This window comes from Melopsittacus undulatus, chromosome 2, assembly GCF_012275295.1.
Source record: "Melopsittacus undulatus isolate bMelUnd1 chromosome 2, bMelUnd1.mat.Z, whole genome shotgun sequence".
NCBI classification, from domain to species: domain Eukaryota; kingdom Metazoa; phylum Chordata; class Aves; order Psittaciformes; family Psittaculidae; genus Melopsittacus; species Melopsittacus undulatus.
In genome coordinates this window covers 115,032,040-115,159,418 of record NC_047528.1, presented here as the reverse complement: position 1 = coordinate 115,159,418, position 127,379 = coordinate 115,032,040, and the positions used below count along the sequence as shown (strand labels likewise).

The 127,379-nt window shown below is 45.0% G+C and overlaps 4 protein-coding genes across 9 annotated transcripts; 2 read left to right on the top strand and 2 right to left on the bottom strand.

The window, feature by feature from the left end:
- The first annotated feature begins 13,255 nt into the window (after positions 1-13,255).
- On the top strand, positions 13,256-15,527 carry NDUFB4 (NADH:ubiquinone oxidoreductase subunit B4). Its single transcript, XM_034060186.1, has 3 exons — positions 13,256-13,477; positions 13,685-13,831; positions 15,366-15,527. Exons 1-3 carry the CDS (start codon positions 13,277-13,279, stop codon positions 15,423-15,425), a joined length of 408 nt encoding a protein of 135 aa, XP_033916077.1. The 5' UTR covers positions 13,256-13,276; the 3' UTR covers positions 15,426-15,527.
- A 3,202-nt stretch (positions 15,528-18,729) lies between these two features.
- Positions 18,730-53,743, bottom strand: HGD (homogentisate 1,2-dioxygenase). Its single transcript, XM_034060185.1, is given in 17 exon segments — positions 18,730-19,000; positions 19,486-19,667; positions 22,739-22,865; positions 24,025-24,129; positions 24,735-24,815; positions 24,817-24,860; positions 27,280-27,379; positions 27,510-27,557; positions 27,559-27,590; positions 28,793-28,827; positions 29,319-29,410; positions 30,273-30,332; positions 34,143-34,248; positions 35,936-36,024; positions 38,450-38,521; positions 44,385-44,522; positions 53,614-53,743. Coding segments are annotated over 17 exon segments (1,497 nt in total). The 5' UTR covers positions 53,668-53,743; the 3' UTR covers positions 18,730-18,868.
- An 8,284-nt stretch (positions 53,744-62,027) lies between these two features.
- Positions 62,028-73,680, bottom strand: RABL3 (RAB, member of RAS oncogene family like 3). 3 transcript variants are annotated; one of them, XM_034060202.1, is made up of 9 exons: positions 73,607-73,680; positions 72,989-73,080; positions 71,749-71,878; positions 68,754-68,868; positions 66,787-66,937; positions 66,063-66,134; positions 65,090-65,128; positions 63,816-63,945; positions 62,028-62,261 (listed from the first exon to the last, which is right to left on the bottom strand). In XM_034060202.1, exons 1-8 carry the CDS (start codon positions 73,650-73,652, stop codon positions 63,859-63,861), a joined length of 732 nt encoding a protein of 243 aa, XP_033916093.1. In that variant the 5' UTR covers positions 73,653-73,680; the 3' UTR covers positions 62,028-62,261; positions 63,816-63,858. The 3 variants fall into 3 exon arrangements, with proteins under 3 accessions (XP_033916093.1, XP_033916095.1, XP_033916096.1); XM_034060204.1 differs by lacking the exon at positions 63,816-63,945; XM_034060205.1 differs by lacking the exon at positions 63,816-63,945 and having other exon boundaries at positions 62,216-62,280; positions 65,107-65,128.
- A 148-nt stretch (positions 73,681-73,828) lies between these two features.
- On the top strand, positions 73,829-125,035 carry GTF2E1 (general transcription factor IIE subunit 1). 4 transcript variants are annotated; one of them, XM_034074457.1, is made up of 6 exons: positions 73,829-73,943; positions 75,008-75,055; positions 80,778-81,255; positions 115,688-115,889; positions 120,479-120,726; positions 124,328-125,035. In XM_034074457.1, the coding sequence occupies exons 3-6, from the start codon at positions 80,808-80,810 to the stop codon at positions 124,756-124,758; spliced, it is 1,329 nt and encodes a 442-aa protein (XP_033930348.1). In that variant the 5' UTR covers positions 73,829-73,943; positions 75,008-75,055; positions 80,778-80,807; the 3' UTR covers positions 124,759-125,035. The 4 variants fall into 4 exon arrangements, with proteins under 4 accessions (XP_033930348.1, XP_030899485.2, XP_005143084.2 ...); XM_031043625.2 differs by having other exon boundaries at positions 75,008-75,064; XM_005143027.3 differs by lacking the exon at positions 75,008-75,055 and having other exon boundaries at positions 73,851-73,943.
- Positions 125,036-127,379: the final 2,344 nt, after the last annotated feature.

Genomic DNA, 127,379 nt, shown 5'->3' with positions numbered 1-127,379 from the left:
TAGTGGCAAAACTAACATGAATGAGGAGTTCTCAGGGTCTTCTTAGAGGCTCTGTGTGTCTAGGAGCAGCAATGTCATTTCATTCAGGGTTCAATCAGCCTGAAGACTGAGGACCCCCAAACTTGAGTAACAAGATCATGTCATCAGGAGCAGGTGCAATCACAGTGGCTCTTGCCTGTCCTGTGCCATGCTGCATCTGCAGCATGATCGAAGGGGATGGTCAACTGCCCAAGCAACATTCAGAAGCTGTGCTGAGGTAGCTCACATAATAATGGTTTTGCCATGTTCCTTTAGGTGAAAAGCAACTGTAAGAAACTCTTTCTTCAGGAACTTTCAGTTCACACCCAAAGAAAAAAATGAGGACAAAAGGAAGGTACCCAGAAAGATATGAAGCCACAGTCCCATGTGGGATGGGTACCACAGATGCAAAGAACCATGTGGCCACTGCAGAAGCTTGCAGAAGAAGGAAGCATAAAGACATCATGCATAGGAAACAGCTCATTTGCCCTAATTACAGGTGATGTTACAAATATTTGTTTGGTCTGGGCTCTTCCTGCAAGCAGCAAAACTGCTTACTTTTGGTCCACATCTGAATCTGAATCAACTTAACCTTTCAGTGTGAACTATTAAAAGCTTCCTAACTGTGCTGTGTGATGGAGTTGCTGTCAAGCTCTGAGAGACAGAGCCGATGGAGAAGCACTCAGGTGCTGCGTACCCCATAACTGCAACAGCCGTTGCTAAGCAGAGTGGCGTGCTCTCAGAGAGTCGCTGGAGGAGTGCTCCTAAATGTGCCGTCCTGGCTGGGTAACAGCGTGCCCAGGACAGGCAAGAGCAAGGCAACCTGACCCGCTGGGCAGCGGGGGAGCGCACCTCACACAGGAGCCGCTTGAATTTCAAGGGCAGTGCAAGGCTAACCGGAGGCCAAAGATTTTGGCAGGGGTGAGGTGTACGAAGCCGGCCCTGGTGCCCTTGTACTGGAGATTGGAGAGCTTTAAACTTTTCGCCTGTTTTGCCACCAGAGGGCACGGATCCCTTCCCTGCCAGGGGACGCATCAGCCATCAGGGGCACGGGGATTGTTTGCGGGAAGAGTTTGATGTCCTTTTTCTCTCACTTCTCCCTATACCTGCTTTTCTGCCTCTTGGCTGGACCTAAAGCTCTGTTTGAGAAGAGGAAAGTAGCAGAGAACTTCTACAGAGATGAACGGGAAGGCAGCTAGCTGCCACTTCACATAGCTTGGGAGAGCATCCGATATGGCTGAGTCCTACCTGGACCCCACCTGGGATCAGCTTCACCAACATGCAGTGTCTCCTGCTTCACTGTGCCACAGGTTAGTGCAGCGAGCAGAGTCCTGCCTTGGGGTCAGTGATACTTCCTGGTGCCACAGGACAAGCTGTGCAAGCCTGTACTGTTTCTTTCTGAGGCAAAGAAGATATGCCACCCTAAATCTGAAAAGCCTTGTTAAAACAGGATGAAGCATAAAGCATAAAGACAGTGGATTCCCCCTTTTGTCCCTCAAAACTCTTGGAAATAGGCTTGTACTTAGAAGACAGCACTGAGAACTTTGCAGCTTCTTTTCTGCTGGAAGTCATACCCTCTGCCTCATCCCTCAGGACTAACATCCCATCATCAGACTCAGTGAGGTTTGCTGCAGCTTGATCTGCATGTGGGAAGCAAGCTGGATACTGAACCAGATGCTCACTCCTCCTTCACTGCTGTTTCAGAGCCACACATGCAGGGCAGAGAATAACAGGACAGGGACCATTTTCTGCAAAGGCTATTTAGTGAACAGCAGGTTTTACTTTACTTCTTTTCCAGCAGGCACTGCCAGCACAGTGTGACAACCAGCATACCCTCTGCTTTGAGGTGACAATGGAAATCCTACCAGAGCAACCACAGATTTGAACCATTTTCATCTTTTTCTTTTTTTTACCATACATAAACTATAGAATAAAATATAGGATGTTAGTGATGCCTTTGGGAAGTCAGAGTAAGATGAGTTCAGGTATACTGACAGAAAACAAAGAAGAAACAGAGCTCTCTGCCAGGGAGCCTTCTGGATAGATCCCTGGAACTCTGCTTATTTTACCACTACATAGGAACAATAAGGAAGTTCCTCTGGAAGTGGTGGCACTGCACCTTCTTTAAAGTAATCAGTATTTTGATAGCAACTCTTTTCACCCACAGAAAGCAGCTCAGGGCTCAGAATTAAGATGTAGAAGAAGCATTACTGATTACAGCTCCAGTTTGGTCAGTGCTTCTATTATAAACCCTTATTTTTTATCTCAGGACTTTTTCCTTGAGCTGAAACCCAGCACAGCAGTCAGAATCACTACTGATCCTCACTGCTTTTACTGCTGCAGCTGAGATGCATCTGGAAAACATACATTAAGTCTTGAATTAGGTCATAGATCCTTTCCTTTTTGAACCCTTCCACTATTACACTAGTTTGGGACTACATTGCTCAAACCTCCCTTCCCTCAGCTGTGCATACTTCTTGACTACCTAATGGTAGCTCTATTCTAGAGCTCAATAAAGAGCAATATTTTAGTTACAAGATGTTTAATACCACCTCTAGGAGTTCAGAGCCTTTTTTGACTCTCTTTTGGTCTCTGCAGGGCAGTATGAACCTTAGCAGAAAAGATCTCCTTTCCTAAAACCCAGTTTTGCTGCATCACTGCTATTCACCTCCTGCTTTCTGCAGAGCTTCACTGATTTCGGCTCAGGAAAGGCAGCTGAACCTTCACATCAGTAAGAATCCTCCCGAAGCAGGCTCCAGCAAACCTGGCCAGACTGCAGCACACCTACCAGGTCAGTGGATGGAGAGAGTCAGGAAGCTTTGATCCTCAACTAAAGTTACCTTGTAAAGTAAAATACCAGGTATGGATCACTTTTAAGAAAATCAATGGGATTTGCTGTATACCATTGCTTTTCTGCAGTTCTAAACAGCCAGGAATATTGTCAGGAGCCAGCATTTTCTGGGTTGCTCACGCTAGTCTGCCTTTGCTGCCCTTAGGGACACCAGTGGAGCAGGAACTGATTTGAGGAAGCCTGGAGAACAATGATATCTCTAGGCTGGTGGGAAAAATTTATTCAAAATAACAAAACATGAATAGTTTTTTTTCTTCTCTCACTTTTCCTTCTTTACTCCACTGTTTTCATTAGCAGCTGGGATAAGGAGGAAAAAGGGAGGTGAAAAATAAACAAACAAAACTGTTTCTTTAATAGAAGGGTGAAAGGGTGCATATGTTTCTGCCAAACAAAACTGAAATGTTGCATCTAACCAGAAAAGCTGTGAAAGCGGTTGTTGGGGAAAACTCTGTCAGACTGTTTTCATGAGTATGTTGATCACCATCACTATTATCCTACCATGCCTTCAGCACTACCCCACAGTGCTAGGAAATACTGATGATTTCTTCAGAAGTCCTGGATCCAAAGACCTCAGTTCCTGAGACAGGGTAAGGCCATAAAAGCAGGAAGGTGTAAGCAGTGTCACACAGGTAATCCCAGCTGCGGAGCTTGTGATTCACTTATGCCCATGGACTAATGACCACCCCTTCTTTTTCACATCCTGGCCTTTCACTGCCACAGCATACAAACAATGAGCAACTCTCAGGCAGTAAAATAATCATTTGCCAGAAGAAGTGACCTTGAAATATCTATGCTTTCATCGAGTAACGTTCTGCCCAAGGGAGATCTCACACAAGCCCTGACTTTTCCTTTCCTCCAAGAATCAGTATCAGGCAAGGACAAGCCAATGATAACATTATCAGCTCGAAATTGCTAGGGACATTCTCCTGAAGGAAGCTGAGCTGCATACTTTGCCCCAGGGTCTCAAGGCCACAGGCAATGGCCAGTACTCTCTGTAGCAAACTGCTTAAACTCAGTACTGATCAAAGCTGTGGCTGTCCAGACTCTTCAGTCCAAGAAATACTTTTACCCATTTGCTTCTGAACAAGGTCAAGATAACACACACTGAGTGTCAGCTTCTCCCTCCAAGAGGTCCCAGAGAAGAGACCTGTCACCACAGTATCACATCTTGCAGCTGTGTACCTGTGCACTACACACAGGGCATGTAAGAAGTGTCTATGAGCAGTTTGTTACATGATCAGCAAGTCAGAACAATTTATCCCAAACAAATCTAGATGTAGCCACTGGACAGGTTTATCCAATGTTTAATAAAGCTGGTGCCAGATGCAATATAGGTCTGCTCAAAAAAGAATGAGATGTTGGTATTTGGAAGAGATTGTACTGTGAGAAAATATAAAAGTCCATAAGCTGTCAACTGAAGCTATTTGCTTGGCTGCTATCAGAGCTGGGAGGGTACAGCCAGAGGTAACTCTGCTCTGAGACTGCTCCACAGGCAAGAAAGGCCTTTGCCATCCTTGTCTGCCAAAAGGGCAGCACTGCTGTCTGGAACAGATCTCACCTGTGACCCATCTGTAAAATTCATGTCTAAGAGCAAGGAAAACAAAGCTTCACAGTTTCACTGATCTTAAAAAATGCACAGGATTAGGGGCTCAGTTTTCCTGCTTTGTCCGAGTTCTTTCTACAGTGAAGGGTCAAGGAGTCCATGTAATTCCACAGGGTGAAGCAAAAAGATGGGAAATGGGGTCTTGCTCTGTGCTGGGGAGGAGTTACACAACTGTAAAGGAAAAACACTTTGACTTTGTTGACTTTGACTTTGGACAGAGTGAGTGATTTATCATATTTCAGATTTTCATTTAGATTTGAGACAAGCAGATCTTGGCATATTACCTTCTCCCATGGGTATTTCCCAGACCCACTCAGTCCTTGGTGTGAAGGACTATCCTGGAAAAATTAGGCATGTTGAGGGGTGAGTCACTGTCCTTGCTCCTTCAGATGATGGGATGTGTTCAGTTCCCATGGAAATTATGGAGAGATGCACCCTCCCTATTAATGGGTTGGGCAGAAGAGGAATCCCAGCCAGCTCTGAAAGACTGATACAGACATAATAGCACCAGTCTTTGCAATGTCTCTTGGACTCATTCAGTTTGTGGCCATGTTCTGCAGGCAGCTCCAGTCACTGCAGTAACTGGTGGACCATGTCATGAGCAAGAGGGAGCTGCCTCCCTGGAGCAGCTTGCAGCAAGACTAACACAGCAACAGAAGGTGGAGATATCATGCTTGTGCCTGAGCAAAGACAAACTCACTCCTTACGGTTCAATGACACACAAAGAAAGGAAAGATTAGCCATGCAAGGCACCAGTACAAAAATGGTCCTTCTCTACTGCATTCGCCATGACACTGGTCTGTAAAATTAAAAGGCTGCTTGCAGAACCTGAGTTTGACTGGCCCTCATGCACTGAGGAGAACCACCAAGTAGTATGACAACTGCTTGTGCTTTCCTTGGCTTCAGGCCACACAAGACTCTAAAGTAAATGAAAACAAATTAGGAAGAACATGAATGCTCCTGCTGCCAGAGTGCTGTGTACAGGTTGCTTGACACAGAGAGGACAAAAAGAAACCTGGAGCAGAGTATTACAAGGTTAGCAGTTGCCATCTGCTAAGCATTTTGTAAGTGGCTGCCCCCATGACTGGATCTTTTTGTGAAGATGCTTGGGAAAAGGTGTGTGAGTTATCATCAGGAGAAAGCAGGGAAAAGACTAAGAAGCAAGTGAATGAGGTAGAGGGAGCTGAAGTTATTTCGTGGGGTAAAAAGCCCCTCAGCAGCAGTGGGAGTCTGGGAGGAGAGGTTTGGGTTAGGCAAAAACATCTGCAAGTGAGTAGGGGGGAAGCAGACACACAGAAGGGGATGGAGTGAGGGGCAGCAGAGCAGGGGAGCACTGTATCTAAAGGGTCCTACAAGGATCATACCAGAGGTAGAAATATTTCCTTTAGGGGTTGCAAATCACAGTTACAGTGGCTGGATTAAGGGGACATGCCACGTAAACAGAAGTGTTTTATCCAAAGAGCATACTTCTCTGCTAAGATAGGAGGCAATTTTTAACCTTGGCAGCTGCCTCACCCTGTCTCCCCAACAAGACAGATGAAACCTGATGGATACAGGGTTCAGCAATGCTAAGGGCTATTTCTTGTTTAGTTAAAGTTCCTGACTTATACGATGATAACAGGAGCCCAGGAAAGAGCTGCTCTGCCATCCTACCTCTATAGGTCACAAGTTTAAGGCTTTAGTATTGCCATCTCTCTTTTTAAACACTGAAACAGCCAGGCTGGACACCGTGTATCTTTCCCACTGGTTGGCATTCTGCAGCAACAGCCTCATTTGTATTCTGTCTTTGGCTTGAGCAAAAAAAACCCCACCACACTCTGCATTGCCACAACTAAGCACTTCCCCACTGTGATACAGAGACTGCCAAACAGTCACACTAAATTCAACATGTTCCTGCGACCATATTTTATTCATACTGATGGTCTGCTTCACAGTGTGTTCCCAGACTTCCTTTCAAATGTAAGCTCCAGACTTCTAACAAAATGCATAAAGCAAAGCGAGTACCTTTTCCTATGCAGCTGTACAATGAAGCTGCCTCTCCTTCAAGACTGATCTATCAGATTTCAGGCTGGGTTGGTTTGTTTTCCCCCCCCCCCCCCAGCAGGGATTGAGCATCTTCCTGTACAAAGGAGAAATTTGTGACTTCTTAAAGAGTTATTGTCTATAAAGTCCTGCTCCTTTTCCAATTAAAAATGCATTTAGGGCTGTGGAGAAGTTTTGGACTGTATGATTCCACAAACGTGAGGCTCCCTCAAAGACTGTATTCATGAGTGGACCCCACCAGGATATGCAAAGTCCCTGACACCATAGCAGCCCTTGGGGCCCTGTATTTCTTCATAAACTCGATATACCTCTTTTGCTGGGTTTTATAGTATCAGTGGCCACTCTTGGATGGATTTTTGCACAGTAAGCCTTTTTCTCACACTCTGATTTTGTTTGTGAAAGGAAATTCTCCTCAACTGAGGTGGTAACTTCAAGTAAAGCGTTGCAGGGAATCTGACAGCTTTAGGGGCCAGAACAATTTTTTTGTAGGGCTCTCCTTTGCTATCAGCAAGTCCAGGATTTCACCCATAGGTCTGGGCAGAACTTACAGGAGCATCCTCCAGGTACAATAAAGGCTGTGTAACATTTGGCCCCAGGCTACGTGAGCCACAGCTCTCTGTCCCATATTGGACACTCCAGGGAGTGGGAAGTATCTGGGCTAAACTAGACTCTTTCCACAGCCCATGAGGAAAGACAGGATATCCAGGGAATGCCTAACAGCCTCTTATACATGTTTTAGGGTAGGAGTACTCACCATCAGAAACTCCCTCCATTGTGTCAGAGAGATGCAGGCAGTGTTCACAGTGGGTACCACTACTTTTCCAATACTCAAACTGACTGAGGCAGGTCTATCTGTTCTTTTGTTGGCAGAGCAAAACACCTGGGGAGAAATGGGGAGAACAGAGACATCAGCTGCTGGCAGTGATCTGCATCAGGAGCAGCAGCCCAGAAAAGATTCCTCCCCTTACCCTGCATGAGAGGAAACTTGAGTTTTCTCTCACTGACTTTGTTAGCAACTGCTTTTTGAATTTTTACTGGCATCAATGTTGAGTCCACCCTTGGTGCCATGTACACTCCCTATGGTCATGAGGTTGAGCACGGCTCCATGAATGACAGTGCAGTCCAGGGATGGCAAGGAAAATAAACTGGGGGCCAAACAAGGTCATCAGGGCAGGTCCAGTGGCAATAACCACCTTCAGCCAGAGTCCAGTGATGTCCAGGAAAGGGCAAAGTGACAAGGAAGGTCTGAGTTCAAACCAGGAACTTGAGCCACTGCAGTCCAAGGCTAGACACAACACACACTTGACACAGCTCAGGCAAGACATAAGGCCAAGGGGCTGAGCTTCAGTGCTGCTCCAGGGTCAGTGGGTGATGGAGGTCTAAAGGAGGCTGGTCAGGGCAATGATAGCTTGCTGCTGTACTCTAGTTCCTGATAGCCATTGTGAGGGGAAGCCTGAGAACAGCCTTACCCCTTAGCTGGTAACTTCTAACACTTAGCCATAACAGGGTCTACCCTCAGATATTCAGCTTTCTAATTACCACCATACTTTAATCTAAGACCTCTTTCCCTCCCACTCTTCAACGTTATGTGACTATTAATAGCTTCTGCAAGGAGCTAAGAAAATGATATTACAAAATGCTCCAATCAATGACTTGCAAAAGAGTAGAGAAAAGATGCTCACTGCCAGTTTCTCTTCTCCCACCAGAGCCTCCCAGGCAGCACCAGCTTGGGCAGCTCAGCCACAGTTATCATTCAGTGTGAGTCACACTGATTTTGGCAGGAAAAGCTGAAACAGCAGAGGCCTTCTTGTCACCACCTCTGGACAAGGCCAGGAGAGGCAGAAATGGTTTGTTTAATGCCATCTCTCATTATTTCTGGCACTTTATGACTCATTAAGTGTCCTAGTTTTGTAACTAACTCCTGCTGAGCTCAACATTTGATACACATTTATGAGTGGCCTGTTGGTTGAAATAACGATCGGACTATTCATAATTCCCCTAACCATGTTAACTCCTTCCTTTGTGTGCCAGGCTTCCTTTAAACAACAGTATGATAAAGATATCGGGGACTTCAGTTCTCAGCACAAAATGAATTACATTTATTGGACAATATTAACATAGCTACGTGCTGCTTTAGACATGCTTGTTCTGAGCCAATAAACTTGTCCTTATACCTTTAACACTGCTCCCCTTCTGTATTTTTACCATGAATTTATGTATGCAGATGAATGACTGCTACTGATTCACCTCAGAAGAAGGTCAGCAGCACACACATCAGTATTCATACATTTGAAATGACCCTTCTTGCCCATTACAGGTGGGAATTAGAAGTAAGAGACCTCTGTTCAGAAACCTCCTTGTGATGTGAATGATCTTGTCGGCTTCTCCCTTGTTTTCCAGCTTGCTTTCTTTGCCAAAGGTCAGTGAGAATTCAAAACAGAGCCCAGCAACAACTGGGCCATCCTGACAACTGATGCAAACATGGCAACCACAAGCACTCAGCACAAGTTTGACAGACACAAGTATTTTTCGAGATGACAGCCCATTTAACCTTTGTCTTCTGAAAGCATCATGCACAATAACCTCAGAGATAGGTAGACAGGTCTGTGATTTAGGTAATTTTTCCTTTCATTCACTTCAAGCACAGTCACTTAACATGGCCACTCTGAAAAGATGTGACTTTGTGGACTTTGTGTATACAGCCAAACCAATGCAGCCAGTGTATATTTTGGAGCATGACTGAAAAGCCAGCCACAAAATCACACAGGTCTGAACTGAAGGTTAGGATCTTGGGTTAGTTTAAACTCATGGTGGAAGTTATTTGCAGCTTCAACCAACGTGTGCCTGATTTCAGAGTAATTTCAATGAGAATGCTCTGAGAAATCCAGTGGTGTATAGGACAGTATTCAAGATGGCTTTGTACTGGGCTGGGATGGAGCTGACCTTCTTCACAGCAGCTTTGCAGCTGTGGCTAGGATAGCATAAGTAACACATCAATGTTTTGGCTATTGCTGAGCAGTTCTCACACAGTGTCAAGGCTTCCCCTCCAACACCCCATAGTCTGTAGGCTGGAGATAGGCAACAGGCTGGAAGGGGGGATAACTGGGACAGCTGACCCAAACAACCAAAGGGATATCCTACACCATATGATGCCCATATGCTCAGAAATAAAAGCTGAGGGAAAAAAAGAATGATGGGAGGACATTTGTGATGATGTCACTTGTCTTCCCAAGCAACTGCTACATATACTGAGGCCCTGCTCCCCAAAAAGTAGCTAGACATCTGCCTGCTGATGGGAGGTAGTGAATGAATCCCTCTTTTTGTCGTGCTTCTGTATGCAGGTTTTGCTTTTCATTGCATTTATCTCACCCCATGAGCTTTTTCCATGCCATTGCCCCACCCCAGTCCTCAGAAGAGGAAGAGGAGGGAGAGAGTAGCTGGGTGGATGTCTGGCAACCAGTCAGGGCCATCCTGCCACAGGGCTCTGGGCAAAGATTAATTTCCTTGACTGGTTCTCTTTTGATGACTGCTGTTCACAAAGAAAACAGGTGATGTAAACTTCAAGGGCATTTTTGTATGAGAATGGTCAATTTGATACAATACTGAAACCCCCAAAACATTCAATAACCTTCAGTCCTGATTAAAAAGAAGAAAAACACTTGGGGTCTTACCTTTTAAGTCTCAGTGTTGGAGCCCACAAGGACATGGTTTTATGACCAGCTTATTGTAGTTCAAGTCTGTGCTGCCCTAGTGAGAGTGGTCCCCCTCTCACTGGTGCCTGTTTTATATTCCTTCCACTTGTCTTAAGTCAACACTAGCATTTGGGAGGAAAGTCAAAGGAGCTTCATGATGTGGCTGGCAAAAAGAAGAATCAGAAGGGTCTTATTTGTTCTCTCAAAACCTTTTGTTTCACAGGTGGTTTGCAGCAGCCAGGCTGTGTTCATCCTGCCATAGTGTGGCCCAGAAGGAGCAGATGACGCAGGAGGTCTGCATGGGAGTCCAGTTTGTCATCACAACGTTTTTCAATGTATGCAGCAGCTCCTGTCAGCAGGGAAAAAGAACAATCACTGATTTCAGTCTAGTGCCTTGACTGCAGTATTCCTGTCTTTGTCCTGCATCGCTTTATGCAAGGTTTAGACCCTGACTACTGGCGTGTCAGGCTTCTGCTAAATCATGGTGGTTTTAAGTTAGAGATATGGCTGTTATGAAATGAATAAAATGCACAAAATCACCTCTGGAGGAGTGAAAACAACAGATTGCAATGCACAGGCTTGAGCATCAGAGAACATGCTTCTCTGGGAGGAATCTTGTTATTTTCTTACCCCATGAAACAAGTGACCCCATCTCTCAGAGAAGACTCCCCGTGAGGAACTAGATCCTTTGGGAGGGAGGACGAGTTAGTAATTAGAGACGAAATACAAAGGTGTTTTCAGCATCGTGGCTGGCTGCTCAGTTTCTAATACAGCACGTTACTTGTTAATGGAAATACAGCTTTGCACCTTCTGCTTTGCTCCCAGGAGAATTAATTTCAGCACTGTTTGCATGCCAAGCGTGCACACTCACAGCTGAGAGCTTCAGGGACAGGGAGAAGGCAAAGCCTGGACATGTACAGCTAAGATTGCAAAGAGTCTGCAACAGGCCTGTGAGCTGAACACCACAAGAGCATCTTTGCTCATTCCCAGAGGAACTGTCCCATGCCATTACAGACACATCTCAGGACACAGCAGATTGAGGCTGTTTCAAAGTCCTTTGGGAGATCTGCAGGAACAGGAGTTTTCTGTTCCACTCTGCGATGGAGCAAAGAGGGGAACATCACCCAGCTCCCATGGAGCAGCTATCTCTTCCCAGTATGTGAATCCAACCTGCACCCCTGTTCCTGCCAGGAATCTCTCTGCTTCTATGCTGCATGTGCCATTTATTAAGACATAAGAAAGAGCAGGGAGGATCAGCTTTTAAAGAAGCACATGCAGGGAAACACAGGCTGCCAAGTCTTTGGGAGCCCTCAGAGATGGAAGTACCACGGGAGAGCCACATGGCAGTGCTGCTGGTATGTGTACTGTGCTGCTAAAGTAGCTCTCCACATGCCACTTAGGAGAGAGGCAATCATGGAGCTGGAGACATAGATCACATTAAATCCAATGGTCAGAAAGTGGGAAAAGAAGTGAACTGTTCTGTGCAACAGGACCCACTATCCCAAGCTGAAAGCCCTGGGAAACAAAGCAATAGGTCATGTAAGCACTTCTGTGGGAGCTGAGTGTGAATGATGCAGCTTGGTTTTCACTTGGGTTTGCAGCTGTTTGTTTGTGAAGAAAATGAGGGTGGGAAAGCTGGAGAAACACCTGGAGAGAGCTTCTAAGAGGACTGTGGGCTTGGACTTAAGAGAGGGAAAAGCACCTCCTGCTCCAGGGGTCTGCTCCAGGATGTCCAACTTGTCTTTCATCCTGCTAGACACAAGTCACAAAGCCCCAGCTCCCAATTAGCTGCTCAAGCCAAAAGGAGATTATCTGTTTTCTGAGTGCTCAGGTAAAAGACAAGCGAAATCATAAGATGCAAGGCAGAGCTTCTGCTCCATTATTCAGTGCCAAAGCACAGCACCTTAAATAAAGCCAGCAATATTACTTTGTGTGTGCTTAGGAGCAAGCTGTAATCCCTCATCCAACATTACCCGAGTCTGTAGAGTTACCTCAGGGCAAATGAGGCCATAACTATATATACACAGCCATTAATTTACCTGGTTCCAATCAGGGTAGCTGCTGTCATTGCTTTGTATACTGAAAGAAGAAAAAAAGCCAGCAGAAAACTTGTTTTTCTGTCAAGTTTGTTTCCAGAAAGACAACTGGTGTCTGTGATTTACATCCCTGGAGAACAAAGCTCTTAATACCGAGACAAAAATATACCAAAGCCAAAACCATAAGACCAGAGCTTGCTTTCTTCACCTCGTGTTCATCATCAGAGGATGATTTCTGAACCTATCCATACAGCTTGTCAGGTTGGGGAGCCACCCCACCGTAACCCTGGAGGTCCTCTGGTGGCTTATCCAATGGCTCAGCCTTGGTTAACACACCAAAGAGGTGATTCCACAGAATCCCAGACTGGTTTGGGTTGGACAGGATCTTAAAGCTCCTCCAGCTCCAACCCCTGCCATGGGCAGGGACACCTTCCACTGGAGCAGGTTGCTCCAAGTCCAACCTGGCCTTGAACACTGCCAGGGATGGAGCAGCCACAGCTTCTCTTGGTACCCTATGCCAGCGCCTCAGCATCCTCACAAGGAAGAGCTTCTGCCTAAGAGCTCAGCTCAATCTCCCCTCTGTCAGGTTAAAGCCATTCCCCTTGTCCTGTCCCTACAAGCCCTTGTCCAGAGTCCTTTCCAGGCTGCCTTTAGTCACTGGGATCTGCTCTAAGGTCTCCCCTTAAGGAGCCTTCTCCAGGCTGACCCAGCCCAGCTGAGAGATGGAATACTTTGTGTCAGTGTGCGTGGTTTAAGGCTGTGACAGACATCACAGTGACGACCACCCCGTATCCCCAGGGCTGCACAACAACCCTTGCAGACCTCAGCTCTGCCTCGGAGCTCCTGCTCCTCCCAAAGCGGAGGTTCCCATCCGCTTAACCTGCTGGGATCAAGGAGGTACCAACCTCCCATAGCTGCCCCCCCCCAGCCACGGCTGAGGGGTGAGCAGCACCCCCAGGCCGCCAGGGGGCGGTGTCGGCCGCGCAGGCCGGGGCGGCAAGAGGCGGGTCTCTCCCGTCACCCGGTGGCCAAGATGGCGTCGGAGCCGCCGGTGGGCGCTGCCGAGCGCTACCGGCCCAACCGCTTCGTCTCGCTGCCGGCCGAGCTCGACCGCAGCACCTTCGATGTGCCACCGGAGAGCCGCCGTGCTGAGGCCGAGCGCTTAGCTATCCGTGCCCGGCTCAAGCGGCAGTACCAGCTGCAGCTGAACAACCCCAACCCTCCGCCCGTCATCGTGAGTGGGGACGGGGCCGCGGGGACAGGGAAACGGGGGGCTTGTCCGCAGCATCCGGCGCCCCGGGCCTGGTGCCGTGCGGCCGGGGAGCTGCTCTGTCCTGCCCGTGACCTTGGTGCCCTTCCCGGCCTGGGTTTGCAGGCCCCAGCGGCGGGTGAAGGTGAGCAGGGTGCCTGAGGCCTCACTGGGGGTTTGTTTCCCACCCAGGAAAACCCTGCCCTGACCCGCTGGGTGTACGCCAGGACTCACAACGTGTACCCTACCTTCCGCCCCACACCGAAGACGTCCTTCCTAGGGCTTGTTTTTGGCCTAGGCCCTCTCATCTTCTGGGCTGCTGTCTTCAAGCTTGAAAGGGTGAGTTGGCAATGTAGAATGGCAGTGAACGTCCCAGTGTAAAGTGAAGAGCTGCTGGGAGACTGAATGGGTGGAATCCTCTTGCACCTGAGAATGATTAGTATCGTTAAAGTAATGAAGGAAGGAAGGTTGATAGTGAGCCTATCTCAAAGCCTCAGAACTGGTTGCAAAGCTCTGTTGTGCTAGGAGCCCTCTATTGTACCCTGGGGTATGACCAGTCACAGTTTCCCTGATTAAGGTATTTTGCTACAATAAAGCTCTCTCTAGTACGGACAATACAAATTAATCATAAAAGACCATTATTTTCAGCTGTTGACATGCAGCAGCTACACTTTCTACAATAAATAAATAGGGAGCTTATGGATGACAGACCTTGCAGTGTCTCTGTGAATGCTTGACCATTTCTCTAAACTCACGAAGCAAATGGGGAGGAGTACTTGTGCTGATGACAGTGCCTCACCTCAGCAGCATGGTTAAGATGTTGGGAAGTTTATCTCACTTCTGGTCTAACTCCTGAAATGCAGACTTCAGAATCTGAGCAATTCTGAGAAGACTCAGCTATATACATACATACATAAGAAAACACTGTGTAATGGGCAAACAGTGGCTGTTTTCACTAGTGAATCTGTGGCAATTTCACTCTTGCACAAAAGAAGCATCTTTAGATCAAGTCCTAAACCAGAAAGCACAAACATCGATTAAAACAAATAGAATATTTGTAGGGAATGTTGTTTGCTGGGATGAATCAAAAATGCAGGTTTTAGGAAACACATAGAAATGTTTTTGAGACTTCAGCATCTCCACAGTAGTTTGTCATGTTGGTTTGGTTTTGTATGTGAAACCACAGTTTTGCTTAGCCACCAAGTGAGTGCTTGACAATAAACCTGCGTGGGTGAAATCCAGACATAATTACCTGGGAATATTTAAGATGAACTCTTCAGTTTAGTCCCTAGAAAAATTCATTTTCCTTTATTCCAGTTCCTTTACTGATGTTTGGGGTTTTTTGTGGTGGTGTGTAAAGTACAGTATCTGCAGTGTCTGTGTACTGTAACAATACTTGTCAGCAAAGTCTGTGACTGCAGGGTGAGATACAAATGGGCTGAAAGTTAACACAGGCATATTTGGGCAAGTTACTACAAAGTTTCTTCGTAATTGGATTGTTCAACCAGAAGGAGGAGGTAAAGACCATGTATAAATTCACTGCGACACAACTAGTTAGGTGAAAAATACACTGAAGGAATTGGTCTGCTGGCCTGTGAGAGTGGCTGGATTTGCAGAGATGTCAATCTGAGCACGTCTTCTGTAGCTCAGAAGCTAGGTGAAGCTAAATGCCTGTTCTTTTTCACTTTTTAACCCCATCAGCTGTTAAGTTTGTGCTTATAGAATCATTTAGGCTGGAAAAGACCCTTCAGCTCACATATGATGCCATCTTCCTATAGTCCATGCTGAAATACTGGAACTGCTTTTCTCTTATCCCAGGCTGATTGAAACTTCTTTAATAGGATGATGATGATGAATGTTCTTTCTTCCACAGGATCACAAAGAGAAGCTTATCAAAGAAGGTAAATACGAGCGACCGCTCAGTGTATTTTAAGCTCCTGGAACTGCAGTGCTGCTGATGGCATATAAATAAAATAAGATGTATTGTTACGTGCTGATGTTTCTCCTTCATAAGAATAAATCTTAACAGCCTGTTGCTTGTCTTGCATCTATAACAATTATGTAAAGTGCACAAATGCAGGATCTGTATATCTAACACAGATAGATACAGAGTGCCCAGAACAAAACCACTGTACTCCTTTGGTCTACATACAGAGGCCTCTTAAACTGTGGAAGTTGCTGCAGTCAGAGCAGCACAGGTTGAAATGTTAAGCAGGCCCAGAGTAGTTCCTACAGAACTGCTGCTTGCTGACCTAGGTATGTATTCTTGGCATTGGTTTAACTGTAGTTTGCCCTGATCGGGTAATAGGCAAGTTCTGTGATAACCTTTAGTAACTTAAGAGCCTGCCTGACTGCTCTTAAGAAGTTTTTCTTTTCCTTAATAAAATGCAAGCCTAAACCATGTCTTTCTTGCAGTAAACTTTGGGATAAAATTATCACCCCAGACTTGGAAATAACAGGCTGGATGATGTCATGCTCTAGGTGACTGGCATTTCCACTGTCACTCCTGTGAGTGGGAGACAAGTAATGATAAGGATTTTTATTTTTGACACTGATTCACTACAGAAGAATTCCATTTCATCCCTGAAAATGGGCCATGATTAAAAAACCCAAGCATAGCTAAACCTTATGCCCGCAAAGGTGCCTTCTCTGCTGCTTTTAATAAGAACACAAGTTGTTTCTGCCTAAGTCAACTGATAGAAGGGGCTTTGGAATTGTTACTGTCAAAGCACTGAAACATGAATGCAAGCAAAAGATTTTTAATCCAGACTTCACATGGCCTGTAGGTGCCATCAATGATCCAACCAACCATCATTCGTCAGACATTGCACAGGTTTCTTCTCAGATGTTGAGGTCAATGCCAAGATCTCAGTCTGATGCAAAAGTTGAAACCTCCCCTCTGCCTGCTGGGAAAGCAGCCTGTGTGAAGTAGCAAAAGCAGCTCTACCACATCCCTTTGCTGTGTGATTAAGATGTAGATACTGGCCATTTGCAGTTCCTCTCCATTAGAGTGAGTGTTTTTATATAACCACAAAATGCTTGAGGTGGGAAGGGACCTTTTGGGCATTACCTGGTCCAGCACTGTGCTTAACCAGAGACCCCTAAAGCTGGCTGCTCAGGACCATGTGCAAATTGCTTTTGAGCATATCCAAGGATGGAGACTATGCAACCTCTGTGCAGCCTGTGCTAGTGCTTGGTCACCCTCACAGTGAAAAAAGGGGGTTTTGATTCTTTGTTTCCTGCTGTAACTCTTCCCTTTCCTATCTGGCACATCAGATGCTCAGACGTGAGGAGCTTGGGACTAAGGTGTTGCAGCAGCTGTACAAGGCCATGGCCTGCTTTTGCAATTCCATTGTGTGCTCCCAGCAACCCTCTTATGTCTGTCCTTGTGGCTTTTTCTTTGGCTCTCTTAACTAAAGCAAACCCAGATTGTTCTCTCTGCAGAACAGCTTCTAAAAGACTGTCACAAATGGTATTACAAGTTTCCACTGCGGGTCAGTGCGGAGAGGCATCAGTGCATGGAGAAAGTGGTATTTAGGGAAAGAAATAATTGCTTGTCTGAGCATGCTAAATTAACTATCTTCCTGCTGCCACAAAATAATTTGATCTCCCAGGACCCATTTCCTCAGCTAATTGGAACTTGAGTTGCCACACATGTAAACTCTCCGTCGCAGCTGTATTTGTTTCAGGCCAGCTGAGCAAATGGTTCAGGATGGGTTGTAGATGAGTGCAGTGCCTCTAGCCATTTAGGTCAGCCTCAGACTGATGCTTGTGGCACCTGCTACAGGCCTTCCCTTTGCCATTGCAAGTGTCTGATGCTATGTCCCTGCAGATTTGAGTGTGGTGCTTGGGGAAAGGCTGCCCTACTTTTCTCTCTTGTTCTTTGCAGAACTCTCCGAGCTGCTTTTTTTGCAAGGAACAAATGTGTGATGCTGTTGGAGGTGGGGTTGGTTGAGGCAGTGGTGCAGAGTGTAGAGGAAGGAAAGGGGACTTTCTCTTCAGAAATGTAGGGTGAAGACAGGAGAGTGAATGTGCCTTGTGGAATTTTACCCTTGATGTGTTACCACCTGTGTCTGCTTCAGTGATGAGTGCATAGCAAGAGAAACTCAAGCCTGCGGGTCACCAGATGATAATTTAGGTCCCAAACAAGAAACAAGCTTTTCCCCACTGCCTGTGAAATATTCAGACCTCATTTAGCCCTGGATCAGTTGGATTAAATCAACTTCTCCAGCAAATTGATTCTTCTGGATGTTCTTTTCTGAGCTGGCTATTTTAGAGTAAACATCTCCCTGTAGATTTTATATTATAATACTTTGCTCAAAGCTGATACTTTTTTTCCCTCCAAGGATCTGGTGCAGATCCAAAACTGATGATGGGTATAACTGAAGAGTCACAGCTCTGCATTTCTTTCTCTTTTGGGAAACTGAGGATTTTTGTCTTGAGAAGTAAAAACCATAGATCCTGGTGGCACCAAGCTTATTAACTGTTTACATGGGTATGTGCTGAAGTGTAGGTGTGAGGCTTGGGGTGCCTGTGCTGTGCTCCTCATTTGCACTATACTTGGGACTTCACTTTCTGCATTGACCCTGTGGAACTTGCCAGCTGGGGGTAGGTAAGGCTTGCATACTCCAGTGAATGTTGAGATCCTTTGTGATGTCTGCACTTGAGCTTTCTTCAAGGTGCCAGGAGCAAATGGCTGGACTGGCCAGACAAGCCCTTTCACATTTGCTGTGCTGCAAATCAGCACTGTGAGCAGGGAGAGATATTTGACAAGTACTGACAGAGAAGTCAATGTTGAAGGATGGCTGGAGCGTGGGACTGGAAAGGAAACTTTCCCTCAGCAGTGAAGTGTTTTGGATTCTCCCACCTTTTCTAATTTGCAGTCTACTTTTCTGACAATCAAAGTTCTCCCTTGGCAGCTCTCCACGGATCAGCAGGTTGAAGTGGCCTGCTCTAATAGGAGGCTTAGGTATGGTAGAGCCTTCAGCTCTGTTTGTAAAGCTTTCCCCTACAGACAGCATAAAATGCTTTGTAGATCCCTAGCTGCTCCCTGTGGAACATACATCATATTTTCAGGAGGCCCTATGGACGGGCCTGGCTGTCTCCTCGTGTCACACAAGGTACAGCATTCACACCAACTGCATGTGGTGAGAGCCGTGCAAGTGCTTCAGCTTCAGCGTGTCACCAGGAAAGCTTTAATGGAATACTTGAAAGTAAAGAATAATGGTGCATTTTTTATCGCATTTCCCAAGTTAAATAAGGATCATCATTTTCATGGCTCAGTGCCTGCTGGAAATGCCATTCTGTGCCACCACAGGTAGGTATGCTGGATTTCCCTGCCTTCACTCACATATTGCAAGCAACAAATACTTCTCTTTACTTGCACTTAGAGTTAAAATGGCTTTTCAGAGGTTCCCAGCACTTGTAGTAGTTTTTATCCAGGCGTTTGGAGGTCTGGAGGCCCCATTTGGTGATGGCAAGGCTGAGGGATGATTCAAACATGAAGGCCTGTTGGGAAGAGGGAGGGTAGGTTAGGCCAAAGGAGCAGGAGTTTAAATCCAGGCAGGGTGGCTTTGCTCTACCACAAACAGCTTGATTCAGCCCAGGGAGAGAAAGATGTTTGGAGCTAGCATTGCAATGCCAGCATTAATCAGATCCCAGGAGTGACTTTGTACTCCCTTCATGCCCAGGAAAGCCAGGTTGTTCCAAAAGCCCTAGTTCAAGGTCTGCTCATCACCATCATTAGGTTTTAGGGGGTGGAGAAAGGAGGACAGTCAGGGGTTTCGCTTCTTTGTCCATAGCCTAAGACAAAATGTAAGCAGCATTAGAATTCCCAACTTCCTGCTCAGGCAACAATGTACGTGGACAGATGAGCAAAGCTGCTTCTGTCCCATGTCTCCAGGGGAGCTCCTAGGAGCTGAATGCTGCAGCAGTTTTGTCCAAGTACTTGCCATGCTGTACTCAAAATCTTACTAGCTCCACTGGCTCCTTACCATGGTCCCTTCCGCAACCCTCTCAGGCTCCAGCTTGGCTTTGCTTGCCTTCTCAAAACACTCAGCGTCCGGGCCGTGAGGAGTCATCATGCTGTGCAAGCTGGCCCCTCCAGGCTGGAAACCTTCCTCCTTTGCTTCATAGTGGCCTTTGATGAGCCCCATGAACTCACTCATGCAGTTCCCTGCAGGAGGCAGAGAGAAGAGCTTGCAACACAACGTGTCTGGGAGGCATCGCAGCTGGGCTCTGAGCTCTTTGAAACCCACAAGCTAAGCTGGGCTGGGTGGAGTGGAGGTTCCTAAGCAGGGCACCATGTGAGAGGACATCTGGGATCCTACAGGCAACGCTTGTAAAGCTGTACAGGTTTTATTTCACTCTTAATTGTCTGGATTCAGAAACACAGCTGCCTAATGAAGGTTCCTTGATGGTACTCCTGTACTTTCCCTACCACCTCAAGCTATGTAAGTACTACACCTGCATAGGGCCTGCATGGTGTAACCTGGTATTTAGAGACTTGGATTGGAGATCTTAAAGTGCTGCAAATGAAGGTCTGTACAATCATCCCTGTGTTACAGGCACAAACTGCAGGGCCAACAGCATGGCACGAGAGCCTGGTCTGCTGTCCCAGGATATAAGCATGGAATCATTTTGGTTTATACTCTTTTACCCCCTCTAGTCCAGCCAGCCCCTTCAGTACCTTATGTGTTTGTTTCATGTTATCTGTTTCTCAAGAGACACTGTATGCCCAGAGACAAGGAGCCAAATGCTGTCCTTCCCTGAGGAAGTATGCTTTAAGTAGACCCTCTGAAACCACTAACTTAGGTGACTGCCTATAGCTAATAATTAAGTACTCACTGAGTTATGTTCCCTGTATGTGAAATACTGTAACAACTGCCATCCCAACTGCCCTTCACCTTTAGTAGACCTGATGTGACTAAACAATATGGCAACATTCTGCTTAGTGGTCAGTTTTTGCAAAACCAGGACATGCTTCTGTAGCTACGTTATCTATAGCTCTTTTTAACCACTAGTTTGCTTTGTTAAGTACAATCCAGGTCTGAAATATTTAACAACAAACCTAATTTAGCTCAAAGTAGAATTGGCCTGCATATGTATGCAAACATTCATTAATTTGCATCCCAAGTTGTCAGTGTCTCATTAAGACTGGCTTGTTACAGGCTTTTCATTAATGCTTGGCATTCAGGCTGCTGTACAGGCCCCAAGACCGGAATTGCCAATGCTTCTGTGACAGGACTCACAACATCACTTAGAAAGCATGGGTAGGAAACCAGGCTGGGACTTCAGAGATGAGCTGAGTCCAGTTTCTTGTTCATTCCTACATGACTCCCAACAACTTAGGTGTGCTCCATTCCCTGCTGGTGAAATCCCTTAGTGGCCATTAGATATTAGGTCCAGCCTTGAGAGAATCCACAAGTACTCTCACAGACACAGATGCAATGTATGCCCACAGGATAAGAACTGCATCAAACATTTTTCAATGTGTGATCCTAAGACCCTAGGAGTACTTCACAGCTTCCAAGGAGGTAGAAAGGTGACAAGAGAAGTCAGTATTTATGAGCTGCACAGCCACCTTTGCATGTGAAATTGCTGCAGTGTCTGGGGGGGAATCTTTTTGGCCCACCATTGCTATATTTATACTGGGAGCAAAGGTAATGCAAGACAGAAAATTAGCTGCTCTGTCTTGTTCTGCCTCTCTTAATGGTACAAGATTTACAACACAGCACTAATTTTAGAGAGAACAAACATGTGCAGTGTCTCGATAATGGACTGTTGTCTGACTGTTGACTGTTGGCAGACTGATGTCTGCCTTACCCACTCAAGCTTTGCTGCTGCATGGCTGGGATAGAGTAGACAACCAACCTGCTCATCAGTAATTTAGTGCTCAAGCCTATGGTTGAAGTACTGTGGTCAAGTGAGCAGCTACAGTAGCTTTCTGCATGGGTACTCTTAGATCACAACATGGAGAAGAGAATGAGAGTTAATTCATCTGTCTTTTACCAAAGACAAAGCAAGGTTGAAGAGCTTCATGGTTGTTATGGCTCACAATGCACCCATGGAAGGTTAGCAAAGCTCTGCCGATAAGCAGCAACTTAATCCTGATTAACAGGCAGCATGTCTCACCTCCAAGGGTCTAATAAAAGTGCCTTGGCACTATCCCAGCATGTCGGGAGACACTTTTCCATGTCACACTCATTACTGTGAATGAAAGCAGAATGATGAGGCAGGACTTTGCCTGTGAGATTTACTCAGATGGCTGCACAGCTGCCTGCTATGCTCGCAAGTGACACTAATTCTGCCAACTCCCAAGATGCTTGGACATATATCTAAGTAGCAGGAGAAGCTGGCTGTTAAACTGTGCTTAGTAAGTGTGCAGAAAGCTCCTCAGCAATTCAAAGTGACCATAGTGTGACCTTGATAGCTTCTGAGATGGGGCAGACAGAAGGGATGCAGGATGGGTGAGCTTTCCCCCTCAGTCTCTCAGAGCAGGGTGCCTCATCCCTCCCCAAAGGGCAGTCCCTTGTGGAGAACTGGATTTCTGCTATCCATTCAATGCAACATGTGGCCATGCTCTGCCAAAATGGAACCAAAACCTGCCACCAAAAAGAAACAGCTTTGGTGATGGCAACCAAATCCCCAAAACATCAGCCACCTTTCTGCCTGAGAAGGAGCCCAGTTCCTGACCTCTGGCTTCTTAAATACCAGAGGTACCTTCATCACTGTGCAGGTGGTGAAGAGGGGCTCAGGAAAGCCAATTCACTCCTTCACTGTAATTCTGATCTCACCCTATAAGTGGGCTTGGGCAGCTCTAAATCCCTCCGTGCTTCTCACCATTTGTGATAGCATATTCCCCTTTCTCCTGTTCTTTATCTCTGTACTCTAATGAGATTAAGTAATTCATGGCTGCCTGACAGGACAGTTGCTGATGAATTTGTTCAGTGCCAAGTTCAATATGCACCCAGCCTCCATGGGAGCCCCTTGAGTACACATCCATCCATCTATGCAGACAGAACCAGCCTGTCACCTCTGAGTTTTCCTGAGATGCTCTAAATAGGAACATCTTTGGGTTTGTTCATTTCCCAGGGAGGAGTGGCTGACTCCTAGAAGCTGACTCTGATGGTGCCAAGGGCAACGAATCAAACTGCTTGTTCCCTGCGCATGCTCTCAAATCAATGAAGGCTTGTTTCTGCCTCTGCAGTCCCATAGTCAAGCACAACCAACAAAGAGCAGACATACGGTGGTAGTACGGCGGCCGGAAGGTGTTGTTAGCTACCCCCCATCGAGGGGGGAATATGACAAAGTCAGCGAGTGCCACTCCAAGACGGGTTGACTTGGCTGTCAGGACAGTGAAGATAGAAGGATCCTGAAAAGAGCAAGGCAAAAGGCATGAAACAGAGCAGGGCTCTGAGCTGTCTGCTCAGGTAGAGCCTGCCTGATACAGCTTCTCCCTCATCTAAACACTTCTTACAACCTACAGCTGGTGGTGTGGGTGAGATTTGTGATAGCATCCAGCATTTTGACCCCATTCTGAATATGGGGGATGGGACTGGATGGTTCTTCCTATGAGCAGCTTTGGAGAGCTTTCCCCACCCTGGCCACAATGCCCTTGGAGCCAGCAACCCAGATGTAAGGGGAGGGACAGGCCTGCAAGATGGGTACTGTAATTCCAGGAGCAGTCCTCAGCACTCCTCCTACCCTGAAATTGCACCTCTTCCTTAGCTGGTTCCAGAGGACAGGAACATCCTAGTGGAGACATTTCGCCACAAGCCCCATTAATTTACAAGTAGGGAGAAGAAATTTGATGAGAAATTGGGGCTTGCTTCAAAGATTTCTGAAGTCTCTGGTCCAGTAAAGTGATGTTCTGGGCTTTGATCCCCAAACCATCCTTTTCCTGCCAGGTTTTTCTGGAGTTTATACAATGCTTTCCATTGGTTTTCTCACTAGAAGTGCTTCAGTCTCCTTGCACACCCACTTACAGAAGCAGTGCCAAGAGATGGCGTCGCTGCAGGCACCTCTCCCACTGGGCTGGTTTCCTTTTTAGAAGAGCTGCTCACATTAGTTTTGGCTTTAGTTATTTTCTGTAAGACCTAGAAATGATTGCAGTGAAAGCTGCCAGCTCCTCCAATGAATTTCAGTGCTGGGCTCAGAGGAACCAGGGCAAGAAGTTTGTGCAATTGCCAGAAATAAATCAAGGCAAGAATGTGAAGCAAAAGTCCTTTTGTTGATTGCACAGTGTGTGTTGGTTTCAGTATTCAGCCCTCCTCCTGGGCACAAGAATTCTACGCTAAGCTGCATAAAGCAGCTTAAGAAGCTGACCAGCCTCCAGTTATGTCTTTGTACCACAAAGAAGGTTGTCTTTCTCTGCAAGAGCTTGGTTTGGGCCCAGGGAAAGCAGTGGAAGAGATTTCCCTGGGTTTCTTAGAGCACTTTAACAGGCACTGAGCCCTCGGCTCTCAGGAGGGGTTTCGCTGGTAAGGTACCCATAAAGCACTCGCTTTGCCTTGCCCAGCTCCAGAACTTACCGCATGGTCAAATGCAACAGAGTTAATGACCATGAATTTTTCCAGATGGTATTTGTAAGGTGTGTAGTTCCCATGCCAGGCCACAACATTGAAGGGGGAGAAAGCCTACCAAAGCAAAAAGACAAAGGGTTACCATACACAGCCTTCCAACTTGCTGTACGTACGTAGAGCACTGCTCTTTGCCTAATTAGTGCTGGGGAGATGTACACGATCAGCCTGGAGCATGAAGCCCTTTAGGCACAGCCCAGCACTGCAGGGATGTGGTTTTCCTCACAATTTCCACTTGGTGAACCTCAGCTCCTCCCTCTGGGGCTTGCTCTCTTAACTGGCTTTTGAGTGCACAGGCAATGCTTGAACAAGGCCAGCTGCAACACTGGCTCTGTGGTAAGGAAATCCCTGTCTTTTCACAGCAGCCCCAGCTCCTCTATCCTGCCCTGTCACTGTAAGCAGTATGGAAACAGTGAGGCAAAAACCATCATTGAGCCTTTTGGGCAGCAAAGTCTTCACAAATGTTTTTTTCCAGACTGAGGAGCCTCAGCTGGGAAGATGTTTGACCCAGCAAACCAAGGTCCATCAGGTGAAATCCTGCTTCACATAACCTAGCAAGCACCTCCTGAGACTACGTGCAAGGTACCAAGTTGCACTACTCCAGGCCATGCAGTGGCAGTCGCTGCACTTCGGTGTTACCTGTTCCCCATGAGCATCCTCACCTGCTGGGCTGCAAACAGCTTGCCCTGGTACTTGCTGATCACTGTGTAGCCCCTCGGCACCTGGCGGTCCTCGTACCATGCGAACAGGCACCAAGAAGTCGCGAGGGTTGGCCAAGCCATTGGCTCCTGTGAAAGAGAGAGAGATGCCAAAGCTCTTTGGGCAAACTGCTAGCAAAGTGAGAGGCTGGTGCAACTCCCTGGCTTTGTGGGTGCCCTTCTGCATCAGGTAATGACCCTACTGCTGCTTGGCCCACAAGGAAACCTGAAATAGTCATGTACTTCTTCTGCTCCTATGAGGATGTAACTGTAATACATCCCAGTATTTAAGTCCGTGCTTCCCTTATGTGACTAAGACAGTTGCCTTCTGAACAAGATTAGTATGTCATCCTCAATTAAGGCATGTAACAACTAGGACTTAATCAAAACTTAAGCAACTCTTCCCTGTGAGAGTGCTGAGGTGCTGGCATAGGGTGCCCAGAGAAGCTGTGGCTGCCCCATCCCTGGCAGTGTTCAAGGCCAGGTTGAATTGGAGCAAGCTGCTCTAGTGGAAAGTGTCCCTGCTCATGGCAGGGGTTGGAACTGGATGAGCTTTAAGATCCTTTCCAACCCAAACCATTCTATGTTTCTATTACAAAAAATGGAAGGTGAATTGCTCTCTGTTCCTGGACATCCTTCTGGTTGGACCTTTAGCCACGCAGTATTGGTGTGTCATGTCATGAGGGGCAAATACATTTCTGAATGCTTGCAGAAATAGTAATAATATAAGGAGCTAGCGCTATACGTACAGGCTCTGGGCACACCTGCGGGGTTGGTTAGTGTGAGGAGAGCGTTTTCAAAGTGCAAAGCACCATATGGGTTCTTCTTCATCTCATTAGTATTATTGTTACAAAGTGGTTTTGAATTTCTTGGATAAAAATGCAGACATTACTACCTGCTGCTAAGGTTTAACAGCCACTGCTTTTCTCCAGCTGTCAGTTTCCAAGTGAAAAGTGAAGTTAGAATAAAGTAAGACTGAAATACAAAGGATCTTGGTCTCTGAGGGGAAGGTGGGTAGGTGGTGAGAAGAAGAGCTCTTATAATTACCACCTCCTGAAAAGGTTTACAGGCAAGTTCTATTCATTTTCTTTTCTCCAGAAAGTAAACTTTAGAATAGATTCCTGCCTTCTGGAAATCAAAAAACACCAAATCCCCAAAGTTCAATAGAGTCTGGAAAGCCAATGGGAAAGCTTGTTACAAACAGGCTGGGGCAGCTGTATCAATAATCAAGTGAAGCAGGCACAGAGTGTAGGAAGTGGGTAAAGGCAGGTAATCTTATCTAGCTGAAAGAAAAGCTGCTAAAAATCATCGTAGGCTCCTTGTGGAAAGAGAAATCCCAACATACAGCCTGCAAATCAGGTCAGTTCCCCACTGCAAGAATGACTGGCTTCAGTTTCACTATGGCCATGAGATGTTTGCAAAGGCTGCACTGAATGCAGATGGGCCATGTCAAGCTTGTTACTGACTGATAATACCTAGGTGGTTTACTTCAAGCATGGCCAGTCTTTTAGATCTCAGTGAGAGCTGTAAAACAAGCCTAGTCTGCTGAGGAAAAGAAACAACCCAACTGAAAATGAAAACCAACCAATCCCAAAACACTGCTTTGAAAATGGAGAACTGTTGGTACCCAGTTTTGTAGTTATTTTACCCCTTACAAGGGGAGTTTCACTTCCCTTCCCTGAGATAATTGATAAGTAAAGGAAATAAGCTGAGCTGAGCAGCTCCAGAAATCACAGCGGGGATGGTAGGGCTTTGATGCCAAGCACCCTCATGGTATCTTCACTGCAGCAAGAGGCTGTGCCTCTGCGGTCTGTGACATTGCACAGAGCAGGAGGCAGCTGGCACAGAGGAGCTGTGATTTATGAGAGCTAGACCTGTGCTCAGTGAACACAGATCCGCCCTGGCAGCACAACATGGAGATGTGAATGTGTTGCTGATCTGAGTGCTGTGCAGCTCATGAGATTGATTTCTAGTTCTCCAAAGGGAACAGCTTCTGACACTAACATGGTCTAGGCTTTTGGGCTCGAAGGTGCCTCCGTTAACAGGGATGGGGGAAAAAAACCCCATGTGATTACATTTAAAATTGGGCTTTAAGAATATCTGTTGCCTTTGAAATCTGTCTTTCCTTTTACCAAGTAAATTTTCTGCTATCAGCCCAGTTTATGCCACATCTGTAAGTGAGAGGCATCAGTGATGATGGCCTTTGAGTTTCTTTTGGTAGGAACAGGTTCAGAGTTAGCAGATGGGGACTCGCAGACTCGAAGGGAAGAGAGAAAGTGGAAAAAGAGGTGGGAGAGAAGTGGTCCCTTCAGTGACAGGGGAATCTTGAGACAATTGGTCTGTCACATTTTTTGGAAGGGGATGCTTGCTCTGATGGGGGGAAAGTATCTTTGTGAAGAAGCATGTGCATGGGAGGATGCATTTCATAGGATATAAAAGGAAAGATTTGGGCTTGCAGTTCATGCCTGTCCCTAAGAAATTCACTGCAGCTGTGGTTGGAGATTGTTACCAATGGGTCCCAGGTCAGGCAGCTCAAAGTGTGCTCCATACACCTCCAGGATGTAGCCTCTGGTCTCTCCAAAAACCTCCACACTGAAACGCATTCCTTGCTGGAAAATAAAGGAAGATAACTAGAGTCCTCCCAGGACTTTGCTGACAAATCACAAACAGCTGAATGCAGGAGCTGGCTTGCTCCAGCATCAGGCTCCGAGCCATAGGTGAGGTGCAGTCAGCCCTTACCTGGATGACACAGATTTCATTGGGCTCCACTAGCATCTTCCCAAACTCAGGTTGTGATGAGCAGCTTCCCTTGCTGGGGCACTGTGGAAACAAAATGCGGGCAGAGGAGCTAAAGCAACATGGTGATTGCCATCTTCTCTGCCCCTCCAGAGCACCCAGGCTGAATGGAAGAGCAATGGGCTCTTTCTGATCCTGCTTCACAGCAGGATGTCCTCACTCTCCCTTGCAGAGTCTTGCAACAGAGGTGCCCACACTGGAGGAAGAGCTTTGGAACCAGCCCCATGGTCCCTATGTCACAGCAGATACCTGTGTGAGGATGGACCATCCATTACTTCACGGTCACTTGACATAGTGTTTGTGCCACAGTCCAAATAAATGGTATTTGATGCATTTGGAGCCATACCTGTCTGTCTCATGATCCTTATTCAAAATGGTGCATGTACCCATCCTGGTCATGACTGTAGCAGTGTGAGATGCTTGGGAATAACTAATTCTCCCTGCTTCCCGAGGGTAGAAGCAATGTTTCTCTAATATCTGCATTCTTTTCTGTGACAGTCCTGGTGCAGGAGAGCTCACATTTTGAGCTGGAAAACTAGCAGATTTACAAAACCTGCCCTGGCATCTGTACTTCACAGTAGTGAGGGAAGGTGAGTGAGAACAATTTCTTAGCTATTTGATAGGAGAAATGTTTCTGTGGGTGACCTGAAGGCATTTCTGTCCCTTGGTCAGGAAAGATACAAGCAAATATCAGACTTCTGTGATACTGCTTAGAATGTTTTTCAGCAGGTACACACCTCATGTGCCAAGCTCAGCACTCACTGTGGCAGTCTGGTTGCCTGAGGCTAGCATAGCATGGGAGCTAGAGCTACGGTGCCAGATACTGTTGGACTGAAGGCAATGAAGGCATCCAGCTATCAGCTGTCCAGAAAACCTGAGGCTGATGTTTTCCAGAAAGCCTCCACCTGTGGTGTGCCTCATACCAGCCTGCGAAGCACTGGGAAATGACCCCCAAGCACCACACCAATGAAGCTGGGTCACTGCTCAGAGCCAAAGTTGGGGTCTGGCACAGAGATGTGCTCTGTGAGCTGCGCAGGAGAGATGCAACCTGCCTGACAGCCCAGCTGGTGCCAGACCACCCAACGTGGATGGCATGAGGGTAAAGCCAACCCCCTCCTCCAAACACTGCCTGTAGGGCCCAGGGCTCTGGAAGAGCAAAATGCCAGACAAGTGGCAACCCAGGGAAAACCTTGTGGGGGAAAGGAAAAGCCAAAGCAGTTACTCACCAATCAGGAAGTCACCATCTGAATTATAAAGGCATCTAAAAAGGAAGAACAGGAAGGTCAAGGTGCTGTAAGCCCCAGGCACTTGCTTACACCACGACCACAGCTGGGAATTTCTGGGCTGGAAGGTCTGACATGGCAGAGGTCTCCCTTTGGCACCAGAAATGCTATCTGCAGGTCAGTGAATGCAATATACTGGCCAGTGCAGAGGAGGGAGGTTTAATGTGCCCGGCTGACTTCCTGCACGAGCTGCTGCAGAGGTAGCAATGCCCACCAGAGGCCTCTGAGTCATGTTTACATCTGAGGAGTAGCTCTGGGATGAGAGCACCTGGATGCAACACATCCCCTCTCGCTGCATTCCCATGCCCATCTCCCTCCTTCTCTTGGTGGCTCCTCACCCACTCCCCCAGTGCTTGGCCATGGAGCAGAACCTGCTGTGGCCACCTCGAACACCAACACAACATAGAGACAGCGATGCTGGGAACAGCTGGACTGCAGCACAGCACCCTCCAACGTAGCGGGCACTGACCTGTTGAGCATGGAGGTGTTGCAGACGAAGATATGGATGGCGATGCCATTGCGTCCTCTGGGCTCACCGGCACCACACAGGGTGTGCAGTCCCTGTGGGCAAACCCAGCCATAAAGAGTGAGCACAGGCAGCAGGGCAGGGGCAGCCCCCTTTTCTCCCTCACCCCTTGCTGTGACTCTTCCCCTCTCCCTGCTTCCCGTACCACTACCAGCCTTTTGGTAAATGGCCTCTGCCAAACATGTTGGTTTTGCACCTCACACACAGAGACAAACTGGGGCTGTTCAGCCTGGAGAAGAGAAGGCTGCGTGGAGACCTCAGAGCAGCTTCCAATGTTGGAAGGGGGCTACAAAGATGCTGGAGAGGGACTCATCATCAGGGACTGTAGTGATAGGACAAGGGGTGATGGGTTCAAACTTAAAAAGGGGAAGTTCAGGTTAGAGATAGGGAAGAAGTTCTTTACTGTGAGGGTGCTGAGGCACTGGCACAGGGTGCCCAGAGAAGCTGTGGCTGCCCTCATCCCCTGGCAGTGTTCAAGGCCAGGCTGGACGGGGCTTGAAGCAACCTGCTCTAGTGTGAGGTGTCCCTGCCCATGGCAGGGGGTTGGAACTGAGTGGTCTTAAGGTCCTTTCCAACCCAAACCATTCATGATTCTGTGATTCTATATTAAGCACTTCTTAAAAATCCATGGAAATTGGTCCATCCCAGGTCAGGGACTAGGGAGAGCTGGGGCTGCGGCTTTTTAATTGAGAGTTCCTGGAAAGGCAATGAAGAAAATCAAGTCCATTGCCAGCTGGTTGGAATCTGGGATCCTCTCCCCTGACATGGATGCTCTGCAAGCCCAGTGGTGTCAAAACCAGTGCTGTTAGCCCAGTGCTGAGCATGCCATGTGCCCCACAACCCCCCCGAGGGAGCAGGGCTGGAGGATCCCTGCATGCCCTGCTCCCCTGAACTTACGCTCACAAAGTCCATCTTATTCTGAGGGGCTTTTGGGATCTCGAAAGGTTTCCATCGGAGCTAGATTGAAGCAAACAAAAAGCAAGAAGGTGATGCCAGTGGTTATAATGCAAATGGTGGCAATTCACAAGGAAGCAGAACCCCGTCCTCCCCCTGCTTCCCTGCCCTCTGCAAACTGAGGTAGCTTTGTCTTTCCTCTTTGCCTTGCTTCATTTGGTTCACAGGTTTCTTTTGGCTTATGGAGCTTTTCTTCCTTTTTAATCATCATCTTGTAAAATAATTGACAGGCCTTGTTGTGCCAAGGTTAAAAAGAAAACCCTATTTTAAACCTGTCTCTTCCTCTATTACCAACAACACCACAGAGAGCAAAGAAATTCAGATGAGCCAGCTTTCCACAGCCAAATTGTTACGGTCCTGTGCTTCACTCTGTGCTGAGTGATTCACTCCCTCCATGACCCGAGCAGAACATTCCTGTTTGCTCCACCTCATTTTCCCCACATCCGAAGCAGAAATATCTCTACCTGCTGAGTGGGAGCTGTGAGCAGCACTAATTATTTCTTGCAAAGCCTGTCAAGATCCTCAGGCAGAAGGTGCTGGAGGAGTCAAAAGGATTTATGATGTTAAGCTCAGTATCATATTAAGGGTCTTTGCACCTCTTGGGAACAAGATGCTGCAGCTGAAAGACCCTCGCTGGGGGTGTGAGCTCAATGCACACCAACCCAAACACCCCATATTAGAAGGAGATTGCTGTGGCCAGTTCCAGATATATCCCCTGAATCAAGTTTCTTGATCCCAGATGGAAGTACCTGTGACTTTGGGCATCCAGGAGAATATTTTATTGCTTTAATTTACCCGACCTAATAGTTCTTAGCATGTTTTTGGGCTGTTGCCATGAGAAAACCAAGCTCCTGCGACCCTGTGTCTGTGCCTGCCGCTCCCAAAACATGTGAACTATGTGAAGTTTGAGCTAAATTTGAAAGGGATTCCAAAGATACTGAATTCCCCCAAGCTTCATGAAGGTTTCCAAACCCAAATCAAAATCCAGGCTCTCCTGGAGTGCCAGCCTCAAGAGGAAGCAGGCAACTGTGTCCAGTGAGTGCATCTGCCAGCAAAGCTGAGTGAAGCAGGGTCTCATTTCTAATGCACCAGCTGCACCCCAGGCTTGGCCCTCTCCACTCTGCTTTCCAAAGCCATCTGCTTCCCAAGGGCATCCCACCACCACAGCCTTGGGTCATCTGGGTTGGATCCACCCCCTGTCTCTTCCTCCCCTCATCCCATTCACTGCTGGGCAAAGCAAGTTTTCCTCCCTGGGGACACCTGGATGGCTCCATGCTGGGTCCTGCTCAGGGTCATACTGCTGGGTGCTGAGCAGAGGGAAAGAGGCAGCTGGAGAAGCTGCATATTGTGGATGAAGACACCAAACACTCACAGAGGAGCCAGTGAGATAGTGCTGAACTGCAGGCTTTGCTTCCAGACTTAGTTAAAGCATGTTTCCCCTTGGTTTCCAAGGCAGTCTTCCAGACATGAACCTGAGCCAACACAAAGCATGGCCAGAAGGTGCTCTAGAGCTTGCTCCGTTTGCAGCAGTGGGACCTTCCCTGCCTCCCATTCACTCTGTGGCAGCTCTGAAGGCCAGCGGTGGTATCTTGATGTGAACTGCTCCTCTGAACAGTGTTTAGAATTCAGGGTTGGGAATTGGGACCCAGTTGACAGAAACCATTGAGAAATACTGACAGGAAGGATGTGGAGGGACAAACCCTGAAGGCTTTGGGAAGAGAAAGGAAGGGAGAATGGGCAAAAGAAATGGATGTCAGGTATAAAGACTATCAAAAGAAAAGAAATTTTTCTCACTGAGGAATACAGAAGATGTCAGTAAGTCTACAGATTTACAGAGTTAAACGTATACTGCGGCTCCTACATTACAGCTTCATTTTCACTTTGGTCCCTGTGGACACCTCCACAGTTGTCATTCCTGTGGGATAAGGAGTGCAGGAAATCAGTTTGTCATCCAGCCCATTGGCTGCAACTGAAAATGGTGCCTGGCCCCTATCCTTCAAAATGCTTGTAAACTGCAAAGCCACTACCTGGCCTTGTATGCCCATCATTCCGCATGTTTCTGCTGCATTTGGGTTTCACCAATGCAAGAAGAGAAGAACAAGTGCCCTGAGCCAGAAGTCCAAGACAGGGAGCCCCAGCCAGTGCCAGGTGCTTAAAATGGGGAAACTCTTGGTGTTCTTTCCCTGTTGTGTGCTGCAAGAGACTGGTGAGAGCACCCCTGAGCTTACTATTACATGACAGGTTCCTTATGTCCCTGAGGTTTGCCCAATCCCTGCATCTTCTGGCAAGAAGAGCCACAGTCAATGCATTTGATTTTTTAAACTTGGCATTTGGTATGGCTATTCATTTCCTCCCTGCCTCTCAATCACAGCTTCCCTTGGTCACCTCTGTTCCAGTCGGGAGAGCTTGCTTCTCTTCCACCATTTCTTGCATGGCTGCCACCCCATATTTTTTCAGCACCTTCACCTCCTTTTCTCTTTTGTCCCCTGTGCCTTTTATAATTCTGCCATTGTCTTCAGGCAACGTTAGAAGATATTTTTTCCATTGACTTCAATGGGCTTTGCATGCAGTATCTCCATATGGCCATCCTTTTAGATGGATGATGATTGGGAAAGCTCCTCAGTTGAGCTGGGTGAAACACAAAGCATCGAAGAAAAGAGTCCATCTTGTCCAACAGACTGAACCCAGTCTCTGGCTCTGCTTCAGAGAGGATGAGAAGGAAAATAGGAAGTTGACTCACACTTCCTGGTAGGAAATAACCCCTCTAGGTTTGATGATTGCCATTGAAAGCAGTGAGAGAGGGGGCAGGAGCTTTGTTGCTGTTCCCCTAGGTAAAAGATGCATTAAATGTAAGTGGCTTGAGCTTACGAGAGAGCTAGGTATCTTGGAATTACTGTAACCATACATAACCATAATTGTAGATGAGGGCTGTGAAAGATGAGGGCGTCAGGGATGGACGAGGTGGTAACAGAAGTCACTGGAGCTCCATCTGGGATGGAGCACCAAAGGCACGTAAATACAAGCCTGTCTCCCCTCCTCAGTTAGTGGCTGGAAAACGTATTCCAGCAGAGCTGAGAAAGTATTTAGACAAATGGCAAGGCTGCTGGGAGGCTGGAAAATAGCTAATGGTTCTGCATCAAAGGGCAAAACTGAGAGGGATAAAAACCAGTGACCACGAGAGGAGGCTGAGAGATATTGAGAGAATGGCAGGAGCAGAGTCAGATCAGCAAAGCCGAACGTTCTGGGGCTGGCAGGGAAGAAATCATGATTAAAGATGATGGCAAAGGCTGTAACAGAGGAAGACAAATGCCATGTCTCTGTGAGACTCTCCAGAATGAATCCTGATTTCCCATGAGGGCTGCAGAGAGAAATGGGCTGGCAGCCAGCAGCCTCTCCAAAAGAGCAGGGAAGGAGGAGATGGATGGCAGAGACATGCTGCTGCTCTGCCTGCTGGGCTGGAGCACCATCAGCCTCTGATGGGGGACACTGAAAAGGAAAGAGCAGCCTGAGAGGCAGCCAACAGGAGCCCCCAGGGGAGATACTAGATAGCACAGGTGAAACCTTGTGACACTGCTGGGGAGCAGCACAACTGTCCATCAGGCTGGGAAGCAACAAGCATCACATCGAGGACTATCCATCCTTGCACGACCCATAGGTGAGGGGCAGGTGGCAGTCGGGATCCAGATCCTGTGTTGGCTGAGCCTCCAGCTTTCTACATTTCTCAGACTCTTGCAGCCCAGTGCCTTTGTATCCCTCGATAGCTTAATATTTGACTGTCCCTGCCAGGACCAGGGGTCTTTTCAGCACTGTTACCTGGTTGGGGTCAGGCTCAACTTCATCCCAGTCGTGTGTCAAGTGTCCCTCCTCGAGAGGCTCGAAGGGTTTGTGGCAGACTGAAGGTAGGATCCGATACAGCCAGCTACAAAGAAGGAAAAGAACTGGATTATCCTGGGGAAGAGGTTAGACCCTGTGGGTGGCTGTTGGCTGATTGAGCTCCTAAAGGCATGGGTAACATTTACATTGGTAGCAACTGAACCAAAGGGTGTATTAAATATCAAATACCAGCTCACACTAAGAGACTTTCAGAGGGATGGCTTTTTATTATAGGCTCTAAATACAAGTATATGCTGTTATATATACGTAAATGACTATATGTATGTTTACATATAATTACATATGTTTACATTCAGAAACACATATGTGTATATATATATAAAAGATACAGCTTTATCTGTGGCTGAAATACAGCAATCTCTGAAGTGTAAAAAAAAGCCTATTTAAACACAGCTACAAAGCAGCTCAGACAAGACAGGGATGAGCCCAGTGTCTAACTGCAAGTGCAGAGGAGCTTTCAGGAGACAGACGTTCACAGCCAGTGCCTGAATTTGGATGGGTTACTGAAAGTAGCATCCTATGCCTGGCTGGCCATGCCCTTAGGACAACCAGTGAGCCCATGCAGTCAAGAACTGTTTTATGTGCGATGATGCTTCCTACTGCTGTAGGAGGTCCCCCATGTCTCCAGCACCACCTGGACCATCACTCTCCTCTTTTGCTGCCTCCTGTATCCATGGCTGCAGCCCCTGCATACCATGCACAGGTGCAGCCAAGCCTGAAGCTGGGCTTTTAGCTAGGCAGGACAGCAGAGGTAAGGTAATCAGGCAAACCTGAGCTAGGCAGGGGTGCCAGTGCCTTTGATGTGTTACCAGAGGTGGCTGCAGTTTGGGTAGGTGGGAGAAGGGAGGAGGGAGCTCTCCCTTGAGAGCTGGAAAATTTCCATCAAGGACATCTTCGTGCAGCAAACAATGATTCATCCCTTTCCCACGCACACCACAAGCTGGCACCAGCCTGGAGAGCAGAGCTCTGCTGGCAGCTCAGATGATGCATTTGCCTTTCATTCGAACCAACAACGGAAGAGAGGGAAAAGCTGCTGCAGGAGAAGCAAAATGAGAAACCCCTCCCCTGCAATTTGGTCATGACCAGAGCATGATGACCAGGACACAAAGCATGATGACCAGAATAGAGCTCTGGGATGTTTGCTGCCAGCTGGAACAAGCTGGCCCTAGAACTGCTGGGAGCATTGGGTGGTAAGCAGTATGCTGGGTGCCTGGCACTGGTCTGAAGGCCCTGGTCAGACCCAAAGCAAGGTACAGCCTGAGCTAGCTCCTCACCAGCTCTAGTGTATAGGAGCATCCTTTAGGAGGAGGAGCAAGTCCTGCTCAGAGGCTTGGTTTTGATACTCTCCATTAGTTGTATACCAGTGCCAGCCACAGAGGTGATATATTCCCAGCAGCATCAGAGCTGAGACCCTGAGTTTTTTTTGCACAGCACTCACACCACACTCAGGACCCTCTGGTCCCCATGAGCATCCCCTCCCCTTCCTCACCTCACTCAGAAAACCACTTTCTTTCCCATCCCAATCCCCCTTTGCTCAGCATTGTCATAACCCATCACCCTCCCATAGCTGCTCCTCTCCCTCCCTAGTGCATGCACAGAGGAGGCTCTTCACCCCCCTGGCTCGCTCATTGCAGACCTGCAGCCGCCCCATGGCTCCCCACTGCTCATCCCAGCACCCCACATCACCCACCCATGGCCAGGGGTCACTGTACCTTCTCTTGTTGGTGGGCCGGGGGCAGGTGAAGGCAGAACCAGAGAGCTGCTCCGCATACAGGCCGTATGGGCAGACCTGCGGGTTATTCTGAATGGAAGCAGAAGGGAAAACAATGAGTGAGAAGAAGCAGCAAGAGATTTAGCTCTGGAGCCCCTGGAAGAGCACCATGGCAGGTACCCAGCACCCTGATCCCATGGGATGAGCCATGCTCCTGAATATGCATCAGCTGTGATAATTGTGTCTTCCTGCTCCCTTGAGGCTGTGTGCTCCACAGGTGGCAGACAGACCCCACATCCAATTCCCACAAGAGGACACACAGGTGCCCTAAGGTGTTAGCACAGGCATTGAGGCAACACACCTGCTGCTAGAGCAAGCTGCAAGGGGTGGTGCTCAGTAGGGTTCATAATTGGAAAGCCAGGGAAAAGGGGATTATTCCCAACACTTACAGACTGCAAAGCAGACTGCTGTTATGCACAAATGTTTTTGAGACCCAAGTGTTCAGAGGGGTTGACCCAGAGCATCATGTCTGGCTGGCTTTCCAAAGGGCTGATAAAGACATACAGCAGCTGCGCCTGTGTTTCTCCTCTCCTGTGCACTAAACATCTCCCTCTTCTCCTTCCCTCTTCCCGGGGCAATGGGTGCCCATAGAAGGCCTTTCGGTGGTGTGCGGCTTCCTCCTGGCAGTGCCATTTGCTTCCCAAGAGCAGGAGTGACCTTCATGGGAGCCTTTGCCTTCTCATAGGGCTTCTGCACTGGAGTATGAAATAGGCACTTTCCCCTTTGCAGAGCCATGGGTACCACTAACACAAGTTTAGCAGCCCTTGTGTGTTGGTAAGTTGAAGGACAGATTTCTCCTTTACAGGGAACAGAAACCAAGTATTTTGATCTAAGTAGGCCAGCATCTAATTTGTTTGAGATCAGCAAGAAACAAAGGCATCCAAGAACTGCAGGAAGTACCCCGATGGGACAGTCATACACCATTCGCTATCCCGAGTGCCCCCTGCAAGGTCTAGTTTAGCATCCTGTCATCCTGCTGTGGCTGTGGAGATCAGTTATCCTTAGGGAATGCCAGCCATCCACACTGTCCTGATTGGTGGGCAGAAGGAAGAGGTAAGGCTCTCATAATCCATGTAGCTTGCAGCCCTCAAAGTCCATCTTGCTGGCATGGGTATACAGTGAAGCAGGGAGATCAATAGCCCTTGTATATTTGATCTTAGGCAGCACTACTGCAGATGCCAGTCTTACAAACACTGCAGAGGAGAAAGGATCCACCCCTGGGACTGGAGATGCTTTTTGTTGTAACTCTTTCCCAGGTTGTTCTATTCACTCTTCTGGCACAGAGGCCAGAGCACCTCCTCCTGCTGCTCTGGGCCACCACATCCACTACAGCCCACAGCCTGTTCTGAGCAGCAGCCACTGCTACTGATCTCCCACATTTGAGGTGCTTCTTTCTCACTTTTCTCTCCCCCCATCTGCTGCAGCCAATCTCAGAAACAAGCCACTGTGCTGCTGAGCCATCCCTCTGATCCAGCACACTGGTTTGCCTTTCTTGTGGGCACGCTGCAGGCTGCAATGCAGACCTAGAGGGCATACATACACATTTAATGTGTCCTTGTGTTGTGTGCCACTACCCCTACTGGCACACGGTGTGTAAAACATCAGAACTGGGGGGATCCTGGTAATTTGTGAAGGGTGCAGCTCCCTGTTTGACCTTAATTCCACTGGTCTCTGCACAGAGGGTAAAGAGGAGCATCAAGGGATGTCACTGACTGAGCATAAAATGCTGCCATTCAAGTCCAGGGGATTGCAGGAGATCCAAGGGAGGGCACAGTCAGCCTCCCAATGTGTGCTGGTGTAAGGGAGACCAGCGCAAAGGAGATGAGAAAGCTTTCACTCTTCAGGGTTTCGCTCTTGCCTCTGCAGGTTGGGTGGCATCACATTGGTCATGATTCCTCTCTTTAAAACAGAACAACCCCATGTGAGTGATTTTCATCGTGTTCAGAAGTTTCTTTTAAGAATGAATGTTTATTGCTACAGGCATTGATGTCCCCTCCCTACAAAGAAGCTGCTCTCCTGCCAAAGGCTCATAAGCCAGTTCCATTGAACCCAGTTCCTACAGCTGCCTCTCCTGCAGGACCGTGTCTCTCTGCCAGCCTTCCAGCCTTTTGCTCCGGTCTGTTCCAGAGCCAAAGGTTTCCTTCTCTGTGTGTCCGAGCCACTTGTGTGGCAGGCTCCTTTTGGAAAGAAACCTGCTGTTGAGGCAACTGAGGCAAGTCTTAAACCCCAAGGTGAGACTTGGAAGCTCATGAGTAACTTAGAAATAGAATGTATGAATAGGAATCTTTAATTCTGATCTTTGCCATCATCTTACTATTCCATAATGAAGAAGGTTCCTGGAGACTTTGGGGTAGCAGAGAGAAAGGAAACATGTTAAGATGAAAGGAAGCCCAGGGAACAGATTCTCACTCAATTCCATGTCATTCTCATAAAGCACTTTAAAACCCCTCAGTACCTGTCCCTCCGGTAGAGCTCCTGGACAGCGCGGATCCTCAGAAACATGCTCGTTTCCAAATCCTGACATGTACTGTAAAATAAAGCACACAGCTCATCAGTGCTTTGAGAACGCAAGTAACCCCTCTCCAAACAACCATCCATTGCTTCCCCAGGCATTTTCCAGGCTCTTTGTGTGCATTAAGACTTTCTCAAGTGATCTACTTGCGTACTGCTCCAGACTGATTTCATCCCTCGTGGGTTTGCTTCATGAGCTTACCACGTGGTGGAGTGAGAAGCACAGTCAGGATTTGATCTCCTGCTAAATCTGCAGGTCTATTTTGACCACACTCTGCACCATGAAGGCACTTGAGAAATAAGCTAAATATCACATTACAGTCAGACTCAAGAACAACAGGGTGAGGTATAGGAAGAACTGCAACACCAACACCAACACTATGGAGGCGTGCTAGCAGCATCCAAGCTAAATCTGACTTTGCTTGAATCATGGATGTTCCCAAATCTGCAGACTGACTTGCAAATTCATGCACTGAGTCCTTGGATGCTCCGGGATTGAAACTGGGACCTGTTTGGTTGTTGGGTTCTTGCAGTACATCCCCATGACCACTAATAAAGAAGTCAGACACAGATGGGATGAGGAAGGAAGGGAAACTCAGCTGAGACTTGAACTGTGTCACTGATTTGCCCTAAACAAGTTGGGTATGAACTGTTTGCCGTGGTACTAAGCAAGAATTAATCCATTACCAGGTGCTAATCTGATTTTCTCGGTGATGTCTTCTGAGAGATCCATGGATGGATGCATGCCCTCCCATGCCTGCCCTGCTACAGCTGTTGTGGTCTGAGTGTGGCTAAAAGCCACAGGACCACAGAGGATGCAGCTCCCAGCTCTGCAGCACTGAGAAAAGCCCCGTAATACCCCTAAGATACACAGGGAAGCAGACAGAGCAGAGACCTTAGCTTTGCCTGACAGAAATGTAAACACAGTCCCTTCAGACACTATAGAAAGGCATGAAGCAACTCTGTTGAACAGTGCGTGCATGCAGAGATGCTTTGGCAGCGATATGTGGTTCAGCTCCTCACTGTCAGCTGTAAGAGCAGCCGGGCTATGGGTCTGCCTTCACACAGCAGCACTGGAATGGCAGAACCCTGGCATCCCAGCCCTCGCTGACACACACTCTCTGTGTGATGGAGTGGCTGCGGCACTGCGATGCTGCTGCACCTCAGCAGCTCCAGCACTGAGAAACCCTGAATCAGCTGCAGAGTGACAGCCTGGGAGGGGAGATGGGGTGACAAAGGCCCTGTACTGGGTTCATTACATTATGATAGCACCTGGATTACTTCCTCCAGGGTTTCTCAGCCCCCTGCGATTTGCACCACCCTGTGCAGAGCAAACCTGAAACCTCCTGAGAAACCCTGTGCTTTCCTCAGTTTCCAGCCCATTCCCAGGGGGAGGTGGGCTGGCTGGAAGCCTTGCTCAGCCTGGACCTGAAAACATCTCCGTTTCCATTGGTTCAGGAAGCATATTTCTCTCCTTCTTACAAACAAATGTACGTTGGAAGGACTCTGCTCTCCAGTGGGCTCTGCGAGAAGCATATTGATATGCAAAGCAGCAGGTCACCTAAGCAGCCTTGGCAAATGTATTGTACTGGAGCATTTCTTTAGCTTTTTTTTTTCCCCTCCCCTCTTTTAAACGGAAAGGCAGCAACATCTGATGGGACTGCAGCAGTTCCAGGATTAACTGAGACCTCTGCACTGCATCCAACAAAGTAAAGGTGGTGGGAGCATTTGCCTTGCTGAAAAGAGGAAAGAGGAGGAGGAATGGGGGCATGGTGATTTTATTGAGGGACAGCCAGCAAGACCCTGCAGGCTCTGCCATTAGAGCAGCAAGGAGAAGGTTAATGCACAGGCTCCTTTGCTGAGCATCGCCTGGAATATGCTGGACTTAAAGTGGGTGGAGAGCTGGGAGGGGAGGGTGTGCGGTTCCTCCATGGGTTGTGTACCCAGTAACCAGTGTGGCTCCTCGGCAGCCCCTGGCACAGGGATTTTGCTGTGAGAAATCCATCCCCAGGCTCGAGAGCGGGTGCCCTGCAGAGCTGACCTCTCTATCCACATTCCCCAGTCCCCTTCACTCCTGCTCCTGGGCCTGGAAAGGAAGGAAAAGCAACTCGACAGCACACATCTGTGCCAGCAGCTTCCCTGTGCCCACACTGGTGCTGCACAGCACCTTACCCAGCCCCGCATGGGCTGGCTGGCTCCAAGTGCAGGGAGGCAGGCAGCTGCCCACTGGGCTGGATGGAAGAGTGCTGCTTTCCCCGGCTGTGTACCCCTGCAGGCTGCAGAGCCACTGGCCACTGCCCAGGGATGCAGCAGTCTGAGGCAGGGGAAGAGGTGGTGTCTGGGAGACGGTGGCATCACCCCTGCCCTGAGAGCAGGAGCAGAAGCTGCTGCATTATTGCTGGGTCACATCAAATCTTCCTTGCCAAGAAAAGAATAATCCTCAAGTAACTGCATGGAGGGCTGGAAAATGACATTGGCAGGAGTGCAGCTGCTGGGGGGGAGACACTGTCCTGCCAGTGATGGGTATCACCCCGAGTGTGGCTCCAAGACTTTGCCTTCATGTTCCGTGTAGCTTTTCTCGTTCACTCATTTTCTCCTGCCGTTCCCTGCAGCAGACCTCACAGAGGCTCGTCTCCACTCCGTGCCTTTAGGGGTCAGTGTCAAACAGTCCTGTGGGCTGCCAAAACCAGCTGCGCCACACCAGCTCCCTGGGTGCATGGGAGATGTACGTGCTGCAAGGCCCTGGAACACCACGGAGGTGCCCTGCTGGTGCAGCTCGGTCGGGAGCAGCCAAGGGCCAGGAGCAGCACAGTCCATCTCCCAGCTCACTCTCTAAGCCCACCTCCCACCTCTCACCTCTCAGTTTGCATTGCACAGGGTTTCCCAAGCCAGGGGAACTGACCCCTTTCTGCCCGCCCAGCATTCACACCAGAGCATCCTTCCTGGACTAAACAAACCTGGAAGCATGGAAAGAAACCCTTCTCTGTGAAACAGCACTGTGTTTTTTATAGACTCATAGAATGATTTGGGGTAAAAGGGACCTAAAGCTCCTCCAATTCCAACCCCCTGCCACAGGCAGGGACACCTTCCACTAGACCAAGTTGCTCCAAGCCTCTTTGTCCAACCTGTCCTTGAACACTGCCAGGGATGGGGCAGCCACAGCTTCTCTGGGTACCTGTGCCAGCGTCTTCCTCACAGGGAAGAACTGCCTAAGAGCTCATCTCAGCCTCCCCTCTGGCAGGTTAAAGCCATTCCCCTTGTCCTTCCCCTACAGGCCCTTGTCCAAAGCCCCTCTCCAGGTTTCCTGCAGCCCCTTTAGTCACTGGAGGTGACTGAGTCACTAAGGTGTCCCCTTCAGGAGCTTTCTCTTCTTCAGGCTGAACTAGCCCAGCTCCCTCAGCCTGGCTCCAGAGCAGAGCTACTCCAGCCCTCGCAGCATCACTGTGGCCTCCTTTGGACTCTTTAGTCCAAAGCCACCTCCCTCTAGGACTCTGCTTGGTCTCCATAATTCCTAGCCATGTTCTAAGTATCTAGAGGGGCTGTAGTGATAGAACAAGGGGTGATGGGTTCAAACTGAAACAGGGCAAGTTCAGGTTAGATATAAGAAAGAAATTCTTTACTGTGAGAGTGTTGAAGGTTGGACAGAGCCTTGGATGATATGGCCTAGTTAAAGGTGTCCCTGTCCATGGCAGGGGTTGGAACTGGATGGCCTTAAGGTCCTTTCCAACCCAAACCCAAACCATTCCATGGTTCTATGATTGCCAGGTTGGGTAGGTTTGGGGCACTATCCTGGTAACTGAGCAGGTGGCTTCTCTATAAAGCACAAAGTTGTCTCTGATCTTTCATTTTCAGTTCTGCTGTCAGTTACTGCTGTTGTTATTTTGTTGGAGATCCTGCAGCTTTTTATGCAAACAGGATGTTAGGAATTTATCTGCTCCACTTTGTGTCTTGTTTTGTAGTTTTCCAATAAAATGGGAGAGATAAAAGCCCAGCACAGCATAAAAAATTCAGCAAAGCTCATTGATTGGAATAACCAGGACGTAAAGCAATGGGTGTCACGCTCTAACCTATAAACCATAACCTTTTGTTTACAGGATTAGACAGCAGGTGGGGGGAAAACACATTTGAAGTCTGAGCACACAAACTGCAAAATAATTAAGGCCCTTCTTCAAACACTGCATAATACATATCTCTATCAGCTCCTGCTACAGAACACAGGAGAACAGCATTCATCTCTAGACGAAACACATGGCGCCCTATATCAGCTCAGTCCAGTCAACACCAGAGCATCTAACACGAACCTGTAGAAACAGGGCCATGAGCACGTGGGCAATGAGCACAACAAGTCCTTCACCCTCTGTGCAAGGCTCCAGAGCCTCCTTGCAGGGTAAAACCAAAGCACCCAAAACAGAGCTCTGTGCTGATGCTGCCCCAGTGCCACAGGACCAGTATCCCCCACAGGAGCTGCCATCCCATCCACCCTCTGATCCAAAAGTGCTGGGGATGGTCCAGGGCCACATCCTTCCTGAAAGGCCCTGCTCAGCTCCAGGGTGGGTCAGCACATACAGTGGAGGAGGCACGAGAGGGACAGAAGCCAGGAGGAGGACAGAAGAAGGGTGAAACAATGGCTTTGAAGAAAAGATGCCAAGAGAAGATGGGGTGGGGAGAGGTGGTGACAGGGCACAGATGTATGTAATGGAGAGGAGAGGAGGTGCTGGCAGAGCAGACTGTTCCCATTGCCAGCTCTGGGAAGAAGGCTCACACTCAACCTGAGTCACAGTCACATCAGCCAGCAAGGTGGTAGAGTCTGCTAGGAATGAGTTGAAGATGGGACAGGCAAGATGCTGTCACAGCTATAACAGAAACCAGTTGGCCACTCATCTGGAGTGGTACAGGGGCAAGGATGCCCCAATGCTGAAAGAGTGGTGGGAGCTGGAGGGTGTCAGGGACAGACAAGAAAGAAGCATGGCAAAATTTTCCTGTATGAGGAGACAGGATCCTGCAGAGATGAATAGGAGCTGCAAGAGCACTGTAAAATAACAACCACCAGAGAAGGTGGTGAATGAGCACACACAGATGTATCTATCTCAGGCATATCCAGAGCTAGAAAGGGGATTAGTAACAATGACAGCCCCAAAGTCTAGGGAGAAACATGATCGCCCTGCACAAGCTGCTGAGAACTATCATGTCCTGAGGAGAGCCCTTGCCACTCCTGCCTGCTGCAGCATTACCCATGTACCCAGACAGCCCCAAAACAACTGCGAGATGCTGATGATACTCAAGAATATGGGTCTCATGTTGCTCCACACAAGCCATAAACCTACCACATCCTGGCCTTCTCCCTAAACTCCCCCATGCTCTGCCAAAGGACAGCAGGGAAAGCTCCCATCGGCTTCCTTGCTGGGACTCAGAGCAGAGGGCATGGTTGGAGCCCCACTGTGCCAGTGTGCCCTGTGATGGAGCTGCCCTGGAATGGAGCTGCTCCTGCCCTAGCTGCCAGGAAGAGAGTGGTCAGGGTTGCAACACCTGGGCAGATGCTGCCAGCCACATTTCATAGGCTGATGGGGGAAACACCTCCTGGCAGCCGAGGGAGGGAGAAGGGGTGTGTGCAGAGGGTGTGTGCAGGACAAACCCTGTAACAAAGAGGTCCTGTGCTGGTACAGCCTAACCCAGGATGATTCCCAAAGGAGAAGAGGAAGAGAAAGCCTGTTGGTAGACAAAATACAGCAAAATCCTTTATCCCAAGTGAACTTTAAAAACACACACTCTGAAACATGAACAAGGGGCACATCAAAATGACAGACACTGAAGAATAGGTGTCAGCAGAGAAGGGGTGTCCACAGCCAGCACCGGTGTGTTGTGCATGCCCAACCCCTTACCTGCAAGCCTGTCATCCTCCTCCTGGTCCTCCTCTTCTTGGAGCAGACACAAACCCCAAGCAGCTCTCTGGTCAAGTTGGCTGCCAAACAAAGCTTCCAGCTGGTGAAGTGAGATGGGCCAGTGGCAGGCTGACAGTGCTGGAAGTGAGAAAGTCCAAGGGAGTTTTTAACCTGTTTGCTCAGCCCAGTCTGTGTTTAACCAAACGCCAGCCCTGCTCCACAGAAACAACCCCAGGGTCGATTCAGAGATAATAAACAGGGGAAGAGGGGTACAGGGCTACCTCACAGCTCCTTTTCCTCTTTAGATGGGGTTGTAGTTCTCACACATGAAGGGGGGAAGGAGGAGAATAACAAGCTGTTTAAAGCAAAGAAAATCCATTTTTTTGCAACTGTTTTATAAGCTTCCTTCATAAATTATACCTCTCTCTCTGTGTATGACAACCTCCTTCAAGGGTTCTCATACACAGCCCTCTGAATGTGCAACAAATGGAGGTTTTCATTATGCTTCTGAGCCACATTACACTGGGGAATAGAAAGGATCCCAGTCCCCTCCTGGTGGAGGCAATGATATTTGTGACCTACTGTGTCAATATTAAACAGCATTTTGAAGACCAAAGTAGGGGAGGATTTTGTATTCCTGTGATTGGAGGTAGCAAAGGGGGTTTATAGATGCTGAAATACTCATATTTTTCCAGGAAGCTGCTGCTAAGGAAGGAGCAGCATTTACCCACAGAATACAAATGAAAGTAGCTCTGCCTTTGCAGAAGGCACAGGGGAAAAGATCAATTGATTTGATGTTTTTACTTTGAATTCCCCCCCCCCCCCCCAAAGCTGCAGTATTTTTCCCTGTTTCTGTAACCTGCTCTACTGTAAGTCCTGCTCTAGGAGGCACACATGGGAGATTCCAACATGACCCTGCAGTTAATGTCTCCTGCTCTCCTAGAGCATCCCGGAAAGCCTTCACCCCCACAGCAGTTACCAGCTCACGTGGCCCCAGCAGAGCCAGCAAGAGCTTGGGCTGTGAGAGGGACAGGTCTGAATGGTTTTGTCTTCTCTAAAAGCTGGCACCCCCTCACAGCACCCTGAGCAATGTGATAGAGCCACCAAGAGCTGCCACCTTTGAAGGTCTGGCAAAATAGGTTGGCTGCTGCAAGGGAGGAGATGGGGTGTATGAAGAGACATTGGTAATGGAGGTGGGGACGGAGAGCTAAGCTTTCCTTGCATGTCCCCTCTGGTCTTAGGACCACAGGGTCAAAAGATAATTCACATCAGAAAGTACTTCAGAAGAGCACTAGCCCAACTTTCAGCTTAAAGCAGGATCAGCTCTGAGGTCAGACCTGGTTGTTCAGAACTGTATCTAGCCTGTTCTTACAAACTTCCAAGGATGCAGACAGAATGGCCTCGCTGGGCAGCCTGATCCACTGCTTGATTGCCCTCACGGCTGAAAAGCTTTTCCTTACATAGAGCTTGAGCTTCCCTAGTTTCAGCAGTTGTCTCTCATCTTCCTAACCAAGCACTGCTGTGAAGAGCCAGACTTCATCTTCTTGGTAACCTCTCCGTTGTTACTGGAAGCTGCTGCCTGGTTCCCCCAAAGCCACCTCTTCCCAGGCTGAACAAGCCCAGTCCCTCACAGGACTGTGGGCTCCAGCCCCGGACCAGCACAGCTGGACACTGCTGGAGCTGATCCTGTTGGATCAGTTTCCTGTGTTGGGAGCCTTCAAACCAGACACAGGATCTCCATTTCCCATACAATACTTGTCTCCCTAGGGCAGGAGCACCAGAGCCCTAACAGGCCACACCACCTCCCCTGCTTCTGCATTTCTTTGCTTATCTACACTGCTGTTTTGGGCCAGTTCTGTCATCATTTTTGCACACAGTTTCTCTCATAGCAAACACTAAGCAAATGTCAACACAGCAAGCACAGATACAGCCCTGGAGACACAGTGAGCCAGGGCATTACTCAGAAATGGAGACAGCTGCAGTTGAAGACTTGGCTGGAAAGCAGCAAGACTTATTGGTGGCACTGGCTGGAGTTGGTGTCTCATACCCAACTACTAAGAGTGTTGTGGAGAGATGACCTCCACAACAACTCCAATAGAGTAAGTCCTATCCTTTCCTAAACTCTGCTGGGACTTTCTGCCTGCTTGAGAGCCACCTTGACTCTCAGCTCAGAGGCTGAGCTGGGCTCTTCTGTTTTCATGACGCTAATGGTTTTATTGCACAGTGACCAGGAACAGACCTGGTTAACCTGGCTGTACAACATTGGGTAATGTTTGCTCTGAAACAGAGCAATATTTAGCCCCATTGCAATGTGGTGGGCTGAGGATGAGAACAACTGGGAATTTCCATCATTTTATAACAGCAGTATCTGAAAGTCTTGAACCACAGACCTGGACCCACTTAGGTGAGGCTCAAGAAGAACATAGGCTGGGTAATCTCCAAGTTAAAAGTCTTTAGGTGTCCCTTATTTTCTCATTTGCCCAGGAAGGTTCTCTCCATACTGTGGCCTCTTTCAACTTTGCCATAAAAAACCCACATGGGCAGTGAGGGATTCTCCAGCTCAAGGCAGAGGATGCAAGTATCATTTATCATTGCCAAAGAAATAAAGTACCTGGCACCTGCCACCTACCCTTGAGACTCCTTTCCTACCAGACAATACTTCAGAGCAAAGAGTTCATCTCACTTATTTTTTGACAGAGAAGATTTATAGGTTTGAATCCAGTTTTGCAAACCACAGATGCAAAAAGTTGTGTATTCTCTAGCTGTGAAGATGATCAAAACACAACTGGACACGGTACTGGGCAGCCTGCTCCAGCTGACCCTGCTTGGGAAGGGTAGTTGGACTATGTGATCTCCAGAGTCACTGCTAACCTCAGTGGTTCTGTGATTTAGATTAAACAAGCTCTTTATTGTTAGCGGCAGCAGCTCTTAAATATAGATCTTTTGAAACATTAAATATAGATGTACTTCATTAATATTTTAGCAACAACTTTTGTTATCAGATAAATATGACTCAGAAACACAATGAATTGTTATCACATAAACATGATTCATAAACACAATGAATTAAGCATGGAAGAATGAGCATTAGAAGTGCTCAGTGTCTTCTCAGCTACCTTTCTGGATTTATGACATCTGTCTAGTGCATGCTGTGCATAGCCTTTACTCCAAGGAGATTCCAGCTGAAATACATAACAAGACCCAAAAGAGAGATATGAAAAAGCATAAGACATCAACGCAACAGTATTTGCTACCACATGATGTATATGCTACTTCATGGTACCTGCATACCAGCAGCTTATTAGACGTGAACTGTTCTCATAGGCATCATGATGGAGAGGTGCAAGGAGCTCATTTAAGTCAGAAGCACAGTGAGAGAAAGTACCAAGGGGCTTGCTTGAAAGTTTAACAGCTGGTGTTCAACATCTCATGGGTGAATGAAAGATGAGGAGGCGAATGGAAAAAGCTTTTGAGATAGAAGATGAGGCAACTTACATTTGATCCAGTAGACAGAGACTCAAAATTCACAGCATGTGCATTAAGAAGCCTATTTTTCCTGCTGTATCACTTGCAGGTTCAGACAGTGAATTTCCACTGGGAGAAAAAGGAGGGAAAGTCATGGGACAGCAAGTCCCTTTGCTTCCCTATGCTCTCCATTGGCATTTTCCTATGCAATGTGTATTTCAGGCCACATGACAGAGACAAGGCTATAGTTTCTTCCCTGTCCCTTTACCTTAATATTTGGTATAGACTTTCCAGAGCAGGGCTGACACCTTCACAAATTTCTCCTCGATGCTCAGCATGGACTGTAGTGTGCCAGTGCTGCTGTGATGAGTACAATCACTGGATCATGGCTCACCACCACTTCTTGTAGTGAGTGGCTGGCCAGTTCCAAAAGTAAAGCTCCTGCATCCTGGCAGCAATGTGTGTAAGAAGCAACTGAAACAGATCCTTTCCAATGCAGCTGTGGACCCACTGTTGCAATGGCCCATTCCTTTTCACAATGATAGACAGCAAAGGACCAACCTCTTCTCCTGCCTGTGTTCATACAGCTAGAATGCATGAATTGACATACAATTTATTATATATTCATTCATGCCTGTTTCTGTAATCTCAGCTTCCCCAGCTTGCATTTCTCCCATTTTTTGACCCTTTACACACTGCCAAACAGGCCAGGAGCTCTCTAGAGCAGCTGTCTTTGTTGACCTGTTAGTGTACTACTAACAGGCCAGGGGATTTAATGTCATAAGATGAGAAAATAAAGCAATAATATTTATACTTTTTTTGTCACTGCTGACAGCTTTGAGGCAAAAAAAAAAAGTATCTTTTTTAATAACATCTACTTTCTTGCAGAATGGCTCTTATGAAATATGTCTGTGTCATTTTTCTGGGACCATTCAGCAGCAGATGCCAGACAGGTTAATTATTAGCATTTATTTGAGCAGGAAATATAAGAGTTGCCTGCAGCAGAGAGCACATACTCCTTGTCACCAAAAAGCAGATGCTGCATGAACAGAGGCTGGAGAAGCCATCTGCATACCTTGCTGTGATGTTTCTGCCTTCAGGCTACAAGAACCACTCCTAGGAGTGAGGAGAAGATTTAGTCACCTTGCCCTGCTGTGTCCTTCCCCTGCTGTGTCCTTCCCCACCTGATGCAACAGCTAAAGAGGATGCTAGTTTTACACAAGCCCTGAATTTCATCATCTGACCTTTTATTCAGCAAGGGCAGGACAGCCCATCAAGCCCATGTAAGCCACAGCAAAACAAGCCTCAGGAGGAGAGGATGACATCAGACAGCAAGATAAAACCCCTGACTGCAGCCTTAGCCTTCAAAGCTATTTGGCCTCTTTGTCCTTTAATAAAACTTTAACCCAAATCTAGCAGTGGATTTCCACTTTGTAAATGTTAACTTTCAGGTCAAAGGGAACAGAGATGTGCAGGGGTTAACGACACACTATTTCACTTCATGTTCCTCCTGGACAAAAACAAAGACTGAACTTCGACTTAGATTGCCCACTCAGCCTGGGCTTTCATTTGGTTGATCTAGGCAAGAAAGCGCATGTGGTTTTACTTATGAGCTTGTCTTATACTTAACATCTTCTTGAGAGAAGTCCATGGTAGTGTACTGAAAAGGAATTTCCCTGTACAATTTCAGGAGGTATCGAGCCAGAGCTTCTGTGCACTGATAACCCCACAGAGCACAACAAGCTTTATCTCAGTGATAGAATGCCAAAGCAGGAAAAAGAAAACACATTTCTAGCCTTAATAATATTTACAGCAGGGGTTGGCTAAGCAGCTGAACTGCCAAAGCGAGATTTCACAGTGTCTTTGGTGTCACAGATAGCTCTGATCATCTAACCCAGCTTCCTTACAAACATGCTGGGGGACTTTTCCTCAAAGCTGTGCTAACACAAGCCTTTCAGAAAGCTACTAATTCTACCCTAAAAAATCCCAAAGGATGGCAAATCTGCTTTTTTCTATTAACTGTTTTGGGTGTCAGCACTCCCACCGTTAGAGAACTACAACAGACTTCAAGATCCATTTAGACTCAGGTCCTGAGAATCATGGTTTATTGCAGATTTGCCTGCATAGCCTCACAGCCCTTACTCATATACTCACACTTAGCGATGGAAGACTTAACTTCTTCAGAAGGTTCTCATATACTAGAAAGAAATGCATTCTCCCCATTTCCTGATCAGATGTTAGAATAAGCCCACAGCAGCACAATTTGGTAATACTGATACTTTTGGGTACATGTCAGGCCCTCACTAGGCAGGAGAGCTTTGCCACTGAATGGACATTTGACATTAAGGAGGATTGGGACAGATTCTGTTTTCCTTCCCCTTGTCCCCCTGACACCTACATGATGTTTTCTCCAAAAGCAGTGTCTCTCTGAGGACCTAACGCGCTGTGCTGCAGCAAAGCACACCCTAAGGAAAGCTCTTCCTCTGAGAACCTTCTGGTTACTTGCCAGCCAGTGACAGGTTCATCAATAATGATAATGGCTTTTTGTCAAAGAAAACCAGTGCACTAAGCCACAGACTTGCTCAGCCCTATAAAGGAATCAAAGTAACCAGTGTCCTTGTAAGGAAAGTGAGACAGGAACATGACTTCTAATGGGAAGAGCTGACTAACAAAAGGAAGAGAAGGATTAAGCTCCCTTTGCTGAAACACAGAAGCAGGTATTCGATCAGTGAAGTCTGTCGCCTCCTTATCAATTGAGATAGCCCTGACTTTGTTCTACCTCACTGAAAAATCTATAGGCTGCAGGTGATGACACAGCAGCTCAGATCTCATTTGTGACAAATGGAGTATACTGCAGCTGCCTCTGCAAATACTATCAATAATGAAAATTTGTATTAGGGTTGCACCCAAACCCTAATATCCTGGGTAGGTTTCACATGCTTAAAGCCAGTGGCAGCTTTGCTGAAGACTGTGGCAAGGAGAGAGAAATCCTGTTGCTACGAGAACAAAAACATGTACACAAGAACTCAGGTACACCTGGGCTTCCTACTTTTCTGCATAGGAATCAATAGGGGCAGATTTGTGGGTTTTCCATATTCAGGACATATTCACACTTCTGATTATCCTCTCAGTCATCAAACCAGTTATAAATCAACCAGAAAGCTGTGCTGAGCCCCTAGGGAAGAGGGAAAGCTCACTGTTTATTTGCTATACATTTCATCTATGTGCACACGGGAAGTCTTAACACATCCCAGATATACCCGTATGAGCCATCTTCACTGACACATCTGGTACACATATTTCCCAGGCATGTATTTCTGCCTGGAAAATAACACAAAAGGACTGATTAGCTCCAGTTCAAAAGAACTGGGTAAAAGTGCTTTGATGTGAAATGCATGTGCCTGTGACAGACACCAAAGAGACAGACAGGAGATGTAGGAAAACAGAGACATGCAGAGAGAGGCAAAGAGAGACAGAGAGAGACAGAGAGAGACAGAGAGAGACAGAGAGAGACAGAGAGAGACAGAGAGAGACAGAGAGAGACAGAGAGAGACAGAGAGAGACAGAGAGAGACAGAGAGAGACAGAGAGAGACAGAGAGAGACAGAGAGAAATCAAGTGGTACAGCAAGAGAGAAAAAGGGTGGCAGAAAAAAACAAAGAGAAAGAGAAGAAAGGGGATACAAAGAGGGGGTCTTTGTGAGCACAGGTGACAAAGAAGGGTCAGACAGGTGGGACATGGGAAGTGGGGAAAGAAAGAGGGATAGAATTTTGGGGAAAGGGAGCTGGCAGAACAGGGAATGAGGGTATGGTTGGGCAGAGGCAAGACACCCGGTCATGAGGGGCAGGAGGCCCCAGAGAATGTAAATTGAAACACATAAAAGGAGGAGCAAAGTGTGACACATGGAAGTTGTCTGGTATAACAGCCCAAGCATGGAGGTGAACCTCTTTTGGGCAGCTGAAACAGGTGAGGTGCAAACAGCAATCCAACTAACTGGCTGCTCAAGCACTCCTGATTCTGATAAGAAGCTAGCACTTCCTTTCAATATACAGGTAACATCAAGAGCATACATGACTCCATTACACATCACCTTCTCCTAAAAGAAAAAATTTACCCAACTGTGGTTACTTGATGAGATTTGAACAAATAAAGAACTTAACCTGAACTGGAGATCCATTTGTATTAAAGTAGCAAAGATGCTGGATTCATGACACAACACTAACACAGGTGTAAGACAACCACTGCACTCAAGCCTGTGATCCAAAAACCAGAAAGGGTTTGACTGGACCGTGAATGTTGGCAAGATCAACGCAGCTTTTGGGTTTTTTAAGTGACATTTACAAACTGCTCTTTAGACATTTTAAGACAGAAGTAAAGCAGAAGCATGAAAGGGATGAGGCAATGAGTAAGGATAAAAGCAATAAAAACAGGGATGGTCACTCCACATTACTTAGTGGATCCTGACGTTTGATGTACACCGTAGCAGATGGAAGGTATTCTTGCTCTGTACACAGCAACAATACGGGTACAACCAAGTTATGGTGCTAAACTGGTGGTGCTTGTGTGTGGAGCCACCACCTCCAATTAAAACTGAGAGAAAGATGCTCCTCATCCCACACTACACCTACTCAGCAGGCTAATGGTGCCTTCAACAACTTCTGCCATTCCCATGGTTGGTCTAATTTGTAATTATCAGTCCATTCTGCGTCTGCATTACATTTAGGAAAATAGAACCATGCCAAGCAAATGCCAAGCTTTCAAGAAAGCTGCAGTGTGTGTCAGCCACACAAATATAAACCCCACAAAGCAGGGATAGTGCAATTACACAAACCCCAAGCATGGGAAGCCCATGCAACTTCAGGATCATATTTAAACATAAATTGAATATGCTAATATCCTTAACTTGGCCCTGATGAAATATCAGAAGAAAAGTGGGTAAAAACACATGAAAAAATCCACAGAGGTGTTTTACAAAGCAATCTGCTCCAATCTGAGACCACAAATGCTGAAACACTGCAATTGCAGTGAGATGGGTCTGCAATCATTTTCCAGGACTATTGATGGAGACAGCACAGAAATTTAACCTTTACCCTTTAGAATGGTAACAAAAGACAGCTGTATAAAGGATTTCAGAGCATTAATACTATTTCAGTTAAATGATCTGTTTATAGAATCACAGAATAGTTAGGGTTGGAAAGGACCTTAAGATCATCTAGTTCCAACCCCCCTGCCCTGGGCAGGGACACCTCCCACTAAACCATGGCAAGACCAAGTTAAGGGTGGTGATATCAGAGTAAATACTGTGAACAACACAAACGACAACTCTGGTTCTCATTGTCTTCAAGTTAAACCTCCAGACTAAAACAAAAAAGGGTGAACCCTTTAACTCCTAATGTACTGAAACCACTACAGTCTGATAAACAGATACACCAGAACCATGCCTCCAGGGAAGTCACCTTCATTTTGCAGATACAACAGTGAGACTGACCACGAAGTAAGTCACTTGTCAAACCACACAAGTCAGTTCAAGAGTGGATGAAGACACCTTATGAGGAGTTTTTATGGCTCACAGCTGGATGAGCGGGCCCAAGCAGAATTGACTGAGTCTAGAGGAAAAGGCATAGCCTCAACCACACTTCTCTCTCAATCTGCTAACCTTCTACCACTCACATGCTCTACTTCTCCTCAGTGCTACTCTCTTTATCTTATCTGGCTCCTACCACAACAGTATCTCTAATTTGCTTCTAGATCCTGATTGTCATTACCTTCAGCCCCACTGATGCACAGGACTTGTGCATCCTCTCCTCTTCCTGGAGCATGAATCGACCTTCACAAGATTTCTCATACGAAGACTTTGTTTCTTCTTTCTTGAGCCTGAGGATTGAAACACAAATACATGTAAGCTGCAAGTAGGGCTTAGGCCACCCTACATCATGCTGAGCAATGTTCTTTTTTGTGATTAACTGAAGAGGGCTGCTTTGGAAAGACCTGTGCAATCATTCCTTCATGCACTATCTTAAACTTAATGGCCTCCCTTACCCTGCAACACTTCCCATTCTCCTAAAGATAGAGGGGCTGAAGGAAGAAAGTGCCCTAACTTGCTTGTCCTGCTCTGCAGCTCCTTAGTAACCTGAGGGAGCCCAGACCTGGTTACCCTAAGGCAGTACCTGGCCTTGAGAAAATAATTCCAGCTAAGAGCAAAGAGACATTGGTGCTGTCACAAGCTGCACAGCTCAGACATGGGTTATCTGCCAGGAATATTTTGGTACCTTATTTTCCCTAGTTGTAAACTAAATATAAACTAGTAACACATTTCATACGGGCATCTAAAACTTACTGCACTCAAGTTTGCAAATGCTCCAAATGCACCTTTCTGGAAATGGCCTAAGGAGAAGCAAAGTATCCATATTTTAGTAGGTTTGACTGGTGCTCCTAGCTGCCATTTTTGTTCCTGATTAGTGGCAACAGGCAGCTTGCCATTTTATTTCTAAGCAGCTGCTAGAGAAGAGCTGCAGGCGGATGTAATCTGGAAACTGCACACTCTGCTCGCTGTCAATTTCACACCAACTTTCTTCAATTTCCATTTATTATTAATCTGTATTTATATCTAACTCCAGCTCTTAGTTAGCTTTTGCCAGAGGCTTAACCATTAGAGGTGACTGTAGGGAAGGAGGAGAAAGAAGAAACTGCCATAAATCAGGCTTTTACCACTCCATTTAATTCTGGGGAGGTGAGAAATCATACAAAGCTTGGGCTATTTAGGAAGACAACATCCTTCACAGCACATCAGACCAGGACAAGTCTCCGTTATCCTTACTACTAAATATGAAAAGGAAACATCCCATCACAGAACCTTCCTTCTAACCATTTTCAGTTCCTACTTTTTACAGGACTTGATATCCCTTTTAAATTTCAATCCATTCTAATTCAGAGGGTGTTCTTACATTTCATATTTTCTCAATCTGCTAAGCCCTCAGGCTCAGTAAGACCATTTGTTCAAATAAGCATTGTATAAAAACATTTTATTCCACCAGATTTCAATGTCTTTCAATTGGAGGAAAGACCACACTCAATTATGGAAAGAGAAACAGAAGGACTTGATTCACTTCATCCTTTCCAAAGTAAACAATTTTAAGCAGCAAAATTAATACCATTTGTTTTCTCCTCATGATTTTATTTTTAAGGCTTATAGTCTTTTTTCATCTCTTGCCTACTTCTTTTATCCCTTTTGAACAGGGCTCAACAGTGTGTTCCAGGTGAAACACTACAATTCATTTAGTGAAGGCATTCTACTATTTTCCAGACAGTTCCTTACCCATTCTTACACTTGCTTTTTCGCTTTACTGTAATTAAGAAGTCAACTCAGTGTCATCTCTCCTTCAGAGAATGCATGATGTATGTAATTGTCCTGGGGCAGTCAATTTTTCTCCTTAGTAGCTGGTGCAGTGCTGTGTTTTTGACTTTTGGCCTGGGAACAGAGCTGATAACACTGATGTTTTCAGTTGTTGCTCAGTCAAGGTTACTCTGACCAAGGACTTTGTGAATCTCATGCTCTGTCAGGGAGGAGGAGGGGCCGGGAGGAAGCAGAGACAGGACACCTGATCCAAACTGACCAAAGAGGTATTCCATACCACAGCATATCATGCACAGGGAGGTAACTGGGAGGCCCCTGAAAGGGCTTGCACTTCCAGGTCAGGCTCGTTTCGACGGGTGATATCGTATTCTTTTCCCTTGTTATTTTCCTTATCATTATTATTGGTGGTAGCAGCAGTAGGTTTGTGTTATACCTTAGTTACTGGACTGCTCTTATCTCAACCCATGGGAGCCACATTCTTTCGATTCTCCTCCCCATCCCTCCAGGAGTGGGGGGCTGGGGGAAGAAAGAAAGACTGGGGTGGGGGTGAGAGAGAGACTGTGGTTGGGTTTTAAACCACAACAGTAATTCATTGCAAAGACTTGTAATACAATAGAAGCATTGATCATGAAACTGATCTGGTTTATGTTCCCAGTGTGGTCACCAACTTTATACTTTGGGAGGTATATAATAAAAGTGCTTAGCAATTACACATCTTTTTTCTCCTCAGGTGGTCAACCTGTGAAGGAGACATTCTTTTACCCTCCCAGTCCACCCCCCCCCCCAGACAGTTTACAACATCATTTGAGAGTTTTGAAGTTTTTGAATGGCCTTTTAATACTGTTGAGACCTGTCTGCTGATTGCAATGGGATCACCATGTTAGTATGCCTACAGAGTGTGCTTTGCCCACAACCATTTTGTCTGATTTCAAGAGTTAAGCAGAGTCAGGTTTGGGCCTTGTCTGGGGTTAAATGATGATATAGGAGGACCAAGAGATTTTTCCCAAGGCTGGACAGCCATGAGTGGCAGGGTCTGTGGGATAGTATGGGCAAGTATCTAAGTCAGTGGGCCCCTCCAGTACTTTGGAATTTCACCACTGAACAAGTGCAAAATACAGAAGAATTAGTAAAACACTTAAATGAGGTGTGTTGTCATTCTGGCCATACCAGAGATGGACAAATCATGGCAACATGCTGGGGCTTGACCTATGCCTACAGGGCCTTGTTCAACACTATCCAGCACCTTCAAAAGGGAAAAAATGTCCCTGGATCTGAAGGCAAAGCAACAGTCAGCACAGCTCCTCCAGCTCCAAGCAGAGCAGTTACATCACCCCCAGCAACAAGTACAGTTGCTACTCAAACCACAGTGATAATCACTGCAGCTGAACCAGAGGACCAATTTGTACCAATATCGGTTGCCCCTGACCGCAAGAGAAAAAACAACAAAGAGGCAAGAAGGGTGAGGCAAGATGAGGAAACAATGTACTCACCACCTGGTCCAGCATTTGATCAGCAGTCATCATCACATGATGAAGAAGAAGAGGTGACTTCTCAACCTTGGACCTCAACCGAGCTATGGAATATGCGAAAAGGCTTTACCCATCAACCAGGGGAGCACATCATCACCTGGTTGCTCCGATGCTGGGATAATGGGGCTGATGGTCACAAACTAGAAGGTACAGAAGCCAAGCAGCTGGGATCACTTGCTAGAGAAGGGGGAATTGACAAAGCAATTGCAAGAGAGAAAAAGTCCCTCAGTCTTCAGAGGTGGCTCTTGGCAGCTGTGAAAGAAAGGTTCCCATACAAGGATGATGTTAGGAGTCGTTCAGCCAAGTGGACTACTTTAGACAAAGGCATCCAGTCTCTGAGGGAATCAGTCATCATAGAGATGATCTATCACATCAAGACGAATAATGGGGATATACCCATAGACCGAGATGAAGTCGAAAGTACACGACCCATGTGGCGAAAACTTACATGGAATGCAGCGTCATTATATGCCCATTCATTAGCAACAGTAACCTAAAATGACATAGTACCACTAACAGTGGATGAAATGATTCATAAACTCCGAGAGTTCGAAGACAATCTCACCCCTTCTATCATCTCAGCTGTAGAAAAATTGTCCTAGGATCTCAAACAATTGAGGGATGATCTATCTGATTTATCCAGCTCTTCACATGTGCCAACACGTCTCAGCTATTAACAAAAGGCGTCCTATTGTTCGAGAGAGAAAATACAGAAGGTACACACCACGGGACACCCTATGGTTTTACCTGCGGGATCATGGAGAAGACATGACGAAGTGGGATGGAAAACCTACTTCAGCCTTGGAGGAATGTGTGGGTGAATTGAAGAGGGGAGCAAGGGCCAAGACTGATCGTCCCATAAGAGCTGCAGCTTCAGTCTCTGGGGGGCAGGTTCCCAGATGGAGTGGAAGAGCTGATTTTACTTCAGCTCCTGTGATAACGAAGAATAATCCCTTTCAACACGACTTAAGTGTCCAAGATTGTGGTGACGATGACTATTAGAGGGGCCCTGCCTCCAGCCAGGTGGAGGTAGGGGACAATCGTATTTACTGGGCTGTGTGGATCAGATGGCCTGGCACATCAGTCCCACAGAAGTATAAGGCTCTAGTTGATACTGGTGCACAGTGTACCCTGATGCCATCGAGCTGTCAGGGGGTGGAACCCATCTATATTTCTGGAGTGACAGGAGGATCCCAAGAACTGACTGTACTGAAGGCTGAAATCAGCCTGACTGGAAGGAAATGGCAAAAGACCCCACTGTGACTGCTCCAGAGGCTCCATGCATCCTCGGCGTAGACTTACCTCAGTAGAGGGTACTTCAAAGACCCAAAAAGGTAGTGGTGGGCTTTTGGTATTGCTGCTCTGGAGACTGAGGAAATTGAGCAGTTTGTCCACCTTGCCTGGTCTCTCAGAGGATCCTTCTGTTGTGGGGTTGCTGAAAGTCGAAGAACAAGTGCCAATTGCGATCACAACAATGCACCGGCGGCAATATTGTACCAACCAAGACTCCGTAATTCCCATCCATAAGCTGATCCGTAGACTGGAAAGGCAGAGAATGATCAGCAGAGGTGAGTACCTTGAGAGAGGACACCTGCAACACCAGAGCAGAGCGGCGGGAGATCAGCGCCCAGGAGCCTCACCTCAGAGCGACAAGAGCCGCTGAGGAGAGAGCCTCAAGTTCCCGCCAAAACTTACCCAGGAGCCACAGCTCAGCTCACGCGAGAGCTGACTCACCGGGGGCGGGGCCAGGAGGAGCAGCACCTGCCCTGAGGGGTTAAAAACCTGCCCAGATAACATGGCGACCAGGAGTGAGGTGAACAGAGCGGGTGAACAGAGCGGGTCGAGGCAGTTTGCAAACAGAGCACGCAAACAGGGTGGGTTGAGGCAGACAGAGTGGGTTCATGTGAGCAGGATAACCGCCTCATCAAGAGGACTCACCTGGAGCACAGGAGGAGGAAGGACTGCTTGTTTGTGTGCAGAGACGTAGACGGATCTATTGACCAGACAGATCATGGTCACAACACAATCAAAAGCTGTAGTGAGGAATAATGTGGGTATCCAGATTGAGCCTTCCTGCAGACATGCGGCCGTGCAGTTCTCTGGCTGCAGCGAATGCCTGAGCCTGGCACTTGTATTGGAGGGAGGCAGTGACACTGCTTGTGTTCACTGTGAGCAAATAAATGACCTGCTCAGGCAGGTGGGTGAACTGAGGGAGGAGGTAGAAAGGCTGAGAGCCATCAGAGAACACAAAATAGATTGGTGGAGCCATAACCCTAAGGCAAGGGCAGAGGGAAGTGGTTGAACAAGTGATGGATCCTCTTCTCTCCTACTATCAGACAGGAGGGAACTTAAGGGACAAGGATGTATGGAGAGAGGTCCCTTATTACAAGGAAGGCAAGGGCAATGAAGAGAGACTTCAGGGCCCTGGGACGGCTGGTTAAAGGGTCTGGAACTGCAAGTGGTGTTTGCCTCCATACCTGTTACAAGCAAGGGTGAAGAGATAAATAGGAAGAGTCTGCAGATTAATGTATGGCTACATGACTGGTGCCAAAGGCAGGGTTTTGGGTTTTTCAATCATGGGCTGCTGTATGAGATACCTGGTTTGCTGGTGGCAGGTGGGATACACCAGTCCCAGAGGGGGAAAAGGGTTTTGGGGCAGGAGTTAGCAGGGCTTATTGACAGGGCTTTAAACTAGATATGAAGGGGGAAGAGGGATATAACTGGGCCTGTTAGGGACAAGCCCAAGAGAAACATGCTTAGGGCTTGAAGGATGGCAGGACTAGGGAGGACTATGTTTAATTTGTGGAAGGATAGTTGTTTAGACCCTGTCCTGCAGGTGAAGAAGGGTACTAGGACAAGAGTTAGCAGAGCTCACTCACAGAGCTTCAGGTTAGATTCAAAGTGCGAGGGGGTCGTAGCTGAGTTTGAACTAGTGGGGCATTGTTCTAGTATTAATGAAGACCAGAAGGCCTCCTGCCTCCCAAGGGTGCCATCAGCATGCTCTGCTCGCTCCCTGAAATGCCTGTACACCAATGCACGCAGCATGGGAAATAAACAGGAGTTAGAAGTCTGTGTGCAGTCTAAAGGTTAGGATCCGGTGGCAATAGCAGAGACATGGTGGGACAGCTCACATGACTGGAATGTGGTCATGGATGGCTATGTCCTTTTTAGGAAAGATAGGTCAGCAAAGCAAGGTGGTGGAGTTGCTCTTGATGTGAGAGAGCGACTAGAATGTATTGGGCCAGATGAGGAGCAAGTGGAATGTCTGTGGGAACGAATTAAGGGACAGGCTGGTACGGGTGATACAGCTCTGGGGGTCTATTATAGACCTCCTGATCAGGACAAAGGAGTTGATGAGGCTTTCTACAGGCAACTGAAAGCAGCCTCGTGACTACATGCCTTGGTCCTCATGAGGGATTTTAACTACCCCAATATTTGCTGGAAGACTCACACAGCCAATCATTCACAGTCTAGGAGATTCCTCCAGTGCATTGATGATAACTTCTTAATGCAGATGGTGGACAAACCAACTAGGAGAGGAGCGCTGCTAGATATAGTACTCACCAACAAGGAGGGTCTGGTTGAAGTGGTGGTAGTCACTGCCCGCAACACTATCCTGGGCCTTGAGAAACAGATTTTGTGGTGACACAGCCCACCAAAGAGAATTGAGTCAGATAATGGGACTCATTTCTGGAACAACATTATAGACACTTGGGCCAAATAGCATGGCATTGAGTGGGTATATCATATCCCCTACCATGCACCAGCCTCTGGGAAAATCAAATGGTACAATGGGCTGTTAAAAACTACACTGAGAGCAATGGGTGGGGGAACTTTCAAGCATTGGGATACACACTTACCAAAGGCCATGTGGTTGGTCAACACCAGAGGATCTACCAACAGGGCTGGCCCAGCCCAGTCAGAACTTTTACATGCTGTAGAGGGGACAAAGTTCCTGTGGTGCACATGAAGAATTTGCTGGGGAAGACAGTCTGGGTTATTCCTGCTTCAGGTAAAGGCAAACCCACTCATGGGATTGCTTTTGCTCAGGGACCTGGATATACTTGGTGGGTAATGCAGGAAGATGGGGAAGTCTGATGTATACCTCAAGGGGATTTGACTTTAGGGGAAAACAGCCAATGAACTTAATTATATCTTGTTGCCTGCTGTGTAATACTTTTATAGCCCATCAACTAGATGTCTTCAGGTCACCAGCAACTGGCTCTGACTTACCTCCAACCATCATCCCAACAGAGAATGAACTTTGATAGAACCAGACGAGTTCTGCAGTAAGGGAACAATCAGCATCAGCAGGCAATTCAACACACACAGCCTTTTCTGCTCTGAAAGACTGTTACAAGGGATGGAACCTGACATAATGGACCTAATGGACTCAGCAGCATTATAGAGACTGGTCCATGAACTAAGACGTGATCTCTTTGCCTGTATATGTGTATGTATATATATATATATATCTATATACATACAAGAGAGATGGTATATTGAAAATCTGGCATCTGAGCATGACGTGAATGGTATGGAATAAGGCGTGGATGCTGTGCTGGGTTTAGCAGTAGCAGTCAATTTTTCCCCTTCTTAGTAGCTGGTGCAGTGCTGTGGTTTTGACTTTCAGCCTGAGAACAGAGCTGATAACATCAATGTTTTTCAGTTGTTGCTCAGTAATGTTTACTCTGACCAAGGACTTTGTGAATCTCATGCTCTGCCAGGGAGAAGGGGGAAGCCAGGAGGAAGCAGAGACAGAACACCTGACCCAAACTGACCAAAGGGGTATTCCATACCACAGCACGTCATGCACAGGGAGGTAACTGGGAGTTCCCTGGAGGGGCTTGCTCTCTTCTGGCTTGGGCTCAGTTTCGGCAGGGTGGTATTGTATTCTCTTCCTTTGTCATCTCTTTTATCATTATTATTATTGGTGGTAGCAGCAATGGTTTGTGTTATACCTTAGGTACTGCGCTGCTCTTATCCTCAATCTGTGGGAGCTAAATTCTTTTGATTTTCCTTCTCATCCCTCGGGAGGGGGGGTAGGGGGAAGAAAGACAGACTGGGGTGGGGGTGAGAGAGAGGCTGTGGTTGGGTTTTAAACCACGACAGTAATTCATTGCAAAGACTGTCCATAAGTTTTCCAAAATGGAGACAAAGATGTCACCGTATATGTGCTGTGTATGATAAAGTTTCCCACAGCAGTGTGAGAGGCATTCAATTTCCTGCACACTTTCCCCAAATGTTCCCATATATCCAGAAGGCCTGCAATCCTAAGAAAAACTCTAGGCTTCTGTTTAGAAATTTTTGGGAATTTTTCTTTAAGTCTTTTCCAGCAAAAATAGCTTCAGCAGCCTATATAATTTTATTCTGCTTGATATAAGCATCATTGTCTTTAAGCATCCAGTCGGAATAGGAATGTTGTTTGGAACTCTGAGAGGTCATCTTCCACTTCTTAAGTGTTCAATCAGTAATGATGGCTCTTCAGTGTTCCTCCTCCAAATCTTTTCTTTTCAGAGAAGCCAGGAATCTAGAGACATGAAAGACAAGTCATTATATCAGCATCAGCATGAGTCTCCTCTGGCCCATCATCTCAGTGCCTGTTACCAAGCCAACTGCAACAATGTCTTCCTCTTCCACACTGTCTCCAGAACCAGGACTAAAAAGCTTCAGCTTACTGCTAGAGGAGCACCATTAATTAAACGAGCTCCAAACCTTGAATACGGCTCCATTTTTAATGTGGCTTTTTGGCAAAGGCCACAACAAAAGCCTTAATTTCTCAGGCAAATCCTAAACCAGTTAATTACAGAATTCAAAGGACCATTGTTTCGCCCATGGATTTAAATGCAAACAAGAATTTCTCCTTTGTTAATTTTTACAACTATAAAAGCAGTATTCTCAAGTCGTATTGAAGAGCTGTAGAGACTTTATGCCTTCTAACCTGAAAGAGGAGCACTTCACTGGTAGTTTAAAGTAGTTTTAACAATTGCCCAAAGCTTTAAAACAACCATCATAATAGAAATGGCTACAAAGATGCAAGTGATTAGCACTCCTGCTTTTGCAGCCAAAGGAGATACTGCTTACACTGTATCAATGAGTACTCACAAAAAACATCTCATTCAAGCCATTTAATGGTATTCCAAACAGATTTGCAATGCAGTGCACCCATGAATTCCCCCAAAAGAAAGAGATGCACTGCTTTCTAGTACTGTGTAAGATCTGTCTACTGGCATCATAAAACTATTTGATTACAGTCCAGTGTAACTTTTAGATAGCTAACTTCAAACAAGCACAAACAGCAGGCCCAGCCATCTCCCAGAATAATTCCACACTCTTATAAGAAACACAGTATATTAAAATGGAAGGTGTCAACCAAGAAATACACATCATGCCAGGAGAACATGGCATTTATGAGTGGTATGGGATGAACATCTAACTTAGAATACAAAGCAGACTACTTAAGTTACACACTTCATGGGTGAACTGAGAAAGCCAGAGCTTACCCAAAATAGAAATCCCCTGAAAACCCCACATGATTCAAATTTAGTTGGGGTTTTCAGGCCCAAAATGTAAGCAAATATGCAGGGTATTCATTCAGGAATGCAATCACAACTACAGCATGACACCAGAGGTAAAACACCATCTGCTTTGGCATTCTTGATATCAAAGTCAATAATTAGGATTTACTTCTCAGAGATCTGATCAAAGTCAGAGCTCCAATTTGAAACTTCTCATTCTTTTACTCCTAAAGTCTACAGTAGAAATACCTCAAAACACAAGTGATCAAAGGGACCTACTGCAGAAAACCCACAAACACATTCATAAGATTTACATTAAGTAGATAATTTAAAACATAAACATCAAGAGGTTATATTGAAATCCCTGATTCCAATTTGGATTCTGTCTCTTTAAATAGAATTGTCCACTACTTAAGATTTGTTTTAAGCTTTTGAGCTGTTGTCAGTGAGGCAGATGAAAGCAGTCATCAGCAAGCTGTAATCTTTGACATGTGGCCATAAGGAATATAAAGTTAATCCCTGGCTAGCCACTAAAAATGATTAAATAAGAAAAACAAAAATCTTACATCATGTATCAAGGACAACCAGCACACAAGCAGATTTCTAGCATTAAGCTATCATCTCCATGGAAGGGAGAGACTTCCCTTCATAACGCAGGGAGGATGGAAGAGAGGAGGAAAAAGGCATCATGCAGAACTGAAGGAAGAAAAAGCCAGTTTGTTTTTAAAAGGCATAAAAAACCATTGCAAACAAAGTAAGCATTTTGTAATCTGTGACTGTTTTTTTCCCCCACTCTCCCTAAGGGGCTTTCAGCACAGCTACAGCTAACCATACATTTGACTGTATTTTAGTGGTGCGATTCACAGTAATTTGCAAGCACCTCACAAATACAGTAAGTGGAATCTCGCTACTCCCTGCAGGGCAGACTGCACATGGGAAGGTGGGGGCTAAAAAGTTGAAGTGTGGCCTGCCCACTTCATTTTGCTGCTTCTTCACCAGCTGTACTGAAAACAGTTACCTCAGCCATTTAGGGATTAACTACAAGGTGGTATGATAATGCCATTTCCCTTGCGGCTCCACTAGTTCTATGAAAACTACCTATATAAAACCCATAAAATACTAGTTCCAGCTGTGCAAAAAAAGTCTTTTCATTGACTTTCAGAACAGCATCTCTGGCCTAAACCTGAAACCAAGCAGCCTGAAACTAAGACACTTGAAAGAAGTCATATTTGCCTATTTTACCTTACTCTTCCAACTTCTCCTATGTTAGCACACTTAATTATTTCACTGCCAATCACATTACAGACAAATACTTCAGCTGACAGAAGGTCACAGAATCAAAGAATCACAGAACTAGTTAGGGCTGGAAAGGACCTTAAGATCATCCAGTTCCAACCCCCCTGCCATGGGCAGGGACACCTCACACTAAACCAATCCATCCTTGAACAGTGCCAGGGATGGAGCATTCACAACTTCCCTGGGCAACCCATTCCAGTGCCCCACCACCCTTACAGTAAATAACTTCTTCCTTATATCCAATCTAAACTTCCCCTGTTTAAGTTTTAACCCATTACCCATATCCTATCACTACAGTCCATAATGAAGAGTTCCTCCCCAGCATCCTTATAGTCCCCTTCAGATACATGGAAGGCTGCTAGGAGATCTCCAAAGTCTGCCATTACTCTATCTAAAAACAGCTGTGCTTCCACAGAATTAAAAACTCAGTTACCAGCCCACATTATCACTTAAGCCATGTGAAGCCCATGTTTTAAGAGGACTCTGACAACTGTTTTCATGACACAGGGAGAAACACAAAAAAAGAGAAGGAAAAATGACAAACCTGAGAGCCATCTCTTGAGAAGTACCTCTTCTCTATGACCTGGGGAAACACAGAATGACCTTAGCTGGCACAGCATATGCATAACTTCAGATTCCAATCAACACTTCACATGTGAACACTGAAACTCATAGCTAACTGGAAGCAGGTCTAAACCCACGTCACCTGCTCCAGGCCTATTGCTTTAAGTGTAATGTCCTATTCCCCACAGAAGGAGTTGCCACCTCCAGCCATTCTTAGTAAAGCTTTGTTATTCTCAACTCAAACACACCTCATTTAGTTAGAGCACTTAGTAACAGAGGTGATGGTTTGGGTGCCTCCTTACTATATCACACTCAGTTATCCCAATCCCTCTCTGCATGTGCAGCAGTTCCGAGCACTAGTAAAAGCTCATTCTGCATGTACATAACTTTAGGAGTTCTGAGTAGCCCCTGTGCATAGGTGATGCTTGAGAGGAGGCAGAAGGATACTTATGCAGGCACTACCATCAATCTAAGAACCAAAAGGTTATTTGTATCACTGTACAATCCACACCCTCCTCCAAAGAAAATTCAAGCCGAATTTCCTCTAAAGCATGATCTATTACATGCATGAAGTGATCTGCTCCACTATGGTATCTTTGTTGAGGGGATGATTAAACCAAAGCATTCATTCTATCACTTTCACTGTAGGCCTTGACACTCTCTTTTGCAGGAAGGAAGAGTAATATGCTTTAATCAGGATTAACAGAGCTAACCATAGTCTTGGAACTCCCCACATTACTGCCTTAGCATACTGCAAACCCTCTGGCCTGCCAAACGACTCCAAAAACCTATGCAGAGTGCTTTTGCACATTATTTTTTCATTGCTCTATGCAGATCAAGAATCAAATCATCAAGATATTTTCTGGAGGTGTGTTAATACAGACCAATCTTTGGCCTCCCCCCAGCATACAATACATAGAACTATAAAGCATAATTTAATTGCCTTGACTTACCTTATCAAAAAACCTGCTTAGTTTGACAGCATTGGATGAACCTGCAGCTAGGAAACGAGGATTGGTGCAATCCTAGAACACACAAAAGACAACAAACCAAGCAGAAAGAAATCAATGCAAGGAAGCCCTACACATGGAAATCAACATAGACCTTCCCTGATACAGGCATATAGAGCCAGCCAGGGAAAACACAGTGTATCTGCTCATTTCTGCTCCAGAACCATTTGAGAGAAAAGGCCAACTTCTGTTCTGTGAATCAACCAGAGAATTCTCAGCACCCCCTTATGTGCTCCACACATTCCTTCTACCACCAGCTATACAGTCAGCTAATCATTTGTACATGCTACACATGAGACTGTGTGTGCTTGTGTGTTGTGTATACAAGCATTCACACGGCATGTGTATATATTTTCATACACATATATATACATCTTATATATACATGTATGTAAAAATAAAATGATGTTTCATTTAAAGATAGTCTGCATCAGAACTAAGAACTGAGAAAACAACTCCCAGTCATCAGTTCTAAGCTTTGGTGACCTTATCTAACACCCCCTACATCTCTAGAGAAACAGAGATGATCACTTCATCAAACAAGGGGGACAGCCTATCAAAACATGCACGACTCCAGCATCACTGAGAATATCTCCAAAAGTCCAATTTCTGCCACAGCATCTTTACTGTATAAATGCAAAGCAACCCTCGCGACAAGGATACTAACCAAATTAATCTCTTCAGCATTGAAATCCTCAGCCAAGAAAGCTGTTCTGGTCAAAACTTCATTCCGCTTAGTTTCTGGGATGTGATCCAGATTAGTTCCTATTACCAGCAGTGGAATCTGGTTATCAGCAAACTGTTCACGGTCATAGTCCCTGATGAGGGAAACATACACTCCTGAATGAAGTGATGGTTATGTAAGTGGGCACAGGGGCACATTCAGCTCCCCTGCCCTTTCAAGTAATGGTCACTTATTTATTATGGCTCATTATTTAGCTAAGTGAGAATGTGCTGTATCTGTAAATTAAGGAAGGGCTTCTGCATCTAGGTCACTACAGAAAAATTGAAAGGAAAGAGTACAGAAACCACGTGAGTTGGATTTCTTTTCAACACAGATGAACTGCAGAACAAATGCTAACACAAGCAGGAAATAAAGAGGAATTCTAGTATTGCACAAGGTGTAGGCAGGCATCGGAGACAGATGAGAGAGCTGGCATCTCTGAACATCTGGAATTCCTACATACATACACTTTTTAAAGAAGGACAATGAAATAAGAATGTGCAATAAATTGCAACTGTGAAACACCGCCCTTTTCCAGCTTAGATCAAAGAGGGCTGCAGTAGCAATTGTGTGGTGTCAAGTAACTAATTCTGCACTCAAGTAAAGGTAGCCACCATAGCTGAACTCCAACAAGCTTTGATTCGGATACAAACAATGATCAAAGATAGCCTTTATAAAAGAAATAATTTTGCAGTTAATTGTCTTCACAAATCCAAGCTCCAATCTCTCTCCTCAGCTAGGATCATCACTTGTCTTTACTTTTACCTAAACCAAGCTTTCCAGAAAGTAATTTTACAACCAACAGCAACAACTTGTACTAACAGCTGAGCATCTGTCCCTGACAGAAGTTCAGCTTTTGAGAATGAAAACAATAGTGAAGAACCTGCATGTGGAAAAACTGGAGAAATCTGCAGGTTTTATAATGCAAATCCTCTTTTCCCTTTCCCATGTTTCTACCTGTGTACCAGCACAGGCAGATAAGCAACTGATACTCTTCCCACATAAAGCTACCCCTTACTATTGCCTCCCTGCTCACATGTGAGGTTTATCAATGATCTCAAAACCTCCTTTACAGTATGTGTAACAGGAGCATTGAGGTACAAGAGGAAACACTTAGTAAGAATTCTACAAGCAAATATGCTGTTTAAGCAGTTTCCTCAGCAAATCTCCAGCCATACTCCTGAAACAATTCCCTCATCACCCAAATCAAAAACAATAAATGAAGTTCCTCAGTGTTGGTACACGGAAGGAAAGCCTTTTGGAACAGAGACATGCCATCCCATCACACTTCCTGTACAAGGGCTCTGCATGTCGCTGTACAGACACACGCCTTCAGGTATCAGGGACTGGACCCTCAGACGAAGGATGTATAAAAACATCTTCTCCCTACCAGCAGAATGGCCTGATGGGTAATGTAAAAAAAAAAACAAACCAAAACCAAACCCCAGTGATTTTCTTTTATATCCCCCATTTTATTCTTTCTTTAAGTCTAACCACATCCAACTTCATGTGGACTTCAATCAGCCTCAATCAGCCTTCAATCAGGGAAGTTGGCCAGAAGGGGGGGGGGTTAGCTCTCTTCCAGGTTGGGCTCGTTTTGGCGGGTGGTATCGTATTCTCTCTCCTTGTTTACTTCCTCTAACATTGATTTATTAGTGGTAGCAGTAGTGATTTGTGTTATAACTTAATTGCTGGATTGGTTTTACCTCAATTTGTGGGAGTTGTATTCCTCCGTTTCTCCTCCCCATCCCTCTGGGAGTGGGCAGGTGGGGGGGGGGGGGGGGGGGAAAAGGGGTGTGTGGTACTGCAGGAGACTGAGGTGGGGTTTTAAACCACAACACAGGTGAACAAAGTCCTTCCATAACAACTTGGAATGATGTTTTAACCCTGCACATATGTTTTTCACTCACCTATTTGTCACAAGAACTCCTGTTGGAGGAACATCTCTGTTGAGTGCTTCCAAAGACCAGCGATACAAATTCTGGGATGATTTCTTGTTGGTTAAGTCATGCACTAATATTATCCCTGAAGGGAAAGAGAAGGCAGCAAGATCCTATTTAATGATATACATTTTTTCCTTATCTTACCCAAATGACCTCTGCAGGTTCCCAGCTATCTGAGAATGAAGAAAGGGACATATAACTGGTTCAGTTACAGTGAATGAGTAAAGCTGAAAATACCAGGAAGTGACACGCATTTAAAGCTGCTTATCAGGAATTCAGGAAGAGCTAAGAGAAAAATCTCATAAAAGGAGAAAAGGAACAGACACCTCAAAGTTTAATCTACAAGAAGCCTGTGGGTATTTCCTCATTCTGCTCTGTCCGGTCCTAATGATACTGAAACCCTGTATTACTGCAGCAGAGAATTCAGCCTTTCTCTGGTTTACCTAACTGGTAAACACAACTATCTTTTTATTACACCATCCAAGAAGTCTAAAGGCTGTTTCTTTGTTTCAAGGAGTTTAAAGAGCACTGTTACATTCCTGCATTTTCAAGAGCTAATGCTACATACGTGGGGACATATCCAAAGGGTAGCAGTCTCTGATAAACTTTCACTGTCCACCAAATGGCTGGTAGCAACATGAATTAATAAGATTTCATGTTTTTAAGATGAAGCTCCTAGCATTTTTCATTACCATGATCCTTCAGAATGTAAATTCTGAGAAACAGCCAAACTTCCCAGCTGGGCTATTAACAGACACCCACTCCTGATAACCACAGTTCTTAACTCAATTACCAACTCCTGCCAGTAAATTTCTTCTATTTATTCACACCTTCTACAACCTGTAGAATGTTCCCACTTCTTTTAGATTTCAAACTAACAATTCGAGGAAAAAATGGGATTGTAACCCTTATATTCATCAGGATGTGTTCTCAACACACTTCACAGCCTACATGGAGAAAATATTAATTTTATCTTTCATCTGAACTCCAAAGGTGCCACCCACTGCACACACAATGAAAAAACCACATTTCCACAAACATTTTCCACTACCCCACACCACTGTGCACAGACTCTCCTGTGAAAGTTCTGAGCATATCACAGCCATAGCTCTATTTCAAAGCATTTATCTCAGCAACAGTGTAAAAAGGCAACTCAACTGTGCGTCCACTCCCAACATAGGGAGAAAAAGTGAGATACAAGATGACTTGGCATACAGCACCAAATTCAGAGGCACTGATGCATAACCTGTGAGAAACCCTCCCCACTTCCACTCTTCCTCAGTTATCTGCTTCACTGAAAACCAGAAGAATTGGCTACACCAGCAGAAAAAAACTTGTGTCAACATCAAAAAAGCACAGGTAGGACCAATGAGTACCCAAGGAAACGTTCCTCCCCCATTAAGGTCTGCAATCTACAGCCTTACTGTCCAGTCACTGTCCTAGACTATCACAGTCCACACACCAGATGGACAGTCACCAAAGCACAAGACCTGCAGTCAAACCAAACGCAAACTGCACCTAACCTTGCCAACAACCAGGTCTCTGACAGCCTGCACAGATGCTGCCACAACCAAACATCAACTGCTTTTTGATCTCAGGTTTTCAGATCACTGCAAGGCCAGAAAGCACAAGCAGTCAGGCAAAGGGAACACATTCATCTTTTCTTCTTAAATCAAGTCAAACAGAGGCAATTTGTGAGACAAGCTCTAATGAAGAAATTAACCTAATGAAAGAAACCTGAGCCAAGACAAACTACCAAAGTCAACAGTTTCCAAATGTGAGCTGCCCAATAATAACTTTGGGGCAGTGGAGATAAATAACCCTATTTTAATAGCATCATCAATCATAATTCAGACACAAAAGTTCAGGATTTCATCTCCTAATGGGCTCTTGTAGGGTATTTCCAAGTCTGACCCATGCTCACTGGCATGCTGTGGACTTGGTGTCAAAAAGAAATCCATCTTTATATACCAAAGAGGCTTGCTTTGAGAGCACAGCTTAACTCAGACCTTACTTACAGACGTCTGGTTAACAGCATAAGCAAGAGGTACCTACACACAGTTTTCCTCCTGAGAAAGGAGAAAGAAATAACCAGTTAAAGAATCACAGAGGAAAGATGTTTATGGTATGGCTTAACACATTACTGAAAGGCCCTCAAATGTTCTAGAACAAGAAAAGAAAATCCAACAGAACATTTGAGACAGTTTTTCAGAAGCAGTTTTTAATCTGGTATACATCTATTTGTAATGAACAATCCTGGGATGCCAAAAAGTAACAGCTGAAATCCTGCTTTGTTACGTTTATAATCTCTTGCTTGTTCTTACTGCTGGTTCTGATGAACTACTCAGCCTTTAAGTCAAAATCCAAGTAAAAGGCTTAAAACACTACTTTCTACATAGAGCAAGTTGCAAGATTCAATTCTTAAAGCTAATTTGTCAAATTAAATGAACAGAGGCAAGATGGTTATTAGCATATTGCAATTTTATGGGACAACAATTCAGATTTGCCAGGGTAAGATATAACCATTGAAATTCATATAAATTCAAATAATTATTTCCCTGAGGCAGGTTTCAGAACTGAACAGACAAGAAAACATAAAGCATATTTCTGCATGCATATCAGGCCTGGAAACGTGAAGAGAACCTTTATGCCTGCAAGTGTAGCTGTAAGGGACATCACTACAGTGTCAGAGAGTCCCTGCTGCACCAGCTGCACAAGACTGAAGCTAAAAGCCAATGAAGCTCATCTGCACAGGTCTGCCTAAAATAGCTTTCCAGTTCAAAACTGAATCCATCAAATTCTCCCTATAAATTGTATTAGGTTTTCTTCTGTATGAATGCATTGAAATCAGTAAAGAGAACAATAAAAGCCCTCAGCCTCACTTAAAGGAATCCTGCCCTCGAACCAGGAGACAGCTCAACAGAGACGGTGATAAAACCAGATTTACAGCAAGCAAACTTACCATTCAGCAATTTATAAAATACTGCTCGTGTGCGTTTCACACTCGTGGCAGCATCCACTGAACCTCCAACATCCCACAGCTCAATGTAGTAGGTCTTCTCTTCTGGAGTCCCCTCTTTGTAGTCATGGATCTGATGAAAAATTCACACCACACATAACCACAGCAGCAGCTCACAGGAGTTAATCCACACAACACACAGGTACTCAGCTAGAAGGATTATTGTACTGGGATAGAATCTTGTCAATTCCCATGTTGACACCATTTCAAAAACAAATAGAAGAAGGAAGAAATGAGTCAAGCAGTGGCCACTGGACACTACAGCTCCTGTTTGAGATGGAGCTTTGAGAATGTGCAGAGAGTATCTTTTCCACCTCAGTATTAATAAACCTAATGCCTCCTGAAGTGCTTAGAAATAACATGCTACTAAAGCAGATGGAAAAAGTGAGGCCATGACTTCCTACATGGTAGGATTGCAAGAATATTAACATAAGGGCCCACACTGGATTCCAACTAACCACATCTTCTTCCTCTCCAAATTCTCATTGACATCTCAACTGGGTTAATTTCTGCCCCTGGATCTAATGGGTAATTTTGCTCTACAGTCAAACAAGGTCACCACATTTCTTCTCCCCAGATTTTGGAAATATATTCCTAACCTATGGCAGCATACTTCAAGGAGAGTGGAGTAAAGAAAGATGAAGGAAAAAAAACATTTATTACTATCTCATGAGGATTGTAGGTTGGGCCAAAAGCTTGCTAGATTAATATCCTCATTCCTCTGACAGTAGGTTCTACAATGAGCACACAGGAGGAGAAGCAAGCCTATGGTCACAGCCAGCACCCTCAACTTAAACAAGCAAATTGCTTTTCCCCAGTGTGCCTGGCTGACACCTTGGCTGTGCACTGACTGTTTCTTAAGGAAGTGTGGTTTCAGTTCTGTGCCTTCTGACTTAGAATTCTGCTCCATGACTTGAAACATGCCAGGAACCACTGCAGTCAGGAGAGGTGCTACAAATGATAAATACTCTGCCTGTTTTTGACAACCTTGGAAGGAGAAAACTTGCTCACACAAGTGCTTGGCTCATATTTACTGCTGTTTGCTTCAACAAATTAAGCCCTAAGAACAGAACATCAACATACACCTTTTTATGGAACAGTAAGTAATGAAAAGGTAAATAAGTCAAAGCCCTTCCCTTACACTTCAAGGTAGGGCTACCCAGAAGTCAGGCACATCACCTACTCGAACTTCCACCGAGCAGCCCACTGTCCAGGATGGGTTTCCCAACACTTGGTTGTGGCATAAGAGGTGAACAAGCGAAGACTTCCCGACACCTGCAAGTGCACAGAGAGAACAACTGCTGGGAGATACACAAAGCCAGAGAAAACGCCAAAGAGCAGCTGGGCACAATCATAGACTCAGCTTGGCTGGAACAGACCTCTAAGCTCATGCGGTCCAACCATTATCCCAGCACTGCCAACGCCACCACTAACCCACGGTACTGAAGACCTCGTTTACACCGTGTGCGAGCACTTCCAGGGATGATGACTGCAGCACTGTTCTGGGCAGCCTGCTCCAGTGCCTGAACACCATTTAGGGAAGGAGTTACTCCTAACACCCAGTCTGAACCTCCCCTGATTTAGCTCTAACTCAACTCAGCAGCCGTTAGCAGCCAGCCGCCTGTCCGTGCTCAATCCCCATGGCACACACCGCAGACTGTGCATCCCCAGGCAGGCTGCGGACGGGAAGGACCAGCGGATGAGGAGGACGGCAGCGTACCGCACATGCTCCTCCGGAGGCAGCCCCATCTCGGCTCCTCGGCCGCCCCCACCCTCACCGTGCACCGGGAGCGACACTCACCGGAGTCACCCAACACCAGCACCTTGACCCTGTCCAAGGCCGCCATCTTATCCCAGGCCGGCAACAACCCCCGGACACCACCGCCAATCGCAGCGCACGTTCCTGCCGCTTCTCTCAGCCTATTGGCTGGCTGCTCAAACGTTCACTTCTGATTGGTTCAACTGCGGTAATGGGCAGGACCTGTTCGCGGCTGGGGGTATTTATGAGGCTCCCATTGGATGGTGCTCTTGTTGGTTCTATGGGCACGGAATGCGCGTCGCGCTGTGACGTCAACAGCGTGCGCGGCTCTGAGGCTGGGAGCGGCGCTCAGAGTGGGCAGAGCTGCCGGCGGCTGCAGGTCAGTGCCGGCCCCGGGAAGCGGCCGATGTGACCCTCCTCCTGCTGCGGACCCACAGCGGCCCCACTGGCGGTTCTCGGTGTCTCCTCGCCGGCCTGGGGCCTCCTGAGCCGCCATTTACCCGGTACCGCTGGCGGAAAGAACCAAGCGCCCTCTCCCCTGCTCCCCCCCTCTTGGCCCCGCCGTGGTGGGCTGAGGCGGCTCCTCAGGAGCCCCCGGCTCGGTCCTCCGTGCCCCCATGCCCAGTTGTTTTGGGTTCGTGTTCTCGGGGTTCGTGTTCCCCGAGTGCTCTCCGGCTGGGCCGTTGGCCTCACCGCTCGCTTCGCCTCAGGCTCGGTGCCACCGTGTGCCCCTTCTCTGGCGTGGTTTGGAGGGTTTCCTTGATTGTTTGGAGTATTTTCTTTAGGGAATACTGTCTAAGCCCCTTTCCCTCTGTCTCCTACAGGAGTCTGTACAATTGAATGTTTAAAAATCAACGTGTAAAAGTGGGTATGGAATAGGAAGGTGTGTAGGTAGCATAAGGGGTTCTCTGCTTTGCTTGGCTTTAAAGCTTAGTCTGTTACAACGTTCTATGAAATCTATGTACTTATTGTGTAGCTAGCAGGGCCAAGGTAGTGGTTGCTCCGCTGTACTGAGCACTGATGAGGCCGCACTTCAAATCCTGTGTTCAATTCTGGGTTCCTCACTGCAACAGAGACATTGAGGTGCTGCAGTGGGGCCAGAGAAGGGCAATGGAGCTGGTGCAGGGCCTGGAGCACAGTGTGATGGGGAATGGCTGAGGGACCTGGGGAGTTCAGTCTGGAGAAGAAAAGACTCAGGCTGCCCAGAGCAGTGATGGAGTCACCATCCTTGGAAGTGTTCACACGTTGTGTAGACAAGGCCCTCAGTGACATGGATTAATGGTGGTCTTAGCAGGGCTGGGGTAAAGTTTGGACTTGATGAGCTTAAAGGTCTTTTCCAACCGAGTTGATTCTGTGATTTGTAATCTCAAGGAAGTTGCAAAATTAGGGGAATCTGGGTCGTAACTGGCACTGTAACAAATCTAGCTCATCCCTTTTTTTCAGGTTTGACCACCAGCTGAGCCTGTATGGTGAAAGCATTCAGTTCTGCAGGTCAGCAAGGTATTTTTTTGTGTGTGTGTTAGCTTTGTTCTGGCATCACGAGCTTGCTGGTTCCTTGTGAAGCAGATGTCTTGTATAATGGCCCTGAGCTGTTAAATGGATCCAGCTGTCACACTTGTGTCCTTACAGGTGGTTCCGAAGGAAGATAAGCATTCTGAAAAAGGTCTTCAGCAGTGCATAGTTAAGGCACATTTTCACGTAATACAGGTGGCATATTTTTTCAGTTGCAAAAGGTGGAATTTCTTCTTTCATCTCTTCCCCTGCACTGGCATCCTTTCACATCTCTTGTTTCTCTCACTCATCAGACTTTTCTACTAGCTCATTAAACTGTCAAAAAATTAGTAAAAGGGGTAGTAAAAGAGGTATTTTTATGCCTTTTAGTGATGCAAATCGGTGCACAGGCAGGTCTTCTGAATGCTAGAGCTGGCATGGGGGAGAGCAGAGGCGTGTGCTTGGGAGAGGAAATACCTTTCTGGCAGCAGTAAGGGATGATGGGAGTTTCATTCCTACCTTCTACATCCTTTAAGATACCATTTACAGCTTGATTTCATACAGGCTGCTTTAGTGAATTCTTCTAACCAAGGAACTGCATGAATGGTATCTTGTTACTTAATTACCTGGTGTTTTGTTACTTAGTTTTTCTGTTTCTTTATTGCTTAAATCCCTAGTGTATGCACTTGTTTGCTACACCCTGATGCACCAAAACATTTCTGAACCTAATACTTGCATAACTCTTCATCTGGAATTCCCAAAAATCAGACAGTAGCACTCATATCATCTATCATGATGAGAGGTGAGGTGGCCCAGGTCCCATTGAATGGAGGATGTGACAAATAATTATTTCTTCTTGTCAGAAACATAACAAGGAATGCTGGGGTTAAACCCCAGTGTACTTTGGTGTAATCATGACTACCTTAAGCTTGGTATTTGTGACAAGTGTTCTTACTTTTTTTTTTCCTTTAAAAAAACCCCAAACCCTACAAGCTGATTATGTGAGGGCTAATGCTGAGATAATAGCAGGTATTCTTCCACTGGTATAAATTCAGATTGAAGTGTAAATTGTAAGAGTTTCTGATGTCTATGGTTAAAATGTTCTAGTGGCTATACATTATAAATGAGTCACTTTAACATCTGTGCCACCTCATGGCGAAAGCTCACTGTTCTACACCCCTAGCCATGCTTTCTTCTCTGCGTTTTGTGTAGGCTCTACAGTGGTCATGTGAGTGATCCAGTTTTTAAACTTTCCTCCTTGCTCTCTCTCTAAAATACCCTATTTATGGCTTTTTGGCACATTAGTTTTTCACTTTTTATCAGCTTAATTCACCTTTCAGCATGAACAGGCAAGTGTCAAAATGAGCCCTGAATGGTGGGGGTTGTTGCTGGAGGCTGGGAAGGAAAAGAAAGATTTCTTTGTGGGAGGGAGGGTGTAATTAGACTTAAGGTAGAACAGGAAACTGTACCTTCACTATTCAAGCCATTGAGTTTGGCCTTCCATATGTAGTGCACTCCTAATTCTTTTGTCTACAACTGTAAATAGTTTGTTAATGCTAACATGTATTTGAAGGACTTCTGAGTACTGCATCTGTTTGTATACATGCCCATAGATAGTACTTTATTAATTTACTGACATCTTGCTATTGTCTAGGTCAGGTTTAGATTATGAATGTGACTGAGAATTAAATCCTGAGCCTGCATTGTGATGTATCTTGGCTGTTGCTTTTCTTTTTCTCGTTTTTTTTCCTGACAATGTCCCTTGGTGTTCATACATCATTAATGAAGTACAGGCATTATTAGGAAACAGATGCAGGTCCATTAAAACCTTGTTAGGAGATGTTATCATATTTCTTTGCACATGTAATTAATTCAGGCTTGACTTACTGCTTTGATAGAAGGTGAAATTACTGCTCAAGGTTGCAATGCTGAAGTCCTCTGCTTTTGAATTTTAAACTGATATTCTTGTGGCACTGGCTTACAGCTTGTGAGCTGCATCACTGTCTTTCTTGCCTGCTGAAAGGTGGTAAGGATTTGCAGGGCTTATACTGTAGGCTGGGATTCTTCATGGGTCCCTTTTTCTAGGGAAACAGCGTTAGTCCCTGGCCTGGAGAGTTGTGGAAGTGCTTGCCTTGTGCCATTGTTCTGTATTGTCTAGTTTACATTGATTATCAAGAATGATGTTGTGAAACATGTCATTGAGCCAGCCATACAGACCTTGTTCGAGCCCTTCCTTTTGATCAGTCTGGTATTAGGCCTTAATGTAATATCAGAACTGGTGCTTGCTGAACATGTGTCCGTGCTTATTTTTAGAGCTAAGTTAGATGTGTTCAGCACTGTTGACTTTCATGTAACAAAGCTTGACAAGGGTGGTCTTTGGCTTTATTTCTTGATTTTTTTCTTCTTTTCTGTCTTAAAGCTGCCACTAGTCCCTCGGTTGTCTCTCCCAGTGGCTGTCTTCTTCAGGATTTAGATCTTAATCTGTGTTAACTCTACTTTCTGAAGTCGAGATTAATGGGAAAGAATGGTTTGTGGTGTTTCTAGAATGTTTGCGTGTCTATATGTCCATGCCTGGAAGAAAATCGGTGTTGCACTCAAGATGCTCGCTATCACCTGAGGACATCACTAAAAACCTCCATTAGAGGAGGAGAAATAATTGTGTAAAAACTCCTGGTCTCATTAGGTGAAAAAAAATATTTTCTAGAGATTGACACTAAGAAATATTATTGAATCTTTAATTATTACTGAAAACCAAGGGGAAAGCACAAACTCTTAGTGGGGGTTTTATTTATTAGTCCCTTGTAGACCTCAGTTTAAGGTGTTGGAGTACGTTATTTGGGAAATTGTACTTTAAACCTGTTTTGAAAGTGCCTGTGGAAATCTGCAGCTGTCTTACCAGTGAGATTCTTGGAGAGAAAACGCTTTCTCTTGGCTCTCAGGTGAGGTATCCAGGGCGAGGTGTGCTTATTTAAACCCATTTTTCAGTGAGTGCCCAGTCACTGCAGGTTGCGTTCCAAGGTTTTGTGCAAGGGAATTTCAGGGAACAGTGAGAAGTGAAGGGATTAAAAACCTTTTGACTTTTAAAATCCCTCCTGGGGTGCTACCTTTTATTTAAAATTGATCTTTACATTAATGTTATACTGTGCTTAAACTGAGTAAGAGTTAATCAAATTCAGGCATGTGGCCTGCTTCTGCATTGACATTGTTTTGTGCTATCAGTATGTAGCTGACAGATACAGTCAAAAACAAGATTTATCTTTAAGTGGCTGAAAGACTGTAAAAATTCCAATGGAAACTGTTTTTCAAGGGCAGCATTTTGTGGTGGTGTTCAGATTAGGTCTGATGTACAGATTCAAAAGTACTGTATGACTAACTCATGATGGGGCATCCTTTATTGCTAATGCTTTTGATTTTAATGCAAACCTATCCTTTGTGTAAGAGAAATCATTATGTATCTGGCATGCAAAAGAAAGCTAAACGACTGTAGAAGTACTTGTTTCACAGCTAATTCATTCCATAATAAACATACTTTAATTTCCTTGAAGGGAAGCTGGAGCTGGAGATCCAGGCAGTTTTCTGTAAGCTATACTCAGCCTGCATGCTAGCAGTCGGTAAATGTGCAGTCTATTTCAATTTGAGCACTGTGAATACCATTTGGCCCTAAGTTAGAGAAGAAGAAAAGCTCAAGCAGGAAAGCATTTTAAAAGAAAAGAGTGTGGGTTTTTTTCTTACTCAAAAGGCAGAAAAGACAGGACAATCCACAGCCTAATTGCTTTGCAGTTGTACTGTGCTAACACTTGAGAGGAACGTACCACCTTAGCTGCAGAAGAGGGTCTGGAGAGTAATAAAGCTTCAGTGGGTAAGGTTGCTTAAAGTTTTTTGAGAGGGCAGTGCTTCTCTTACGAAACCAAAAATATCCAAGCAGGCAACTGTGATAAATGATCACAGATTTTTGAGTAGTCTTAGCTGATGGAAGTGAGTCATCAGCTGCTTGGTTACATGTAGAGCTTGGTGATTTCAGGGGGATGTCTTACTGCGGGGAATATAGAAAAGTTCTGTTTGTCAGAAAGGATATTGCAGGTTTTATGATAGTGATTTAGAAAACAGGATACCCATCCAGATCCTTTCTTCTGCTGTCAGTCTCCTCTTCCCTTTATTTGAGTCCCGAATGCTGGGGAGGTGCATATACAATGTGTGAAACATCTAATGACAGCGAAAGTTGAGATTGGCAGAGTTTTACTATTTATGGTATTGGTTCACAGATAAAAATTGCTTGGCAATGACGAACAAACAGAAATTAAGGTGTGGGGTTTTTTCTTCAGTTGAAGGAACCTTTTGCTTAAGAAGCAGTTATTCATATCCTGAACTAGCATGGGAGTCTCATTGTAAGAGGCTGCTTCAAATTTTATTTGAAGTTAACTGGAAGTACAGCCCCCTGAAAGGGTATTTCAAACTCACATATAATACATCATGCTGATCTTGAACCTTTCATATATGGGAATCCTAGTGCATTATGAGCAGAGGAGAAATTTTATTGCCTACAGACTTGAAAGAGTGGAGAGGAAATATGCAAAGCCACTCTGTGAAATGACAGCGAGCCTTTGTTCTGTGCCTTATGGTGTTGCTTCCTTTTCTCTCTCTAGTGGACAAAACTGGCTATTTCAGAAGAGTCACTGCTGTTGCTTCCCTGCTGGGGTTTGATTTTTGGCTATGTCTGTGGCAGGGGTGACAATCTGAGGAATTCTTTGCATTATATGGTCCTATATGCAATCCAGTGTATGCCCAGAAGCATATAGTTTTTGTGACTATTTGTGCCATTTGGTGTCAAGGTGAATTAAAATGAAGTGTAAATACAGTATTTAGAAATGACTGTCTTGTCACAGGCAACATGGTGAGCCCTGGTAACTATCTCAAAGGATACTTCTGGAATATTTCTTCTTTTTAAACACATCATCTTTTCATGTTCACTAAGTCTTCATTTTTACTTCATTTATCGTGCTGTATTATTCATGGGCTTTGTAAGGCCTAAATGTGAGACACTTCAGGTGAAGGATCAGTTCTTGTAAGGTCCTATTTGCTCATCTAAGATCAAGGCTAAAGCAGTCTGTGATGCAGGAGTTGGCAGTGCTAACAGTTTTCATGCTGCAGATGGTTGACTAGGGTCCATTTATAAGCAAGTAAAGAAAGTTATTTATTTGCATTGTGCAGCTGGGGGGTTTTGTTTGAGGGCATACCAGCCCTCATCTCTTCCCAGTGATGCCTGAGGAGTAGAAGCAGGCAGAGCTACTTATAGTGTGATAAAGTGATGTCAACTGGGGCCACAATACTACTCCACTCTTGGGCTGTGTTGAGCCCTCTCTTGCTGTAGCCTTTTTCTGCTCCTCCCAAGCAGCAAGTCTCAGCTGATCATGAAGCTGTCTCCTGGAGCTCAGCTTCAAGACAACTTTCTTATTCCAGCCCTATTGGCTGTAACTGAATACAAATGAAATCTGCTGTATGTTATGGCACCAACTTCTTTTGGCTTTAAGTTTTCATTTTGTTTGAATGAGAGGTACTATTTCCTAGTTCTACTTCTGTAGCAGTGTCATTACTAATACTCAAGAAGACAGTACAAGACTTGGGAAAGAGAAATGGGAAACACCCCATTATTTTCTTAAGTTTGAGATGAAACTTCTGAAGTTAGAAGACTAGCTAAGAATCTGTCTGCCTCTTTTCATTGCAGTATACGTGAAGCTCAGGATCTGAACCTGCTATGACTGACCCAGATGTTCTCACCGAGGTCCCAGCAGCCCTCAAACGCCTTGCCAAATATGTGGTGCGTGGCTTTTATGGCATTGAACATGCTTTGGCTCTGGACATTCTCATCAGGAACCCCTGTGTGAAGGAGGAGGACATGTTAGAGCTTCTTAAGTTTGATAGGAAGCAGTTGCGGGCTGTCCTCAATACCCTCAAGGGTGACAAGTTCATCAAATGCAGGATGAGGGTAGAGACAGCTCCAGATGGCAAAACCACCCGTCATAACTACTACTTCATCAACTACCGCCTCCTGGTTAACGTGGTGAAGTACAAGCTGGACCACATGAGGAGGAGGATTGAGACGGATGAGAGAGACTCCACCAATCGTGCCTCTTTTAAATGCCCCATTTGCTTCAGCACCTTCACAGACTTGGAGGCCAACCAGCTGTTTGACCCCAGGACAGGTAAGAGTACAGAGAACAGGTAACAAAATGCTCTTGCTGTCTCCTTTCTAGCTGCTGGACTTGAAGGAAACACTTCTTAGGGAAATTCTCTGGAGTTTGTCCGGAGCTAGAGGGCACTCTGTTTCTGCATGGGGCAAATGTTTCAACAAACTACAGATGTATACAGCCTTATGCAGACTGTACAGGCAAATAGCAGTGTTGCTAAAATGCTCAAGTGGCAAAGAGTAGGGAAACGGAGGTCTTACCACAGCAGCCTTCAGAGGTGAATAAAGCAGCCTGTCCTTGTTGGAAGCTGAAGGTTTTTCACTATAACCTGCTCTTGCTTGTAAACTGACTTCCTGGGAGTTTGCAGAGAGGGCATATGTTGAGTTGACTTTGGTCTGCAAAAGGTTTAAATTCAGAGATGGTCATGCAAGGAATGAGTTGCTACTGTTTCATTGTCTTCTGTCCAGTTCATTACACTGCACACCCTGGATTCCACAGGGTAAGGCAGTCTCATGGAAGTTAAAAGAAATTAATTAGACTTGTCTGTGGTTGAGAGTAAACAAGATCCTTTTTCAAGTCTGTGTGTCAGTCCCGGTGGGGCTGCAGATCTGTCTCATGCATATGAAATAAGAATCTTTTCTGGGTGTTACTGTCTACTGGGGCAGTTCAAATACTTTGTGCTTTGTGCCAGGGAAGAAAAGGAGGAACACCTGCACCTGATGAGATCCTATTTCACTAGTCTAATCCAGGATTATCTGGGGGGGGAAGGCAGGGAGCAGAAATAAGTAAGGCAGTTGGGAAGTCTGTCAGAAACGTTGGGGTGTTGTGCGTTGTGTCAGTTATCGTGATGGGAAACTAAAAACTCACTCTTTAGTGGTATTGAAGCTTTTAATGCAGGGTTACTGATGTCTGATCTGCTTTGGAGAAGGGCAAACTCCCAACAAATGTTCAGGCTTTTTCCCTCTTTCCTGCTTGCAGAGATCAAGAGCTGTGAAACTCTTTACTTAAACAGCCATGGAAATTATATTTAGTACTAGAGAAGCAGAATCCATGAAGTCAAGTAACAGTCATTGCTGGAATCCTGTGCAGCTCTCCAAGTAGGAGTTGCTCCCTCCCAGAGCACCAAAACCAGCAGTGCCAGCACAGAATTTTCCATACCACTGAGTATGGAAACTAGGCATGCTAGGTATAGTAATGTACCTGTCAGTGGCAGCCACAGTCATGGGTGTTGGGCTGAAGAGGAATTGCAGTTTGCTTCGGTAAGGAGAGTAGAGCACCTGTGCAGAGAACAAATAAAGTGGGGAGTGTGAGATGCTGATCCCAAAGGGACCTGTAACACTTTGCAGGTGAATCTTCCTGCCTCTGGGGGTGGTGATATCTAAGAGCAAAGAAGTGGCTGTCAAGGAGATGCAGAAGGCAATGCTGGGCTTTGGCTTTGACAGCAAGGCCTGTGCTCCAGGAGCTTGATAAGGTCAACCAAGGATTTGTCTACAGCACGGGCACTGGCTGTCTCCACAGTGTGAAATCATTCACTGGCACATGGAGTGTTTTGTGGTTTTGCTGATGGAAAGGTTGAGTTTTGTTTTCCCAGCAGTTTGATTCTGTCACTATTAATGCAAATAACAAGATAGCCAATTACCTCACTACTTTCAGTAAGAATATACCTGTGTAGAATTTATGCATATTGTTTCTCCTTTTCTAACACTTAAGTCAATGATAGTTTCATCTAGATAGTGCATGACGATACTGTTGCTTCACAAGAGCTTTTACATGGAATATCAGTTTGGATGGGGCTCTCCAGTTATTGTTTAGGAAGGTCTCATGCTGTCTCTAAACCATGAGTAAAGTGCTTGTTTTCATTCCAGGTGAGTAAGTGGCAATTTTTTTGTTCCACATTGTTAGTGAGAATGCCTGCTTTATATTGCAGAGGATTCTGTTGTTTGCATGTTTACTGCTGTGCTGGAATTCTGTGTTGGAAAAAAATGGGGCACCTTTGGGTGTCTCACAGAGAGAGCTAATGAGGACAAGGCATGTAGAGAAACAAGGTTTATTGCAGAGTGGCTAGCCATCCTTTTCCAACGACATCTTTAGCCCTTATCAGTGCTATACAGAAATCTCTCCCATTCATTGAAACCTAGGGCAGTGCAACTGCTGCAGGTTGCCTGAAAGCCACGTGAGTTTCAGTCACGGCTGACCAGAGCTGCTCCTAGGCTGCAGCCATGTTGATCAAATTTTGTCTGCAGGGACAAAACCTGTTAGCTCTTAGTGCAGGTAGAGCATGGAAGGCATCCTCTGCAGTAGTCTAGACTAAGCTGCACTTAAATTGGTGATCTGTTGTTAAAAGAAATCCTGCTTCATTGTCTGCTTTTTGTCCTTGTCACTCAGAGATTGGGATGATTTTAGATGTGCTGCGTTTTCTTCTGCTTCACTTTCCTCTTCTCTAGTTAGAACTCAAATGCAAACTCTGAGCACTTGGTGTAGAAAGAAAGGGTTAGAAGAGGAGGTTAGTACTCTTGCCCTTCCTTATTCAGTGATGGTGAAGAGGCTTCCAGAATGTCTCCATGACTGTAGTCATTCAATTGCAATTTGTGAATTAAGAGTGCTTGCAAAGAGCGTGTCTGTAGGTTGGATCCTTACTGCTCTTTAAATCTTACCACATCATCTGTGTCTCTCAGCTTTAGCAAAGGTCTGTTTTGTACAGGTTACCGGCTGTCAAATGGAGGCTTTTTTAGCTTGTGCCATTTGTGACTAACTTTGAAATAAATTAAGGTGTTTGGTTTTTCATTAGAGGATGTGATTATTTGGTTTCAGAAGGAGAGGAAAGAATTGATAGTAAGAAGGGTATATTTGCAGGGCACAGAGGTATAGATGTGCTTTGGTTGCTGTTTACCCTATTAATTTTGAAAGATCTTTTTAAACAGAGTATAAAGTTTTCCACTAAAGGTAATTTTGAATGTAGCTTTTAAAAGGTATAAGTATTACTTGGAGAGCGTGATGTCTCTATATATGATTTTCCCTTTTTCTGCCCTTAAACATCTCAACACAAAAAAAGCTCCGAAAACCTACTATGCTGTCAAAAGGTTGAGCAAGTGTCGTCTGCTACTCGTAGGAATTGTGTAATGTTAAAGAAACTGTCAGATGGTGGAAGTCAAGGTGACAAAAAAGCTGGAGTTTTGCTGCTGTCTCATGTCACAAAGGGATCTTTTGAAAAGTGAAAAAGAACATGTTGTGTTCAAGGAGTCGTTTGGTTTTCTGACCAATGAGTCTTTTGGCTCTTAAGCACAGCTTTGCCCAGGTCATGAGTTTTAGCCCCATCTATTCTGAATGAAGAGCTTCAGGTATCACACTTTCTCCCCAGTGGCAGTTTTACTGTTGCCTCCAAAGAAACAGCATCAGTAACTTCTGCTTTTAGAGGCAAGCAGCTTGGACACAGCCTGCTTTTACTTTGCAAACGTTTGCTATGGAAACTTGAAGCAAAGCTAAGAAGAACTTTCTGACTAAAGAGGTCACAGATTTGGGGTTTGCCTATTGAGCTGGCAGTGCTTTTGGCAGGAATTCGTGCAGCTGGGGATGTTACAGGTTGAGCAGACTGTTCTTACCTGCTTTTGTGTTTTGAGATCTACAGAAAGAAAAACACGAATGCTGTAAGAATGAAAAGTGTTACTTCTGGACTTGTGTTTCAAATGGGATGACAAGGAAAAGATACTATAGTTTTCCTAGAAGATCCTAATAGAAGCATTTGAAATGCAGATCACTGCCTTTCATTTCTGCCATTGCCTGCTGTCTGCCTGTGCTCTGATATTTCATCACTCTTTGTTCTGCATTCTAGCATTTGCATGAGCTGCTGTTGTGATGAAGCCTCATGCAGGTGAAAAGCTGCAGCCGTTAAATAAAGGCACTTCTTGAGGCAAGGACATACAAGAAAGAGTGTAACTGTAGCATTAAGAAAAGTCAGATCTTATAGAACATACTGTGAGTAATGCTGCTGAACTCTGTCTATTCCCAGACCTGGGCTGACAGGGAACACTGATACAAGAGATGCTGGGGTTTCAAGTGTTTCACCTAGAAATAAGGGTGTTTATCAGGCACTCACACAGACCTCTGGGCAGAAGTTTCTTCTCTGTGCTTTTAAATGTAGGAACTACAGAAATTTAGTTTCTGTAGGCCACTTCCTGAAATTGCAGAGCAGTCTCAGCAACTTCATACCATCTTGTGGATCTGATTCAAACTAAAATAAGCTTGGAGAATTAGATGCACACAAGCCTGTTGTGTGGAGTGTGGGAGCAGGACAGGAGGAGCTGCACTGGCTCTCCCAGCAGAGTGAGCTGTCTTTGCTCTGTATCTCTGGGCTTGGCTTGATTAATACATTAAATGTCACAAAACTGGAAATTATGTTCATGGATATGTGTCCTGTAACATGATTAATTGATTAGCTGGGGAAGGTCTCTCTGATGTATCCTGTGCTTATACCCTAATCATATTTGTAAATCTAGTGTAGTGTTGGAGTTGACTGTCACATTCAAGGTCAATTTGAAAGAAAGTATGTGACTAGAAACCGCAAAAGGGAGAGTGGGGTTGAAGTGAAGGAGTGAGAGAAATGAGATCCCACAGTGCATCACACCATTATTCGGTCCTGGATTTCCTTAGGTTTTCTAAATACCAAACTGTGTCAGGATACTCATCACCGTGTGAATTTGATATTAGAAAGAAAATATAAGGCTAGATGAAATAGCGTTTCCTCTGTGGTCTTCTACTCTTGCAATAGAATTTTTATCAAGTCTTGTGTTTCTATTAGTTCTGTTACTGTGATGAATATTTGTGATGCTAACAGTCAATTGTAACTACAGCTGGTCTCTCACATCTATACATTAATGTCCGCACCATAACATTCAGTTAGATAAGATGTGAATAATAGTGGAAAGAAAAGGATGGAAGACAAGTGATTAATGTGAATCAGGAAGATGATGCTGTTGGGATGTTCTTAATTGCAGTTGTAATCACTGGAGTCTTTTCTTGTTAGTGGAAATCATAGTAGCTAAATATTTGTCTATGCTTTGCCCTCCCACAGTTTGCTCTTGGTTTGGTGAATGATTTTGGATATAGCTATCTTACTGTTACTGCAAATGCACTGTAATAGTAACATACTGGATCCCTTATTCTCTGCTGATGCTAAATTTAATTTGGGAAGAACAGATTGAAGGTGGCAGTATCGGTTTTGTAGAAGGGAAGATAACACCTTGAGTTTCATTTTAACCCTGCTTGTTTACTGCCAGCCTCTTGCATGTCAGATGTGTACTTTGTAACAGAATTGCACTTCATGTTTTCAGAGGCTGGTTTTCTGTACCTGTCACAAGGCACCTTTTATGTTGCATTCAGGCAGGCTCAAGGCAGCAGAGCATTTGTGTGGTTTTGGTCCTGTTACTGAGATTAGAAATTTGCCTAGTGTTTGATGTTTTTTGCTTTGGTCTTCTGTGTTGACTTCTAGAGCTACTGCCTTTTCTTCTGGGTGCTCAGCTTCTCTCGCTTTATCCCCTGTGAGCTCTTCAGAACACATCTGTCTTCTCTCTTGTTTTGAATATCCACTTCCTCAGGCAAGTTCTGCACTAGCTTCAGATCTTTCTCATCTGATTCAAATGACTTTTGAGCCTGTCCTGTCTAGTTTGTAAATTTTTCCTTATGCTTCCCTTCTCCTTGTTTTTTTGCCTTGCCTTTTCTTGTGGAGCTCTTGTCCATTTCTGGTACATCTCTTTTTGTGTTTTGTCCCTGCCAGCCATTAGAAAAATGAAATCACTTATAGAATCACAGAATGGTTTGAGTTGGAAAAGGCCTTAAGATCATCCAGTTCCAACCCCCTGCCATGAGCAGAACACCCCACACTAGACCATGTCACCAAAGGCTCTGTCCAACCTGGCCTTGAACACTGCCAGGGTTGGCTCATTCACAATTTCCTTGCGCAACCCATTCTAGTGCCTCACCACCCTCACAGTAAAGAACTTCCTTATATCCAACCTGAACTTCCTCTGTTTCAGTTTAAACCCATCACCCCTTGTCCTATCACTGCAGTCCCTAATGTAGATTCCCTCTTCAGCATCCCTGTAGAACCCTTCAGACACTGGAAGGCTGCTCTGACGTCTCCACACAGCTTCTCTTTTCCAGACTGAACAGCCCCAACTTTCTCAGCCTGTCTCCATATGGGAAGTGCTCCAGCCCCTGACCATCCTTGTGGTCCTCCTCTCTCTTAGAGCTATTTATTCTTTATATCTACACTACTTAGTCAATCCTGTTTGATCTTTATGCTGTTGATTCTTGTCCTTTGGGTTCAGTGATTTTCAGAACAGGTGTTCTGGGTAGCTTTGGCTACCATGTACGATGTGTGAATGTGCTATATATTACTACTACAACAATTTACAGCTTTTTACCAGCTAAAATGAGGACTATAAAAGGCTTATTTATTCTGACATACCAGAAATTTCCCTTGAATAAGAAAGGATTCAGAGCAGTTCCATTTTGAACAACTTCAAGGTCTGTGAAGATTTGGTTGTTGTTAGCTCTCCAAGTGTCTGTAAAGCCCATCAGTGTGATTTTTCTTCTTCCTTGACTTTACAGGCACATTTTGTTTGTCTGTGCTGCCACTGAGAGCTTTTGGCAGACACCAAGAGAATGAAACTGCCCATGTTCTGCTTAGTTTCTCTGTTTCTGTTCAGACTTCTGGTAAAAGCTCCAAGAGTATTCCTGTCAGCTTTACACTGCTTCAGGGTGATAAGGCTTGGAGCCACAGGGAAAGGAAAGCTGAGAAAACAGATCAGAATTAATGCATGCTTCACTAAAAGGAAGAATACTCTTTGGAAGGACTTAAAAGGGATGTGTAGGTTATGTCTGTGACTTGAACTCATTCCCAGTGGGTTGGACATGCTGCCTGAAAGATACCCATCTAGTCTAACCATGGAATTCCCAGCTTGGTGGAGAAATAGGTGAAGGTAGTGTTAGAGCCTGTGCTGTGCAGAGCATCAGACCAGAGGGTTATAAGCCACTGGAGTAGCTCAGAAAAGCTGATGCCTGTAGTGTGCTGGCTGGTCTCTTCCCTGTGTTCCACGCTGACCTCTGGTTGGTGTGTTGTCTCTTAGATTAAAAATAAGGATCTGATAAACGCATGCCATGGCTTAGAGTATTTATACCTTCTTTTTGTCTGCAAAGGGCATTTTATTATTAGAAGTGCAAGAATAATTGCCCTTCCAGTAAAGGTTATCACTGTAACGTTTCTCTTGGCTTTGCAAATTGAAATAGATAACAGCAAGAAGATCTCTGTAAAATCTGTGAATACTGCTAAGCTGTTTGCAGTGATAAAAGCTGGACTGCAGCATTCCCATCTTTTGCTCTAGTAACTTGCTGTTCTTTTGAAACTGCGTCCTTGGTAATACCATCTGCAGTGTGTCATCCTTTTAGGTATGGGTATCTGAAGTCAGATCAGGAGCTCATGGAGAATCCTGTTACCTGTGTTGCAGTCTCTCTGCTGTTGGGTGCAATTTGAGGGTATAGTATGTTGGCTTAGATGGTATTTTGGCATAGTCTTCTTGGTTGAAGTAAAAATAAAGTTCTTTAGTTTCCTAATGAGCTTCCTTTAGATATTCCCTCTGTCCAGTTGCATCTCTCTCTGCTTACTGGCTGGCTTAATGTATCCACAGTGGAACAGGAAGAACAACTCCGTCAGCTCAGAGCTGCTGAGGTTGTGTCTATGAACTGGAGCAGAAATAGATCTTACTGAGAAGAGGAAAGGATCTCTCTCTTTTCCAGTTTTATATTGAATACATATTAAATCCCAGTTGCTTCTGAGCAATCCGTCATTTGCTGTGTCTTATGCACTCCATTGAAAAGTTTAATTTACCTGTTCAAGAGAAATGTCTTTGCTCAAATCTTCCGTACAGGATTTTTAATTTAGTTGGGCTAAAACTGGTGCACCCCAAAATGAAGGAGCCCCTCAGTGTTCCTCTACAGAATAAAAGGTGGTTCTGAAGGTGCTTATTTTCCAGTTTTCTTTTTTGTCTTTTGAAGACATTAAATGTTAAATTGCTCCCTTTCTTCAGTTGCAAACCCAGGTCAGCAGGAAGAGGAAGTTGCAGCATGAAATGTAGTTTGATATTGTTGTCAAATGTGGAAGCAAATTTGGCTGATATCTTTTGATTTTCCTGCAGCTTGCTATTTAAACTGTGCCCAAGCAATAAATGCATATAGATAATTCCACATATACATTGCAGGCGGTGATCAAGTTGTTATTTCACAACTGAATTACAGCACTGCTGTGTCCTTAGAGCACCTTCCATGCCTCATTCTTCATTGATAACCTGCTGTGGTCGTCTGGCAGAACTTATTAGCTTGTATCCCATATAGTGCTCTCTGAGCAATGTATTTCAAATTGCTGACTAGGCCCCTGGACTGCCTTTGCATAGCTGTACTTGGTCCTTGGCCAGGTAAAGCTAGTGTCTTTGGTTAAATTAAGATCAGAGTAGTACACCGTGTTGTGTTTTCACCTAAAGTGCCATCAGGGTAGAAGTCAGAGGCCCAAGTATGTCCATCTTGTACTTGAAGTGCATCTTCCAGCACACATTGCAGGTCAGGCGTGGTACTGATGTACTGTCAGTGTTGCCTTACAGGTCATGAGGTGGCATAGTGCTAACATAACTGTGGTGTCAGAAATGGTAAGTCAGGATGAAGTAACAGTGAAATATGACTGCTTCATGAATCTATAAAGAAGTCCTGTAAGATTGTTGGTAACAAGGGTTTTACAATGAAGTACTTAACCAGGTAGGTTCAATGAGTTTTGCTTCAAATATTCACAAGTTTTAGAGGATGAAGTGGAAAGTATCTGTGGTCATCTTGTAGTTCCTCAAGAAGTATTTTACTTAAGGTATATTTTTGTTCCCCGTTTTCTGCATGTACCTCTCAGATACACCACAGATGTGTCTTTCTCCTGTGTGGAGGCAAACAGCACAATCTTCTGGCCCATCTGAAGGACCAAAACATGATCTAAAGCAGGAAGACATAGAAGTCTTGAAAACATTACTAAGCTGTGCACAAACTCTAGAAGACAAATGAAAGGTGCCCACACTGGTTTGCTGAAGCCAATTCCATGGTTAGAGGAGTTCTCACTTCCTTGGTTTGGATGTTTGGAACGTTATAGTTTGTTTGGGTTTTTTTGAGGATGAAATGTAGGTCCTCTACAGATGGATCAGAAACTGTACCAGCTTGCATGCTGTTATACCCTGCCTTGCAAGGCAAAGTGTTCCAAGTTCAGCTGCTTCTCAGTAAAAGGAAGATGCATTCTCGGGTGGGCTTAAGATTTAGTATGTGTAGTGAAGTAATCTGTTTCCCCACCCAGCCACACCAAGGCCTGAATTGAGAATAACCTGATGAAAAGAGACTGTGGCAGAAGAGTGAAATCTCTTTCTCTTGAGGGATGCAAAAACAAGGAGAGTCTTCCTCTTGCCAGTCTGCTAAAGCACTGTTAGATGGGGAGGAGTGGGGTTTTGGTTTGGGGGTGTGTGCATTTTTGTTTAGGGATCTTTTTTTTGGTGGGTTTGGGTTGGGTTTTTTGTTTGCTTGGATTGTTTGGGTGTTTTCTTTGCATTTAGCTTTTCACATGTTAAAGACATGAATACATTAGTATGTGTTGAAGAGAAGGTCAAAGTTTATCTCTACTGCCACTTAATTCTGTACTCAGGAGATGCACATGGACAGTTTGGACAAATACCCTTTCCTGTTAATCTGTAACATTGCTAAAAAATTAACAACTTCCCCTCTGCCAACATTTAAGCTGTTTTTTTCTGCCATTATGTCAGTTCAGACTGCTTTCCCAGCTTACCAAGAAATATCAATGGTATGAATGAATGAGAAACAAGGGGTTTCCATAGCGAGCTGATCAATTGTGCCGCAGGGACTGCAGTGAGGATGGTTTCTGCTAGCCAGTTTTCACAATAGCTGAGTATTGTGAGGACCAAGTTGCTTGCAGGAGCATGCCAAGTGAAACTGGAGCAGGTGCCCTAATGGAAGTGCTTGATAGCTGGCAGTAATGCCATTCCCCTGTATGCCAGACATATACTTTTTGCAGTTGCCATCCACATGGGCCCTGCCAGTTCACAAAATCCTCTTTCCTTCATTTACAAGAATAAGAACTATTTGTGTCCCTGCCAGAGTCAGTCTGGTTCTTAAATATGATGGATGGGTTGGAGATTACCAACAATAGTCTGGAATTTAATGCACTATTGAAGTTCATTTTAATAGGAAGTTGCTGGTTCCTTCTGCCTTGTGTGATGTTTTGGGGAACGACATTCTGCTTTTCCAAAACGATGACCAACTGCTGTGAAGCTGTGTGCATGTTCAGTGTTGTAGATGCTGTTGACAGGTAATGTCAGTATAGTATATGGAGAAATACAGGCATAACATTTGTGAAACTTGGTCCAGAGATTTAAGTGGACTACAAAGTTAGGGAGAGAAGCAAATGTTCTTTGGTTCTGTTAGCCTTCTGTTGAGCTACAAGAAAGCCTGACCTTCCACTGTGTCTGAAGCTATTGCACAGTTCAGAAGGTTTAAGTGTATGAACTGGAATATTGCCTCAGGAATACTCTTGCTGAACCTGAGCACATGAACCTGCACAGCAGCCAGCTCAAGGGATCTATACGTTGGGTGGTTCTGCTTGAACATGGCCTGATAAAAGTCTTCCACAAGCAGTATAGTGCTTATTCTGGTTCTTGTTAACCATGTTTTGTGAGGAATGCGATGCAACTCAGGATGCAGCTAGGAAATACTACAAAATAAAGCCAGAATTAAGGGAAGGTTTGTATTGTTAAACATGCTGCTAGTCTGTTACCAGCCGTGAACATCAAAATTTCTGTCTAAATTTGTTGAAAGCTTTATGTTAGAGTCTGTAAGTTCTTACTGATCCTAACCTCTCATTGTCAACAGCGTAAAATTCTGAATTTCTGTCCCTAAAGGGAAATAAACCTTTGGAACTCCACTTCTATTAGGCTGGAATTGCTCATAAATATGTATTTTGACTGTATTTTTCAGTCTCGTTTCCACCATTCTAATGATTCACTATAGCCCTTATCACTGACTTGAAGGAGAATGGTTTGCAGTGCAGAAGATTTTATCTGGAGAGCTTTGTTCTGTTGCACAAAAGTTTATCTTTCATGTTTGGAAATAATTATCTTTCTCTCTGCATTGTCCCCCACAATTGTGGGCTGAAATTGAACCCAGAGAGCAAAAGTATGCTGGGAGTCTTCTTATGACACTTCCTTGCTCCCTGGGAGGGTCAGGTTCAGCATCTCTTCCTGTCACATATTGGATTACTGGTCTGTGTGCTTCTTTCTCATTCTAATTAAAATGCTATTCCCCTACCTATGCTCCCAAAAAGGGGCAGAGGAAGACTTTTCGGTTAACACAAAATGAAGGATGTGGGCTGATGTTTATTCTGCTAAGGTCTCAGGTAACAAAAATAGTTAACATTTGAAGAAAATTCTATCGAGCCATGTTGGTGCTGCAGATAAGAGAATTAAGGATGTTGCTGCCAGAGGATCAGGCTTTGGATTTTTTGCCATCTAGAGGTAACAAGCTTTTTTGCTTGACAAATGTGAGATTTAGGAAAGAGGAAGATGAAATGGAGGGATATGGGGATCAGAAGTGCAAGACAATATTTATTCTTTATATAATAATAGTTTTCTATATTATATAACTATATGTTCTTTCATTGTTTTTATACAATAAAGTATATTCCTTGTGTTACTGTATAATATAATTATTATATAAAGCATACAATACTTATTTATTATGATTAGGAAAGTAAACAGTCCACTGTTCACTGTTCCACCTAACAGTGCTCTTTGCGGAAGGCAACAATAGCAAGAGGCATGAAACCTGCTTGGTGAAGATTTGCATTTCAAAAGGATTGGCAAGGCTTTTAATTCCTTCCACCAGGGATGGCCAGGAAAGGCATTTCCTCAGAACACAGCATCCTGTCTGCAATGATTAAAGGAAATCTGGGTGCAGGAAGGAAATAGGCAGTTGCTTTGGCAGAACAGGAGAAAGCTCAGTAACACAAATCCACTCTGTTAATGCCAGTCTAAAACTGCAGCATGGAAGTGTTTTCCCTCTTTGCAGTCAAATTTTTCCTTCCTCCTGGGCTGGTTAATAGTTTTGTTCATACTCTTCTGCTTGTTCCTGGGGACTTAACTATGCCTAGTATGAGTTCCTTGGCTGGCACAACCAAGGTTGGAACTTAGGTGGAACTAAGCCAACTGTCTCTTCTTATTACCTTTGCTGCTGGTATGAAAATGCTATGATCCAGTCTCTAGTCCAGGCTCAGAAAAGCAGTTAAACTGCTTCTGAAAACAGTTTTACTGACAAATAGAGAAATGCATTAAGCACTTCTACTGCATGACTTGAGCATATGAATTCTAACGTCTTTTGTTATGAGAATACTTGAATAGTTTTAACTTGGAAAGAGAAGATTAACAACTTCTGAGTACAATTAACTGTAATTGAGAGAAGAGAGACCTGCTTTTTAATTTTCATCATAATTGCACTGAGGTGGTGAAACTGCTTAAAAAGGGATCTGCATGTTTGCCCTTAAACCTAAGGGCAGACAGAAAGAGCAGACGTAGTATCTTGCAGTGAGTGGAGGGCAGGGATATAACTGGTCCATAAAAGACAAAGAATTAGGTGATTCGTGATGCTTCACTCAAGCTGACATGGACAGATGGCAGTGTCAGTGATGCTTCCTGCTCTGTGAGCAAAATCCTGGGAATGGGTGATTATTGTTGGGAAGAGACCATGTCTGTTTTAAAAGCAAACAAACCCCCTTTTTTTCATGTGAGAAGCCAATAACAGTCATTATTAAATTGCCAGATGTGTGTATGTGTATATAAAATTACTGATGTAAATCTTACTGTCCTGGGTTCAGCAGTAGCAGTCATTTTTCTCCTTAGTAGCTGGTGCAGTGCTGTGGTTTTGACTTTTTTGTGCTGTGTTTAAGCCCAGCTGGGCTTAAACCATGACACTTATAAATGTCAGAGAAGCTGATGAAGAGGAAATAACCCCACCTGCTATATGTGATGTTGTACCAGCTAAAACTTTGGACTGGTTCTGTGCTTGACTTGATCCTTTTGAGGATTTTAAAGTATTTAACTCAGAGATCTGTTTGTGCTCAACACATAGTTGAGCTGCTTACTATCACTCAAGTATTTTTATCCAATAGTGAACAGTGGGTGTCCAGGCTGGAATGTTTTTACAGAGGAATGAGTTCCTCAGTCCTGCCTGTAATCCTTCCTCATGGCCAAGGGTCTTGCCACTGGTAAAGGCTGTGGTGTTTCATTTTAGTCTTTCTGGAGCTAAAAGTTAATGACCATCAGTCAAGAGCAGTGCCTTTTAAAACACATGTGAACTTGCTGCTTTGAAGCAATGAAGGCTACTATGCTGCTCAGCAGTTCAATATTCGCTTCCAAAATGTAATCCTAATCATCATCTGAATCTGTAGTATTATAGTCAGGAATTTGGGTGTTGAGGATTTGCCACCTTGTGTGTTATCAACACTCTAGTGGTTCCTGTGTAACGCAGGGACTAACAGCTTCAGTTGTAGAACCAGAGAACATGTGGCTGAGCTGACCCTGAGCTTGACACATGCACATCACCATTAGGATTCTCCTGAATGTTCCTTGGGTGACTGTCATTTTAATACCACAGCAGAAACTTGCAGGTTGACATACTGGGCATGAGCTACAGAGATCCCCCTTCTGCCACGTACTCAAACGGCTTTATGACTTACTGCTTTGGCTCTCCATCCTCAAAGTGAGAAATGTATAACACCTTTTCTTCACACTTGCTTGATGTTTCTGGCTGGACCAACAGTTTTAGACACAGCATTTTGTTACCAAGTATTTTTGGTACATCTTAAATTCTGTGTCACTCTGAGCCTCTGTATCCCATGTGAATAGGACTGTTGCTTCATATATATCGGTGAGTCTCTGCTAGTCTTCACTAGCACTGTCACAAAATGCCATCTTTATATTAATCTAGAAAACAAAATCATAAGCAAGTGTTCACAAATTTCTGAGGTTTTTCTGTTTTTCTTTTTGTGGACTTAAGGAGACTTTGTTATCTTTGGCAAAAATGAACCTTTTATACCCTGCTTCTCCCTCTGTAGAGCACAAGTGATGCGTTACATCACACATTCAGGTTCTGTGGTGCACTGCTGCTCTGCCACCTGTGAAGGAAAGGGATAAGAGCTTGTTTTCTCTTAATCTCTTTTAATTTGAATTTTAATTTATTAGCTCAGCTATATCAAATCTGGTAAAATACAAGTTAAATCTGTGCACAATGCATTTCTGTCAGCAAGATGGCAATTTACCTTGGAGTCCTGCCAATGCCACTTGCTCTGGTAGAAGCATTTGTGGTACCAAGCATGAGTGCGTACTTAAAGAGAGGGAAAGCAAATGCAAGTAAACAGCACAGCGGGCCCTCTATTCGAAACCCCCTGTGAGAGCTGAGAGATTTGCAATTAATGTCCCTATGTTTGTTTATAATCAGTTTGAAAAGGAGCATTAAGACCTTGTAAGCTTCTGAATGCAAGAGACAGGAAATTGGGTTTGGAAGTCTGTGTCTGAGCATTTGTTTATGTGTTTGTTTTTCTTCCTCTCAGATGACTGCCTGTATCTGTGAAGACTATATTGAGTTACTTTCTTTACTGTAATGGCAGTGTTTGCTTACAGGTATACTATACAATCTCTCAGTGTCAAAACGTTGCTTCCTCCACTTGTGATGATCCTTCATTTAGGAGCTGGTGTCAGTTGTGATGCGAAATCTTTTAATACATTTAGTGATGTGCTTTTCCTTTTCAGGTTATAGCAGCTAAAGCTTGGAATTGGTATCTTACTCAGAAGTGATCTTGTTTGAGGATATTCCTAGTGGTATAGTCTCAAAGCATAGGTACTCACTTTGATCTTGCCTGTGTAGGTCCTTGTAAGTGCCCTAATGCTACAGTGTTGGAACAGTGACATGACATTGTTTTCATACCTATCCTGCCAATATAAAGATGCTTTTATAAGGCTCACAGTGGTCTTCTATAGGCAGTATAGAAAGTAAGGTGCTGGTATGGGTGAATAATATTAAAAGTATGATGCTTCAGACTTGAGTAAACATCACCTTGTTGACTGATGACAATTTCTAAAGACAGTTTTTCCTTCCAGTTGGGTTTTCCACCAAGATTTTGCTTCCTTTTCCAATATTCTCGTATTAGTATGTTGTATATATGTGTGCAATTCTACAATTGGAGTCCTTAGTAGAAACCATGAAATAGAAGTGAACTAGGGTAGACCCTTGAAACACCCTCCAAAGCTGACAGTGAGCCATGCTTTTTTTCTACAAGTAGTGTCCTCCACCAGTTACACAATAATTTTCTGATGCATTTCTGGACTATGTTTCTTTAGTTTGCTGATGAGCATCCAAAGCAGTTCAACATCCTCCCTTTCCCCAATCTAAATAGTTTGCTTCCCATTTTTCCATTATCCTATAGCTTCTGCAAAACTGAAGATTGGGCTCACTTTTTTTTTTCTTTGTAATAACTTGCACTCCTGCTCAGTTCCATCCATACAGGTAAATTCACATCTGGGCTTTGGCTTCCACCAACATCCAGTGTTTCTCAAGCGTGTTATGCAGTATAATCCATAACAACGTGGGCTGTGAGTCTCAGTTCTATTTCACCCTTCTCCAAATCCTCAATGCCACTTGAAGGGTTTGCTGCTGTCGGAGTTGTTTTTCTCTGTGTTAGCTCAAGGTGAATGCTGTTCCCGCTGGGCTGGAAGAGAGTATATAATGTCCTTAGGAGCAGAAGGGAGGAGAAAAGGTTGTCTGCAGCATCCTCCAAAGTGGGGTTGCATGTGAAACAATCTGTTGGGGTCAAAATGTGACCAGCGGGTGGAAGGAGGTGATCCTGCCCCTCTGCTCTGCTCTTGTGAGACCTCACTTGGAGCACTGTGTGCATTTCTGGTGTCCTCAATGTAAGAAGGACATGGAGTCCAGAGAGGACCACGAGGACGATCAGGGGCTGGAGCACCTCCCATGCGAAGACAGGCTGAGAAAGTTGGGGCTGTTCAGCCTGGAGAAGAGAAGGCTGCGTGGAGACCTCATAGCAGCTTCCAGTATCTGAAGGGGGCCTATAGGGATGCTGGTGAGGGACTCTTTGTTAGGGACTGTAGTGATAGGACAAGGGGTAACGGGTTCAAACTGAAACAGGGGAAGTTCAGGTTAGATATTAGGCAGAAGTTCCTTACTGTGAGGGTGGTGAGGCACTGACCCAGGGTACACAGAGAAGTGGTAAATGCCCCATCCCTTGCAGTCTTCAAGGCCAGATTGGACAGAGTCTTGAGCAACCTGGTCTAGTGTGAGGCATCCCTGCCTATGGCAGGGGGTTGAAATTACATGATCTTAAGATCCTTTCAAGCACAAATCAGTCAGTGATTCTATGAAGAAATTTTTTGTGCTATTAATAAAAAAATTGAAAAACTGGGTTATAATCTTTATCTCGACTTATTTCAGTTTTTGTGACTGCTTTTAAAAGTACATATTATTACAGTAGTGCATGGATGTAATTAATAAGTAAATATCCTTATTTTGAGGGGGGGTGATAAAAAATTTTTTTACTGATGGGGTGTGCAGTCAAAACAGTTTGGGTATCAGTGATCTGGAGCTTCAGCTTTCCACCTTTCACTCCCAAAGACAGCTTCCAGTCCTTTGCCCAGTGCCAGCATCTTTTTATCTTGGAATTGGTTTTGAAAATCCAGAGCATCATCATTATGTTAGTTAGGGGTTAAATCAGCCTCTGGATTTGTTTATCAGTTTGAAAGGCAGTGTTTGGTGCTCTTTGGAAGACTGGCATGGTTTTTGATAAAGTACCTTGATCTCTTGCTGACTGCTTTTGTCAAAAACCTGAATGTTTCTTCTTGCTTCCACTGAAATCTTTTGTCTGGTTTTCCTTGACCCTGGAGTAAATCCTTTATAAGTAGTGAATACTTTGTTGTGAAACGTAGAGAGATTTGTCTTGTGTCTTTGACCTGTATCGCAGTGTTTTTGTGAATCTCTTTGGATGTGCATCCGGCAGACAATGAACAGATTAAATGGGGATGGCTGTGACTTCTACATGATGAGCTAGCTGAAAGGTAGTCCTTGGAGTGCACAGGAAAGGATGCTACTAACTCTGTAGTGTTGTTCTTCATCTTGTGCCCAAGGAGAATTGAGAATGTTCTGGTTTGGGATTGCAGTGATAACAAGTGGTTGTTTTTGTGCCTGCTTCCCATTAAAAGCTCTGCTGTTCTCAGTGCAGCAAGTGAGGGGTGCAGGTGCCTGTGGAGTGAGGTTATGTGGTTTGGGGTCTTGCTTTTGTTTTTCTCTCTTTGGCTTATTTAGTCATAGCTCCAAGGCAAAACATCCCTTGGTCCTTGTGTGTTCAAATGAAACCAGAACAAACTACTTCATTCTGGAAAAAGGGAAATAAAACCCCCATTTTCAAGACTGGGAAAATGGATGACCCAGGGAATTACAGACCAGTCAGTCTTACCTCTGTGCCTGACATGGTCTAGTGTGAGGTGTCCCTGCTCATGGCAGGAGGGTCAGAACTGGATGATCTTAAGGTCCTTTCCAACCCTAACTATTCTATGATTCCCTAGATTGTGAATGAGGCAAAATTAATTTGAAGCTCTTTTGGAAAATCCGAGTTTTTTGTTAAAAGGAAAGCTGATGCAAAAGTAATGGAGAGGATCTTGGATTGTATGAAAAAGGAAATTGTGGATGGAGATTCATTCTGTAAAATGGTATATTTAATGCAAGAATATAGAAGTACTCGGATTACTGATTTTGTTGCATACTCTGCTGCCAGTGAAGGGAGCCCTATGGACTGGTAACTGCCCTGTTATGTCTGGTTTTAAGTATCTTAAGTCCAGTGGGAAGACCACTCTCAGCTGTCACGTGCTGTGACTCTGGAAGGCCTTTTAAACTGGCACATGTTAAAATCAAGCTGATGTGTGGTCTGGTGTATGTTAAACTTCTCTTTTGTATCGAACAGACCAACCCAGCAGTGACACTGAACTGTCCTACAGAAATAATAGGGTTTGCTTTTCATTTAAGAAAGCTATTCAGTAAAAAAGTATAAAATAAAATTGTAAACCCAAACTCTATCACTTGATCTTAAAATATTTTTATGACAGCCATTATTATTCAACTGTATTTTTAAAACCACCTATAACAAACTGAGATCACAAATACCTTGGCTCATATTCTGGATGGTGTTTTGAGTGTGAACTTTTGATAGCAATCCTTATCTGTAACTTTTTGTATTCACCCCTGAAGCTGCTTGAAACTGCAAAGGATCAAAAATGTTACCAGTTCAGGGGTTTTAGTGGTAATCACTTAAATGAATTCAAGCCGGATTAATCTCTCTTCCATCCTACTTTCAAATCAGCAAGTTCCCTCTATCCATAGTATCCCTGAGGGTGAGTGTGCACATCTTACAGCATACCTTGTGAGTGTGCTAGGAGCAAAAGAATGTGAGGATCAAAAATTCCTCATAGGATTCAACCTGCAGTATTATACTCTTCTTTCAGCCTACATGTGTTGGGAGACTGGGAGAAGAGGACAAAAGCATCATGAGATGTTCAAAGCTGAGTGAGACATGAAAGATTGTGTTAAAGTAAAAAGCACTGCTATGAATTTCACTGAAGTAGGTTAGCAGATGGTCTGTGTCAGTGATGTGTGGAGTACTGGTATAAGTGCTTGCTATGATCCCAGTAAGAAAGGCATTCAGACTCTGTGAGGTATTGATTAGAATACCATTCATTGGAATTAACAAGAAGGAAGGAGTGAGTGGATAATCTTACATCCCTTCCAATGTTGGGAATCTCATGTCATGCAGCACTGGGCAGACCCCCAGTTGGGACACAGCACAATGTGCAGAACCCCTTGTGTGGGGAGGGCTGCGGCATGATGGTCTTCACCATTCTCTTGGGAGCTTTTCTATGAAGAACATTTTATCAGTAATTTCTGGTTTTGAGTAAAATAAAGCTTGCATGAGAGTGTGCTGCTTCACTGTAAGGTAAGGGTATGGTGTAATTGCTGCATTAGCATCCTCTCGTATGATGAACTGGCCAAGTTTATCCTGCAGCCAGGGTGTATGTGCAGCACAGCACAGATTGCAGCTACTTGACTGAATTGCTCGCTGGATCGCTGACTGTATGAAGTAATCTCCTGGCTGGGATCATTATAGAATGCAACTGTTGAGACAAAGCAGCCTGCATTGTTCCTTCCTTTCCCAGCAAGGGAAAAGTGTATCTCACAACTCTCAAATCACTGCTGCGCTTGCAAAAGAGTAGTTGACCTGATCATTTGCCATGATTCTAATGAGTCTCTTCTAAAGGGGCCAGATTGTCTATCTGCATGCACACTGTTGCATGGAGTTTGCATATTGAACCAGTTGTTTCTGGTCACTGTTTTTGCACCACTTATGCATTAGTTTGAGTAAGGAGTGCAGTGCTCCAGAGGTGGTGTGCAGTTTTGTGCCCTTTGCTTACTGCGACCCTGGCTTAGTGACTTTCAGCATAAACATAATGAAAGGACCTATTTTAAAACTAGCAATCTGTTAATTAAAATGTCCAGAAGAAAGCCTAAGCAAGAAATAAAGCACTTCCTTGTGAACCAGAACCATGATGCAGAATCCTGTTTTCCAAGGACAGCTGTTGTTAGCAATCTTGTTTATTAAACAGCCCTCAGAGGTGGGAGGAAAATGCTGTTTGGATTTTTCATTTGACAATTTTATGCTTGTGGCTTTAAAAATGTTGTGTTTGTTTCTGCTTAAAAAAGTAGGTACAAAATAGGGAATGAGTGTACAGTAAAAAATATCTGCATTTCAGAATGTGCTGAAGGCTATTTTCAGATACAGTGTAGGGCTAGATGAGATAGCCCATCAGCCTATTCTAAAGCAGGGTAAATTTAACCTCCGTGGCTAGCATATTCCAGGCTTATTATAATCAGTTTGTCTTAATACCCTAACCTAAAGGGTTTTTTTTTTACCCTAAATTAAAGCTGTGAGTAATCTTTTGTGTGTACGTGTGAAATTGAAGAACAATTTGTCACTGTTTTCATTACTGTAGCATACTAAATATCCAACATTTGATGTTCCCTACCACCACCTTCTTAAAACAAAACAAGTCTTTTTTTTTTCCCCTAATGAAACATGTTTTAAGCTGTGTCATTTTGTTCCATTGGAATTGTTACAGTTGGTCCCCACCTTCAAGCATGGGATCTGAAGATACAATTGATTTATCAGCAGAGGTATCCATAGGGCTGAATAAAGCAGGATAGCATAGTGTTCTCTCATGCTTTGCATGACATATATATTAATAGATGTAGCAGCCAAATTTCCTTCTGTTTTTCAGCACAACGCTGTTGGTTGCTGGTTTTGTCCTCTGGTATAAACCTGAGGTTTTTGCAGTCTGCTGCCGAAACGATTATCCCCTTCTGGCCCAATGTGATAGCTGTCTTTCAGCCCTTACAAGAGAGGACCAGGAAGACGAAGTCAGGATCTTCACAGTGGTACCTGGTGGGAGGACAAGAGGTGATGGCTGTAAATCAAAGCAAGAGGTTCCAAGCTGATATAAGACCTTCTCACTGTGAGGAGGATGGTCAAGCAAGCACGGCAGATTGACCAGAGGGGTTGTGCTTGGAAGGCTTCATGGCTGGATAAGACCATGAGCAGTCAAGTCTGGTTACCCTGGTTTGAGCAAGAGGCTGGGCTGCTAAGGTCCGTCTACATTTCTGCTCTTTCTCTGATCCCTCAGAACTTTCCTTTCTGCCCTTTGTGTTTCTCCTTCTGAGATTTTGACAGTTCTTCATATCCCAGGGACTGCTTTAAACAGTTCCCTGTTTTCTGTAGGGTGATCATCATCAGATATTGCTGACAGTACATCAAAGATGTGTAGCTCCTTTTACCAGCTGTACAAAGCTTTATGCTCCGCCTGGTTTCCAAGTCTCTATTACAACATGACATCAGTTTCCACATATATCATTGTCCACCTGCAGTTTGCTGGTAACACCAGCACTTCCAGCAGTGGCATAGCCACAGTGCCACTGTTACTGTCACCTCCTGGACTGTATTTCTGTACCTGAAAGCAAATGTGATGGCAGCCAACAGGCCCATGCAGTTATAAATTTAACCTCCTCATTCTTTTATGACTTTATCAAGACTGTGCTTATGTCCTTCCCATGGCTCCGAGCTTGCTTCCCATGCTGATGTAGCATCTTGGTGCTCATCTTCTAAGTTAATGAATCAAGTTTATGCTACACAAGGGATGTCATAGGTTGATGCTAACTGGCACAAGAGCACAGCTCACTTGGGGCAGTGTCTGGCTGTGAATACTGTATACTTTTAGCTTTCAGAGGTGAATTGCAGTGATCAAAATAGCTTTTAATGCTGTAATTTTGCATGGGCCTCAATAAATGCAACATACATCACATGATCAACATACATCACTGTCCCCTACTCTACCACGCTGGACCATTTAACATTATCAGACTTGCCTGAAGAACTGAAAAACAAGCAGGCATTCCCGCTGTCTGCTGGAAGAGAACAGGCAGTTGCCTGCCCCTATGGTGAAGAAGTGATTTTTCTTTCCTGTGATCCTGCGTTTATCCATCCATCTCTTTTCTGTCCACTGTGATGCTCAGGGACACACACATGGACATTCCCCCTTTACCCCCTGCCCCACAGCACATGAATTCCAGGGGGAAAGGTGCCTTTCCTGTCACACTGCTGCACTGGAGGGACCAATGGCTGGTTAAAAATAAAGCTGGGAGCAGATGGTGAGGGAGATTATTGTTCATCCTGGGGCGATGATGATGGTGTGCCAGCTAACTGCTGGTTGTCTATCAGGATTAATCAGGAACTGTTGTGGCGCATGATCAGTGAAGCCACCGCTCCCCCTGGGAAAAGGGAAGGAAGAAGAGAGAAGCAGCTCTGTAAAATGAGTTTTTGGAGAAGCACTTGTTTTTGTGGGTAAGAGCAGTTTCTGATGGAGACAAGACTACATAAAAAGAAAAAACAGGAATGTTTTTAATCGTTTATTTTAAATGTACTCACACTCTTTTGTATATCTGAAGTTATGCCTAGCATAACAAGTCAGAGATCTGTAGGAGCTTTACAATTACTAGCTATAATTACAGTATGAAACATATAACGCCCGGTTTGGATTTATGATCTGTGTCAGAGAAAAGGACTTGATACTTGCTGTGCTTGAAACACTTCACAAACGTCAGTTCTCTATATACTCACAAAACAGACTAGGTGAATGCTGACTCAACCCATTGAGCTGAAAGGCAGTATCAGAGATACAGCTCCAAAGCTGTGATGCTTAAGGAATCTGAAAGGTAGTTTGTACTTGTTACCTCTGTGGGGGAGAATGAACAGATAATTTTGTTTGATCAAATTAAGAACTATAATAAGGAGTACATTTTTGGTTATTGTTTTGTAATGGAAATCAACAGCAAATTTTGATCACTTAGGTAACCTACTAGTCTATTTTGTTAGCCTAGTAACATTTGTTAAACTACATTTCTTATTTTGTGTTCTCAGCTTGTTTTGTCCAGGCTGCCGTGACATCTCCTTTCAGTGTACATTCAGTCTGGTGTCCAAGATACATTTTGCTGGGGTGCAGTTATGGAAAACTTATGGTTTTGTTTTGAAAGACGTTTCAGGTGATACATTAAGTACTTTCTGTCTAAGATCATCAGGTCTGTGCAGTCTGCCTTAAGTAGCGCATACTTTACAAACATACATTGTAAAACACAAAAGGTGGGATAAACTTTGCTATTTGTTCATATTTTAAAACTGCTCCTCTTTTATGCCTTCTTGTTAAACCAGCACTGCCGTTTAAAGTTATTAAAGAGGTGCTTCCCATGCAAACATGACATGACATGGTTTAGTGTGAGGTGTCCCTGAAGGGGGCTGGAACTAAATGATCTTAAGGTCCTTTCCAACCCTAACTGTTCTTTGGTTCTATGAAAGTAATCTGAAGGCTCAGTCTGCGTGTAACAGTGAACAGAATTAAACTGAATTAAACTTCTTGAGCTCTTATTTTTTCCCATGATCTGACCTGAGATGTTAGCAGTAAGAAGAAATTCATTTAAAGCAGAAATAAGATACAATGACATAAAGAGACATGATCCCACTGGACTCTCTGTCGTGGTTTAAACCAGTCCGCACAGAGCTCATGCACTCACTCCCCCCCTTGTTCCCCCAACTCCTGGAGAGCTGGGAAGGAGAATCCAAAGAATGTAGCTCCCATGGGTTGAGATAAGAACAGTTTAATAACTAAGGTATAACATAAATCACTACTGCTACTACTACTACAAATGATAATGATAAATGACATAACAAGTGAAGAGAATACAACATCTCACCACCTGCCGACCCATAACTCACCCCACCCTGCCCGACCGAGCACCGACCGATACCTCCTCCCTCCCCCAGAGTCCCAGCCCTTCTGGGTAACTCTCTGTTACATCCTGGGCATGACGTGCTATGGTATGGAATACCTCTTTGGCTAGCCTGGGTCAGGTGTCCTGTCTCTACTTTCTCCCAGCCTCCCCTCGTCCCTGGCAGAGCATGAGGCTCAGAAAGTCCTTGGACAAACAAAACATTTGAGCAGCAACTCAGAACATACTTGCTATCAGCAACCGTTCTCAGCCCGAAAGTCAAACCACAGCACTGCACCAGCTACCAAGGAGAAAAATGACTGCTACTGCTGAGCCCAGGACACTCTCAAAATTTGCAGATGTCAGGAAGACTTCCTATTGCTTTGTCTGACATTACTATAATCTTCATCAATATCCCTCTTTAACAGTTCCTTGAGTGAAATGGCAAATCACTATTGGGTAACATCAGTGATCTTTAAGTCAGGAATACTGGTAAAATACTCCTGATACTAACAAGTTCTTTTTTTGTTGCTGGTGTTGCAAATGATGAGAATGGAAATAAATTACTTGACTGGCTTATTTTGTGTTATGCATAGGTCAGGCTGGACTGAAAACTAGTCTCAGGGGCTTTGTTTCTGATCAGTTCTCCTGTATGCTGCTGCAGGAAGGTCAGACTCTCAGTATCATCTCTAGTGCCTGGAATGTCCTGTCTTCCTTTTTAAGTAAGTGAAATAATCTCAGGCACCAGTTCATTTTATTGTTCTTGCCCTTGCAAACTGTTTATTTTGGGAAGCAAGTTGCTGGAGCGAGAGGATAGTTTAAAGAAAGGTTAGGTACAAACCCTGTTAGTGTAGAGATGCCTGACTCCATCAGTGAGCATTACTCATTTATACCATGATACCTGTGATGAGAGATATTTTTCCTCTAAAAAGAGCAGTAATTGAAAACAGCACGTCCTTTCCAAGGCAGGAAGTAGAGGTAGGAGTGCTGGGAATTTGGTCTTTGAGGGGTTGTTAGCAGAAGGCTTGTTAGCAGAAATCCAGTTTTTAACATGTGCCCATGGCACTTGCAACTGTCTTACTAAGCTGTGCTGTCATTTTAGTCCCTCTCACCTATGGAGGCACATATGGTTCATGTTGCATGAGTCAAAAGAAAAGGGATAAAGTTGTTCTCTTGGGAGGTAAATAAATTACCCTATTCCTTCTTTCTCTGAGCCAGCAGTGTTGGTGAGAGGTACCCAGACCTCAGTCCAGGCTTCACACAAGATCCTGCCTGATGTCATGGGCCAGCATTTGGGCAGCCTCAGCAACTTCTCCTGCACGTTTCACCAGGTGCCTTGTTATTCCAACCCCCACTGATTCCTCTTTCTCATGTTAGCTTCCCTTTGTGCTCCAGGTTACTGCCTGGCATCCGGGTAGCTTTTTTACTTAGAAACTGCCAGCTTTTTTCTCTCCATGGCAATTCTGGCACCACCTTGTAGTTTGGAGTCCCAAGGAGCCTCTTTCCATTTACTCTCTCTTCTATTTAGTAAGAAAATGGGGTCCTTCCTGCCAGCCACTGCCTCAGCCGCAAAGCACTACCTGAGCTTTCAGAGCCACTCCAGTTACTCTAATGGCCTTGCATGGACAGAGAGAGAAGGGTGGTCAGACACTGAATGCACTCACTGTCTTTAGAGGGAGCTTTGCACTTCACTCCCTTCTGCCAGCACTGGCCATAGCGCTAAGTGCTGGGTTATAGACAGGGTTCACTGCAGGTGATTACTTGATTGTAAATCCTTTCCCAACCAGAAGAGGTAGCATTAGCTGAACTGATCTGGGGAGTCTCATGTGGCATGCCCAGTTTTCACAAGGAAGGAGGAAAGATGTCCCCTTTGAGAGTAAAGAACTTTTGCATGAAGGAGTTTTTAAATGGCATAGTATTGAGGAGAAAAGAGAACAGAGGGTGGCATGACTATCCAGGGAAAACTCTAAAGGTACAAAAAGGAATACATGGATAATCCAGTTTTCTTGATGGCGGGTAACAAGTAAGGCTTCATGTGATAAATATGAGAAATATGAAAAGATTCAATAGATTTCTAAACACACTGTGTAAGGCAGCAGTTAAAAGGTGGGACTTGTAGGCAGAGGGTGGGTGCCCAAGTTTCAGAAGAGGATCTGTTACCTGTTGGATAGCTGAAGATACAGATGAGTTTTGTTGAAGATGCTAACTTGCATTGCCTTTTGTATTCACAGCAAAATGTGAATTGCAAAGAGTCAACTGGAAAGCAATACTGATTCTCAACACATGCTCATGTACATGGTTGCAGTGCTGGGCACCTTTCAAAAACTGCAGGCTAGGAGCTTGATCTTTTCCACTAGTAAATAGCTGGTGAGTGTTGCCCATGAGCTATCCCAGACCTTCAGGAAGGAGGGTAACATGGCATCTATTTTGATAATAGGCTGTCTTTGTTCTTAAGTACCCAGCATCTGAGAAACCTACTTTGTTCCTTGGAAAACAGAAAGGGAAAAGCAGACTGAGGAACAGCTTATCCTGTTGGTGTTGTGTGATACCATTGAGAATAAGGCTGGAAAAAACACTACCTTGCTTGTTTTCTCACTGCTGCCAGCTGCTGCCATCCCAAGGCTCACCACTGCTTGAAGCGCTGGTATGGAAACACATGCTTCTGACATTGCCCTGTTTGCCTTTCAAATACTTACTGCCTTGGGACGATGATTTAAGGATTTCATTCTTGTTCTTTGTTCTTGAATAGATATCTTGTGTGTACACGAACAGATTTGCATGAAATGCAAAGTCTCAGCATCCACAGCATATTCCTTTGGGTACCCTTATTTTAAACTGGAGTTTATTATAATAAGGAGAAAATTACATGTTATTTTTTGGTTATTAATCTGTATTGTTCTCTGTTGGTGGCCCTGGTATCTTTGTGGAGGAAGCTTATGCAATAGGGAATTTTTCTTGCCACACATTAACTCTGAAGAGAATTTGAAAGTAAAGGGTTTCAGTTGTTAGCATTTCTGTTAGCATTTCTCTATTGAATTTGAAGCCTATTTGGGTTACAAGTAGCATGGTAGGTATGCCAGAGCTGTAAATATCTCTCCTCAGGGGATCTGTTGTATGTTACTGAAGGGATTCGGAAGTGGCAGTGAACATGGAAGAACAGATCTCTTCCAGAAGAAGACTTGTGTGGTTTAACAAACGGATCTCAGGCGTGGGAAGTATTTCATGTTTGCCATTGTCTGAAAGAAGGGGGTCTGGGATGAGCCTTTGAAACCTTCTGTTTCCCTGTCCCTAAATGCTTGAAATTCTTAGGGAAGAAAAACGCTGTCCTTACATATTTGAAGGTGTTGCCAAGGGTATCTTATATCAACAATTCCTCCTTTTATTGTTAACAGCAGGGCTCATTTTGTGCCAAAAGTGTCCAGAACAAGTGCTGGACACTATTTGTGGCCATCTGTAACAACATTCCAGCACCACTAGTTTTCCAAATGATGGCCAGGATAATGTAACTGCTTGAGTAAAATCCGCTCTACAGCTGAACAGAGACCTTCCGTTTCCAGGACTGCCAGTCCCTTGGTTTTTATACATCTACACACTGCTCTCAGGGAGAATAAATGATACATGAACATATGCACTGGCTAAGTGAAATTTCCTTCTGATTACAGTGAGACACTGGTTAATGGCAGTTATAAAAGACATTTCTTTCATCTTTGGCTAATCCTGCTGCGTGTTTAGGAGTGTGCCTTTGTCTCTCTTGTGTGTTGTAAATTGCCATCTTGGTTTTGGTTTTAAATAAATTGTTTTGATCAGTTTGCATATGTTGGTAAGTTGCAGGTTTGGCACAGGTACCTCATCTGAGTCAGAAATAGTGCTCCTGCACAAATACCTTAAATGCTGTGTTGGCTACATCTATTCTACAATAATAGAAGCTTTGAAAAGAAACTGATTGACATTAATCCCCAATGAAATGTTTACTCTCTGTTTAATACCTGATGGGCAATTCAATATTCTGCATCTATATTAAACAAGAAAAATGTTGAAGCATTATTAAGGCTCAAAATTGTATACTCAGAAGTTAGGGTTGTATTTTGGTGTACATGTATTATGAACTAGTGTTGAATTGTATGATCAAATACTGGGTTTTGCACTGAATTCATAGAGTACACCTTTTTTTGAAGGCTGAAAAGAATATATAAGTAGAGTTTAGGAGATGCCTTCCCAAGCCTGTCAGACATGTGGACTAGACAGTTGAATGCTGTTCCAAGGACCTGGATTTTATCCTCTGCAGGTGAACAATCCTTGCTCCTTCTCTTACTCACAGCAATCCATCTTAAAACCTTATGGTCCAATATTGAGAAGTATTGATCTCATAGCTGTTGGCTCAATAGGGTTTATGCTAGAATATGTATGGATCTAGGAAAACTGAATCTAGATTTGGGGCATATAAAGTTAAAAGGAAATCCCTCCCCCCCCCCCCTTCATTTTAGGGTCTTGATCCCGTTTGTAAACAGTAGATAACAGAAATTCCTTGTGAATTCTTAGGAAATAAGATACTGCAGAAAAATTCATAAAGAGATGAAAATCGCTCTTCAGATAACAGTATTAGTTACAGTGTTCATTCCTAGCCCCATTTTTAACTGAACTGCTATGCTTGACATTTTATAAATGTGCATTCCACACACTCCTCACTCATCTGAGGCAGAATGTGATGTAAAAGATGTTTTAGCAAGTTTCAGTCTAGGATCTGATAACAAGATGTGTCAAGCAGCCTTTAGTATTGGTTGTTGCTATCCTTCCTGCCCATAATCCTAATGTACCCAGTGGTACTTCTTCAGGACAGGAGGAGAAAGGATAGCATCTCTTCCACTATTCTCAGCTTGTTATGAAGAGAGCTGTTAGTTTTGGGGGCAGGATGCTGTATTTAGTTATCCATGTTCACGTCTGCTGAGGCCTCATCTGGCAAGAATCACTCTTTGTTTCACAGGGGTGCTGCGTACTCAGCTTCAAACTACAGCCATTGCACTGACCATCTTCCCTGGCCAGTACAATCCCATGTACTTTTTGATTCTGTGCTCTCAGGTATCACCCACGTGTTCAGGTTTTGCTCTGTAACCATCTGACCAATGTTACTCAGCTCAGTTTCAATGTACTTTATCTTTTCTATAGTTAGAAATTTCATTTTTGGGCTTTTTTTCAGACTGGGATGAAGCCTGATGCATTTTGGGCTTTGATTGCAAAGCTGGATGTTTTATTGCAGAAGTGGGGTAGGCAAATCTGTCCAAAATGCTGACATTCCCTACACAGGTTCCAGTGTTTGTTCTTGTACCATAAGAAGCTCTGACAACAGTGTCTGCTCTGGACTATTCCAAACAGGATATTAGTCCAAACAGGACTAATACAAAAACATACACTTTCTGTGGCAGAGAGTGGTGCAGCCAGCCCTGGGCTGTGGAGTGTCCCCAGGAGCTTGAGATCCAGTGGCCCATGAAACCTGCCTCAGAAGGATGAGATGTGGCAGTACGTTTTAGGGTTGTGCTCTGTCATTGGCTCTTCTAATGCATCTGTAGGAACACTGAATTATTTGCAAGAGAACAGTATTGCTGTGGTGTTCAGGAGATGGATTTTATTGGTGGATTTCTCTGGTTTTTTTGCCTAAAGCAACGGGTTTGGGAAGTCAAGTGTGAATACAAATGTGCTTGGGACCATAGGTCTCTAATACAGGGAGAGAGGAAAGGGGCCAAGGAAAGCTACTTGATAAAATCAACAGGAGATTCATCTTTCTGGAGGGCAGGGGCATATTTCCCCCTTGGACACACTGGGTTGCTTTCTCATTGCGATGGTGAGGATGGTGTAATGAGAGCTGAGAAGTCTGTTTAAGTCTGGGAGTCACAAAAGATCAACAGCTCCTACAGTTTAATCTGTATTATCATTAATCCACTTAACATCAACTGTTTTAACTCTGTTACCAGCTCAGTCCATTAAGGTCATTAAAACTCTCTTTGCTTCAATTTAAGCCCTTGTGTTTTGCTACTTCTAGTAGGTGAGTATCCTTGTATCCTAATGAGGAGTATGTTACGGAAGCAAATGATCCAGGTCTGTTTTAGCCACTTGGACAACCATTTGTGTCTTTAATGGTTCAGGAGGGAAGTGCCTTTAGGTGTTGTCATAAGCAGTCCTGTGAATCTTAAAAATCAATGAGAAATGAAGTTAATTATAATTTGTACTGACAGCACTCCCTATTACTTTGGTTGCTAAGTATTTCCATTGCATGAGCTCGGATTGTTTGTGGAGGGCGGGCGTAGGAATTGCTCCGGGGTTTTCTCCTGTTCAAAACTTTGTCAAATACTTATGCTGAGGGGTTTTGGAGTTTTTTTCCCATTCTGTGCATCCAACTAAATGTAAATTGCTTAGGAAAATTCACTCAAAAAACAGTACTAAGGAATGGGCTGATGAGAAGATGAAAGAGGAGATCGAAGAAATCTGTATTCCTTTGCCTGTATTCTGTTGTTCTGAACAACACGTTGTTCTGTGAAAAGAGCTTCCATCACTCTGGCTTGAAGCAGGAAATTAATGTGATGACCAGGGCTCAAATTAAGAAGTAGAATTAGCTGACCAAAGAGTGTGAGGCAGAGAGGCACAGGAATGGGGAGAGGTGGAGTATGGCAAAAGCAGCCTAGGAAAAGAAGGATGAAAAGAGTCTGAGAAGTGAGAGAAACCCAGGCTCTGAGAAAGCAGGATTTGATAAATCAAGACTTGCTAGCAAGGAGAATAGGACCATCAGAGTGGGGATAAGCCCAGAACTGGGATGGGAGCAGATGGGAAGAGCTGGGTAGAAAACCTCAGGCTTGGGGTAGCAGGTTCCCACAAAGCACATCTCTTCCAGAACCTAGAGGAGGACCCACGGTGTTTCCTTCTCATCCTTCCTTTGTTGCCAGGAAGCAAGCTGGCAAGGCATCCTGCTCCCCCTGTACTAGCAGGTTGTCCTCTTCTCTTTGTTGAGTCAAGTGGTGGAGGCCTGTCGGAACTAAGAGCTCCAGGTCTGCTGTCAGCATGACACCACTGGCAGGAGGCATCTGTCTGGCTTCCTGTTGATAGGAACCAAGGAAACTCCTGTGCTTTCCTCAGCTTAATGTTAACATCAGGTGAAGCACTCAGGGTTAGGGAGTGCTTGTGTATCCTGTAACTTTTGTCTGCAACATGCTTGTTTTTCCACACAACGCATGTGCTTCACTCAGTGAGAGAGGGGCTGTGTGCATATAATGCACTTTTTGACTGGCTTGCTGCAGAAGGAAAAGCATGCAGTGTGAGACTCGGGGAATTTCTTGAGGAAAATGGCTATAGTAGCCACAGAACCATGATCTGATCCTCCAGGCTGGCTGAGTGTGAGTGGTGTTGGACTAGTCATTTTGAGCTAAACTTTTCAAAGGCTGTCATTAGCTGTTGTACCTGACTTGTTCGAGATGCTCAGTTCTAGAGCCTGGAAGAAGATTGGTAGAAGTACTGCATGCTCTTTTCTGAAGCATAGGTTTGAGGAAGCATTTTGTAGGCATCTCAACTCAAGTACTGCTCAAATCAGCAGATACTCCTGGAATTGTGCCATCTGTGCCTCAGCTCACTCTCTGTGTAATGGTGATAATGCTACTTCTGAAAGAAGGTTGTGGGAGATTTGGAGAATAAATTGGCTTAATGCTTTGTGCTGCAGTCAAGAATGGGATGAGGATGAAGGCTGGAGGAGTGAAAAGGATCTGAAATATTACAAAGTACAGTGTTAGGCACCTAGCATCTAACACAAATATCTTCCATAAACATGGAGTTTTTCAACTGGAAAACTAAAAGGAGGAAGAAAGATCTGGGAGCATTGCTAGATCTTGTGATTATTGGGGCAACACTTTCCTGACCTGTTACACTGTGATGTTAGAAGGTCTCAGTGGCTATCAGAGAAGCACTTAATACCACTGGGCTTTTGGGAGAGCTCATCTGGACACTTGTGTGTACTTCCAGCTTTACAGCAGAAAGATGAGAGCACTGGAGAAAGTACCTGATGAGGCAGACAGCATGGCTGGAGGAATGGGGTTTGGTTTTAAAAGGCAAAGAAAAATGTGTGGCTTATATATACTGCAGATGGGCAGTTGACCTTTTCCTTCCCTCAAGTGAAATCAAGTCATTAGGAATTTCCTCTCAATATCCTGGCCCTATACTTCAGAATTTGAGCTGCTTTAATCTTAGTATGCCTTGGGGAGCCAGATTACCAGCGGGTCTACCCTGGAGACTCTGGGAGGAGATGAGGAGATCTCTTTCAGATGGGTGGTTTTTAACATGCAGCCAAAGAGGTCTGTTGTCACATGTGTGCAGAGGAGGGGATATATGCACTCTCCATTAGTGTTTCCAAGGTGCAACAAAGCATCATGTCTTTTTGCTCCAGGATATCTACTTGTCCTGGTTTATGCAGCATATTTGAGTGGAAAACTATCAGTTGTGTAAGGGTTGAAGGAAGAAAAACATCATCAGAGTAGGAACATTGCCATTCTCAGCCTTTGAATGGCCTTCACTTCATGTTTGTCACATGCAGTTCATATCTGTAAGGAACATGTCTCACTGCTGATGTGATGTGCCATGTCATAAAAGCTCTGGTGACATTTAGTGACCTCTTAAAGTCTAACAGAAGAGGCTTGCAACGTATAAATGCCATCTGTCATGGCAAAGTAACTTCCCAGTTCTCTAATAGTATATGTCTCTTGTGAAATGCTGCATCACCTCAGAGAAAATCAGCATATTAATGGAGGAAACTTGTCATTTCACTCATTCCTAGATTCTTTATATAATTCATCTAGTAACTTCTTTTGCTTATGAAGAACCCTGGTGGAAGTTGCAGCTATCTAAGATAGCTTTAGGAGTTCTGTTCCATTAGAGCTGTATTTACTTTCTGATTCTGTGGTACTCTGAATTGGAGCTATTCTCCCTATGATCTCAGTCTTCTGCAAATACTCATGGGGTTCACAGATGGAAGCGTGAAAAGTCTGAGCTGCCTTGGGAACATGTAACAGGACTTTTGGGGGGGTGTAAAAAGGGGGAAGTTTCCCTCATTAACCTGTGTTTGTTCATTTAGTCCATTATGGGAACTGGGATGTGCTAAATGTTTTCATTGGATTCAACTTGTTTGCCAGTGTCATGCTGATAACCTCAGAGGTGGGCTAAGGAGACCAAGCTTCAGCTGCAGTTTTCACTGGTCTAACAGCCAGTCTGACAGGTTTTGAATCAGTAGGGGCAGCTTTTACAGCCTGACAATATAAGCAGAGTGTTTCATGCTTGGATGAGAGAGAAGAGCACTTTATCCACTTATCCTGTACTTTGCATACTGCTGCTGTTGGGTGCTTAGCTTTTACATGTGGATAAAACAAACTTGCTAAAGAGAGCTTGCTGCAGGAAATGTGTACATATTACAGAGAGAGCACAGATACAACACACTTGCATTAATGTATGAATAACACTGAGCAAAAGCTACTTCAGATGGTGCTGATAGAAAACCGCATCTCTACAGACTGTGGTGAGAGGCAACAGATCTACCTCTCGTCATAAGCAGTACTTCTCTGTGTTTTCCAGGAGGCATTGTCTAACCCTCACGGCCATCAGTGGTTAGATCTGGTTTTATTGCTGTATTACAGGCAGAGGAGGAGGTACCCTGAAAAATTAAGTGTCAAGACTAGCAAACCAGTAAAACACTGCACAAGAAGGCCTGGCTTGCCAGCCTGTCTCATTACATCATACCCTGTGTACCCTGGGCAAACCCCAGTCTTTGGCTGTGTTTCTACATGGCATTGGTGATACAGCAGGCTTCAATACTGAGACTTACTGTGATTTCTAGACATAAGCTTAACATTTCCCTGATACGGCCTATCCTCAAGCTCCCTGTTGGTATAGATTTCTTCATTGGGGTATTGAGAGATGATGCTAAATGTGCATAGGTGTCACAGAACGGGTAAATAAAAATATCACACATGAGCAAGAGAAATGGAAGAAGCCTGTGATCATTGCTCTGGATGTAAGTGTTCTGAGGAGGCAATGTTACCTTCTCAGTCCAGCATTTGCAAGGATAAGTCATTACACTGTGCTTCTCCCTTCACAGTGGGCCATATGGTAAGGTCCTACTGTGCATGGTCTGCCTCAAGGGTCCTACTCACAGATGGAGCGATGAAACTGAAAAGCTACTCTTGTAACTTCATTGCCACAGAACCATTTAAGTTACCTTTATGTTTGACCTGTTTTTATGGATCCTGATGAGGTCTGTAAACCAATCTTGACTGCCATTCACACAGTTCTTATCTTGCCATTCTTAATTTCAGTAAGTTAGTATGGGGGTGAGGTGGGATAAGTTTTTGCCTTTGCTGCGCTGCATTAATGACTATTTTGCATGTTTTAGCCCTCAAGCAGAAGGAGAAGCCATCTTTTTGCATTAGTTGCAGAGTGAAAATGGTTATACTAGCAGTTACTGCAGGCTGTTTGGTGCAGTTTGAAACTACACCCTATTTCATTGTGAAATTAGCCTGTTCTTGGGGCCTGGGAGATACCAGTGCAAGCACCTGAACCAGACAATATTTGAACTCCTAAGAGTGTATCATATAGCTTTTTATCACAGCCCAGTCATAGCTATCATTTAGAATGTGCGTCAAGAAACAGGGATTGAGATTAGGAGATGTCTCAGTAGAGGTACTGCAGCACATCTGGACTTTCCAGAGCACAAAACTGTACCCACCTGGGTATTGGTGAATGGCATCAAAATGCTTGCTTTGTCACCTGCTTAAGTAATAACCAGGTACACTGTGTGTAGGGAAAGATTGTCAGGGGGAAAAGCTATTTAGCAAGGGAACAGCAAAACCCTGCTGTTCTAAAGTCTGTATAGAGCCAGACCTGCTGCTTTCCTTCCAGTGCTTAGCAACTTCTTTCGTTTTAGGAACTTTCCGATGTACTTTCTGCGAGACCGAAGTGGAAGAAGATGAGTCGGCAATGCCTAAAAAGGATGCAAGGACACTGGTGGCAAGATTCAATGAGCAGATTGAGCCCATTTATGCTCTGCTTCGTGAGACAGAAGATGTTAATTTAGCCTATGAAATCCTGGAGCCAGAACCCACAGAGATCCCTGCCCTGAAGCAGAGGTAGGAACACACCTGGTCTTCTCTCATTGTGCTGTTTCCTTGTAGTGCATTTGTCTGCCCTGTGAGGCTTTCCCAAACCTTGCGCAGCCTCTGCCTGCGTTGAAGACTTACTTGTTCAGCACCAACTATGCAAGTAACTGACAGATTCCCCAAAGAATGTGTGATTTATAAGGAGAAAAAGGGCCATAATAATTTTTTACTAGAGAGGGCTAAGGACTGTTCCTCTGGTCAGGTTGTTTTTTGTGGGGTGCAGTACTCAAAAGACCTGCCGTTTGCTGTGCTGCAATTGGTATGTACACTAAACCCTTGCCCAGTACTTAAGAAAAGGAAATTGCACCCATTTGGCAAAGCTCTGAAAGTGCCATCTGCACTCTCTTCTTTCTCTCAAACCCTTACCTTTCATCTGTTCCTTCCGCTTCTACCCAGCTTCTGAAACTAAATTATCTGCATTCTATACTTCGCGTTTCGAATACGCATATACCAACATTCTAGTTCAAAGACATTGCTTGTAACAAGGGTGTTTTTTATTTCTGACTTTCTCCTTTTTATTATATGCCTCTTATTTTTTGGGAGGAGGCCATGTTATAGTTAAAAACTCTTTTAAATGTTCCTACCCATGGGGAATGACTCTTTCAGAACATTCCTAGCTGTACAAAAACAGATGATGTTTAAATAATGCAGCAAGATGTGGGGAGCTGTCAATTTTGTCAGCTGTGGTGAAATGTGATGCACTTCTCTGTGTTTAAGAAAGAAATTAATTTAACACGTGGCGGGGGAAGGGAAGTACCACGAGGGAAGCATTCCTTGAGGTGCCTTGAGGTGCTTGGCATTAATGGGAGAGCAAGCAGTATGCTCTTTTCTCTCAGGTTAACCGTGAGAGATAATGTTCCTCAGATATTCATGCTAGACAGCTTTTAATTAATATAGAAACAAACTTTATGTCTCTCCATAGTCTTCCTCTAGCCATGAAGGTGATTAATTTTCCTCATCATATTGATAGAAAAACAGAAGCAATATAGAGAGGAAGAGGTTTTTCCAAGGTCATTCAACATGTCTTTGGTGATGTAGGGAGTCTTGGAAGCCATTATGCCCAAGCTGAATCACTAAACTTTGCTTTCAAAACCCTTTTCCGTAGTTTAAATAGTAGAACTGGGATAACCAAAAGGAAAATGATTTCTCAGTCTTTCCCTTCCATGCACAGGAAATTAGCACAGCAGAAGCCTGGTGCAGTCCCATGATTAAATAGCAGCACCCACTAACTTGACTCTTAGATGCTTTAAAAACATTGTAAAAGATTAATTACTCTGTGCAAAGCATGACAAAATATATAGGCAGCTTTTTAAATGCTTACTTGAACACAACTTGCTTCAGCACATACAATGATTCAATTATTTATCAACACTTATTAATTCAAAGCAGCTAATTGCATGAAAACACTGCTGTGAGCTTTTTATTTGGGGAGGGGTTATTTATTCTCTGTTTTTATGGAGTCTTGAGTGTCTGAAATCATTCCCAAACCTGACATCCGGTGATGCTGAAACAAACAGAAAAGGTCACGGAGTGCCTGCCTCTCCTCTTTGCACTGAGGCAGGCACCTTCATGTGCTTTCAGAAGAGTTACAGCCCTAAGCGACCATGCTGACGTTGTGTAACTGTCATTCACCTGCTGTGGGAAACTGGGCAGGTCGTCATTTAAATCTTCATAAGAGGCCATTAATTTTCTTAATCTTGACAGAGCATGACTTAACCCCACAGCCTTTGAAATAAACCTGCTTAACCTAAGCCCTTTGCTGTGGTTTTCTAAGATAGATGGATTCTAATAACCCTTCCATTTTCTTATGTCAAAATAGCATGACTTTATATAACAAAAATCTTCACAGAATTGATTTGCTGTGGTCATGCTATCAAGGGCCATGGGTTCTTTGTCGTGAAGTTGAAGCCCTTAAGAGCAGCAAAGTGAAAAGGCACAAAAGGAGTTATCCCTGTTATGCAAGACCTTTTCTTAATAGTCTGGGCAGGACTAAGATGAACATTTCAAGTTGTTTCCCAGCTGCAGAGTGTGGTTTCTGTGGGCCATACCTCAGCTATACCAGGGATTATTTGTGTTGCCTTTAAAGGCAGCTAAACACTGATGAAGGGATTCCCATCAGGGTAAAACAACCAGAGGGTAACAAATGAGCTGCGTCTGGGCCATGGAGCTGCCCCAGTTCCTGATTGCAGGATGGCCATGTAAAGTCTAGAATTAGGTGAGAAAAAGCAGATCTTGGATCTGAGAGAGAGATTTAAGAGTGCACTCCCTTCATCTGCTCTGTGCAGCCTGCAGGGCAGCTGGCCTTTTTCTGGTGCCCAATGCACAGTGTTTAAGTCTATACTTTGGAACAGGGTTGCTGAACAGTCAGATCTGTCCTTCTGGTAAGGAATATTCCCCCAGTCGTGTAGTCTTGAGGTGCTGCACACTCCAACCAACAGTGTCTCTGAAGATGCAAAAGTGAAGTGAAGTGCAAAGCTCAGTGGGATCTGAAAGTAGACAGAACATGTCAAGATGGTTCCACCTAAGTGTGGGACATTGAAGTAGATGGCTTCAAGTAATTAGTAATGTAGGTGTCTCTTAAAGTTATTACTTTCACTTCTGAAATGTTCCTGACTTCATGTTTTGCTGCTAAATGATACCGCATAGGAAAAAAAGTCCATTTCAGGCACGCTCACAGGGGCCTCAGTGCACAGGTATCATCAGGCAGCTCCTGGCACTACTGAGCATTTAGCTGTCACGCTGCAGCCGTGGGGAGAGAGAGCCTGGGAGACAGTTGCATTGTGTATCTTATGAGGAAAGTGGATTACATAAAATTGTCAGGGAGATGCTAGTGAGAGATATCTATTGTGTGGGAAGCAGAGTGGTGCTTTTCACAGAACACATGCCTGTCTTGGAGAGCTGAAAGGTACCAACACTTGAAATAATGCCCTGGGAAGAAGGTCTCTATGTGGCTCCTTAGGTTATGTAAGCAATACATGCGTGTGAGACTTCTGCCCCGAAATCTGAGGCGGCTGTGAAGCTCTCCTAGCAGGGATGGCTGCAGGAGAGAGCTGGCTACTGTGTGGGCACATGCTAACATGGGTGCCGTGGAGTATTTGCTAACAAACCCCAGCAAGCTCACTACTGGGAGGCTGTGAGTAGCCCTCAATCCAAACTATGGCTGAACACACCAGTATTGTTTTCTGGGGAAGAGAAATCACCACCTGCCTGCATATTTTCGCCTACCAATTCATCAGAATTAGCCCAGCAAGCAGTGGTGAAGTCCTTGTTGCATTTAAAATATTGCATATCAAGTCTTCTCCAACTGCAACCTTATTTAAGCTTCTCGGTTGGAGGAAAGGTTGTTGAGTAGGTAGCAGGGACGGAACCATGCTCACTGATGAGAGCTGTCTGCTCAGCTGGCAGCAGAGCAGGGATGCTGTGAGTATCCTTGGTAGATTTGCTTTGGACAAAAGGAGTCCAGGCAGGGCTGTTAGCTGTGAAAAGCCATAGGCACCTCTGGCAATCAGATGACTGAAATGATATGGTTGAGGGTGGGTGCAGTCTGCAGAGAGGAGCAAGTTTCCACTCAGCTACTTTCCCTTATCAATGCACACATAACAGCACAAGCCAGCCAGTGCCTGTGCTCCTTTGCCATCACTGTGCAGAAAGTACTCCACCTGACGTCCTCTTTCCATCAGATCCAAGCAGGAATGTTTCTTTCCTCTATCAGTCTCTTGAGCTAGAAGGGACCCTAGAGGAAAATGTGCTGGCTGCAGCTCCTCTCAGAAAACAGAGGAGGCCTAGGCTTTGACTGCATACCCTTTGCATCAGTGATTGCCTTTCTGTCTCCAGCTTTTCCACAATGAAGATAGCTCTGTCTTGCCTCCTCCCATACACCATCACCACAAAAAGCCCTTTGCCTAGTCCTCTAGTTTGAGGGTGCCCTCATCTTTCTTCTCTGCCTGGACGGTCCTTCCAGAGCAGTGTCTGTGGATAGTACAGATCTGCTCTGTAATGTGGGAGATGTGGCTTATCATGTGCATTGTTGCTCACAATTCAAAAAAGGTTTGATCTGTGTTTTTCATGGTGGGTTAACTGCTTCATGAGTCCTGTGGTTAATAATGGTTCTCAGGGCTAAGCATGCTGGCTCTCTGGGCTCTGACTTGTTTAAACTTTAGTGCTTTTTTTATATGGTATATTGCTATTGCGTGAAGGCCAAAAAGTGACTTTTCCAAATCTCACATTACTGTTCGACAGTGTTCTGCTGCTGTGACTTTATTTCAGGGCAGTCTGGGATTTTGTATTAATTTTTAAATGAGTATATCAGCAGCTTTAGTGAAGTCTCTTCAGTGTGTGTAGTGGAAGTTGTCATGGCCTTATGGAGAGTGTCCCATTTGAGATCCCCAGGTTCCCCAAACCAGCAAGCTGGTATAGAAATTCCTGGCACCACGTGTTAGAAATGACAATGCAAATTGTTGGTGCAGACTATGGGAGATAACTGATCATAGTATTAAGTGTTGCAATGCTCACCGAGGGGGGCCTTGTTCTGAATGCTCTGTTTTTATCTCTTTATATAGCAAGGAGCGTGCAGCTGGTCCTGGTTCAGGGACAGCAGCTGGTCTTGCAGCTGGACAGCATCGGGAAGCATGGGCGACAAAAGGACCATCATATGAGGACTTGTATACCCAGAATGTTGTCATCAACATGGAGGACCAGGAAGATATCAGTCGGTCTGCAGGTGAAGGAAGACCAGCCAGAGAAAGGCCAATCTGGCTGCGGGAGAGCACAGTGCAGGGGGCTTATGACCCTGATGAAAGCAAAGATGGTAAGGAAATTCACAGAGCAGAAGTACTGTTTTGCTTACAGGATGCTTTTAGAGTGCTGTCAAAACCATGTTCCCCTGTGTGTGTAGAACTGCTGCTCCCAACTGCTCCACATTTTGTCTGCTCCCCTTTGCTATGCCAAGCACCTGTGTGTAGGGAGACATAAAAAATCCTGATTTATTAGATCCAGGATGGAAATCAGTGTCAGTAAAGCTGAGCTGTCCAAAAAAAATGGTTCCTGGGCTTCAAAAATGTTAATTATCTGTTAATGTCTTCCATGATGAAACCTCATTGCTTCTGTGTGAAGGTCTTCATCTGAAAGGCTGCCTCTTTATTAGGTCACTGCTCAGAAATAACATTTAGTAACATTCAGTGACTCTGAAGCCTACCAAAGCTACCAGCAGTGGGTTTGTGCTGCCAGCCTTCTTCTTGCCAGTTGGTTTTCAAAATGTGTTTTGTATAGAATCATAGAATAGTTAGGGTTGGAAAGGACCTTAACATCATCCAGTTCCAACCCCCCTGCCATGGGCAGGGACACCTCACACTATGAAGAGTATGTCAGAAATACAGCTTCTGGAAGTACAGTAGGAAGGTCTGTCAGCATGGCAGGTGAGTCTGTATTGCTTTCTGTTTGTTTCTTCGTTATCTTTGCTTTTATTCTCATTCATGTTGGGCTCATATTGTCCATAGACCATAGTCAAGATCCTGTAGCCATCAACTAGGAACATTCCGCTTTGGTAAGTGTGCTATTTAAGCTTACCACTAAAACCAGGAAACGGAGACCTTGTATGATTTTTACAAGAATGAATCAGTAGCTGCAATATTCCAAGTCATTTCAGCATTACAGACCAAAAATGTTTGTGCTTTGGAAGGGAAGATGGCAAATGCAACTGCATGTGTGTGCATGAGACCTCAGAAACAGCAGTGCTCCGAGGAGAAGTGAAGTCTACAGATCTAGAGGAAGTGAAGAACACGGATGTGAAATAATGCTCAGGAAGATATCAGATGATCTTGTTCACATGTAATGCCTTGGATCCCAAAAGCATACGGATCCCAAAACATTTTCCAAATAAAGAAAGTGAGGTGATTGGAACAACCTTTTCCCTGCAGTCTGTAGCAGATGTTGTTGTTACTCATCAGCCATTGGTGAATTCTCACCCCATTTTTCTGCTGAGACATGCAAGTCACCAATTCACCTGTAGTGTTAAACTGGCTTCTTGACATGACTTCTGGTGTACACAGCATAGATGTTTCTCAGATAACAGCTGAGTGACATGGAGGGGGAGTATATCTTCTTTCAGCATGGTGGCATCACTGCTTAACCTCCACCACTACCGGAGACTGAAGAGGGCACTTTTGGAAATAGCCTGAAATTGCTACTGCAACACATTTCTGTAACTCTTGGATGACATAAACAGGGAGACATGGAAACCTGGGACCATTGACAGACAAGATTCAGTGCTTGGATCTGGAAGGAGCAGTTCTTGCAAGAGACAGCCCCACTCCTGAGTCACGAAGTCAGACTTTGTGGAGCTGCCCCAGGCTGTTGTCACTTCACAGTTCTCAATGTGATGAGCTATGATGTAATTTCACAGAGATGCTGTCCAATAGCCTCTTCTGCTCTGCAGTCAGTAGTGAGCTGAGCACAAGGCTGCCAGCACAACACCTTTATTCTTGCTTCCTATGAAGAATTTTGCCAGTAATACTAGTAGGATGTAGCCATCACCTATTGCTACAACTTTATTTACCAGTGAAAACATCCTTGTCTCTGAACTGGAAGGGCATGGATTTGACAGATGGATCACTTAGTGGATAAAGAATTGGCTGTATGGTCACACTCAAAGAGTTGTGGTCAGCAGCTCAAGGTCCAAGTGGAGACAGGTAATGAATGGTATCTCCTCAGGGGTGTCAGTGTTGGAGACTGCTCCTCTTCAACATCTTTGTCAGGGACATGGACACTGGGATTGATGCACCCTCAGCAAGTTTGCCTGATGACACCAACTGCTGGAGGGAAGGAATGCCATCCAGAGGGACCTTGACACATTTGTGAAGTGGCCAGTGCCAAACTCATGGAGTTGAACCATGCCAAGTGCAAGATCCTGTTCCTGGGTTGGAGCAATCCCAGGCACAGCTACAGGTTGGGCAGAGAAGAGATTCACAGCAGCCCTGAAAAGAACGACTTGGGGGTGTTGGTCGAGGAAATGAACATGAGCAGCTTCAGTGTGCACTCACAGCCCAGAAAGCAACTGTATCCTGGGCTGCATCAAAAGGAGCTTTACCAGAAGGTTGAGGGAGGAGATTTTCCCCCTCAACTCCTCTCAGGAAACCCCACCTGGAGCACTGTGTGCAGTTCTGGTGTCTTCAACACAACAGGGATGTTGGAGTAAGTCCAGAGTCGTAGGCAGAAGCTCTTCCCTGTGAGGATGCTGAGGCACTGGCACAGGGTGCCCAGAGAAGATGTGGCTGCCCCATCCCTGGCAGTGTTCAAGGCCAGGTTGGACACAGGGGCTTGGAGCAAGCTGCTCTAGTGTGAGGTGTCCCTGCCCACAGTGGGGTTGGAACTGGATGAGCTTTAAGGCCCTTTCCATTATGTGATTCTATAAAACATAAGTTCAGTGAAGTTAGTGGTGTGCATTTTTCTGGCAGGACCTTCATGGTTTCAGCACCACATCCATGCAGGTGGTGCCCAAGCTTTTCTCTGCTATAGAGTCAAATCTGCATTGGTTATGGGTTTTTTTTCAGTACAGAATGAAAAAATGCTGTGAAACAGGTAAACTAAGGAAGTCTTTCATTTAGCAGCTAAAAGCCAAGGGAATTCGTGGTCACTCCTTTCCTGTGCCTTACCAGAACATGGTTTCTTTGAATGTCTCTTTGGACATGGTTTCCATGTACCCTGTGTCTGCCTGGATTCATCAGCTTCTCCACCTTAACCCTTATAGATGGGGAGCTCAGCAGGGCAGGGCCTGGTTTTGGATCTGTATTTATGGTCTCTGCTGGCAGCACCCTGTGATTTTGGTCATCACAGCAAGTCCTTCAGGCTCTGGTCATACAACCTGGAAACAAAGGAACAAGAAAGAGCTTGTGCTTGTTCACCTTTGAAACAGCACTGAGATGCTTGTTGTATCTCTGGCAAGCATCATCATTAGGTGCTCCAAATGATCCAGACATCTGGAAGCCTGGATTTAGAACCCAAAGACTGCTTTCTGCTCCACAATAAGGAAAGTGCATCAGCCCAGCTGAGGGGCATCAGAGTCGAACACCTCAGGAATGGGGTTGGATGGGGGGATATCTTTTCCAGGTGCCTGCCTGTCGCATGTTTGTTGCTTTCCCTTGCCATGTGCTCCTGGCCAAGGCTCCCAGTTGGGAGCCACAGTGACTCCAGGCCTCCCAGCTCCTAGGAAATGTCAATACTTGCTCTGCTGTTATGAGAGAAAGAATATATCTCTTTTCTTTTAAAGGGGCAGAGGAGCTGGCACAGGAAAAAGATGTGATCTTGGTCGAAGTGTGCTCAGTGGTATCAATTCACACAGGTCCAGAAAGCCTTCAGGTCCGTGTGCCAGAATCTCAGTGAGGAAGCAATCATTCCTTTGTGTCTCTTTGCAGGGAGCAGGGATCTGGATGCCTTCCAGGAGCGTGAGGAGGGCCGGGCAGCTCTGGATGATAATGAGGAGGTGATGCGTGCCCTGCTCATCCACGAGAAGAAGACACCTTCTGCTTCAGCAGTCACTGTTGGAGGTGGTGCTCCTCTCGCCGGTCCCAATGCTAGTGACTCTGAGAGTGAGACAAGTGAGTCGGAGGAGGAATCCCCTCCTCGCCCTCCCACAACTGCCACCTCAACGTACGGGCTGGAGGATGAGGATGAGGATGAAGAGTTCGAGGTGGTGGCAGAAGACCCCACTGTGACGGTGGCTGGGCGCCCACACTCGTACAGCCAAGTGAGCCAGCGCCCCGAGCTGGTGGCCCAGATGACACCAGAAGAAAAGGAGGTTTACATAGCCATGGGGCAGCGCATGTTTGAGGACATGTTTGATTAACTGTTGTCCCACCAGGTGGTTTTCAACAAGTGACTTTTTAAGCCAGAAACTCCCTAGATAACACAGTTTGTCATATTGGGGATGTTTGCTTACCGTTTTGAGTCAGTTGAATCAAGAGATTTTAGTCTGCAGAATCAAAGTGTAGGTTTTTTAAAGCTGAAGTGAAGAAATACTGGGTTTTATCACAAGAGCACTGATACTGCATCTGTATCCAGAATAATCATCTATGAAGTAGTGTTTTTACTTAATAAACACATTCAGTTTGGTTTGTACAGCAGTTGTAATCTTTGTTATTCAGCAAGGCATGTCCTGCAATGTGAGGGAATCAGTGTGGTGGTGCCTTCTGTTCCCTCACCCATCACAGGCATGACTCAGGGAGGTTAGGATACATGAGCAGGAGGCTGTCACTGTTTCCTGCCCTCTCTAACAGCTTCTGGCTCTCAGCAAGGATGGCTGCTCTGCTCTGTTCAGCTAGTTGGGGCTGTTGTTGAAGGACTGGCACTGCCCTGTCATTACAAGCACTGCTTAGATCCACAGCAGCACATACAGTCACTAGTGCCTCTTTGTTTTCTGCAGCCTGAAGCAGGGCTGTGCACATGTGCCAGGAGAGGAAGAGTGGCCACTGCTGCAGGCAATGCCAGATCAGTGCTAATGCAAAGGGATAAAGCCATCAATTCCAAGGAAGGTCCCAGCCATTTCCTCTGGCTGCTGGACCACATGTGCTGCATTAAGGCTAACCTAATAACACCAGGAGTGTGGCTGAGCACTGAAGCCTTCCTGGGTGAATGTTCTAACTCCATTCAAACCAGTCTCTGTGTCTGCTTTCAGCCTAAAGTGTGTTTTATCTGATGCATGCCCTTGAGGCCAGGGCACTGCAGCTCAGGCTGGAAATCAAAACACATTTCTTAAGCTGTCCATACTCTCTTCCCAAACGTTAGAGGTGCCTCTCCCAGCTGGGTGAAAGCTGCCTTTGTCCCTGCTCCTATTGTGGGTCAGGGAAACCACAGCAGTGATGACCTCCCTGGCCCTAGCACAGAGCACTCCAGAGCAGATCCCTGAAGCTGATGTTGATGGGAAGATGACTGTCAGTGCTGGAGACCAGGAATTATTTAATCCTTTCTACTAAGCTCCCAAAACCTGATCTCCTCCATCCAGCTCTTCCTGTGCTGCTGCCTCTTTCACACAGATTAAACAGATTGTTGCTCTCTGAGAGTTGAGGGATTTGAAGATTCCCTGGAGGAAGGGCAGGAAAACATCATCACCTCCTTCCTGAGACATCTAAGGAGCCCTGCCTCGGTGATGCCTGCAGTAGCCAGAGCATGCTGGGGACACATTGACAGGGCTGGAGGGGGGGAAGCAGCCTCCTGTGCTCCAGTCTCTGTCTCCCACCGTGTCCCCACAGGAGCAGAGAGAAAATTGCCTCAGGAATCTGATGCCAGACGAAGCCTTCACAGACATGGAAAGTTTATGAGCCGGTGGAAGGACACGTCAGCAGCAGGGCAAGCCAGTGGGCTGTCAACTGTGTTCTCCTGGCAGGGTTGCAGAGGAGGAGAAGCAGCAACAGCCTTGATGCTCTGTTCTGGTATGTGTCAATGTAAACCAGGGAGGCTGTGGGCTCAGGCCCTTGGAGGAGGGACAGTGTCATGGAATGCTGCAAGGAGTTATTGTGAGCTGTTCTAGGACTGGTATTGCCTTATCTCAACTGGAAGATCAGGGCAAGGTAACCATGTCCCTGGCTTGTTTACAGGAGGTTTTGGGAATCGATCTGAGCATAAGATGCTTGAGCATCACAATACACTCTAGTTTCAAATATATTGACTGTGAGTCAACACAGCCTTCTTCTTCAGGAGCACAGGAGCTGAGGCTGAGGAGCAGCTTCTGCCTGCTGAGGCTGCTTCCAGAACAGTGGTCAATATGAAGTACAAGGAGATTGTCACTCACGCAGTCCTGATAGCACAGCCAGATGCTTGAGCTATTCAAGATGTGATTGCACAGAGAGCTGTGGAGAGGTCACTGCCTGCAAGGAGCTGCAGCCCGAGGTGTGCGGAGTGATACCTGACTGCTGCCTGCAGGGAGCAGAGCAGAGAGCAGGGCTGTCAGGGACTACAGCCCTGTCACTGGCAGAGCTATTTTCGCTCTCTTTCAGAGTATTCTGGGCTTTTGCCTGTTTGGGATGGCTAAATGAGCTGCCAGAAAGTGGTTTCTTATTTACCAGTGTTAATTCGATTGAGTGAATGAACCTAATTTATATTTAAACAAAAATCAGATTTTGGAAGCGCCTGCTGCTTCATTAAATAACTTATAAGGACAGTGAGTATTTGTGCAGCCATCCTGGAAGCAGCAGACAGAGTCTCTGAACAAGGTGCTTTAAATATAACAGGTATTTTTGGTTAAAATATGTTTGTGACCTAAATATAATGTAATTTCCATGCCTTTGAACAGTTGGATGCTAATGAACCAGCCAGGGATGGCAGAGAGGGGGGCTGAGCCAGCTGCATGGGAAGCAACTCGGCTCCACTGCAGTGCATTAGAGACCCTGGCTGCACACAGATCCTGCCTGGTGCTGGCCACAACAGCAGCAGGAAACCTGGGGCTGCTCAGGCAGAGAAACAGGCAGGGAT

Excerpts from the sequence above, each read along its gene's own strand:
- NDUFB4 (XM_034060186.1), top strand. The coding sequence starts at position 13,277 with ATGGCGTCGGAGCCGCCGGTGGGCGCTGCCGAGCGCTACCGGCCCAAC. Across the intron at positions 13,478-13,684 it reads CCAACCCTCCGCCCGTCATC|GAAAACCCTGCCCTGACCCG; the intron begins GTGAGTGGGGAC and ends TTTCCCACCCAG. Across the intron at positions 13,832-15,365 it reads CTGTCTTCAAGCTTGAAAGG|GATCACAAAGAGAAGCTTAT; the intron begins GTGAGTTGGCAA and ends TTTCTTCCACAG.
- RABL3 (XM_034060202.1), bottom strand. The coding sequence starts at position 73,652 with ATGGCGGCCTTGGACAGGGTCAAGGTGCTGGTGTTGGGTGACTCCG. Across the intron at positions 71,879-72,988 it reads GCTGCTCGGTGGAAGTTCGA|ATCCATGACTACAAAGAGGG; the intron begins GTAGGTGATGTG and ends ATTTTTCATCAG. Across the intron at positions 68,869-71,748 it reads ATTTTATAAATTGCTGAATG|GGATAATATTAGTGCATGAC; the intron begins GTAAGTTTGCTT and ends CTTTCCCTTCAG.
- GTF2E1 (XM_034074457.1), top strand. The coding sequence starts at position 80,808 with ATGACTGACCCAGATGTTCTCACCGAGGTCCCAGCAGCCCTCAAACGC. Across the intron at positions 81,256-115,687 it reads GCTGTTTGACCCCAGGACAG|GAACTTTCCGATGTACTTTC; the intron begins GTAAGAGTACAG and ends CTTTCGTTTTAG. Across the intron at positions 115,890-120,478 it reads ATCCCTGCCCTGAAGCAGAG|CAAGGAGCGTGCAGCTGGTC; the intron begins GTAGGAACACAC and ends CTCTTTATATAG.